This window comes from Jatropha curcas, chromosome 3, assembly GCF_041381405.1.
Source record: "Jatropha curcas cultivar XTBG-Jc1 chromosome 3, XTBG_Jcur_1.0, whole genome shotgun sequence".
Classification (NCBI taxonomy): Eukaryota; Viridiplantae; Streptophyta; class Magnoliopsida; order Malpighiales; family Euphorbiaceae; genus Jatropha; species Jatropha curcas.
The window spans coordinates 6,397,514-6,513,863 of NC_143153.1; the positions used below are offsets into that span (position 1 = coordinate 6,397,514).

The 116,350-nt window shown below is 30.7% G+C and overlaps 8 protein-coding genes, 2 long non-coding RNA genes and 1 other non-coding gene across 17 annotated transcripts; 5 read left to right on the top strand and 6 right to left on the bottom strand.

Annotated features, from left to right (window-relative positions):
• Positions 1–11,010: 11,010 nt before the first annotated feature.
• Positions 11,011–12,541, bottom strand: LOC105640900 (uncharacterized). Its single transcript, XM_012225307.4, has 2 exons — positions 12,378–12,541; positions 11,011–11,901 (listed from the first exon to the last, which is right to left on the bottom strand). The coding sequence occupies exons 1-2, from the start codon at positions 12,390–12,392 to the stop codon at positions 11,401–11,403; spliced, it is 516 nt and encodes a 171-aa protein (XP_012080697.2). The 5' UTR covers positions 12,393–12,541; the 3' UTR covers positions 11,011–11,400.
• An 11,029-nt stretch (positions 12,542–23,570) lies between these two features.
• On the top strand, positions 23,571–26,685 carry SCN1 (Immunoglobulin E-set superfamily protein). Its single transcript, XM_012225306.4, has 5 exons — positions 23,571–24,293; positions 24,406–24,472; positions 25,144–25,362; positions 25,446–25,570; positions 26,173–26,685. Exons 1-5 carry the CDS (start codon positions 24,036–24,038, stop codon positions 26,248–26,250), a joined length of 747 nt encoding a protein of 248 aa, XP_012080696.1. The 5' UTR covers positions 23,571–24,035; the 3' UTR covers positions 26,251–26,685.
• Positions 26,686–37,979: 11,294 nt separating this feature from the next.
• Positions 37,980–40,052, top strand: FLA7 (FASCICLIN-like arabinoogalactan 7). Its single transcript, XM_012225305.4, has 2 exons — positions 37,980–38,120; positions 39,056–40,052. The coding sequence occupies exon 2, from the start codon at positions 39,104–39,106 to the stop codon at positions 39,884–39,886; it is 783 nt and encodes a 260-aa protein (XP_012080695.1). The 5' UTR covers positions 37,980–38,120; positions 39,056–39,103; the 3' UTR covers positions 39,887–40,052.
• A 772-nt stretch (positions 40,053–40,824) lies between these two features.
• TRNAI-AAU (transfer RNA isoleucine (anticodon AAU)) lies at positions 40,825–40,898 on the top strand. Its single transcript has one exon. It is a non-coding gene; the product is annotated as a tRNA-Ile (tRNA).
• Positions 40,899–41,442: 544 nt separating this feature from the next.
• LOC105640897 (fimbrin-5) lies at positions 41,443–47,059 on the top strand. The gene is made up of 15 exons (XM_012225304.4): positions 41,443–41,617; positions 41,831–41,982; positions 42,545–42,715; positions 42,882–43,126; positions 43,229–43,400; positions 43,495–43,533; positions 43,697–43,765; positions 43,848–43,964; positions 44,304–44,515; positions 44,607–44,762; positions 44,841–45,040; positions 45,433–45,599; positions 45,689–45,785; positions 45,977–46,068; positions 46,638–47,059. The coding sequence occupies exons 2-15, from the start codon at positions 41,896–41,898 to the stop codon at positions 46,818–46,820; spliced, it is 2,007 nt and encodes a 668-aa protein (XP_012080694.1). The 5' UTR covers positions 41,443–41,617; positions 41,831–41,895; the 3' UTR covers positions 46,821–47,059.
• A 347-nt stretch (positions 47,060–47,406) lies between these two features.
• Positions 47,407–56,275, bottom strand: LOC105640896 (ankyrin repeat family protein). 4 transcript variants are annotated; one of them, XM_012225302.4, is made up of 5 exons: positions 55,581–56,273; positions 48,739–49,498; positions 48,410–48,446; positions 48,200–48,333; positions 47,407–47,961 (listed from the first exon to the last, which is right to left on the bottom strand). In XM_012225302.4, the coding sequence occupies exons 1-5, from the start codon at positions 56,068–56,070 to the stop codon at positions 47,610–47,612; spliced, it is 1,773 nt and encodes a 590-aa protein (XP_012080692.1). In that variant the 5' UTR covers positions 56,071–56,273; the 3' UTR covers positions 47,407–47,609. The 4 variants fall into 4 exon arrangements, with proteins under 4 accessions (XP_012080692.1, XP_089575241.1, XP_089575242.1 ...); XM_089719115.1 differs by having other exon boundaries at positions 48,739–49,541; positions 55,581–55,718; XM_089719116.1 differs by lacking the exon at positions 55,581–56,273 and adding an exon at positions 54,363–54,478.
• Positions 56,276–56,857: 582 nt separating this feature from the next.
• On the bottom strand, positions 56,858–61,106 carry LOC105640895 (uncharacterized). The gene is made up of 8 exons (XM_012225300.4): positions 60,836–61,106; positions 60,429–60,556; positions 60,260–60,316; positions 60,049–60,141; positions 59,562–59,640; positions 58,706–58,830; positions 57,390–57,533; positions 56,858–57,308 (listed from the first exon to the last, which is right to left on the bottom strand). The coding sequence occupies exons 2-8, from the start codon at positions 60,552–60,554 to the stop codon at positions 57,069–57,071; spliced, it is 864 nt and encodes a 287-aa protein (XP_012080690.1). The 5' UTR covers positions 60,555–60,556; positions 60,836–61,106; the 3' UTR covers positions 56,858–57,068.
• A 1,795-nt stretch (positions 61,107–62,901) lies between these two features.
• Positions 62,902–78,632, top strand: LOC105640894 (protein ENHANCED DOWNY MILDEW 2). Of its 4 annotated transcripts, XM_012225299.4 has the most exons (20): positions 62,902–63,652; positions 63,735–63,739; positions 64,110–64,332; positions 64,422–64,518; positions 65,150–65,200; positions 65,339–65,439; positions 66,224–66,323; positions 66,506–66,604; positions 67,168–67,418; positions 67,497–67,589; positions 67,694–68,209; positions 68,340–68,484; positions 69,120–69,224; positions 72,938–73,030; positions 74,752–74,793; positions 75,178–75,288; positions 77,862–77,933; positions 78,012–78,130; positions 78,201–78,261; positions 78,352–78,632. In XM_012225299.4, the coding sequence occupies exons 1-20, from the start codon at positions 63,471–63,473 to the stop codon at positions 78,493–78,495; spliced, it is 2,610 nt and encodes an 869-aa protein (XP_012080689.2). In that variant the 5' UTR covers positions 62,902–63,470; the 3' UTR covers positions 78,496–78,632. The 4 variants fall into 4 exon arrangements, with proteins under 4 accessions (XP_012080689.2, XP_020537653.1, XP_089575021.1 ...); XM_020681994.3 differs by lacking the exon at positions 62,902–63,652 and having other exon boundaries at positions 63,676–64,332; positions 78,206–78,261; positions 78,352–78,580; XM_089718895.1 differs by lacking the exons at positions 62,902–63,652; positions 72,938–73,030 and having other exon boundaries at positions 63,676–64,332.
• A 1,805-nt stretch (positions 78,633–80,437) lies between these two features.
• LOC105640893 (Ypt/Rab-GAP domain of gyp1p superfamily protein) lies at positions 80,438–86,107 on the bottom strand. The gene is made up of 7 exons (XM_012225298.4): positions 84,817–86,107; positions 83,301–83,417; positions 81,923–82,101; positions 81,730–81,823; positions 81,559–81,636; positions 81,337–81,438; positions 80,438–80,875 (listed from the first exon to the last, which is right to left on the bottom strand). The coding sequence occupies exons 1-7, from the start codon at positions 85,306–85,308 to the stop codon at positions 80,741–80,743; spliced, it is 1,197 nt and encodes a 398-aa protein (XP_012080688.1). The 5' UTR covers positions 85,309–86,107; the 3' UTR covers positions 80,438–80,740.
• Positions 86,108–101,502: 15,395 nt separating this feature from the next.
• LOC149497428 (uncharacterized) lies at positions 101,503–104,573 on the bottom strand. The gene is made up of 3 exons (XR_016319959.1): positions 103,551–104,573; positions 102,521–102,603; positions 101,503–101,710 (listed from the first exon to the last, which is right to left on the bottom strand). It is a non-coding gene; the product is annotated as an uncharacterized LOC149497428 (long non-coding RNA).
• A 4,108-nt stretch (positions 104,574–108,681) lies between these two features.
• Positions 108,682–111,461, bottom strand: LOC149497429 (uncharacterized). Its single transcript, XR_016319963.1, has 3 exons — positions 110,729–111,461; positions 109,700–109,782; positions 108,682–108,889 (listed from the first exon to the last, which is right to left on the bottom strand). It is a non-coding gene; the product is annotated as an uncharacterized LOC149497429 (long non-coding RNA).
• Between the last annotated feature and the right edge of the window lie 4,889 nt (positions 111,462–116,350).

A 116,350-nucleotide genomic window follows, 5' to 3' on the forward strand; every position in this document is an offset into this window, starting at 1 on the left:
CTAATCTGTAGCCCGCAATGTTCTTTCAGTCCATATGGCTTTCCAAAAAATCCAAAAAAAAAAAAAAAAAAAACTCGATGAGCATATAATTATTTTTATAATTATTTTTTCTGAAAAAAATTATTTCAATATATTATATGGTTTGCTAATATAACATGTTATCTCATAAATTTATATTTTATACATATTGCTATTGAGTTTTATTTTCTATTTTTATCAAATAATAAAACTTGTAATATATTCCTTAATAAATAATAATAAATTACGTTTATTTTTTTAGAATATTTACTTATAAAAAATAATTATAACCAATCAAATTAAAGATTTATTAAAAATATTAACTAATCATATTATATTCTCATTCAATGTTCTAAGAACTGGACCCGTCATTGAACTGGTGAAAACAAGGGTCACTGACTGGAAGGTTCAACCAAGCTCAATATAGTTCGACCAAATTTTTTATATATAACTTTTAAATATATTTTGTAAATACAATTAAAAATATAGAATTTATAATTTTCAGTATACATTACTAAATAATCAATTAGCAAATTTGTTAATAATAATAATAATAATAATAATAATAAAATCATGAGAATAAGAATAAAATAATAAAAAATTAAATAAAAATTATGTAAACATACTTTCTGAAAATATTAAATTCACAGATTAAGACCAAAATAAAGTTATAATAATAACCTATTTATAATTGATAAATTAAGTCAAACTAATGTTAGAACCCACACAATACGCGAAACAATATTAAAAAATGAAATAATTTTTATAACATCGTTTGAAAAATAGTAAAATTATATAATAATATCATAAATTGTATCTCATTAAGATATGCTGAGAAATTGCAATACTAAGATATGTCTTCTTAAGTATCCTACGAAGTCTCTCATAAAGTATGTAATAGCAAAATTTATGCATAGTATGACCTACATCAAAGAATGCATACACGTTATTAATGTAGTTTTCAATAGTGGTAATAATTTTAAGAATTTAACCAATTATATTGAAATAATAAATTAAGTAAATTTATTTTATTTTATGTTGTGATTTATTATAAATAATTATTTATTTATTTGAAATATTAATGTATTACTTATTTAGTGTAGTATGTTCTAAGTGTGTGGATGTCCTACTTTTTAATAATTATTGTATCATGTACGTTCCCATATCTTATGCACTGTGTTCATGCAACCTAACTCTTGGTATCTGAGACTACTCCATACACTAAGCTAACTCCATACACTAAGTTAATTAACCAAGGTTTTTCTTTATTACCAATAAAAAATTAAATGTTTTTGTTTAATTTGTTTTTGCATTTTTTTCAAAGGAATTTTTTTTAATTTTATATTTATTTATTTGAAATTTTAATGTGTTTACTTATTTAATACAGTGTGTCCTACGCGTGTGGATGTTCTACCCTTATAAAAATTATTGTATTCCGTATATTCCTGTATCTCGTGTCCCGTGTCCGTGCAACCTAGCTCCTGGTATGTGAGATTACTCAATACATCAAACTAATCAACCAAGATTTTTTTTATTATCAATAAAAAATAATGTGTTTTTTTAATTTGTTTTTTTTTGTCATTGAAATAAGAAATTATTTTTTTATTTTATGTTTATAATTTATTATAAATAATTGTTTATTTATTTGAAATATTAATGTATTAATTATTTAGTGTATTACTTATTTAGTGTAATGTGTCTTAAGCATATGGATGTCCTACTTTTTAAAAATTATTGTATCCGTATGTTCTCGTATCTCATGTTCCGTGTTCATGCAACCTAACTCCTAGTATATGCGAATAACCATATGCCAAACTAATCAACCAAGGATTTTTTTTGTTTATTACCAACAAAAATAAAGTTTTTTTTTTAATTTTTTTTCGTCATTGAAATAAGAAATTAAGTAGTTTTTTTGTTTTATATTTATAATTTATTATAAATAATTTTATTTATTTAAAATATTAATGTATTACTTATTTAGTGTATTATATCTTAAGCGTATGGATGTCTTACTTTTTAAAAGAATTATCGTATCGCATACGTTCCTTTATCTCATGTTCGGTTTCCATACAACCTAACTCTTGATATATGATACTACTCTATACACCAAGCTAATTAACCAAGATTTTTTTTATTACCAATAAAAAATGAGGTGTTTTTTTTTTTTTAATTTTTTGTGTCATTGAAATAAGAAATTAATTTTTTCATTTTATGTTTATAATTTATTATAAATAATTATTTATTTATTTGAAATATTATGTATTGCTTATTTAGTATAATGTACCCCAAATGTGTGGATGTCATACTTTTAAAAATTGTAGTATCCATACATTTCCATATCTCCTGTGCTGTGTTCATGCAACTTAACTCCTAGTATATGAGACTACTCCATACACCAACCTAATCAACTAAAAGTTTTTTTTTATTACCAATAAAAATGAAGTGTTTTTTTTAATTTGTTTTTATGTCATTGAAATTAAGTTTTTTTATTTTATGTATAATTTATTATAAATGATTGTTTATTTATTTAAAATATTAATGTATTATTTATTTAGTATATTGTGTTCTAAGCGTGTAGATCTCTTATCTTTTTTTTAAAAATTGATGTATCTCGTAAGTTACAATTTATATTTTTTAAATTGCTTATATATTATTTATTTAATAATAATATATTGTTTATTCACACTTTTTTAAGCATGTGGATTGCTTATTAATTATTTTGTAAGGAGAAATGAACTTATATTAATATGTTAAATGCTAGAGATAATTTGTTTTTATAAATATTATCTTGATAAGGGGATTATCTGAAAATATAAAACAACTGATCTTCTTACACAATTGTGTTAGAATTCTAACATCTGTCATTTTCTAATCCAAAATATTGTCAAATGGCAAATTGTATTAGAATTCTAATATACGTTATTGTATAATCCAAAATAATGTCAAGTAGCAAATTATGCTGCTTACATTTAGCTTTCATATAAAGCAAACTACCCTACTTTTATATATTATATAGATGATAAGTATAACTCAAATTACATAATTATTTTTAAAACTCATCAAAGTAAATATAAAATGAAATCTAAATTAAAATTATATAAGTTCAATATACAATATATTTAAGTGTGATTCAAAATTAAAGAACTAATTTAAAAAAAAAAAAAGATTTATATATTATGGAAAGGGTTTCTCGGGACAAGTGCCTCCATTGGCCTCATTTCAGTCCTTTCAAGCCTATTAATGAATATGCACAAGAATATTAAAATGTCTTCTAGCATTTATCTAATGCTCTAATCTTCTTATTTCTCATGTGCATCCTATTCACTTGCAAAGTTAGCCCTCTCTTTAGATGTGGAGGAGCAATTTGGGATAAAGGAGGAATATCCATCTATCTTGTCTCTTGACAATTAGTCTTTTAAAGAAAAACAAAAAGCCTATCAATAAATAGATACAGATGAATTTAGTTCACCACAAACTCGGGAATATTTACTCTCTATAAAAAGAAAGAATACTGAAACATCTTTCTTTTGTTTTTTTTTTTTCCGCTTAGGCCTTATACTCAGAATATGCATACCCCACCTCCATGGATCGTCGCTTAGACTCGCTCTAACTGGAGGCTGGCAATCAGCAGAGCCGATCAGGTGAGGAAAATTAAACTTAACTTTATAACCATGCATCTTAAAAACAGCTTGGTCGTAAGTGAAGGTTGCATCCTCAATTGTTTTATAAGTCCTAAGTCATATCTCAGATTTTTTTTTTTTCGGGTCTTTAATCTCTGCAGCATACTTTCCCTCCAGCCTCCTTACTCTCCTATATTGCCATCCTCTAGAATCTAAGTTCTTCTTTCATTTTTCTTTTTTTTTTTTTAAAGAAAAAAACTGATTTATATTTGAACCGTATCAAATACTTGAACCGGTTTGCCGGTTCGAACTGGTTTTCAGCGATTTTTTATCTATTTAATTTAGCAATTTCAATATGAACCGGATTACGGTCTGATTCATGGTTAAACTGGTTGAATCGGCTAGTTCAATTCGGTTTTCAAAACTATATTCGTACCATATTTAATATATACCTTATATAATATAACCAATCAAAATTAAATTATATTTATTTTTTCAATCAATAAAATTAAAATCTTTAAAGATATTATATTATTACCATATTTAATATATGCTTTATTTAGTATATCAAATAATTTCTTAGTTTATCCGGTACAATTTAGATTTAAATAGAAAATTAATATATCAATCAAAATTAAATTACTTTTATTTTCTCAAACAATAAAATTAAAATCTTTAAAAATATTTATATTCTTACCATATTTAATATATATATTATATAATATATAATATATAATATTAATTTTCTATTTTATCCAATAGAATTTAGATTTAAATAGGAAATTCATAAATCAATCAAAATTAAATTACATTTATTTTTTCAATCAATAAATTAAAATCCCTAGAAATATTTATATTCTTACTATATTTAATACGTGTCTTATATATTATAATATAACTTCTTATTTTATCCAATAGAATTTAAATTTAAATAGAAAGTTAATATGATCAATTAAAATTAAATCTCATTTACTTTTTTAATCAATCAAATTAAAATCATTAATGATATTTTTATCAACCTATAAAATTAGTAAGGGCATTTTTGGCAATCTCATTTTTTCCTATCAAATTCCACTTTTATATATATTAAGATATATAAAGTTATTAATTGTCAAAAAATAAATGGAGTCTAAAATTTGTTATTGCTTTACACTTTACATAAGAAAGAGTGTCACTATTTAATGGATGTTTTGCTACATACTACAGGAAATTCGATAATTACCGACGGAACTTATTTCATTGATAATTAGCGATGAATTATCGACGGATTCAAATTCCATTGGCATTTAAGAGCACCAAATGCTCGTGTTTTTTGTTTTTACTAACGAATTAGAAACAGATTAAAGACGGAGTTAGCTATGGATTTTAAATTTCATAGGTAAAAAAATAGCCATATATTCATGTCTATCTTTAACAATTTACTGATGGATCACCAACTAATTACCCATAGATTAGCGATAAGATATATTCTGTCACTAATTTACAAATATTTATCAACAGATTACCAATCAATTACAGACGAAATTTAAAAAAAATAAAAACTTAGGCGGTATAAATGGATAGCAAATTGCCAAATTTATCAACAGATTTTAGAAATTAGTGACGAAAATTTCGTTGGTAAATTTTAATTTCTTTTTCTCCCTCCTTCATTTTTTTTTCATTTTTTTCTTCTTTGTCTTTGTTTCTTTCTACCTCTTCTTCTTATTTTTCATGTTCACTTTTCGTTTTTTTTTTTTTTTTCCTTCTTCTTATTCTTTTTCTACTTCTTCTTTTGTTTTTTTCTTCTTCTCCTTCATGTTCTTATTTTTCCTTCTTTCTTATACCTTTTTCCTCTTCTTCTTTTTCTAGTTTTATTTTGTTCCTCTTTCTTCTCCTTCACCTTCTTTTTTTTTTCTTTCTTCATCTTCATTTTTCTTCTTCTCCCTTATTTTATTTTTCTACTTCTCTTTCATCTTCTTTTCTCTTCATGTCCTTTTTCTTCTCCTCTTCTCTACTTTTTTTCTTTTTTTTCTTCCTTTTTTTGTGTTTATAATTAATTTTTCTTTAACTAGCTTAGTTATTAATCAAATTTAACTGTTGTAAATATTTGTAATTAATTTAATTGATTTGATTATTAATTATGAAATATTAAAAAATTCAAAATAGTATAATTTAAAATTTTTTATTTTTTAAAATACCAATGGATTAGCGACCATTTACTTATGAAAATTATCGGCAGAAAACCATATATTTTACAAATCAATTACCAACCAAATTATAAATATATCCTACCACTACATTACCAACGAAATTAATAAATTTAATGATGGAATTTCCATTGATGATTAACGATGTAATAAATTTTTGATCGGTAATATTTTACTGACAATGATTTTACCGATAGAATATTTTCCATCGGTATTTTGTCGACAAACCTAATTACCAATGGATTTTTATATTTTACCTTTGAAATTTTCATCGGTAACCGAATTTCTTATAGTGGCATAACATGTTGCTTATGGTAAATATATGATAGTTAATTGATATAATTGATTCTTTCCTTCAGAGTTATCAAGTACAAATTGATTTTCTATATTTGATTGCAACGTTTATTTATTACCTTGTAAAAAATTTAATATTCTTTAATTAGTATATTGATTTTCTATATTTGATTGCAATATTTCTCAATTACTTATATGAGAAATTTAATCATTATTCAATAAAGTTACAAATTAAAGAGGGTTGAGGTTTGAATTTGGATATAAATGATCTTTGTTTTGATTGTTAAGTCTAAGACTTTATTGTTTTGTTAGGGTAAAAAAGTGCCCTTGGTTACTTTAGAGTTTAGACACGAAATGTCTCATTTTTATTAGTAAAATTTGATACAAATAAAAATTACACAATTGAAGGTGAGATTTATGAAATTAAATTATTATATATTAAAATTTTATATGGATTTTGATTTTTTTTTAATTTTATATTGTATACATGCTAGGCATGACCACAATTCTACTTATAAGAAAAGTGGAATCAAATAGTATTACCACATTTTATATATACCTTGTAAACTATATAATATAATTTCTTATTTTATCAAAAGAATCTAGATTTAAATAGGAAATTAATATAACCAATCAAAATGAAATGACCTTTCTTCTTTCTACTAATCAAATTAAAATCCTAAATGATTTTATCAATCCATAAACTTAGAAGGGGTGTTTTTGGCTAGGAGTGGACAAACCTTGATAATTACCGATTAACCGTACCGAACCAAGGTTATTCGGTAAAATGATTCGGTAAATGATAAACGGTCGATAAATTGCTCAGAGAAAATTTAATAAATGGTAAATGGTTCGGTAAAGTATTCAAAAAATTTAAATTCTCGATTTACCGATTTACTCAAAACGTGCGTCGTTTTCTTTTTTTTTATTTAAAAAAAGTTAATTCTTATACGGTAAATTGATTACTTTGGTAAACGGTAAATTGGAATTCGATAAATAGTTAAATCGATCGATAAACTGTAAATAATCAATCAGTAAATCGGTAAATGTAAATTCGGTAAACAGTTAACCAAATCGACTGAATGTCCACCCCTATTTTTGACACTCTCAACATCCCTCCACACATTCCCCTTCATATATATATATATATATATATATATATATATATTAGATTTATAAAAATTATTTATTGCAAGGAAAAAAATAGGGTCTTAGATTTGTTATTGCTTATCACTTTGCAGAATAAAGGGTGTTACTATTTTCTGGATAGTTTGCTACATAAAGAAATAACATGTTGTTTAAGGTAAATATATGGACAATTAATTGATATAGTTTATTCTTTACTCTAAGTTACCAAGTATATGTTGATTTTTTTATATTTAATTACAACGTTTATCTACTACCTTGTAAGAAATTTAATGTTCTTCAATCAATATGTTGGTTTTCTAAATTTGGTTGTAATATTTCTCAATTACTTATGTGAGAAAAATAGAATTCTTCAATGAGGTTACAAATTAAAGAGGAGTGAGGGTGAGGATTAAAACCGAATGTAAATGATCTTTATTTTGGTTGTTAGGTCATGACTTCATCGACTTGTTAGGATATAAAAAAAAAATGCCCTCGGTAATTTTAGAGACAAAAGGTCTAATTTGATTAGTAAAATTAGTCGAAACATCGCTTCGCGCCCGGCTATTTAAATATTATTTTATTAATTATTATATTGCTTTGTTATAAACTATTATGAATTACCAAATTGTCAAGGAGAAGAATCAAAATCGTACTTGAAATAATTAATAATGGCAAATGACCATGGTTAAAATGGAACTCGAAAATTTTCATTATTTCAAATATTTAACATATTTTGCTAATAGTATAAATTTCTACTTCAATTTCTACGTAGTATATTAAAATTAAATTATTAAAAAATACAATCTGAGGATAATTATTCAATTCAAATATTTAGATAAATGAAGGAATAAATTTTAATAGATATAAGATGTAGATAGATTTGTAGTTAGATATTAACGCTAAAAAAAAAGAAATTACTAATTATCTAATTATTTTATATTAATATTAAATAAATTTCAAATAACTTAATTAAAAATATATAAATAATTCAAAAGAAAGGTTGGCAAAGGAGTCTACACCTTGCAAATATGTTATGTATGAAAAAGATACTTCAACTACGCACAAACATGGTAATTTCCAAAAAAATATAGAGCAATTATAAGGTTGTTTGACAACCTCTATCATTCGATGCAATATATAATTTTTGTAATTCAAGAATAATTCAATCAGACGAGACAACTTATATGCACAAATTTTACATGTGGATAAAATTTAGAAGTAGCTTCCTCAAGTACTATTTATTTCAATTAGAAAGAGGTGTGTGCGAGTTGTTTATTTTAAGAATAGACTGGATTGATCTAACTGCGGTTTTTTTCGTTTTAACTAGGAAAAACAAGGTGCATGATCCTACCAATTATTTATGAATAAATTAAGAAATCATCTTTAAGAACCATAGCAATTCATGATTCATGGGTAAATATACTTTGATTCTCTATGAACCAATAACGTGGGACCATTAACATGGTTAAAGCTAAACGCAGCAAGGTACTCTTTACTCTGTCAAAGATGTTTTGTATAAATTTTTTTTTTGTTAGCAAAGAAAGCTTTATTATTATTAGTACAAAAGGATTCAATGGGTAGGAAAAGAACTCCACAACACCAGGTAGCATCTACACGCAAGCCAATAGGCTTTCCCCTTTACACCCACAAATCCTATCCTGGGGATGCATATTAAAAAACCAACTTTAGTGTAAAATTGAAAAATACAGTAGACCACCAAAACAAAGAAAGCTTTTGGCATTCAATTTATATTACCTAATGGTAAAAGCAACAACTATTAGGATAACCCTCATGAAGAAGTTGGACAAATTCACCCTCTGATTTAAAATGAACAACCTTTGATGGCCCAAGGTCTTTTGGATACCCAATGTAATACCCTGCATTTCATATTAGACAGACCATGAAATAAGAATGCGCTTTCAGTGCTTGAAATGCATTACATGGATAAATAAAAATGCATTACATAGATAAAGAAGGTGAGATCAGCTGCCGTCATGAAGATATTTTATGCAAACAATTTGCATAAGCAAAAAATGAAAGGTAAAATAGCAATTATTTGCAAGTGCTGCGTAGGTGGCCGATCATTTTATCAAAAAAAATTTTGCTCCTCCATTTGATTTACGAATGCAACAAATCCACCTTTATTTGTTTCACGAATGCAATAAATCCACCTTTATACCTGCAAGATGTAAATTTTGTATGTGTCATTAAATCCCTTTGAAGCATTTTTATCGAAGATTTAAAAGGCATTTCTACTTCTCCAACCCAAGAAGCCTGCCTAGTTTATCATATAAATAAGTTGGATTAGGAAAAAAAGAATTTGTGTTGTGTTCAAGTTAATATTTGTGTGATCAATGTTTATTTCAATGAAAATTAAATTTTAAAAATTTTAAAAGTTAACTTTTATAAAAACATACATCTAATCGACTTGTAAAAAGATAAAAAGAAAATTTTAAAAATTTATAAAAAAAAATAAGTGTCATAGATAATATTCTCTTTTAAATTTTAAATTTTTATTAGTTGGATTAGGTTTCAAAAACTTATAAATATCCATATTTAATACTAAATATTAAATTGAAAAATTATTTGAGTTGACCAATAAAAATATAAAAAAATAAGAAAAAACTTTAAATTTTCTAAAAAAAAAAGAAAAATAGAATGGTACATAAAGAGAATGTCTTAAATCTCCTCTTTGATAGAAGTAGACGTAGAAAATTATATATGTGAAGGCTAAATTTTAAAAAATTTAATGATTATATATTAAATTTTATATTGATTTTAATTTTCTTTTTTAAACTTCATATTGTGTACATGTTATGCATGATCATAGTTCTAAAACTGTCAGTTTCAGTTTCAAAACCACCGGCTCCAATTAAAATTAGAAAGGTAGAACCAAATAATATTACCATATTTAATATATATATGATATACAATATAATTGCTTATTTTTCCAATAAAATTTAGATTTAAATAGAAAATTAATAAGACTAAACCTTTATGTTTTCAACCAATCAAATTAAAATTTATAATGATATTTTTGTCGATCTACAAAAATTTAGTAAAAATGTTTTAGACAATCCCTGCTCATTCTCACTTTTATAAATTACAAAAATATTCTTGGTGAGATGTTGTGTAGATTTATTTATTTTTAGTGGAATAAAGGAGCAACACAAAGACTATCTTAGAACGCTAATACCACAAGCATCAACCCAAAGAATTAAATCTAAAAACACCGAGCAAGAGTCCCAAATAAATAAAGAGGAAGGGATAGAATGACCCAATCTAGCGAAATGATCAGCTCCTGTGGAACGAATCTCTACTCTACGAGATGATCATATTTATAGGAGGCTCAAGCTAACGAATGAATTCTAGACTTGCTACTCATTGAATTTGCCAATTTTAGACTCTCACTAAGGTATGTGGTTATCACTTGCTCTTATGGTTAATGCTCAAAGGAGGATATTGTTGTTAGATCATTTGGCATTGAAATTGAATTTTTTTTTCTTTTTTTTTTTTTTTAAAAAGTATAGTTTGTTTTTTGGTTTATGGTTAGGATTGTCTTAATTTATACCTCGAGATTAAATTTTTTTTTTTTTTTCATCAATAATTTGAAAGAATGCACTTCTCCATCAAATGTTATTTTTCGAGCATTACTCAAACAACATTGAATTTTGATCGATGAAAAAAATTCTTAATACTAATGAAAATTTTAACCATTAAATATTAAAAGAAAAATTCCAAATTTTCTTCATAGAAACTAAATATTAAAACAAAGTTGAAACTGGACACAATTATTATTAAAGAAAAGTACCAAGATACACTACTATTTTATTCTTCTTAATACTATTGTTACAAGCATCTTTATAACATATAAAATTCATGAACTTGCAGATTGGAACCAACAGGCACACCTCCCCACTATAGACCCAACCCAAAAACATCTCCATGTTGAGTCTACCAATGCATGTCTGCCATGTGGTGAGTTCCCATTGGTCCAATCCAAGTAGGACCCATTAATCTAACATAACTCTCTTAAATCTCTTATTTAACCCAATAAAAAAAAAAAGCTAATTAAAGAAAGATAGAAAATTCAAGAAACATTCAAGTTGGCATACAGCCAGAAACAAACAGCCTCTACACAGCACAAGTACCCATTACTCAGCTTTCGCTTCACCTTCTTCCTTAGGAGCTTCAACGGCAGCTTCCGGTGCCGGTTCTGGCGCCGGAGTTGTTGTCTCAGTACTCTCAGTGGTCTCTTTAGTAGTCTCCTCAGCAACAGTCTCCTCAGTTACTGTTTCTTTTGGGGATTCCTTTTCTTCTTTTTCTGGTTCTGTTTCCTTAGGAGTTTCTTCTTTTTCTGGTTCTGTTTCCTTAGGAGTTTCTTCTTCAGTTTTCTCCGATGGGGGCTCTTCTGTTACAGTTTTGGTCTCATCTTCTACTACTTCTTTAGTTTCCACCACTACTTCAGTTGCAACTTCTGGTTCTGGTTCTACAGCTTCTTCTTTAGTTCCTGCAACTTCTTCTTGTTCTTCCTTCTTTTCTCCTGTGTCTGGTTTTTCATCAGTAACTGACTGATCTGTTACTTGAGTGACAGTCTCTGAAGCCTTCACTTCTTCTGCTTTTTCCTCTGAAAGTGCAGTTTGTGCCGATACTACCTGAAAAAGTTTCTCACAGTTAATATGTATGAAAAAAGATTTATTTTGATTAAAAATTAATAAATCTTGAATTAAATCTGCTAAATTTAAGTAGATTCATAACCAAAAAAGACTTATTTTTCAATTGTTAATTAGAGGAGTCAAAGAAATGTGTACGATCCAAGATCGAATATCGCAAAATCGATTTGTAAAAGTTACAGCTTTGGTCGCTAGAAAATCATCCATATGACATTAGTTAAAAAAACTGAAAATTTTTACTGTGATATATAAATCTTGCTAGTTGTTGATCTACTAAATCCAATAAATTCATGTACAAAAATGGCTGACAATAAGTTCTTTTCCAAATTTGATCATATATATATATATATATAGTGAAAGAACAAATCAAGTGAAAGAAAAAGTAATTTTTGGTGATTAAATCAAGAACCACCATGGAAATTAGACTGATGAACAGGAAATCAAAGAATTGCTATTACCTCAACAGTAGCCATTTGAATCCAAGGAGAAAAGTACCTAATAAGAACCAAAAAATAAAATTGAGAAGCAAACAATAAGAAAGAACTAAGAAAGTAGCAAACCAAGAGAGAGAGAGAGAGAGAGAGAGAAATAGGCTTTGAGTGATTGGTGAAGAGAAGAGTGAGTGTGAGTGGCTTTATATAGAGATGTGTAGCCATGGAGGGGCCATAAAATTTTATGGGAAAGAAAAAGAGAGAGGAATCTTGGGATTTGACACCTCACTCACTCAATTAAACATATCAAATGGAAAAGTAATTGATATTAATGTTAAATCAAGTAATTGTAGTAAGTTTTTTCTTTTTCTCGTGGCAGCAGTGGATCTGAAATGGTATTTAAGTAAAATTTTTAAAATTTTTAAATTTATATATAAAATTCGTCTGAAAATATAATTTATTTTTATTGATTTCACGCCTCAATCGGTCGAAAGTCTTTTTTTTTTTTTTAAATAATAATAATAATAATAATAATTTGTCCAACTTGTTTGTAGACTTTTGATTGGGGAAGGAAAAAGTATGTGAATAATGGAGGACATTTTCAGCTAAGCCATCATCTTTGTTTTGGTTTTGTGTGCTTATGTGTTTTGTGCAGTCGGTCATTTGGGTGACCTTTAATTTGATTAGTATCTATTACATTCCCATTATTTTATTTTCATCTATTAGTTAATTTTCTTTAATGGTGACACCATTTATTCAAATTCACTATAATTACGATTATGATGTACATCACATAAACTATTATTATGACAAAAAATTAAATTTTTGTTTAAGGTTGAAAGACATAATTATATATAATAATTTTCAGATAAATTATTATGTTTATTACGCATGAAAAAGCATAATTATCATTCATATCAATTTAATAAGTATTAGTAGATTTAATGCCAATAACAAGTTATGAATATTCCTCTTTAAAAAAAAAGTTACGAATATTTCTCTTTCAAAAATTTAATTATTTCAAAATGAATATTCACTCTTTCTATCCCAAAATATAAATCATTAAAAGTTTTTGCACAAATTAAAAAAATATAATTAACATAAATTATAATAAAATTAAAAATAATTTAATCAAATTATCATTTATCTCAAATTATTATATTGTATCTAATATAAATAAGGTTAAAATTGAAAAAAGAATTATTAATTCTGAAAGTAATCAAAATGATTTATATTTTAATATAAATTTATCATCCTAAAATGAATAATATTTTAGGATGGATGGAGTATATGAGAAGAAAAAATTGTAATGAATTTTTTTTAAAGGAAAGATTTTAAGTAATAAAGATAATTGTACATTTGATGGGATATTTTTAACTTTAGCCATTATATTTCTTAGACAATTGTATTGGGATCACGATTTGTGCTTAATAATTCTAAAGTGAACTATTTGCTAAAAATTGAAATCAAAATGGACATTTTACCGTCAAAGAAAGTAGAAGACAAATGCAAATTAGTCCCTGAAATAGACGAAGCATCCCATGTTAGGCAGGCATGGAAAAGAACGTCATAAGAAGATATTTTATAATAAAAATTATGTACCTTATACAACAACAACTCTATATACTTTTAAATTTAAAATTATATTAGTTTGAGTCAAATTTTTCAAAAATACTCTAACTCGAGCATAAAAATTTCTGACTAAAAAGAGATTTAAATGTATTTATTTTGACATAATTTTAACTCTGATAACTAATGCGAAAGAACTATTTACACCTGTATATAGATCTATTCATATACTAATTAATCAAAAATAATTTTTTTAAGTAAAAATATTTTCAACCATTCACTAAGAGAAAAAATACATGTAATACAAATTTTTGAAAAAAATCTTTATATTGGTAAATGCATACGCATATATAACATCAAACTTATGGAAACTCTGTCCAATAAGAATCTAACTGTTACGTGAAAATAATAGTATTCGGATTAGGACAGATTTCGAATTTCAGAGATTTCAGTATTATTGAAGTTTTAGAATTCAAGACTTAGGATTTATTGATAAAAAAAAATTGTTAAACCTTCACTTGATGTCCTTGGTCTTGACAAGATACGTATTTATATTTTTTTTCCTTTTAATTTTTTAATTATTATTCATTTCTGATGTAGTTTTCTTGGATGATTTTCTATTCAAGAGGTTTCTCTTTTTTTTTTTTTTTTTTTTTTTTTTTTCATACTCAGTACTTGATGTTGGAAGTTGAAACAGATTTTAAGTCACTATAAGCTTAATTTTATTTTCTTTCCAAAAACTACTTTCATGTTTATTACAATTAAATACAAGAAGAAAAATATACGTACAAATTATTAAATATGGATCCAAATTCCAATATACTCAATTTTATGGTAATTACAATACCAACAAAAGATACATTCGGCAAATTATAACATTTTGGATTAAATTTGCTAATTTAAATAATCGTATTACAATTTATTTCGTCTCCCCTTTTATAAATTATGTAATTTATTTCATTTATTTATGTGAGTTTTGTAGGTCTCGAAGCAATAAATTATTATCTTCAATAATCTATAAATTACGTTATTTTTATTAATTAAATGAGACAAATTTTATAAATCTTTAAACAAAACATATTAAAAAGAGGTTTTTTACAATTCAAAGTGTCAATAAAAATTGAAATTTTATGTTAAAGATCATTATTTATTTTAGCAAGACAAATTTTTATATGAAAAATCAACAAAAGAAAGCAAAATTAGAGAATAAACTCACAATATTTATTATGAAGATACTTCAATTGATATCTTTAAAATATCACGAAAAAATTGAATATAAATAATTTTAATCACAATTAAATATTAACAGGTATAAATAATATATAAATCACATTAAAAATAATTTAAGAAATATTTTTTTTAATTTCAAAATGTCATTATGCTTTAAAATTTTTAATAAAAAATTTTATATAGAAAAATAATATTATGAGTATAAACAGTGATTACAAACTGTGTTTTCGAGAAAATTAGTAAAAAAGAGATTAAGCTTAATATATAAACCAATCACAGTAAAGATTTTTAAAAAATATTTTAATTTTATTTTTTTTTCATTGTATGGTAAAAATATTCTTCAATAAAAAATTTTATTTTTATTGGTCCATGAGTGGACCCATCAAACCGAAATTTTTCCCACCACCAATAGGTGTGATTTGCTTGGAAGAAGCGGATAAAATTCAGACGTGGCACTTTATAGTGGTCCACCCTGTCCTGCCGCCTCCCTCTTAAGGAGTGACCCACCTTACTCCTTAGTCCTTAGAGAGGAACGCTTTTGTGGAGCCCATAAGAATATACGGGCAGACATATGTTACCATTACTGAATGAGGACCCATTTTGCTGAGCTGGCTGTTGCCTCATAGCTTTCATCTTTCCCTTCACATTCATCAATCATCGCTTCTTCTCGTTCTAGCAATGCTCAGAGGCTAGCAAACTTTTGGAAAAACTCAAAAACCGAATTTGTTTTCAAAATATTTATTTTTTTCTCAAAATATTTATTTTTTTAATAAAACTGAACCGTTTAACTGAATCAATGTCTGTGGAACTGAAGCAATTAATTTGATTCGATTTTTAAATTTATTTCAATTTAATTCGATTTTGAAAGCTATTTTCGATTTTTATGATTCAATTTAAAACCGAATCACCCATTTGCACACCCCTAACAATACTTCGGTGAATATTATATTTCATTTTATAAAATAAATTAAATGTTTTCTTTTTATTTGTAGTTATTTTTATAAAATTAATGAAGTCGAAATGTAATATAAATGCAAATCAATTACTAATTGATAGAAAAAAAATTTTAAGACATAATTAAAAGAATCAGCGATTGATTAAATTTCTAACAGGTATCAATTATTGATTAAAAAACTCATCAAATGGGATACCAATCAGTTATCAGCTACGTAAATTAGATCAACCAAATGTCCTTTTAAACAGCCCCCGTTGGATAATAGATGAAGAGAAGTATATTTATGTAGCCAGCGAGCAATTAGGAGGCAAGGAGAAAAGAAAATTACGGGACAACTCGACATTAACACCTGAAAGGCAATCATTCAATTGTGGATCCCCACACCTCCATCTCATCTCATGTGTCTAATTAATTGAAAACTTCGTACGGTAGCGGGCAACCCTTTTGTTTTGTACCTCGAGTCTCGAGATGCGCTTACGCTAGTAGTTCATCAGCATCTCTTTCGTTGTTGGAGAAATTTTATAGCTACTAGCTAATAAAATTTTAAAAAAAATTTGAAGTTTTGATAATTTTTTTATTAAGTTATAAAATAATTTATTAGATGATTAATCAAATTCAATAATTAATTTGTAAATATTACTACTTTCTATTCGCTTAAAATGTATATTCTTACCAATTTAGTATTTTATGAAAATTTTATTCTCATTAAATATATCATAAATCGGTATCATTTTATTTCAAAAATATTGGCTTATTTTTGCCCAGGATTCCTCAATTTAGGGGATAATATCTTTAAGGTCACTCATATTAAAATTGTAAAACTTCAGCCTTGGTGTTTGTAAAACAAAAATGACTCACGCAAGTTTCTGCCCAGAAATAATCAGAAACATGACATGACATTATTTTGAGTCCCACTTTTTCATACATGGCATTTGACATGGAAAACAAGATTTCCGACTCACCCCTCTCTGTCTCTCGATTACTCTCTTCCTCTTTCTTTTTTCATTTCTTTCTTTTCCTTCTCTCTTTCACCGTCGACTGCCCCATCACCACTGATTGACAACCACATCAACCCAGCCACTAATCATGCTATCTATTGTATTTTTCGGCACTGCTCTCTCTCTCTCTCTCTCTCTCTCTCTCTCTCTCTCTCATATGCATAAACGCTCAGCTTCTTTCAACAGCGTTGCCACCTCGCTGTACTCGTTCCTCATTGCCAATTGATGGGTGCAAATGGGACTTCTCATTAACTTTTCGCCATCTCTAACCTTCTCTCGTCATTTTAGTTCCAGTTTCCTCTTGTCTTGCCAGTTTTGAACGCAACAACAAGGAAAAAAAGAAGGAGAAATGCAAGTAGTTTTTTGGCTATACCGAAACATTCCCCGCAACACTGTGATTAAGTAGGTCGATTACCATGTTCTTAGCATCTCTTTATGAATTATATTGTATAAATTAAGTGATTATTATGAGATTTATGTGAATTTAGTACTTAGGTCTTAGATCGATACAGACCGAGATTTTATGAGAAATAACTTATAATGCAAAAATTGATTGAGAAATTGAGAAATTTATGAATTTTGCGACAAATTGATATATAGGTTTTAAGTTTCTAAAAAGATTGCTGTTCTTGGGTCACTATTGATGATAGAGTCGATGGCTACCATTTACTTAGAAGAACATGGATTGAATTTGATTTAAGAATGCAAAACGTTAACAAAAAAATTTTTTTATAAAAAAATAGAACCCGAGTATGAACGACTAGTTTTGGAAGGAGGAAGAAAGACAGGAAGATAATGGTAATCATATTTTTTGTGTTGTCGGTAACTGTTGATGTCACGCGACTCTAATCATCAGAGGAATCGTCCGCTTTGAATCAAGTCAAATCCCTCGTATAAGATTGACAAGACCCGCACAGTTTTGTCCTCTCGTATAAGATTGACAAGACCCGCACGGTTTTGTCCGCAGGTAAAATGGAAAACTTCCCATAAAAATACTCATCCTGATATTTCTGTTAAGCAAACAATCTTTTTTTTCCATATTAAATGCAACGTCGAAAAGGTGGGATCTATAATATTGCCATATTACATTTTCGATTATTTTTTGACGCAAACTCATCTAATTCACTTTTAATTAAAGGGATTTTAAGATATAATTTTAAGATAAGTGACTTTACAGTGATTACCCTAAACTGAGAAACGTGAAAATAAGCCCAAAAATATGTATATATTTTCTATTATCATATCATTGAAAATCTCCAGCTTCCTGAACCGAAATCATGTTTTAAACCTGCACTGCAAAGTGGAAAAGCTTTGGCGTTTGTCCAGGTTAAGGTTTAAGTCAGGCTTGGGCGGTGAGTTGGCCCACCCAAGTCCAGCCGTTCATAAATTTGCAACTGCATTTGCCAATCGGAGTAGGACACGCGCCATGCATATCACCGACCCCGCCGGACGATGGTCTTTCCATGTCATTGATTGGATGTGATTGGTTATTTTTTATGCCTAAATAGGTGGTGGGTCCCAGATTTCCTTTCATATCATGATAGAAGCATTGAAAAAGATCTGACGGATGACAGGATTTAAGAGGTTTTTTTTTTTTTTTGACATTGGATTTAAGAGGTTATTGCACCGTAAGTATTATTTAGGAAAAATGTTGATTTTGCTCCCTCAACTTACATTAAATATATAAAATGTCTAAATTATAATTTTTTTAGCAAGTCCACCTGAAATTAGACATTTCTATACTTGTACCATTTTCATATGCTTATATATAATTTTCATTTTACCCTTAGTGGGAGAGCACATGGCCTCTTAACCTACTGCGATCGACTTACTAAAGCAAAGCCACCATCTTCTTCTTATCTCTTCATGTGATTGGTCTTGGGTTAGCTACGTATAAATGGTTAGTTTTCAAGTTTGAATAGAAAGTGTAGGTGCTTGGGCGTCAGGATATAAATCGGTGCTTGTGACTTTCTTGGAAGAACTTAGGTTGAGATTCCGCCACAGTACACAAAGAACTGTACGTAGTTTTAGTTCCATTGCTTTACCAAGCCAACAAAGCAAAGAGCCAAAGAGATAAAAGAGAGAGAACAGAATAAGAACAAAGAGAGAAAGAGCAAGAATTCTGGTTTCATTCATGATAATGAAGGGCATGTTTGTACATAAATAGGTTAATTAAATAAAATTAATTTTCAAAAAAATAGGAACATAAATAAAATATTTTATTTTATTTTCACCCTAAAATTAGGTTCACTTAAAGATATTTTATTTTCTCGATAATTTAGTATGGTCAGTATTTTCCTTTTTCCCCCTGATAGGCCACTATTGAATTTCCCTTTTTACATAGAGAGAATTTAATTTCATTTTCTTGATTGACAGTAACTTGATCCGTGAGCACATCAAGAGCTAATTTCGCAATTTTTACCTTACCTATAATCTAGCTAGCTGGATAAGTCCTATCTAAAAAATCAAGCAGAGGGTGAAACTTTTTTTTTTAAAAAAAAAATTACAAAGGATGAATTTCATTTAGCAGCCTTAAACTTTTCATTAAAAGTAATCATGATTACACTTACATGCCTAAATTCTAACCTAAAGAAGAATGAAAACGGACCTATATGCTATGATCATATTGTGGGTATCAATTGTTTCCAGCGAGGCACACTCCAAATTAAGTTATGAGTCTATAACTGTATTCCAACCCAAATACAGTTAAAATTCCCTAGCCAACTATCTACAGCATTGAGCTGTGGCGCAGTTGACAATAATGATTGGATATGTGTAAATAGCTCTTGGTTCGATTCCCATTAAATACACGTTCGTCTTTAACTATGACTAAGACCAAATCAGATAAGGCCGTGGTTTAAGAAAAAAAAAAAAAACTTAAAACTTAACCAACTTGTGGGCCGCGTATGGCTTCAAAAGTTGGAGGAAATTTATAAAGAACAGTTATTATTTTGTATAAATTAATTATTTTGTTTCTAAATTTTTTCCAAATTTGAACTTTTTGTTATTAAATGTCAGTGAAAAAGTAAAAAATTCCCTTTCTTTTGTACTAAAAATATGAAAAACTACTCCTATACCAAACACATGAATCTTCATCTTCTTCGTTTAAAATCCATTGCAAGTAGTATAACTTTTTCACCTTCTTTCTCTAACATCTCTCTTCATCTATCTTTCACCACCATTCCTCACATTCTGTCTAGACAAAAAAACAAAAAAAAAAAATGAAGAATGCTATTTGGGTCCTACCTTTAGTCCTCTGTTTTTCGTCTTTTTGTCTTTATCACTAAACTCTCATCAAAATGGTGACCGGTAAACAGTGTCAGTTTCTGAAGGTTTCCCTACACGATCCGATTGTATCTTTGGAAAAAAAATCAATTGCTCCTTATTAAAAATATATAATCCTTAATAAAGTTACTCGTTTTAAATAAAAATTATAATATTTTTAAATTCGAATATTTTTAAGTGAACAATTTGCTTGGTTTGCATTCTTTTGGGTGTGTGAGCTAAAGAAAACCTAGCTTCTATACAGCCATGGCAGATTTTACAGGAGCTTTATATGCAAGCCCACCTAAATATATACCCATAAATTCTATCAACAAAAAAATTTTTATCGGTATTCAGCTACTAATTAGAGATAAAATTTAATTTTAAAATTAAAAAAGATCGTTTAATATTACCAACAAATTACCATCGAATTACTAGTAAATTTTACTGACAAATTTGAATTTTGTCTGCCGTATCATTTGAAGCCTAATTTTCTAACAAAGCAACGATGAATTACCGAGAAAATTTAGTGACAAATATAATTTTGTCAGTAAAAATATGATATAGATACATATTTTATTTTAACAATTTGCCTTCAAATTACCTATAAATTACTGAAAATACCAATAAATTACTGGCAAATTTTGAAAAAAAAAATTAAAATTTGGAAACAATAGGTAATAGATAATGAAATTTAGTGATAGATTACCAACAAATAGCAACAAATTATTGATAAAATATTTTTATTGCTAATCTGTTGTTTTTTATCGATAAATTACTGACAAAATTTAAAAATTTTACGCGGAATAAATAAGCGAAAAATAATATTTCAGATAGTGACAAAATTTTATGGTACATGCCAAAAATTTATTTAAATACCAATTTCTTATTCTTCTTCTTCTTTTATTTTTAACCTTTATCATTAAAATGCATAATTAATTTTATGTAATGTTCAAATACCTACATCTAATGTAATTGCAGAATACTAAACATAAATTCTTTAATGTTGAAATACCCATATCTAATGTAATTGCACAATACTAAACACAAATTCTTCTATACACAAATATTTAGAGAATTATTCCATCTGTTCCACTTTAATAATAACATTTCATCTTTTCACAGGAATTAAGAAAATGATTGAAACTTATTGATTTTTTAAAAATACATAGTAGAATGTCCAAATTAACGCTTCTTAATATTAAAAACTCACCATTTAATTTCACTAGTTGTATCTCATATTAAAGCACCGCCATTAGAGTAATACTTCCATTACTTTTTTTCGTGCATTGATATAATGAAAAACTTTTAAGGTCTGTTTGGTAATATTAGCTGTTATAGTAGTTGTTAACTGTTTTAATAATTATTAGCTATTTTAATTGTTATTTAAATAGCAGTTAAAAGCAAAAATGTTCAGTAAAAATAACTATTTGATTGGCAATTAAACTTAAAAAGACAAAAAAAAAATTGAAATATTCACTTAATTATAAATAAGCTAAGCATTTTTTTTCTTTTACTATTAATTATAAATAAGTCAAGCGTAAAAAATAATATAAAGAAACATAAAAATTGTAAATTATAAGCTGTTAAAACTCGAGACAAACTTAAAACACTAAACACATAAATATAGCATAGTTTAAATATAAAATAATTGTTTTTGGACCGATGAATTGGAGTTGTCCATGATAATTGACTTGAACAATTTATCATAATATTAAAAGAAAAAACCCAGTATAAGCATCCATACCCCCACTTTGAATTCAGTCCCACAAATAATGTGATAATGGAACTGTAAAAGAAATGTCAATAAAAGATATAAAACGCTAAATGTTAAGTGAGATAACGTTTTAGAAAACACTCTCTTATCCACTCAAAGCTATTTAAATGTTAACAAACACTATAATACAGGGAAATAGTATTTTGAAAGCTAATCTAAACGCTTTTGTCGAATATACTCTAAGTTATATGTGTAGTCAACATGTTAATTTAACTAAAATTAATAGTGATAAAAAACAAAAAATAAATGTAAAAATAAAAATAAATTACACCTAATAAACAGTAGTAAAATTAAATATATATATATATATATATTAATACACCTTCAAAAATCCTGAATGTGGATTTTTGAACAAAGTAAAATGCTGATTTAAGAGCAGTAATTGCATTCACAGAGAGAAAGCTGCTCCTACAAAATATATGCTTTGATAGAAGGAAAGTGAGAAGAAGCTTTAATTTCTTGACAAGATAGGTAAACAAAAGAGAATGTGAAACAAGAAGGTGAAACAAGGGTGAGTGGCTCTGCTCAGTGAATAGTACAAACTATTATAAACATCACACACAATTACACGAATGCATTCTTTTGCCAACTACAAAAGCGATTTTCAATAATATAGATAGGTATTTGAGAAGGAACACTAATAAATTCCCGATAATAATCTTGGTGTAAAGTTCTTTTTTATGTATATTTATTACTCTTTAAATTCATTTTAATTTTCTAATTATCAAAAATCGACAATATCTCCACTGTAATTTGAATTATCTATTTATTGAAAATTTCATTATAATCATATTCTCAATAACTAAGCTCATCCATCAAGCAACCATAAATATACCTTATAAACTCAATCATCAACATTCCTATCTTATTTATACAATAAGGAAAATTTTTTACCTACACCCCGTATATGAGTGGTCTTATACCAAGCCAATCAAAAAAAAATTTTTTAATAAGTAATAATGTTTTATCTTTTTTGTTAATGTATAGTAAGAAATATACTCGATTGAATCAAAACACTATTTATAATTAATTTGGTATATAGGAGGACTAATAGACTGAACATTTTCTATACCAGAATATCTCTTTTTGGAAAAAAAAAATTTAAAGAAACCAAGGTAAAATGTATATATAGAAATGTAACATTAAAGAAACCAATTTTAGTTGAAGCACTTAAAAAATTCAAAAGTTTAAATTGGCACACACACATATACACACACAAGTGAAGGGAGGGACCACTAAATTCATGCATGGCTATCATTAATTAATTTATAAAACAAATAGGACCACTTGTGATTATGAAGCTACTATATATCAATGCTACCATACCACCATTTGCATTCAATTTCAAGCTCCTTTTCCTTTTTTTTTTTTTCTTTTTGTTTTTGGAAAGGAAGCTCCTTTTCTTTACTTTTATATATATATATATATATATATATATATAAAAAGAAGGAGTCAAAGGTCTCTCCTCCTCAATCTTAGGCTGTGTCTACTTTGATACTTATCAAATACTAACTTTTGTTTCGGATCACCACATGACTTTTTCTTAACTTGACTTCCCAAGCTACCCATTATCTCTCTCCCTCTCGAAAGATTTCAACTTCCATCAACAACCCACCAGGAAAAACAAACCCAGTTTCTCTTTTGTCTTCTCTTCTCTTTCTTTTTTTGTGGGTCTTTTTTATTTTTATATTTTTGTTGTTGAGGTTTCTTACTTTTGACAGTAGAAGATAATTTTGTTTCTCCTGTTTTATTGACATTAATTCTCTAATTATGAGTTCCTTGATTAATGTTGTTCTTCCTTTGTACATAATAACAAATTCTTTTGTTTAACCTTTTTTTTTCTCTGATTTTTCGAGTTACATTTTTTTATTTTTTAAGTTTTTGATGATTTGATGTCCTTGGCTGCGGGAGCTGTGGCAAGTTCAAGTAATACTAACATGGGGCTTGATGACAACAAAAATGAAGGAACTTCTGAGGAGAAAAAATTGGGAACAAATGTGGGAGATGGTGAAGAAATAGACAATCTGGGGAGACAAATGAGTGAGGCTTCTGTTGAAGTTACTGAAGATGATGATGAAGAGGAGGTTGGAGGCAGCAAGATTCATCTTGGTCCTCAATGTCACCTCAAAGAACATCTTGAGAAGGACAAGGTTTTTTCTTTTTCCTTTAAATTTTCAACTATTTAATATTTTAATTATACAAATATGTATATATATGTGTGATAATAACGGTAATGTGTTAGTGAACTCTTTATAAGTACAGGATGATGAGAGCCTCAGGAAATGGAAAGAACAGCTTCTTGGGACTGTGGATTTTGAAAATATTGGAGGTAGTTTATGTTATTAGATGTTGCTTTTCCTCTTTCCCCAATCAAAATTTTATGATTGTATTAGAACTTTTTGGTCTTTACAAGGTCTTCAAATTTCCACATTGTTTCTGTTTGTTTTGATTTTGCCAATTTTGATGTTAATATATTCATGCAGAAAGTTTGGAATGTCTTTCTATAGAAAATTCCTATATATTGCTTCTTCTATTTTTTTTTTTTTTTTTTTCAATAGTAGTTAAAAGATTCCTATATTTTATCATATAAGGAAGTCTTTGAACAACAATTGCCAAAGACTTTCCTTTACCCAAAACAAAGTTGCAAATTTCAGCCTTTTACTTGTAATTGTAGCTAAAATTTTACAGCAGAGGATTGTCCTTTCTGGCTTCCCTTTGCAACGTAGAATTGTTTAATTATTGGTATGTGCAAAATCATGAATTTGCTAGACTTTTTTCCACCCTTATAAGAACTATTTATTCCCTTGGAGGGAACTATTCGAAACTGTCAAAATTATCTTTTCCATTTTAACCAATGAATTTTGGCTCAATGATGCTGAGTCGTCGTCTCCAGGATTTTGAGTTATGAGTTTGAATCCTATTACTGCCTATTACCGAAAAGGGTTTGTTCCATCTTATGCATTCTTTAAATTGGGTTTTTTTTATTATGATTTACTGCAGAAACTGTTGAACCAGAAGTGAAAATTCTTAGTCTGTCAATCTTATCTCCAGACAGACCTATCATTGTCCTGGATGTCCCTGAGGATGGAAAACCTAAGGGCTCATGGTTCACACTGAAAGAGGGCAGTAATTACAATTTAATGTTCACCTTCAAAGTCAACAATAACATTGTGTCTGGCCTCAAGTACTTCAACACTGTCTGGAAAACTGGCGTCAAGGGTGAGCTATCTGTGTTCTAATTCATACTAAAGGCTTATGCGTCAAATGCTAAAATATTTTGGTTGCGATGTTTCTTATTTCAGTTGACAGCGCCAAAGAGATGCTCGGGACCTTTAGTCCTCAAGCAGAGCCTTACACACATGTTATGCCAGAAGAGACTACCCCATCGGGCATGTTTGCCAGAGGAACTTATTCTGCAAAATCAAAGGTCAGTTTCAGCAATGAAAACACTTCTATTTTTTATGAAGTAATGATATTTCAGATGTTATCTCATTATAGTAGTTTAGACAGAGTGATGCAGAAATTAAGGATACCAACTAACTGCCTTTAAACTGATAAATACTTTTCAATTTTAAGTCAAAATTTTGTTTAACATTTGCTCCTCTAAACAATTCTCTAAACCAAGCTCCATGATATTTCTTAACTCATTTTCCCAGTTTCAAACATGCTTTCCATCTTAAGCTGTGATGGAAATGATGTCAGATGTATCAAATGTCTCACTAACCTTCTTATGAATGACGATATCTATCCAAGGTAACTTGAACTTCTGTATGAGATATATGTGGTCCATCATTGAATTATTGAAAGTATGCTTGCCCTTCTGTATGAAATGTATGTGGTCCATCATTGAATTAATTGAATGTATATAGGTGTTCATCCGTACTTGGCTAAACGCGAGTATTTTGTGTACTTAATTCTTGAAGTAGCTTTAAAATTTTCTCACTTTCTAGATATTATATGAATTGTATCATAATTGGGCTTAACCTTCCTTTTTTTTTTTTTTTTTTTTTTTTTTTGTGACTTGCTCAGTTTCTTGATGATGATAACAAGTGCTACTTGGAGATCAACTACACCTTCGACATCCGAAAAGAATGGGCTGCAACTTAAAAGAACTTTTCAAGAACCACACATACACATCTCCCTTTCTTTCAGTTGATGTCTGCCTTTGTTAGTTCCAACATTTCCCTTTTGGACTCTGTCTGATTTCATTACTTCTGCAGTTATATTAACATCTGCAATGGAGATGGAGAAAATTCAATTGGTAATGCTTTTAATAAATGGAGAGCTTAGCCTGCTATCTTTTAGGTACCTTTTTTTTCTTTTTATCATTTGCAGATTCAAATTCTGATGAGCAGAAGCAAAGTCACCAGACTGTTTATGAGCAGGTTGAGCTCCATTTATTTAGTTGATAACAAATCAATGGTATTATTAGGACTATTGAGGATATTAGAAAGCAGTGTAGCGTTGATTTTGTTTGATTTATTGATTATATTGTACCTTTTCTTTATTAAAATGCTTTAGCTATATGCTAAAGTTAGCTCAGACTACTTCTACTCTTCTTTTTGTTGTTATTTTCTTTTATTTCTTTTCTTGCATGATTTTTGCTCTTCCAAGGTCATTCTTCTTGTTTTCTTGTGAATCCTTATTGTACAAGCCCGCAATCTGAACAAATCAGCGCATACACCCTAGTACATGTTCCTCGGCCCTAAGGACATCCCCAAGAGCTGGGGATTCAGTGACATTTCTGATTGGTTGTCTTGTGTTTCTAATAAGTTGTTTAATTGTTGGCATGTTGAATCATATGCATAATGGCCTGGTTTAGATCGATCCTAACCAGCTTTTGCCAATTGTTTTCTGATTTTCTGACCTGTACACAAACTAAGCACATACCTACTAATACTAACAAGAATATGCAGAGTAAGTTTATTTCCAGCTCACAATTCCTGGTTCCATAAACCGACTATGTAGTGTTGGGGATACCGATGGTTTCAGACTAGCTCCTGATCTTAAAATTTTAAGGGTGGGATCGAAATCAGGCACCCCGTATATAAGTTCCGGTCCAGTTCAGGATTAGTATTTTCAGGCCAATTCTGATTCGGAATTTTATCGGTATGATTCCAAAGAACTGGAGTCATAGCCACTTTGGTTAACCCCATCAAGACTGAATGATTTATTATTAACTTGCACTGGTATAGTATCATCTTAACCTAAAATGATAAGTATCTTTAAACTTAAATGAAAAATATAAAATAATGAGTAATTTTGTGCTATTACAAGAATGTTGTAATTACATGTTACATATAAACTCGAGTTAGACTCGTTTATTGAACGAATTTGAAAAATAGATTCGAGTTTGACTCATTAAACTTGTTGCATGAGTTTTTTGAACTAAATTTTGAATAATTCATAAATAACTTAATTCATTTATAGCGCGCAATCATATAGTATCCTAATTTATAACATAATATAAATTACGTAATGATGTATGATATTTGTATATTTTATGTAAAATCATAATTCAAATGATATTTGTATGAATAGAGAAAACAATAATTTGGACAACTCCAACCTGAGATAGCCTTTCAATTATCACTAACCAAGTTTTGAATAACAATATTAAAGATTTAATTACATTTTTTTTTAATCTGAACTTACGGGCAGATTATCCAATTACAATTAAATAAATGATGATGTATTATAATAGTATGAAAATAAAATGGCAAAATGCATAAATTACTTTTTAACGTTACAAAAAAAATTTTATGACACTCTCAACTTTTATTTTGATCTATTTGGCACTTTAATTTGCAAAAATTTTCTATTAACACTCTAAATTTTTAAATTTAATTCAATTAAACACTTATTAAATGGTTGAAAAATATGAAAATTATTGTTCTAAAAATTATTATAACCACATATTTTGTATATAAAAACCAAAAGTACCATAAAACTATTGTTCTTAGTGTGAAGAGGTATTTGATGTAACCGAAATTCATAATGATAGAAGCATATTAGTTCTCTCATAAAATTAAGAATGTCCACTGTGGCGTTTGAGTTATTTATAAGTACGTATGATTACAGTTCAAAAGAAAAACGATATTTCATTTATCCAAAAAAAAAAAAAAAGAATATTTCAAAGTGTCAATGGTGGATTGGGTACTGAACGGGAAATAAAAAGAAAAAAGAAAAAAGAAAAAATATCCATCAAAGGTGCAAATGAAAGACCACCAAATTAGAAAGACTTGGAACGAATCAGGTTGAAAGGGAAGTATTAGCTGCTCGATAGACACCTCTCATCTTCCTACATTTTCAATTCTTCTGCTTTCATAGCTTCAGTTTGATGTGTATATATATACGTATTGACTTCCCCTTTCAGCGTAGCTTTTGCTACACATTATTAACAACCACCAAATCCATTTTCAAAATATGCATAAAAACTTATATCACCTAACCTTTTCAAATACTTGATTAACTTCTTAATCAACTTGTTAACTCAGCATTAGATTTTCCTTTTCTTTTCTTCTTCTTTTTCTTTTTCTTTTTCTTTTTGTTAGTTCACACTCCCGTTTCCACGTTCATAGCAAGGGGTGTGCAAAACTATCAACCAAACCGAACCAACCCATTTTAGTTCGGTTAAGTGTTCAAGAGTGATTCGGTTAATCAGTTCATTCGGTTTGAACCGAATTCATTGTCCGGTTCGAGTCTCTTGCACAAAATTCATTGATAGGGCTTAAAATCAAATCAAAATGGCTAAAATCGAATAAAATGGACTGGACTGACTGATTATATTTCAGTTCGGTTCGATCTATTATAAAAATGTTCATGTTTTATTTTATGACCTCGGTTCGCTTTGGTCTTAATCCAACTAACCTTTTGCTCACCCCCTAGCAAAGGATATTAGTGAGGTATGTCAATTTCAGTTCGGTTGGAGTGACACTTCATTTAGCATGTTATTCGCTTTCAATTATCCAACTGTATACTGAGTTTTCTTTTATAATAGTAATTTCTTTAAAATCAGAACATTAATCCCGGGATTAGTTAAGCTACTGATTCGGTTTAGTGGAATGTAAAGAGACCCTTAACCGAAAAGCACGGATTTAGCTGCTTAATTAATCCTGCTGATAATTATGTTCATTATTAATTAATGGTAATTAATTAACAAGAGTCATGTGCAAAAAATCAATATCTTAACAACTGATTTGGTTGGTTTCGAAATTGTCTTAATACCTTCCTGCCTGGAGTTCAGACAAATCCCACCTGCCTTAGTCAATCACAATTCCTATATTATTCTAAGCCCATTTGACCTCAAATTTCCATGAGCTCACATGCCTCCTAAGCCAATTTACCTTTAACAAATTTATAATATTCATAATAATATTTTTAGTAATCAATTTAGTTGACAAGTAATTAGCTAGTGGATTTAATTTATACTTCGTTCATCAAAATTTAAATTTTAATATCAAATTATAAAAAATAATTTAATATGCATGTCAAAACTAATACATAATATTATAGTTGTGTTCGGCGATAATTTTTTAAGTAACTAAAGTTTTACGCTACTTTTTATAGTAGCTTTTAAAAGTTCAGATAGCGTCTTGTGAAAAGTTAATTCATGTAATATTTAACTCTACTCAAACAGCTAATAACTAAACGCTACTAAAATAATTAATAGCTATTAAATCAGCTAATTTTGATCGACACACTATTTATTAAAGATGATATAATAATATTTTTCAATTCACCGTTTGGACGCTATACAACGTCTTACTCTAAATCACAGAAGCAAAGTACTATAATCATTAACTTTGACGTAAAAGAAAAAGGATACACCCATGTTTGATTTGGTGAGCAAAATCATAGTTTCGTGAACCCCTTAATAATAATTGGTTTAAATGTTATAATTTCAATTACTTTTTAGCAGAAAATAGAAACTTTTAGTTTTAACCCCTGAATATTGTTTTTTTTTTATTTTAGTATTTGAATTATTTTTGTTTAAATTAAGTGTTAGAATTGAAAAAAATTATAATATCATCCCTGTAGTTTACGAAATATAACTAATCCGTCACTATCTTTTTTAAAACATATCAATTTGTCCCCTTTTTTTTTTTTTTTTGCTTCCGCTAGGTTCTTGTGTCTATTTTTTGCATATTTTCCGTTAAGTCAACAAGAAAACACATAGGTCAAAGGAAAGATACTAAAATATTATATAAAAAAAATTATAGTACAGTCCTTATAGTTTGAAAACAACTAGTCCATCTTTGTATTTTTTAAAAATAAAAGAGATATTTTTATCATTTCATAAGGTACTTAACAGAAAAAATATAAAAATAATTATTTTGTTTCACATTTACAATAAAATGAATAGTAATAGAGAAAATAAAATAAAAAAGAAAAACAATAATCTAAACAAATGAATGAAATAAAATGATGGGATAAAAATAATTATTTTCATGTTTGGATGAGAAATACCAATAAAATACACTTAATTGTAAAAATTTATTAGTTTAAATATCTAACCGATAAAAAATGAAGTCGAGATACTAAATTGAAGAAATTGATAAAATTCAAAAAAACATTAATCCTTTTTAAAAAAAAAAAAATAAATTTGTAATTTTCCTTGATGATTAGTGTTGCAGAATGTGTCGGTGGAGTGAGACAGGAAGGAAAAACGATGTCGTGTCATACAGTGGTGGGGAATAGGGAATGTTTGGATGTGTGTAGTTGGCGAAGTTTCGTCTAAAACACCAAATTCTGGTTGGCCGGAATCTGAAGGTGGGTACCCACTATTGACCCTTCACAATTCAGAAATCCCCTCCTAATCCTTTTTTTATTTTTCATTTTTCTCGTTTTCTGTCGCTTTAGTTATATTATCGTATCAAGAGATTTTGGGTTCTCTCCTTGAGATTTTCTAATTTTGATTTTTTTTATTTTTTTATCGCTAAACAACTTGGAAAACAATCAGAAGATTGCTTACAACAAAATAATAAGACTTGGGCTTCTTCTTTTTCTTTTTCTTTTTTTTTTAAAATATTTTTTCAAATAATTTATTTTCTACTAGTTAGTTGTAATATTAAAAAATTTAGTAAGCCTTAATGAAAAATATATAATATAAGAGATAATTAATATTGAGTCTCTCAGTTACCATCAAATACACTAGTTAATCATCATTTTTTCCGCAATACATTTTATATCTCTAAGTCTTTTTCCTCATCTAACCCTTTAGTTCTTCTATTCATTTTTTTAAGGTTTTTTACCATTAATTTGTACTAAATGAACCAAAACACCCCTAATTGAATTAAAACTAAGGAATTTTTATTGCCACTTATCTCTCCTCATTGTTCTCTTCCAAAACTCCCACCATTCACCTTCACCAACCCCTCATTGCAATTGATCAGTTTTGTATTCAAATCAACCGCAAATATAAGGAATTGGTTGCTAAATAGACGTGGCGACCGATTTGCAACAGACATGAATTGGTTGCAAAAGTGCTTGTTGTAAATAATTTTGCGACCGAATGACTAAGCGGTTGCAAATTGTAAATATTGGTCGCTAATTTTCGTCGTGTTTTCTGTCTGGAAGCTTGTTGCAAATTGGTCGCAGAAAGTGTCGATCGCAATTATGAAATGTGGTAGCAAATTGGTCGCAAATTTTTAAAGTGATTGGTTGGTGATCACAAATTTAAATTTAACGGTTACAATTTGGTTACAGTTCGATAGCCAATCGGTCGCAAAATATAATTACAGACAAAAAAAATAATTCAATACCATTAAAAACCATAATTTTTTCACTTGTCAAAAATCGACATATATATACATCACAATCACAAGCATCATCATCAAGATCACAACACAATAACAATGTAAGAATGAAATTGTAAATGTAATGTACTATACAAAATATGAAAAAATTACGGAAAGCTAAAAATGTCCGAAATCAAATCAAAATGGCCACTACTAGGCCTCTAACTCAAACGCATCTCCAAAGTTAATATTTTTAATCAAAATGGTCCGAAACAATAAAATTAACACATACAAGTTTAATTTTAAGGGTTACTTTAGTTATAAAAATATAAGCTACACCGGCTACATCACAAGACAACAAAAGAATAAGATCTAAAGGAGGAATCTCCAACATATAAACACCTAATCGGAAGCTAGCTGCAAACTTTGAAAGCCAATCCGTATACATATTAGCCTTGCAAATTAGCTTTTAAATATAGGTACTTCTTCAATTCGCTTAAATAAAAGAATCCAACCAATGTGAATGATTTAGATTCAGTCAATTTCGGTTTCAATATAGTTGATGGATATAAATTCATATTTAAATCTCTTCCCCACATATTCAAAAAATACTAGTCGATAACAACTAATTACATATCCATAATAGCTTATTATTAAATTAAATATGTATTTACTCTTAATAAATACATAAGCTAATTCGGGGGATATTTTTCATTGAAATTTAAAAAAAAAAACCCTAACCTTACCCTGTATTTCCATTTTTCTGTTATAATGAGTTCAACTACCATCAAAACCAGACGATCCTTCATTTCTTTTCCTTTTTCTTGTAAATAAAAATAAAAATACTAACTTGGAGAAACTTTTAGCATTAACATTTCAATTATAATTTTCAGCATATCATATACTTAAAATTAATAAGTGATAAAACAAAATCAATAGGCGAACTACCTGACCAGGAGAATGAAGGGCTTCTCTGGCGACTGGCGCTACAACAAAGAGGAGAAGGAGGCGGCTGGAAACGGCATTGCAACGAGAAAGCTGGAGAAGAGAAGCTGCTACGCTCACGCCCAAGGCGACAAAGGGGTTATAAAGTCCTATTTTTTTGTGACCGAATTTATTATAAAAAATGGTTGCAATTTTTAATCATGCGATGTCATTTTGTTATCAGACAAATTGTGACCGACTTGCGACCAAAACAATCAGTTGCAAAAGTATCAGTCGCAAATCAGTCACTAATCGCTCGCAAATCGAAACCTAAATTTGGCATTGAACTATAACACGCAATTTTACAACGGACTATTAAACGATCGCACATCCATCACAAATTCTATCGCAAATTCATCGCAATGGAGTCACAAAGTGAAAACCAAACTAGTGGGAGTTATTTGCGCTAGAATTAGCGACGGATTTGCTAGCGGTAGCAAGTCCATCGCTAAATTTTTTGCAATTTGGTCGCAAATCCATAGGTTGATATTAAATCTCTGTTACTTCAACAATGATCGCAACTAGTCGCAATATTACGATCGATGGTCACAAAAATCAATCGCAAAAGCGCATTTTTTTGTAGTGTGTCACGCCCGACTCCAACCACTAAAGGAATTGTTCGCTTGGATCAAGCCAATTTCATCTCATACTGAATTGGCAAGACTCACACGGTTTTGTCCTATAGGTGAAATGGGAAACTTCCCAAGAGTTCACCCATCCTAGGATTTCCGTTAAGTGAGCACGCTTAACCATAGAGTTCTTCCAACTCTCCACGCCATTCCACCAAAAGGCGCCTCTGATAATTAGTTTTTCCATTTTCGATGTATGATCCAATTCATTCATGTGTCTTGCATTCCACTACCTATAGCTAGCCCATCATCCTATAAACTAGCCAAGAGTTTTGCTCTACCCCGCCCTCATAGGATCGCTTTGCCAGGTTGGGATATCACAGGCCCACCAGCTTCTGTGTGGTTCGTTCTCGAACCATACATCTACTAAAAGGAGTCCGGCTTTGATACTAATTTTCACGCCCGAGTCCAACCACCAGAGGAATTGTCCGCTTTGGATCAAGTGAATTCCATCCCATATTGGATTGGCAAAACCCGCACGGTTTTATCCCACAAGTGAAATGAAAAACTTTCCAGGAGGTCACCCATCCCAGAACTTCCATTAAACGAGCATGCTTAACCCTGGAGTTATTCCAACTCTTCAAGCCATTCCATTAAAAGGTGCCTCTGATGATTAGTTTCTCCCTTTTCGATATATGATCTGATTCATTTCTGTGTCTCACATTCCACTACCCATAGCTAGCCTGTCATCCTAGAAGCTAGCCAGGAGCTTTACTCTACCCGCCCTCTTTGGATCGCTTTGCCGGATCGGGATGTCACATCTGATGAGTTAAGTCGATTTCGTCCTAGTACTTCATTGGAGATATTTTCATTTGATTTTTTTGTGAGTTTTCTTCTGTTTGTAATAGATTTTATTAGTTTTCCCAGCAATAATAATTATTAGGACTTTAATTAATAGAGACATTTTTTTTTTGTCGAAAGGGTTTTAGGTTGTTTTAGTGTTTGAAAGCGGGAAATATGAAGTGAGGCTCAAGGATGATAATGTCTACAAAATTAAGTTTTAAATATTAATCATTTCATCGTTGCAAATATAATAATAAGATTGCCTTATGTTGCAAATATTATATTAAAAATATAACATTGTATTTTACTGTTTAAAAATGATAAATAATCATTTTAATAGTTAAAAATATATTGTTTAATTTTTTAAAAATTATATATATAAACAATTTCAAAAAGAAGTTGTAGATGAAGGATCATCTTGGTCATTAAAAACATGTCTCTCACGGTTCACTACGCTTTTTTGGTTTGACTCATAACAAGAACCCCAAAAAATGAACAGAGGGATTAAAGGATTGGACGTAAACAAGACAAAAAGAAAGGATTGATCAGTATATTTAACTATAATTGAGGGACTCAGTAGTAATTCTCCTAATGTAATCAAATTATTTCAGGCTACGTTCTGGTTTAATGTAATAAACTATATAATGAAATAAAAATTACATTATATAGTTGATTGTCTTTTCCTGCAATAGTTGATCTGTTGACATTGACTTTAATGTTTTACATGCTACGCAGGTACAGGAGCCCCGTCTCACGGGCTTGCTTGTAAGCTTGAAAACCGGGTAAGGAAACTGCCTGGTTATTTACCTAAGGTTATGTTTGAATGTTTTTTTTTTTTTCACTTTGTAATATAATGAGGATTACAATTGTTTTTACCCTAACTTAAGATAGTGTCGTTCCATCCAAAAACTTATATAAATCTCATTTCATTACAATCTCTAAAATGCTAAACTCTAATCAAACTCAACCTCAAACATGGCCATTAGTGGCAGAGAAGTAGTATAACAAGAAGATTAAGCAGAATAGCGCATAACTCTATTAATATTAGGTGATAGACATTATGGTAAAATTAAATCCAATATCATATTTGAAATTCACATATAAAGTGAATGGTGACATATATAATTGCCACATTAATAGCTTTTGGCTCAAATATTTTTTTTTTTTTTGGCGTTAATAATGATATAGTGGTGGTTGAGGTGGTGGTGGTAAAAAAGTGGTAGTTATAGAAGTGGTGTGTGCTAATCACATTACATATTCACAAACAAATATAAAAATAAAATGACAATTATATTCCATAATTTTTTTCAATTACACGACTAAACATAATAATGAAAAATTAATCACATTATATTACAATACATATTATATTATATTTTTAATTACGTTACATTGCGTTACATTCAATTAAACATAACTTTAATATAATGATTATACTAAATATATCTTTGATTATTTATAATGAAGCACAACTTACCAATTGTTGCCTAAATTTTTAATTTATAAACTCTAAAAATATAATTTATTTATTAGGGTATTAGTCAATTTTACCTTTTTATGAATAAATTTATCAATATCTTTGTATTTATTTTACATCTTTTATGCAACTTTTGCATTATATGTAGCCTAGCCTATCATCACTTCCCTATGCCTTTTACCTTTCTCAATTTTCCTATTATGTTTTTGATTACCAAATCATCATATTGAGCTAGATTACCATCGTTGTTGCTAAATTAGTGTAATTCAAACCTTAGACTTAATTAACACTTCTCATTCTTTTCTTTTACCTCTTATAAGGAGAGTTTCAAATTTAACTCGAGATGAACTTTTTTTTTTTTTTTTGCAATTTATTAAATGTTGAAATTTAACTTGAATTTATTGTTCTTTTTATTGTTCTAAATGATTGTTTTTTTAACTTAAGAATATCACTTATGACTAGGGATGATAGCGGTGCAGAGTATTTTAGGATACTTGCTCCGATCGTTTAAAAAAATATGGATAGTTAAAAATGAGTTTAGGATAAGTACGAGTAGTGAAATTACTATCTGTAATGAAACGGGTAGAGACGAAGTATAAGTCTTTAGGTACTCACTACCTGTTATTTGCTATATTAAAAGGATTTGACAGTGGATACCCGTAGGTATCCTATCAATTATTAGTAAAAATTGTATTTTAAATAAATTTGGATTTGGATAGTTTAAGATTCGCGAGTATCCTACCTATATAAGGGTACTATAAACGAGTTTTGGATGGATACAGGTAGTAAAAATTTAAACGGATTTAGATACGGGTACTAAAATGAATATTTAAATGGGTCTAGAATGGATATAAATAATAAAATTTTAAACGAAAAAGGGTGCAGGTAACTTAAAATTCGTGGATACCCACTCTGTTTAAATCCCTACTTGACTAAGTTTAATACCTTAATACCTTAGCACAATTAATGGTATCACATGTTCACGAAGGTATTGATATATGCCTGTTGTATCACCCAAAAAGTTTTTAAATTTTCAAATTTGAATATTAGTGAGTTAAATAAAAAAAAATGTGAATTTCAGTAGAGCCAGTAAAACGTTTACTCTCTCCTTTCTTTTTATATAAGAAAAGTTTCAATTTTATGTGTTCTTTTTTTATATAGAAAAATTTGCCTAATTTAGTAACTCTAGGAACCATACCAATGTAAAAACTATATCTTACCCTTGTTTTAGTTCTTTGTAAAACTTTTAATGTGGGAGATTCTCAATATAGGGGCAGAGAAAAATATAAATGAACATTTAATGTGAATAAATTTTGGTGAATGAATTTTTTACATCAATTTCCAGTGTAAAAAAAAGATGCTTATATAGGTTAAATTAGCACCGATTAGAATGAAGTTTGAATAGAAAACTGCTATAAAATTTTCAAGTTGACGACATTGAAAGGAATTTTGCAGATTTCTCTGAAAATTTAAAAAATTGTGCAATGTTTAAGGTATGTTTCAATAATTAAAGGCAATTGGAAGATTAAATAAACACAAATTTTCATATTCTCACACAACTTTTCCAAATAACAGACAAAAAATAAATTTCTCTCCACATATTAGAGCATAAACTTCATTTTTGCAACTGTTTATATTCCATTCATTCCAACAAAGCATTTAAAACCTCACTGAAGATTAAAACATAATTTAAGACATGCATTGATATTGGAGGAGAAATAAATGATATATTATGGGTAAATTAGGAAAAAAATGAGAAAAAAAAGTTGATTAAACTACTTTTTTAACCTAGACGAAAAATTAACTGTACTCGTATAAAAAAACAAGGGAGTACTCTTTACAAACCATTTTCTCATGATATGAAAAATTTCATTGAGAAATTGAAGAAGAAAAATTGAGCTAATTCTGGGGTAGAGTGCAAGTTTAGGGAGTCTAATAGAATTAAAAAAATAATTAGTTGACAGTTGATTAAGAAAGCCCACCCTACACTGGGCCTCTCTTTTCTCTGGAAGGATTTCCAACAAAGCATTCTTTACTTTTTTCTTTTCTCTCTAAGAAAGAGCTCTTACAATTACAATGCAAGTTTGGGAAGTGAAAACAACATCCCATGTAATATTATTATTATATTCCCATGTAAAATTTCTAGTACCTACTCTTTTGTTTCCTTCACTCACTTCATATTTCTTACTCCATTTTCCAGCTGGTGCCACCCATCCACTAATAAGAAGCCTCTTTTCATTTTCTTCTGCTTATACATCTATCTTTATATAGCCTCTCTGCTTTCCCATTCTCCATTGTAATTAGCATTGGCAATTTGGCATCTCCTGCCATATCCCCATTTCTCTCTAAATTCCTCTTGGTCAGGTATGTGTACTTCAATTCAAATCTTTAAGTACCATCTTGTTTTTTCTTCTGAATTTTTTTTTATAGAAAATTATATTATGCTAAATGGACGTTGCTCATTCCTTTTTGTTTCCCAAGATAATCTTTTGGATGCTGATGTTTTATTATTAGAGCTGTTACTTTTGGATGGGCTGATCTAGATCTGTTCTTTTGCCTTTTTGTTGATATGCATTGTGTGGCTGTGGCTTTTCTTTTCTTGATTTTTCTTTTTTTTTTTTTTCCCTGAAGTAACAGAAGCTTGTTTTGACTAGCTTGTAGTGAGCAAAAAGAAACGTTAAAGACGGTTAATTTCTAGATGTTTTGACTAGCTTGTAGTGAGCAAAAAGAAAGGTTAAAGACGGTTAATTTCTAGAAAAAACAGTGTAATGTACATTGAGATGGGTTTCTGATCTCCATTTGGCCAAGTCAATAGATGGTATGGAGGTGTAATAAATACTAAGCAGTGTATTAAAAAAAATTTCTTTATTTGCATGCAATTTCTTGTTTCATAGCCTTTCTCGGATCCTCTTTCAAGTTTTCTTTATTGAATTCTTCAATATCTAAAATAACCCAGTAGAGGAAGAAAGAAAAAAAAAATGTTCACATTTGTCTTGCTAGATGAGCTACTCGAGATCTGGTCTTTGCTTATTATTTATGGTCGATTGCAATTAGAAAAAGTTTCTACTCAAGTTAGAAGTTTTAAACTTTAATGGGGTTTCTTTTATTTCTATTTTTTTGGCATTAATGGTTTTAAAATTTTAATTTTTTTTCTTTTTGCTGCTCACTTTTAGGTTTTTTTTTCAATTTTATTTGGTTTTTCTGTTTCTTTTTCTTTTGGTGATTAATGGAACTGTTTGTGCCTATGTTGATAATCTGAGTTCTGAGATATAACCTTTAATTCCATTTGGGCATGGCAGGAATTTGGAGAGTGGTAAAGAAATTGCTGCATAAACTTTCTGATAGCAATGGACCTCTCAAAGATTGTTATATGTAGCAGTACACTGATGTTTTTGTTCATTTTACCAACACAATCTGCTAGTCCTCCAGCTCCAGTATTAACTCCAACTCCTGCTCCTGCACCAGCACCAACCTCTCCTTATGTAAATCTCACTGATTTACTTTCTGTTGCTGGTCCATTTCATAAATTCCTTGATTACCTTATATCCACCAAAGTCATTGACACATTCCAAAACCAAGCCAATAATACAGAAGAAGGCATTACTATCTTTGTACCAAAAGATAGTGCCTTTTCATCTCCTAGGAGGTCTTTATCAAACCTTACTCAAGATCAGCTTAAACAAGTCATCCTTTATCATGCCTTGCCACACTATTATGCGCTTGCCGATTTCAAGAACCTTAGCCAAATGGGCCCTGTTAGTACATTTGCTGGTTCTGGTGAATTTGCTTTGAACTTTACAGATGTGTCTGGTACTGTGCATCTTGATTCAGGATGGTCTCAAACTAAAATTAGCAGTAGTGTAGATTCAACTGATCCTGTGGCGATTTATCAAGTCGATAAAGTGCTTCTACCAGAAGCAATTTTCGGTACGGATATTCCTCCAACACCTGCACCTGCACCAGCTCCTGAAATTAGCCCTGCTGCAGATTCTCCATCATCTGATATAACCGGCAGCGAAGGACATGCACCTGGAGTTGCTCCTCCGAACTCTGCATATAGAATCGTCGATACGGGTATTTGGATTCAATTCGTTTTGGCAGTTTCAGGAGTGCTAGTCTTGTTCTTGTAAGAGGAAAAAAAAGATTGATATGTTGAATCTTTAATTTATGTTGAGAGGGTATATCTGGCCGGATTTCGTTTATATGCTTTATTTTAAACCATTTTTTGATTTTATATTGTTACTGAATTTTATGCAAGTGAATGTGAATTACTTGTGTTCTTTATTTCTATTAAAACCTACATTTGCTTGAATCATTTCATGTATTTGTTAAAGATTATACAGAAATTGTAATAATTTCTTTAAAAATTACAAAACTTAGCTTTCAAGAATAAAAATGATTTCATTGTAAAGCTTAGAACTTTACAACACACAATGGCCCCCTAAATGTTTCTAACCATTAGAAAGTTCACCAGACAACCTAAAATCTTTGCTAGTTCATGATTTCATGGTCTCTTCTTTACCTTAACAATCTTTGTATCTAATGATTTCTTTGTCTGTTCTTTCTTTACCTTATCTCTAATGAGGCTTGTCAAATTATTAACAATCTTGTTACTTCACCTAGAATCCAAGGCAAACACACACCTCTTTTAGAATAGGATGCAATGGGCCATAAACAAAGCAAAAGCTGCAAAACTCATGATTTACTTTCTTTAAGGATGAATTAATTAATTATTACCACCTTAACATATGCCATTCTAATCTGCAAGCAAACTACCAATTGGGGCCATGATGATAAATGAGCATGTTGGTCTATACAAAAATTAAAGAGAGAGAATTTTAAAAAGCTTTGCATTGAAGTGGGTTTGATAATTTCACTTTCACGGGTTTGGTAATGGAGGTTGGATTAGTATACGAGAAAGAAAAATCTTAAATTGACTAGTTAGTTATAAGTCATTATTATTTAACAAGTATGAATATAGATACAAAACACAATTTCCATATAATATGCACAAATATAGAATGTACCAAATTATTATTATATTTTATTGTTTAAATTTTTATCAATTGGCCTATTAGCTCAGTTGGTTAGAGCGTCGTGCTAATAACGCGAAGGTCGCAGGTTCGAGACCTGCATGGGCCACATTATTTTTATTTTTCCAATTTTCAAATTTGTTTCGGCTTGAAATGGGCCACCTAGATATAGTTTGTTTTAATTTTTTTTTTTTAAAAAAAATTCAATGCTCACATTTAAACGTTCAAGGCATTGCTTTGCCTATTCTTCTTGGTTCTACAGTTAGCTAATATGGAAAAATTATAATGCCATGGGAGTTTTTACTCTCAATGGTGTAGCCTCTAGGTTTATTTTACCTTCTTATATACCAAAAGAAAACAATAAATTATTTATTTTCTCCTAATAGCACCTTTTAGGTAATAAACCCACCTAAAAATGATATTTTATTTTAAAATTTTTATGATTAATATTTGATAATATGTTTCATTTGTTATCTATACCATTATCAATAAGAAATTGGAGGGAAATCAAATAAAAAAAAATAATTATAATTATAATTAAACTTCATGTACTAAATAGTAAATTACCTTAGAATTTAAAATTGGAAGGTGTCATTTATTTGAAGCGAACCAAACGCAACGCCTATTTCCCTCTGTTTCTCTCTGTTTCATACATGGATGCATTTCCAGTGTTCGCGGGTCTTATGGGCAACACGCTTTTCTCTCCTTTTCTCATTCGATCCTATCCATCTATTTTACATGTCCACAAAACATCACTCACTCTCTCTTCTCTCTTTCTTTTCTCTCTAAAACAAACCCAAAGTTTTGACCTTTCTCTGAATTTTTCAGGTTTGTTTTTTTCTTCTATGGGTTTTTTATTTGTTTTCTTAATTTGCTTTTCATGTTATTTCACCTGCATAAGATTGTTTCTCACTTGGGTTTCTTTTCCGTTTCATTTTTATGGATCCAAATTTGAATTTCTGTTATTGATTATCTGTTCAAATATTAATTTAACATGTTTAAATTCTAACACGGTTATGCGTTTGATGCATATAAACACAGTGGGTGATCAGTTTTGCTTTAAGTGAGTGAAAGATATATATTTGTGCAAAAAGAAGGTAAAAAAGATGTCTACTTATGTGGGTGTACTCGTTTCTGATCCATGGCTTCAAAGCCAGTTCACCCAAGTGGAGCTACGCACACTCAAATCCAATGTAAGTTTTTTCTTTTCTGCCTATTTGCGAAGAGTGATTCCTCATGTTTAATGCTTTTTCTAACTTTATCACGGATTTTTAATCTTGAAAAATTCTGCAGTATCTTTTAAATTTTTGTAATTTTATCACCGATCAATTTATTCAGCTGAATTAGGCCTTTATTTGCTAATGTGGCAGGTCTCAATTTGTTTCTTGTTGGACACCATATGAAAAAAAATTACTATAATACAATTATTCATGTTCACTGAGTTTGTAAAAAACAATTTTAAGAAAAAGAACAAATTTAGGCTTCCTGCTTCAGTAAATTCAGGTTATAATTTCACATGGGAGTACTATGGATGGTAGAATTGCCAAAAAAAAAAAAAAAAAAAAAAAAAGAGAAGTTGCTGTATTGCTAAAAAATTGAAAGTCTGTTTTAGAATTGACAAAAGCCAAAAGGTTGAAATATTTTTTTGTGATTAGCCTTTTTCTTTTTTCTCATTTTGATTGTGGTTCAAGTTTGAATTATGTTTGTCCATTAATTAATTAGCAATATCCTAATGGATTTTCCATTGGTTTTTAGTATGTCTCATTAAGGACTCAGGCAGGTCGCGTTACAGTTGGGGATTTGCCTCCAGTTTTTGCAAAATTGAAGGGTTTTTCTGAGGTTTTTAATGAGGAGGAAATTAAAGCTATATTGGGGGAGTCTTACACAAATGCAGGAGAAGAATTTGATTTTGAAACTTTTCTCCGGGTGAGTCTTTCGTGTTTCATTTGATATAACTCGTTATTTGTGATTACTTTCATTTATGATCATGGTTATTGTTTAATATATATAAGGTATTATATATTGCTTTTTTATTGAGTGATAATGGATAATATTCTTATTTTTCTGGGTTGTTCAATTTGTTAATTGACAGGCATATTTAAATGTGCAAGTAAGAGTACCAGCAAAATCAGGTGGAAGAAAACTGAAGTCTTCTTCTTCATTTCTCAAAGCATCCACAACCACTTTTCAACATAACATTAATGAATCTGAGAAGTCTTCCTATGTTTCTCACATTAACAAGCACTTGGGCAAGGATCCATTCTTGGAAAAATATCTTCCTATAGATCCATCCACAAATGCTTTATTTGATCTTGTGAAAGATGGAGTTCTCCTTTGGTATATGACCCACGTTCATTTAGCAATTTATGCAGTTTTGATTGAACTTTGAAGACGTATTATGCATTTACTAATGTTTTTCTTTTTTTATGCTTTATGCAGTAAGCTTATCAATGTGGCAGTTCCTGGGACTATTGATGAGCGAGCTATTAACACAAAAAAAGCCCTCAACCCATGGGAGAGAAACGAGAATCACACCCTTTGCCTAAATTCTGCAAAGGCTATTGGCTGCACAGTTGTTAATATTGGAACACAGGACCTTGTTGAAGCTAGAGTAAGATTGAGCTATTTCCAGATACTTGTTGGAATCTTGTGTATTTTTCTTTTAGGATTGCAGTATGCTGAAGGTTTTATTTTGTTCTTGTCAGCCTCATCTGGTACTTGGATTGATTTCCCAAATTGTTAAGGTATTCAACTCTAATTGCTTTGTTTATCCATGTAATCACATATTATTGAGTAGCATATTGAAACCTTATGATGGCAATAGTCTTATAATTCATAAGACCTAGAGAGTTCGATTATCCATGTTTGCCTTATAACATGTGTATTTATGTATGGTGGCAACTTCAGATTCAAGTGTTAGCGGATGTTAATCTGAAGAAAACTCCTGAACTTTTGGAACTGGTGTCTGACAGCAAGGTAAAGTTTTGCCTTCTTTATATACCATTTTTAATCCACTTATGATATGCTATCATTTGCTTACCATATTAGATACATGCAGGATGCGGAGGAGCTTATGAATTTAGCACCTGAAAAAGTTCTACTGAAATGGATGAATTTTCATCTGAAAAAAGCTGGTTACAAGAAAACGGTTACAAATTTTTCTTCTGATGTGAAGGTAAGGAAGTTCATCAAATATTAATGGCAGAACTCTTGATATTTAATCCATGCATTGTTACTATCTTGATGGAATTATAAGTTAGCATCACTTAGTGCCAAACCATTTTGATTGAGTGGATTTGCTTGCATGTTTCAAATATTAAACATTAGAATATTGTTATGAGGAAAATAAAGTATAATTATTTTGCTGGGTTTCTAGCCTTGAATAGCAATAGGCTGTGTTTGTTGTCATTATTATATAATAATATTGTGCACAGAACTCTATTTTCTGTCATGTTTATTCTATGTTTCAGGGTATCTTTTCCTCTTTCATGGTTGTATCTGTGAGCATTTGCAGGATGGAGAGGCCTATGTTTACTTGCTTAATGCTCTTGCACCAGAACTCAGCAGCCCTAACACCTTGCAAGCTTCTAATCCCGAGGAGAGAGCAAAAATTGTTCTTGAGCAGGCAGAAAAACTTGAATGTGAAAAATATGTCACTTCTCAAGACATCGTTGAGGGTTCTGCGAATCTTAATCTTGCATTTGTAGCACAAATATTCCAACACAGGTGAGAGAAAAGGGACAATTCTAGAGTTCTTTCTGCAGCATGCATTTGTGAATTCTGTCTTATGCTGCAAGTATGTTTGTTTCTCTTGCAGGAATGGATTGACAGGTGATACTAATAAGATGGGCTTTGCTGAAATGATGGAGGATGATGATCAAACTTCACGTGAAGAGAGATGCTCCCGTTTGTGGATTAACAGTCTGGGAATTGTTACTTACGTTAATAATGTGTTTGAGGATGTCAGAAATGGGTGAGCTCTTAATGTTTCCACTAAAATAGTGAATAGCCTTGTTAACGGTCGATTAACATTCCTCACTTGCACATGCAGATGGGTTCTTTTAGAAGTGCTCGACAAAGTTGCACCTGGGTCTGTCAATTGGAAACTGACAACTAAGCCTCCTATAATGATGCCATTTAGAAAAGTTGAGAATTGCAACCAAGTAATACAGATAGGGAAGGAATTGCAATTCTCCCTCGTGAATGTTGCTGGGAATGACATTGTCCAGGGAAATAAGAAGCTTATAGTTGGTCAGTTTGATTTAATTTTAAATATCCCATAAATATGTTATAGGATATGTCATTCAAATCTATGCTTGTTTAGCACTTATTATTAGAATTTAGAAACTATGTTCTCCATTAATTTTTTTTACCACTTTTTGGTCATTCTAACTAGATTAATGCACTGTTCATTTTTGTCATAATTGATTACAAGTAACTTTTACTTCAATAGTAATCTATGCACTTATTCAATCAGTTCACTGTTGAAAATTTATTTATTTTTAATAGTCTTAGCTAGAATCCGTCTCATTTTTGTTTCTCATCCTCTTAAACAATATTTCTTTTTCCAAATTTATAGCTTTTGATTGCTCTTGGCTCAATATTGAAAAGAATTGACTCTGGCATCTTCTTTCATCTCATAGCATATCTGTGGCAGCTAATGAGGTTCACCATGCTTCAACTCCTCAAAAACTTGAGATCTCACTCCTCACAGTCCCAAGGTAAAGAAATTACAGATGCTGACATTCTAAACTGGGCAAACAACAAAGTCAAGAAAGCAGGTAGAACATCTGAAATGGAGAGCTTCAAGGTAAATTCATCAAACAATGACTGTTTACAATGAGATTCTTGCATATGATTGACCATTTGATGTTTTATTTTTTTTTATTTTTGCTTTAGGATAAGAGCCTTTCAAATGGAATTTTCTTTCTTGACCTTCTCACTGCAGTGGAACCAAGGGTAGTTAATTGGGGGGTTGTTACAAAGGGAGAAAGTGGTATGTCATTGTTATTTTCCCCTTCTGTTATTTGAAAGTTTAACTCTTCCCATACAGAAAGGGGAATGTTCTTAGCTTTTGGGCCATTTTATTTTCCAAAGGAATAACCAGAATATATGTGCATAATGAGTTTGATCAAGTCTTTATAAAGTTTTAAGACAAAACCTCACTTTTTATTACTGATGTTGCAGATGAGGATAAGAAGATGAATGCTACCTATATAATCAGTGTTGCTCGGAAACTTGGATGTTCCATTTTCTTATTACCTGAGGATATTATGGAGGTAATTGGAATAATAAAGTTCTATAATCATTGATGATATAATAGAAAATTCTATTTTTATATTTTCCTGTTAACTTTGCTTGATCTCTAATATAAGAACGGTAACTATAATTTCTAGTTAGATCAGCTATTTGGAAATGAGAATTATCACCATATATCCAAATTTGTGATGGTGTCATGAGAATATTCTCTTTTGATGGTCAATTTTACATGGATTTAATGTTAATGGACATCCTTTTTTTCTTGGGTTCCTCCATTGATCCATAAGTTAGCTTGGATACTTAGGCAGTATGAAAGGTAAAGACCACAAGAATAGATTAAAAAAGAAAAAGATGATGAACTTAGTTTGATAATATTAATCTCAAATGGTCCATGTGGAGAACTTTAGAAATTGTAATATTTCAATGGGAGAAAAGTACGTTAAGGATGCTAGAACTTGAGATTTCATATTCCTGATATAAAAAAAAAAAATGTTAAAAAATATGATAGGACTCCATGAATTAATGGCTGCATTGTATTGGACTTAATTTCCATTTTATATTTGACTGGTTTGATGCGTTGTCATGACAGGTAAACCCGAAGATGATGCTCATTTTGACTGCAAGCATAATGTACTGGAGCTTGCAGCACCATGCTGGAGAGTTGTATCCAACTGTTGCTGAAGAAGCTGCAGCACCATCATCGACAGCTATGGTTTGTGATGTTTCTGGGGTGACTATGGATGATGCTGCTTCAGACACCGAAGCGTCCTAGGCAGGCAATAAAGAAGATAGAATGACCTCAAATTCCTTGGTTTTAACTTTTAAATGTTTTTTGATATCCTTGATTCATTTTCAAGAGAACATAAATGAAACTGGAATCTGGTTACTGTTAACAGATAATTGCTTAAAAAAGCATGCTTTGCTCATATTATAGTCATGTTTGGAACAATATGTACACAGTAACATGTAATCTTGACCATCCATTTAAAATCCAGGTTGAGATTTATATCATGGTGATAGTTAAGAAAACCAGTTAATGTTATAGTCATGTTTTGAATGAACAAGAAAGAACCTCAATCAATATCAACATTTAATCACTTAAATGGTAAAAGATTATCCCTCAAAGGTGTTACTTGGTACTTCTCATTGCTTAATCTTTAACTCGATCTATCAACAAACTGAAGAAATAAAAATTTACTCTCACACTTTGGCAAGAGATAAAAAATTATCAAAAGAAGCACCAGTAGACAATTCAATGAAGTAATTCGAGTGAGGGAGACTATACATTGGTCGAAGGAGGCATTTCCATTGAAAAGATACGAAAATTCAGAGTCCAATGGAGATTTGAGCAAAAGCAATTAATTACAAACACTAAACTCACTCTGCATTTTCATATTCTGTTTATTGTTACAAATCTGTCATTCAACATAAATCATACAACATTTATTTATAAGTTTCAACTAAAAGAATGCCTTTTAAACTTTTTTTTCTTGTATATATTTTTTTTCTTTTTTTCATTCCAATCTAGCTTTGTGAGGATAAGATAAAGAAAATATAAAAATCATCCATAGTTTTGTTGAGTGTCATCAAAAGGTGTATCAGATTTTTCTTGCTCTGCTACAAGCATAAGCATCTCGAGCTGCTTGTCAAAAAGCAAGGCACTTTCATCTCTCTTGTCAAGTTCAGCAGCTTCAGCTTCAAGCCATTTCTCTCGCAAATCATCAAGAAGATTTCCTTGGTCTGTCTTTATAACAGCTCCTGGAGCACTTGGAACTGTGGTGCGAAGTGAAGAATCTCCAGATGGAGGAGGCAGCGTCAGAAGCATTGCTCGGAACTCAGGAGTTTCAGCAAATGTCTCAAAGTTACAAGCTATTGTATCCAGACAGTACTCTCGGATCTTCAAGACACCATACCTGCAAACATCGCTTCACCATCAACAATTTTATAGCATTAAGGTATTGTTGACTTCAATAAAGAGGTCTACTTTCTAGCCGTCTTAAACATATATATATCCTTTGCATCTCCTTTGAACAGAAATACAGGAGATCAAATTAGGAGCTTAAAGTCTGGCCTTGATAATGGCATGACTGGTGCTACACCTTTAAAAATTCATTTCAGATGCTTTAAGAAACAAGGAAATTGACAGTTTACATGTCCGACAATATAAGCCAATGGCACAGTTCTGCGGGGGAAACCATTTCTAGTTGTGGCAACAGTACATCTGCTACAGCACGCTTAAGAGGAAATAATAGATATCTTGAAGCAGCATCAAACATGTCCTCTGCCTGCACAAATCATACAGTGGGTATTGGACATATATTTAACTAATAACAAGTCATTTTGGTAAAGAACATAAGATACCTGATCCGGGTCTATCTCCTTCAAACTATCAGTATACCTGAACCAACCAAGGCTCAAAATAAGTCGCCTGATAAGTTTCACACTGACAATAAATTTAATTGCACATATTTAAAGGTTCCAATAGTTCAAAACAAGGTTCATTATGCAACACATGTCACAAGGAGAATGGTGATTAGGCAACACATATCTGACTGCTGCATCAAAAATTTCCAAATGTAGAGAAGCCCTAATGTCAGAAAAGATGGTGCTGAAACCAAAGGATTAAACCTGGAAATAATGAGACATTATTTGAGTAAGCTAGCTATATATGAAAAGCAGAAAAAGCTTACATATATTCCACCATCTTCTCCAATGTTTCCATGCTCAAATCATGTTCTTCAAGGCATGGAAGGGTACCAATAGGTAATCCATCCTTCCCTTCATGAAAATCCTTCATCCGAGATAATCTTGCCCTAAAGTACTCTGATCTTGATGCTAAAATCACTTGATGGCAGTGGAAATTCCTCTTATCCACTCTTATACAAACATCAGCAAGATCATCTACAGAATCACTCAGCTGCCCAGAACCAAAGGAATATGCTAATCTATCGACAGTACCATCCAGGTTTCTCTCCATGGTTGACTTTGCTAGGGAAGTCTGAAGGATACAATGCAAGGAAGCAGGAAGCCGGTCTTCCTCAGGAAGTGATGAGCCCTGTAAGATAAACTTTTTCTGAGAGTTGTCTACATCTTTCAGCGCCTTGTACTCTGCATATTTTTGGTGAATTAGTTCTTTCTCAAGAATCCTTTGTAAGGATTCACATTTGCACACTTTGCAGATTCTCACAAGATCTTCCATGTCATCCACTGCGATCTCTAGTCTGTCAGAGTAGAAGAAGTGAATAAGGCTGTGAAGGGCAGGATATGACAACTTTTCCCTTGCAAATCTCACTTCACCTCTGTCTCTCCAATCAGTTTCAAACTTTCTCTTAAAAAAAGGCGATCGAGCACTTAATATTGCTCTGTGAGCTTCAATAGGCCTACCTTGAACATAAAATACCACGTCCGAAGGGAAGTGGTTGGAATTGGGCATCCCACTGGATGAGAGACCTACTCAACAATTTCACACGTCAAATGTCACATCCATATTGTTCTGAGAAGCAAAGTAAAGCATAACCAGAATAAGCTGTCTGATAATTCAGAATCAATGAAGCATCAATGGCACAGTCCAGATCATCCAAGCAAAACATGATTTTATATAAAAGTTTCACTATTTCACAATATATATGCTTAAGAATAACCTTCAAAAACGTTTGAAAAGGCCAAAGCAGTTTCTTAGACTGTCCAAAGCTTGTTATTATCTCCATTTCCATAAAAACAACTAACTGAGAAGGATAAAAGTAGAGCAGACTTTCTTGCTGTAAAATTACACAGAAAGAATTCATCACTACTAGTGAAAAAGGCCAATCTTTGTTACAAAAGAAAAGCACTCCATAGAAGCCCTTTTATTCTAGTGTAATTCAATGTGGAAAAAAAATATTGTTGTTATATTTTCATCAATAGGGACACATATATATACATATACAGAATACGATAAACCTATTAGGAATCTAACTCCTAACAGAACTCTATTTACAACTAGTCCTTAACACTCCCCCTCAAGTTGGAGCATAGATGTTAATCATGTCCAACTTGTTACAAAGATAGTTAACCCGAGATCCATTTAGAGCTTTTGTAAAGATATCTCCAAACTGTTCACTTGTTTTAACGTGCCCTGTAGAAATAACACTCTATTGTATCTTTTCACGAATGAAATGACAATCAATCTCGATATGTTTTGTTCGTTCATGGAGTACTGGATTTGATGCAATGTGAAGAGCAGCCTGATTATCACACCATAACTTTGTAGGCAAGGACGACTTGAAGCCAATTTCCTCTAACAACTGACGAATCCAAATTATTTCACAAGCAGATTGAGTCATAGCTCGATATTTTGATTCAGCACTCGATCGTGAGACTACATTTTGTTTCTTGCTCCTCCACGATATCAAGTTTCCACCCACAAAGACACAATATCCTAGAGTTGATCTTCTATCAACCTTCAAACCTGCCCAATCCGCATCTGAAAAGCACTCAATGTCCAAATGCCCATGATTACTATAAAGGAGGCCACGACTTGGATTACCTTTCAAGTAGCACAAAATTTGTCCTAAAGCTTCCCAATGAATAACAGTAGGAGATGACATAAACTGGCTTAAGACGCTCAGAGATTAAGCAATATCTGGACGTGCTACCGTAAGATAATTCAGTTTGCCCACCAATCTTCTATACATTTCAGGATCATCAAATAGCTTACCACCAATTGAAAGTTGCAAATTAAGAGTCATTGGAGCACTGCATGGCTTGGCACCCAACTTTCCAGTTTCCTTTAGTAAGTCAAGAACATACTTCCTTTGAGAATAAGAAGATGCCTCTCTTACACCTAGATACTTCTATACCCAAAAAATACTTCAACAATCCTAAGTCTTTTGTCTGGAACTGAGTTTGGAGGAATGACTTGAGTGATGTTGCCTGCAAAATCACTCCCTGTAATAACAATGTCATCGACATAAACCACAAGTAGAATCAAACCAGTTTTAGTACTTCTAAAAAATATAGAATGATCAGAAGTACTCTTTTGCATGCCAAATTGGTGTACCACATTGCAAAATCTACCAAACCAAGCTCGAGAACTCTGTTTTAGGCCATAAAGAGATTTTCGAAGTTTACACACTTTATCCAACTCCCCCTGAGCAACAAAGCCTGGTGGTTGCTCCATGTAAACTTCCTCCTGAAGATCCCCATGAAGAAAGGCATTCTTAACATCCAGCTGATGTAAAGGCCAGTCAAAAGTAGCTGCTAAAGAAATAAACAAACGAACAGAAGACAATTTGGCTACAAAAGAAAAAGTATCAGAGTAATCAAGGCTATAAATCTGAGAATAGCCCTCAGCAACTAATCGAGCCTTGAAACGGGCAACAAATCCATCAGGATTCATTTTAACTACGAAAACCCATTTACAACCAATAGCTTTCTTACCTGCTGGGAGAGGCACAAGATCCCAAGTACCATTAGTATCTAAGGCAGCTATCTCCTCTTTCATTGCTGCACACCAACCAGGATGGGACAAAGCTTGGATAACAGTTTTAGGAGTAGAGACAAAGTCTAGGCTACTTACAAAACAACGAGATGAAGGAGAAAGATGATCATAACTAAAAAAAGAAGAAATAGGATAGGTACACTTGCATTTAAATTTTCGAAGAGCAATGGGAAGGTCAATGTCTAACTGAGGAGCGGATGGCACAGGCTCAAGTTGAGTGGAGGGAACCGGATCTTCTGTTGAAGTGATAGGTAGGGGAAGTGAGTCAAGAGTTCCTGGTCTCCTGGAATAAACCTATTCAAAATGAGGGCGGACAGATGCTGGTGCAGGAGGTGGAATAGGAGGAGCAGACGCTGTAGCAGGAGCAGATGCAAGTTCAAGAACAGGAACAGAAGCAGGAGAGCCAGGAAATTGCTGGATAGTGTAGACTAAAAGCTCATCATCATATATAGGAGAAGGAAAAAATGGAGTATTCTCAACACATGTGACGTCTACAGAAATAAGATAACGGTCAAGATTGGGAGAAAAACAACGATATCCCTTTTGATGCTGAGAATACCCAAGGAAAACACAACGAAGGAATTTTGAATCTAATTTGGAAACTTGTGGACAAACGTCACGAACAAAACAAGTACAACCAAAAATACGAGGTTCAATAGAGAATGGAAGTTTAGAAGGAAACAAGACACTATAAGGAATTGCACCATTAAGCACAGAAGAAGGCATGCGATTAATCAAAAAACATGCAGTAGAGACAGCATCCGCCCAAGAATGTTTAAGGACCTTCATTTGAAATAGAAGTGCCCTAGCAACCTCAAGAAAATGTCGATTTTTCCTTTCTGCAACCCCATTTTGAGAAGGAGTATCAACACAAGATGTTTGATGAAGAATACCATTCTGTGACATAAGATTGCAAGGAACTAGATAGATATTATTTAGCATTATCACTTTGCAATATGCGAACAGAGATATTAAATTGAGTTTTAATCTCAGCACAAAAGGAACAGAAAATAGAGAATATCTCAAAACGAGTTTTCATTAAAAATAATCAAGTAACACGAGAATAATCATCCACAAAAGTTACGAAATACCGAAAGCCAGTTTTAGAAATAACAGGACATGGACCCCAAACATCAGAATGAACTAACTCAAAAGGGGATGAAACCCGTTTATTGACTCGAGGAACTAAAGGTAAACGATGGTGTTTGGCAAATTGACAAGATTCACATTCTAAAATCGATAAAGACTGAAAATGCGAACACAAGTTCTTTAAAGTTGTCAATGAAGGATGACCCAAACAACAATGAACCTCAAGAGGAGAGAGAGCACCAACACAAGCCAGAGATGACGAAACTTGTTCATCCCGAAGATAAAGGCCACCAGACTCACGTCCTCTACCAATAATCCGCTTCGTTAAAAGATCCTGAAACACACAATAGGTAGGATAAAATTTAACACAACAATTCAGTAGACGAGTAATTTTGCTAACAGATAATAGATTGAACGAAAAATGAGGCAAACAAAAAAAAAAAGAAGACAACGGAAGAGAAAGGATGGGATTGGCGGTGCCAATACACTTGACAGAAGATGTGGACCCATCAGCTAGAGTAACATGACGATTAAATTGTTCAAGTTCTTTTAGTGAGGATAAGAGACTAGGGTTACCTGTCATATGATCTGTGCAACCAGAATCAATGACCCACTCTGATGAGGTAGACATAAGACATATAATAGGAGCACCTGAATTGGCAGCAACAGCAATTGAGGAATCAGTAGACTTAGAAGAACGGTATCTAAAGAGCTCAGGATACTCCACAGCAGAAATTATTACAGTGTTCTCAGAAGAAGTAACTGTAGAATCTTGAGTGGCTATATTTGCCCTTGGCGGCTTATTTATCAGTTTCTTACAATACCATTTAGTGTGACCAGGTTCATGGCAATAATGGCAGATAAGAATGCTTGCCTCCCGATTAATTGTTCCATTACTACGATTATTTCCTTCTCTTCCTCTGTTTCCTGACTGTCTAACTATCTGATTACGACTCACAAGGGCACTATTATCATAAGGGGAAGGGATATGAGAACCTTCAGTACGTAGTAATCTAGCGAAAGTCTCCTGAAGAGAGGTAACGTCGCTGCCTGAAAGAACTTGTGATTTGGCAGTTTCAAAAACCGGCGTAAGACCTGCAAGAAAACTCATTACAACCATTTGTTCTCGCTAAGTCTGTTGAACCTTAACATCGGGACTAGAAGGCAATAAAACATTAAGTTCCTTATAAATCTTCTTAAATTCCATGAAATAAGCTGTGAGAGGCTTATCTTGCTGGTCGGCCCGATAAAATCCTTTGCAGACCTCATACATACGAGATAAATTACCTTTTCCCGAGTACAAAAATTCAAGATAATCCATCAGTTCCTTAACAAACTCACAATGATTAATTAAGCCAATTACCTCACTGTTAATCAAATTCCGAAGCTGTAAAAATAATCGAGCATCCTCTCTAAGCCAGATTTGCCTAGCATCTCCTTCAGGTGGATCATTGGTCAAGTGGTAATCTTTACCCAAACTATGAAAATATATACGAACTGTTTTACTCCATGCCAGAAAATTGGACCCAGTAAGTTTGTGTTCTGTTATTTTATTCAGTAATGGCACCACATCAGTGATGACAGGTTTCGATTCGGAAGTCTCTGGTGGAGTAGTCGTCATGATTTGTGATTAAACGCTCAAAAACAAATGTAGCACAACAAAGGAAAACTACAATTCTTGGTAACTTGATAGCAGAATAGCAAATAGGCAGCAGCAAAATATAAATCCACAAATTCAGACTGTACCCGGCAAAGCAACAGCAAAGGGGCAGCACGAAAAACACCACAAAAGTCAAAGAGGGCCGACGCAACACACTGGGTTGCACTGTACTGGCAGAATTGACGCCGAAAACTGAGAGCCAATGACAGGAGATGGCCGGACGCGCCCGCACGCGCCAGCACGTGAAGAAGAGCGAAAAAATATGAGTGGCGCGTGAAGCCCACTCGCGAGGATTCCTGTGACTGGATTTGGAGGGAGAGCCGATTAGCGGCCTGCCCTTCTTCCTTGGGTGGCGGTGAGACAAAAACACCGGCCTATGTGGGTGACCTAGACTGACAGTCACCAAAAAACACACTCAGCCTGTAGTTTCAACGCAAAAGAGCAAAGAAAAAAAAAAACTTAACGAACCCCCAACCCCCCCGGCTCTGGTACCATGTAATTCAATCTGGAAAAAATATTGTTGCTGTATTTTCATCAATAGGGACACATATATATACATATACAGATACTATAAACCTATTAGGAATCCAACTCCTAATAGAACTCTATTTACAACTAGTCCTTAACATCTAGAAAGCAATCAATTAATCACAAAATGAGAGAACCAATCATCCAGCCTCACCTCTCCAGTAAATTTTATGACCTAGATCCTGTTTCCAAATCCTCAATTCATATTTAACCCCTGCATATGTTTTAGACTCTGTGCATCTATCCCCGTCTCAGATGTATCCTTAATGATACCGAAATATTCAAGCCATTTAAGTTTTTGACTTTGCAGCTAAGTTTTCTCATGCATATAAAATATCTCAAAAATGTTTATTTGGTCCCTAAATCTATTAATTCTATACTGAATAGAATGTCTCTAAATAACTGTATACCTAGAACCAATAAGCCTCCAAGTAAAGCAGATATGATATAAAAAAAAAAAAAATGACCCTGACCTTGATTTCAAATATGATTATCACATTTTCATATAAATCCTGCTAACTTCGCACAATGCATAAATATTTCAATTCAAACCGTTTTACAATTCAAATTCATAGGAAAAAAGTCATCAGTTACCAATATTAGTTCAGATGATTATATGAACCAAAATTTCGCAGATTTCAGAACTCGCACTCTTTCGAGTGAACACCCCTAGCCCAGTAACCATTAATAAAATAAAATAAATAAAAAAAGCAAAGCAACTTCCTTTCAGTTACCTACTATTATCCAAAAATCAAAAGTGGAAAAGGATGACAGACCTGAAGCTTCAAACCCACCAAGCTCAGCCTGCTCCAAATACGCCCTGTTAGCCGCACAACCCAGGAAAGTCTCCCTTAACGCCGCCTGTAACGGTCCCAAAGGCGGTGGTCTAGCCTCAAAAGCCTTCAAAAGTTTTCTAACCTTCAAATTCAAGGCAGCATAATGACATCTATCCCCATCAAAAGTATGCTCAGAGCAAATGGCTCCACTCTCGAGCAACATTCTCGCAGTGTCAAGGTGGCCCGCCAGACAAGCATAGTATAAGGCGACAGAGTCCCATTGGTCCCGCGCGTTGACATTCACGCCGGACTCCAGTAAGTACTTAAGGCGGTCAACATCGCCGGCACGGGAGGCCTCAAAAAGGTCGCCGTTAGGGACCTTTTTAAGGGGGAGAGAGGAGGTGAAATCTGATGGTTCTAAATCGATTTCGTCGAGTACTGCTTCAAGAGTCCATCCGGATTGGCGTTGTGCCGTTGGAGACATTTTCATTTAAATTTTTTGTGGGTTTTCTTCTGTTTGTAACAGATTTATCAGTTTTCCACGCAATAATAATTATTGGGATTTTAACAGAGACATTTTTGCTGTTGGAAGGGTTTTAGGAAGTGAGAAATCGTAGCTGAGGTTCAAGGATGATAACGTCCCAAGCCTAAGGTGTTCACGGTTGGCTTTGGAAGACTGTTATAAGTAAAAATATAAGTAGATCCTTAAATTATAATGGATTCCTTTAATTTTTTAAAATTTTTAACTTAAATTCTCAACTTTACTGGGAATCTTATGTACAACTAAATGAAAATCCGAGCGTTGCACAGTTTACACCGAAACAAAGAAATAAATATCGATTATCAAAATAAATATTGTTATTTTAATAATTATCATTATCAATAATAATTTTCTTTCTCGCTTTAATATATACTAGGATTTTATTTATCACTATAATAAAAATCTCAAAATAATTAATTAATTGAACTTTTAAATATTTAAATTCTTTTTTTTCTCTTTTCTTAGTTATTAAAATATCATATTTGCAAATGGGACTAAAAATATCAATTGGCTGTAGGCATTTGTTTCTATTAGATATTACACTTTGCGTTGCAACTTTAATTAACATGTTGAGTACCTGTGTTTTGCATATATTTTTTATTTATTCGTCTTCTTTTTTAGCCCAAACGACTCAATTAATATATGTTCATCCTTAAATGCTTTACAGAAGGCCTAGTTTTTACCTATAGAGGATCCAACTCTTACAGTATTAAATGGTAAACAAAGAAGAAGAGAATTAAATAAAATGATAATCAAGACATTTGAGTCGTCAAATCTTTTAGTAAAAACTACAAACATTTTGTGTGAACTTTCCAAGCAATTCAATTACATTCTAAATCTGACTTTATATATGAAATTCAAAGTATACAACACATTCTTAACTCTATTCATCACTAGTCTTAATGTTAAAATAATGACACAAGAGGTTTTTGTACTTGCTCTGCATGTCATGATTCATCTTCAACAGCCTCAGCAGCAGCTATTTCAGAGTCCAATTTATTCATCAGTTGCTCGCTTATATGTCGTGCCACGGATATCATGTCTGAAATAACACTTGGATCAATGCCGGCGCCTCCTCGTTTTGTCAACCCGCAAATATGCCCTTTCCTATTGATGGAAACAGAAACAGCAGAGGTCATCTGGGATTCCTCTTCTGAAGTAGCATCTACAATATAGTGCCTTCCCACCTACATGTTAGAAAAGCAAATGAAGATGAAAAAGAATTTGGTTCTTGAAAGCATGTGAGATCAACAGTTTAACAGTATTACCTTTGTTAATGTAACTATGACAGGGACCTCCGACGTGTCAAATTGAAGAAATTCTTCATCACTAATGTCAACCTCTGGTTGCTCATCGCCTGATGCACCAGCTGCGACATGGACCCTTGGGATGCATGTATTGCTCAAAGCAGCCTTTGGGAATAAAAATAAGTGCATTATATCAGTAACTAGTGTAAGCCAAAAAACTGTCTTATTCCAGCGAAATTCTTTGAAATATGATATTATCAATGTATTTGCAATAAAAATACAATCACGGATGATTGTTAGAACCTTTGAAGTCCCAACGCTTAATCCATTACTTAAATTACAAACCATTAGTTCTAATATGAAAGGTGATTATTATTCTAGTACAATAAAGGTTTTATTTCAACTTGCTGATATCAAATGTAATACAACCATCCCCGCATAATTATTGGTAAAGGTTTTTATTTTAGCAGATTAATAAGCTTTTCTGCAAATAGAAGAAGAAAATATGTTGGAGGGGGGGGGGGAGAGATGTTACTTTTTAAAAGTAATAGGACTCAAATGAAAATTCAGAAAAAAGGGACAAACAAATTTATCTTATCTTGAACTAATACAATTTGGCAGTTACTACTAAAATTTGATGGAGGTTTCATTGTAAAGCTAATGATGAGCTACTTTAAATTTATCAGGACTTAATTAAGAAAAAAATGCTGTCATCTTCCACATTTAGTATATTCTATAGAAAAGATAAAAGGATCCATTTAGATATATAAGAATTTAAAGACATATATGAATTTCAATTATATTAGTATTTTACAATTTCTCACTTAAAAGGCAAATCCAAAATCCACTTTCATTTCAAATGCACACTACCATAAGGAAAAAACTCAAAAAAGTCCTTGAAGATTTAGCACTTCCACATTTCAAGCAAAAACAAATTTTGTCATCACTTTAGTATCTAAGACTTGGTCCATTTTTACTTGATCATTGTCATAGTATCCTCTTGCCATGATATAATACCAATTTAATATGAGATTATTTTCTTAGTTTTTTATCTTTATTCTAAAATGATATTTCATCTTCAAAAGAAAAAGTGGTCGACACAACACCATGTAGCTACCTACATAATCAATCTTAATTGTCATTTTACAACACATGGAGGACACATAGAAGTATAATTTTAATAGAACTAGCAAAAAGCAAACTAATTAAACCTCAAGTATTAAAATGACATTAAAGAAAACAAACTATCAAAAAAAGTGAAAAGGTGTTCAACCACAAAGCATATTTTTGAACTTTCCCAATATGTAATCCTTTTCCTTTTAAAGGTTTGTAAGTACCTTAATTGCAGCACCTAGAGCATCTAGAAGATTTCCATCTGAACTGATGACAAGACCATCAATATAAAGATCCCAACAGACTTTTCCTTCTGCAACTACTAAAGATGATAGATCAATTCCAGCCCCTGAGACAATTTCAACCATTTCATGATTAACTTATGCAGCAAGGACCTAAATAACAATATATCATTACTGCAAATGGGAGGGGAAAAAAAAGACTACTAGGACGTTTGGTTCAGCTGATTTATGCAACAGATAGTTGATTCATACCCAACAACTAGGTTATAGATGTTTGATAAGGATTTTAATCGGTAGCTGATGTAAGTCCCAATCATTAGTTGATGAAATCAGCTACATATTGGAGCTTTTTCGTATCAGTTGGTAATTGTTTGTGTCTATATTATATTTGGATCCAATTATCCTTATAAAAATAATTACTAATAACATTAAATTTTTTTCAAAAATTAATACTTTTTATCATTAATTTTATTTATAGTAATTTAAAATTAATAAATTTCTATTAAATATTATATAAAAAGTTCAATTAGCATTTTTTATTTATATAACACACTAAGATAAAAAAATATATTTACTTTAAAAATTAATTAAAAAATATATACATTATTCAGTATAATATATAAAAAAAAAGTATACCCTTAATGGTTATTTTAAATTTTAACAGCAATAACTGCCAAAAATTTTATCAAACACCAACACTCATTGGCTAATTGCTATAAGCCCTACCAGCTATCAACAAGCACTATCAACTAGCAGTTGGTCTAAACAGTTAAACCAACGGGGCCCTACATGAGCCAACAGAGTTATGGCTATTGATTGTTCTACAAACAATACAGACCTACTCCACTTTTACTGCCCAAGAGACAACGTTGAAGAGCAACTGAAAGTTCTGCTGACAGGTCTTCACCTCCTCTCCCCTGCGTAAAGTTGTCAATATAGGAATAACTTAAGCAAAAAAAAAAAGATGCAAACTATGTACAATCAGTTCTTTTTTACAGAAATGGTAAACATCCAGTTTCAAGGGCGCCAAAGAACCTTATATAGCATCTGCACAAGTCAAATTGAAACAGAGAGAATTTCCAAGAAAGTTAACGACAGTATATATTAAGAAAATTCTTTGATCGGCATGAACATGTGCATGGTACATTTAACAATGAGGTGCCAATTCCTATCAAGTGCCACAAATGTTTTAAGTTGACTGTTGATGAGAAAGTACATCAATTGTGGCAATTTGATCATAGATGATTGTTAAGATGAGGCAACGTCAAACAGGCATCTATTAAAAGGGTAGCGATGTTAGAAAGTAAAAGATAAAACAAGCAAACCTCAAACATTGGTTCAGCAACTGGACTGCAATCAACAAATATAGCAACCTTTCCCTTGTCAGGATGCAATGCACTTGGCTTTCCAAGCTCAGCCTGCAGTTAAACAAAAAAGCAATGCATTTGAACCTTGAATAGAAAAAATATCTAAAAAATAAACATATTATTTCAAAATCTCAAGGAAAGTAGGTATTTTAGATAGTTAATAAAATACCTTCACACTAGCAATAACCTCCGTTGTGCCTATCCTAACTCGTGCTGAGCCATTTGCCTATAATGAAACCCATTAAAAAAAAATCATTTAAAAGGGAGGATAAAAGTACAAAACAACAAATAACAGGTCCACTTTACTATCAATGAATGTAGACAGAAGGATTGACTACCTGAGGGATGACTCCAGTTTCAACAAAAATGGGTCGGTAGGCATCTCTTTTCCGACCATCAGAACGAAGATTTTGATTGATGCCACCCTGTATAAAATGCTTTTCTCCAACAGAAAGTCCTATCATTTCTTAACATTAACAATTAAAACAAACAAATAAATAAATATACAATGACTGCCAACTGGTAAGGCATACAATAGGAATCAAAAGACAAGGAAAAGCAACTAACAGAGACTGACTCAAATTTCAGAACTGTCAATCTCACACGGACAATTTTACAAATAGGTGGTGAGCATTATCAAATTCCCAAAAAGAACACATCAAAGGCAGAGAAAGATGTTCTAACAGAGAACGATGCATTAAAATGAGATGGAAGGAATTAAAATCAAACATCTAGTATTTGTTACCTTAGGTTTGAGTGGCAGTTCAATAGCAACCAAAACTAACCGGTCAGGGACAGTAGAGTAGTGCTCAGGTGAACCGGAGGAAGTGACGCGTTTGTGAAATGGGAGCGCCGGTGTAGTGGTAGTAGTAGGCTGATGATGCGGTGAGGTTGTAGCTCTGTAAAGGGCCGGAAAATTGAGGTAGTTTAAGAAGGGGGCCTAATGCATTATATGACCCAAGACGTGTGTTTTTTTTTTTTTTTTTTTCGATTTCAACCAATTTTACGCCAATTATATCCTTCATCGCATACTTGTATTAGCACCCTATAACTCAAAAGAGAATGACTTGCTTAAACACGGATCAAACTAATGTAAAGTAATTTTTTTTTAATGAATATATTTTTTACCAGTGATGTAAACAAGTGGCGTTGAAAGTTGAACTAATGCAAAAAAATTTTGAGCTCGAACTAATATTGATTAACATCGGAGGTTTGGAGTTCGCGTAAACCTAAAATATTATATATAAAAAACTCGATAACTTGTGAGCCCGCTTGTGGAGTGTTGGTTGAGATGATGGTGTGGTGGTGGCTGTTATGGTTATGGTGGTGAATAATAGAGTTTAAGGTTGAATTTAGTTAAAGTTTAATTTTTAAGAGATTGTAAGTGAATGTCAATTATATAGATTTTTATGATAAAAGGCTATAACATTATTTTAAAATAATGATAAATACAATTGTAGTATTCATTACTTTACGGAGTAAAAAAAAAATCCATCAAAACATTGCAACCAACTGTGTAATGTAATATTCATTTTATTATACAGTTTATTACATTGAATCAAATATAGTAAAATTAAGTAAAGTTTTTGTGAATTTTCTTGAGAACGTGATAGTAAGCACCTTATAATATTGGATCTTGCAACCAATTTATCAAATGCTGAATATTTACGTTTGAATTTTACAATTTTAAATACTTTGAATTGGTGTATGACCTATTATGCATTTAAAATTATAAATTTTATTAATATTGTAACATTAACACGCTAATTTTTAGGTTTTTTTTAATTTTTCTATGTAAAATAGACTCCATATGTCATTAGTATAATTTTCAATAAAATAAATATCTTGGGAATCGAATAGGACAAAAATTAGTTTGGTAAAATTCTCCCAAAGGTAGGGAATTTATCTAAGGGCACTGATATTATGAGCTAAGTCGCTTAATCTAACATGTGTTTAATTGATTTAACTTTATAAATTGAAATATTTAATAAATTCTATTCAAATAAAAATATAAAATGCCACGATGTTAAAATAATAAGTAAAATAATGGGATGAAATTATAGAAAAAACTCATCTAAATCTGTCCAGACTTCATTCATGAACTAAGCAAATGAAATTGAATTTTTTAAAAAGTGTTCTATCATTTTTTCAATTATATGGTAAAAAATATATCCATTTTAATAAAAATATTAAATTTTATTAATTTATTCTATAGTTGGAGCCTTACGTCCATTAAAGTTTTTTCTGAAATTATATACCCCGCCCTTTGTCAAAACAGCTTAATATCATTCCAGCAGTGGGCGGTTTTCCTACAACGTCCCATCGGGTGCATCGTGATATCAACAATCCATTTCTTATCCCATGCTACATGCGTGTATTTCACACTTCCTGTGTGAACTTCCAATCATTCATGTCATATCTATTTAAACGACACGTGGATTTTTCGTTCCCTTGTATTAATGCATTGACCAATAAGGCATTGATATGGCACGAAAGCAACTAGTGATGCCCACAGCATATCTTATCTCTCATCCCATCGCATCTTCTCTTTCTATCATGGGAAATGTTGCCGTATGAACTTCATATCGTGCGCAGAAAAACTTTCCCTGGAAGTTAACACGACGTTACTATGCAACTTTTTCAGCTAAAAGAAACTGCCACGCCCAAAGTTCTTTTTCTCGGCTATCGCTCAACCGCTCAACGATACACTGCATTAGCTCACCTCCATTCAAGCCTGGTATGTTTTTCTTCTTTTTCGTTTTTGAATAGAATTTCTTTTTGAAGCTTTTTTTTTTTTTTTTTTTTTTTTTTGTTGGCAGTATTCTTTTTGAAGCTTTTAACTGAGGTCTAACTAACTTGGAGTTGTTTGGCTGTTGAGAAAATGCAGGAAAACAAAAGAAAAGTTGAAGTTTAGAGTATTGTTGAGCATTTTTTCTAAAGTGCAATTACTCTTTTTACAGATGGTACATAACCTAGGCCACTTTCAGGAAAAATTAAAATAAATAATAAAAAAAAATGAAAAGCAGAGTCACTGATTTAGTTTAATTTTATCCTTTCGATTCAGTTTGTATATGGAAGGAAAAACATGGTTACATGTTATTTATTACTGCTTTAGCTTTTATTTCTCGACTTATGCTTAATTTTCTTTGTTTTCTCAGCAACGAAACGGAATCTCAGTGGAAAAACCTTTTTTTCACTCCCTTTAGTTTTCTCTGTTTCTATTTCTGCTCGCTTCCCTTTCTTTTTCTTTTTCTTTTTCTTTTTTGATTGATCATTGGACATTGCTCGTCAGGGTCTTTTTGGGCTACTACTTACCAGTAATTGCTTAGCCAGCAAAGAAGAATTAAACGAAGTTGAGAGTAGGTTTTGGTGTGTACTTAATGGCACCGTCTGATGAGGAGGGTGAAATATTGCCGAAGCATGTGTCAAGTTATTATTTTGTTGATAGCAAGGATGTACCGGTCTCGTTTACGATTTTGCCGGTCCAATGGGATGTAAGCGAGGAGTTGGCCAACTTGGAATACGTAATAGTTTTGCGTGGGACTTGTTGTAATGGGATTCAGCTGTTAAGAATTAATCTCAAATAATTCAATAATAACCTAGATCGTGCAAACCACTAGATTCAACAAAATAGATTGAATAAGAAAAGGTTGCGTACCTGACATCGTTGTTCGTCGATCTTGATGTATAAAATTAGGTTTGCAGCCTTCCAGAGAATTGAAGAATCGATTTAGCGGAAGCAATACGAAAGGAACGTAAAACTGAATCGTATTCAACTCCTCTGGGGACCACGACCTTTATATACCTGTAGGGTTAGTACAATTCCTATTTCGGTCCTTTAACGAAATAGGAATTATATAATGGTCTCTACACTTAATATCTATAATTAGTTGATACCTCAATAGTCAATTATTCACAATCAAGACCACATTTGAAATTGACTTTACAATTGGACTGCTGTACATATTTAATTTTACATATTAAGCCCACAATAGAAAATTAAATCCAACATCAGCAAGTCTATCTGCCCGTCGTAGCTTGGAGGTTTGAACTTTCTTATGTGCAACCAGAAATATCTATCCTCACTAAGGGCAAGCGGTGGCTTATACTTCAACAGCCAAGGAAGGTATTTGAGCATATGATCAGGGATATCTTGATTACAGTTCACTGGCTTCATTTCATTAAGAAGAATCCGGATGCATGTGAGAGATCAGTGTGGAACCATTTGCAAAGGACCTTCAGGTTTAAATTTTATTCGTTTATGTATAATTTATCTATTAACTATGTAAATCTTTGTTTGCTTCTAATAATTAAGCTTTTGCATTTTGTAGCTCATACGAGGTACCACCCTCCGAGGATGACTTGTTGAATCAGAAGCTATTAATTAAGGAAACAGCAGGAAGGGATGAAGAGTTACAAGCATCTAAGGTGCGAACTCTTACTTATGGTAGATTCTCTTGTTTACTCTTTAGTTTGCAGTGGTTGTTCTTAGAACATTCTATTCATACTTCAGTATATAAGATAATGGATTTTTTTTTTTTTTTTTTTTTTTTTTTTTTTTTGAGTTGAATGTCTATGACTACAGAAAGAAAGAATGAAAGATTATCACATTTATCTAGCTTTTAATTCTTACTGATGAATGAATTAGTCATTTTCTTACCATTAAAGCAATATACAGAGTTATTAAAAACTGAAATTCTGGAAAGGATCCTTTAGGTATGAGAATGTAAGAAGTTCAGCCAAGTTACAAAAACCTGGAAGGTAGAAAGTACCTGTATTGACCAAAGTAGGGTAAGGTATCACTAACTTTGTACTGTTCCGCACCAAAATAGATTCTGATGTTGATTTGCCTCCGTTTAGCTCCTTTTTGAATAAATTTGAATCTTTTTGTTATGTTCTCAAATTCAGCTTGTGAAATACTCTAAGATGATCTCAATTTTTTGGGTTCTTATGTTATTCCGCATGGGGCTGTTCTCTCCTGTTTGGATTACGATTACCAATTTTCTCTACATGCGATCTTGTGCAATCTGATATGTAGAATGACTAATCTTTTGAATAGGCTTTTCGTGTCTTTGTTGGGAAGTGTGAGACTGGCATGTCCTTTTATGCGGTTAGTGCTTGCAGATAATTCTCGCTTCCATATCATCTCAGTGTCCGCACCTCCTCCTTTTCTTTTCCTTAATGTATTTCTCTTTCTTTTTTTTAAAAAAAAAAAAATGAAGAAATTTTCATTTGGTTGGTTTAACAGGATGCTCAAACAACAAAAATTGACAATGATGATCACAATGAAGAAGAGAACATCTTTGATAAAGTTTGTGCAATTTGTGATGATGGTGGTGACATTTTGTGGTATGCTTTCATTTCACAGTTTCAATTTTTTTTCTGTGCAGCTTTTGCATCATTTTCTTTTGTAATATTTTTATGCATTTCTGGCTGCTCAATGCTTCTTTTCTCTGGAATTTCTATTTATTGGTGGAATATGGATGTTGATGAACATAATGGAAATTGCTCTGAAATCTGGCAACAAAGATAGTTTTAGGTTTCAGTTTATTATATTTGTGGCATTTCTTTTATTACTTGTTTTATATGGGCCTGCTTTGAGCATATAACTGGCATGAATCATATGATTACATTTGTAATTTTAGAGTGTCATAGAAAAAAAGATTTAATAAAAAAGAAAACAAGGTACCTAGAATTTTCTTAGAAGCTATCATGTGATATACGATAAACTGTTTGATCTTTTGTTATCCAGGTAAAGAATGAAATTACATGTAATTTCTCAGAACATGACCAGATTACGGCCCCTTAGTGGGTCCTAAAATTTTGACTTTCTGCATTCAAAGAATAGACACTTAGAAAAAAGCACAGCAACTAGCAAGCATATTGGCACTAGTAAGGAGGCTTATGTTGTTGAGATTTTTTCCTGATGATTCATCCCAAATTTTTTTGTCAAGTGTGTTTTATCATATTGCTTTTGTAAATCTTATTAGTGGATCTAAGTTGAGCACATTTGTTTTACTTACACCTCGCCTTCCTACAGGGGCCGTTAGAGATAATGATGCCTTTCTTTTTACCCAATAATGTATCGTTTATCATTTTGTTTCCTTCTGTTATATGATCTGATTTCATGCAGTTGTAATGGGAGGTGCTTGAGATCATTTCATCCAACTGTTGCTGATGGGTTGGAATCTCATTGTGCATCCCTTGGGTTTAGAAATAAGGCTGAATATGAAGTAAGGACCTTATACAATGAATATAAATAAACTGGTTCTTTTTCACTAATTTTACTTCAATTTCTATTATTTTGCCTTTAAGAAAGATATTGTGAATATCCCATAAACATAAAACAGTTGCATTTTGTTTTCCTAAGCATTTCAGGCAAACATAAAACAGTTGCTTTGTCATGCATGTGCAGGCAATTCAAATGTTTTTGTGCAATAATTGTCGTTATGAGCAACATCAGTGCTTTGCTTGTGGCAGATTAGGCTTTTCTGCTAAATCTGCTAGTCAACAGGTAAATATTCTACTAGTTTTTGGACAAGTTTTTTTTATCTTATTTTGTTTATTTTTACCCTCTGAGCTTTAGCAACTTTCTGGTGATTTGCACAGGTGAAAATACTTTATTACATGAAAAAACAAATTGTGTATTATGACCCTGGGCATTGTCATGTTAAGAGGAATATGCATAGACCGTGGTGATAAGTTAAACTTGGACTTTGAGTTTGGAACGACTTGCTTTTTTAGTGTGTGACCTACAAATTATTTACTATAGCGATAAGTTTTCAGCAACTTGGGCCACTAAATGGATCACATCAATCACTGTTTTCAGAGTATCGAGGATAACATTATTTTAATAACACTTTCCTGCTGCATAAGAATTCATAAGAGTTGCATAGAAGTGAATCTGATTGTCTCATTGATGTTGAGAAATCCATCTCTGTTTTGCTAAATATTCATGCATGTCATTCTGCAGGCCTTGCATTCTATATAAATATGTTTGGTGCAATGAAAAACATAAGGCACTGTGTTTAAATACTCTTTCTTTTTTCTCTTTTTGTTCTTTTGACTGTCTTGAAGGTCTTTCCTTGTGCTTCTGCTACTTGTGGTCACTTTTATCACCCAGAATGTGTTGCAAGACTGCTTCATATTGGTAATAAAATTGAAGCAGGAAAAATACTCAGAGCTAAAATTGCTGCAGGAGAGTCTTTTGTTTGTCCTGCTCATAAATGTTTCATATGTAAGCAACGTGAAGTTGCTGAAATTAAAGAGATGCAGTTTGCAATGTGTAGACGCTGTCCTAAAGCATACCACAGGAATTGCTTACCTCGGTATATTCTTGTAGTTTTCACTTTTCAAAATCTTATCATGAAAGTTAATGTTGTTTGACATGTTGGCTTTATCTTTAGGGATATTGTTTTTGGACATGATAGCAATACAACTAATCTACAAAGGGCTTGGGAAGGTCTGTTGCCAAATGGAAGGATTCTGATATACTGCATGTAAGAATCATTTTGAAATTCTTCTATAATCAAGCTTATTTTTTCTGGTTATGCATCTTAGACTAGATGTCATATGCAACTTGGATGCAAATTGTTTTTACCAGGGAGCATGAGATTGATAGACAACTATCGACTCCTCTTAGAGACCATCTATTATTTCCTAATGATGAAAGGACACACACTTCAAATCTTGAATTGAGGCAAAGAAAGCTTGTAATATCAAAGAGAAGCAAGGTTTCTGAAGGCTTAGTTAGAGATAGAACCTCTATGAAGAAGCGAAAAAAAGTGAAACAGAATTGTGATGAAATTGGTGGTTTTTCCAAAATGTACAAAAGATTCCCATCACAAGATTTTGAATGCTTGAAGAAATCAAATATAATTGATCGAGCTAAAACAGAATTGGAGAAGAATGTTACCTCTGTCTCTGCTATGTCAATCGCTGAAGACACTAGTAGTATAATTTTCAGAAACAAATCCCCGGTAAACTCAAGACCTTATCCACCGAAAACAAAAGTGCAGAATGTCTCCAGCAGCAAAATCGAGATTACTGTTCCTGATAAGCCATTAATGAAAAAAGTAAACAATTCATCGCCTTTAGTTGATATTGAAATGGAGAAAAGGTAATTATTTATCTTCATATTCTCAAACATGAATGTCAAGATGTTTTTTTCAAGTGTGTTTGAAGAAAAAAATTGAACAATTAAATTGGAAGTTCATTTTTAATAGGGCATTTTCCCATTTGATATATAGGATTCTGGCTCTCATGGATCACGTTGACTCCTCATTTGACATTGGCAAATTTACAGAAAGGAATAACCCAAATACACATTTGTGCTGCTCCAGAACTTTACTGGATAAGTCCATTACACTAGGATTGGTGGAGGGTTCTGTGAAGGTATATCTTCGTTAAAATGTAGATGCTAATGTGAAGATGTGGATAGTAATAATATATGAGCGCATACCTTCATTGGGAAGTAATCCCACATTGAATAATTATCAAATAACTAAAGGACTTATAAGCCCACATATATATAGGTCCATGGACTTTAATATGGTATCAGAGCTTCATGCCTAAATTGGTTGAACCTTGAAGCCCATGTTTGAGTCCCCACAAGATTGAAGCTGATACAGATATGTCAGCCGGTCTATTTGCCAGCTGGTCTATGTGCTAGCAAGTGGCAACCAACTTGTTTACGTTGAGCCTAGTTAGGACCAAGCTTGTGGGTGTGTTGGAAAGTGGGAAGTGTGGGGACTGAAGCTGATAGAGATATACCAGTTAGTTAAAACCAACTCTGGTGGGTGTTTTGGGAAGTGATAAGTAATATGACATTATATAACAATAAAATGATTAATGGGCTTAAGCCACCAAAGAGCCAATTGACTAATTCGATTTTGTCATTTTTAGCTCTTTCTTTTATTTTTTAATAAAAATAAGCTTAAGTTCAAAGAGGCATCCAATATTGTGCAAGCCACATTCTGTTCTCAAATAATAGTAATTTTCTTGGACGTCTAATAGTAATTTTTTTGCAGGCTATTCAAACTGCCTTACAAAAGCTAGAAAAAGAAGGATGTAGTATTGAGGATGCAAAAACTGTTTGTCAGCCTGAAATTCTCAGACAAATTTTCAAATGGAAGGTTTAAACCTCTTCTACATTTACTTTTGTCAAATATATGCTTTCGGGTTGTACTTTGCTACACTATTAATTGTCCATATCTTTCTTGCTGTGATTGTATTTATGATTGGAAGCATTAAAGGTGAAGTTTTATTTTGTGATGCTTTGTTGAATTGATCATGAAGTTTTATTGCTCTTCCATATCATATTTATGTTCATATGATTTTCTTCAAAGGTGATCTTTTGTTGCTCGAGAAGAATTGTATTTTGCTAGAAAAGTTGTATAAAGATTTACTTAAGTAGGACTACGTTGCTTCAGGAAAATGATTATTAATGACTATTGAATGATAGTTGTCATTTTTGAAGGCACGTTTATGATATCCCTTGGCATGATGCTGTGCTATAATTTAAGATAGTTTATACTTAAATTCCTGAGTATGTTTTTCCAGTTCCGCTTTACTTCTATAAAGAGGAATTTATTGGTCGAGTCCACAGCTATAATGTCCTTCGCTATGATGCTATGTGATTATTTGGGAGAAAATAAGCATGAACGCCTAAGTGCATATTTCATCTCAAGTGATTTTTACCATTCACAACATTTTGGACTGTAGTTAAATAGAACTTATTTTCCTTTTCCCAAGCTTTTAGTTATTCCTAATGGAGGAACAAAATTTTAAGCTTCTGATGGCTATACATAATGGGATTCTCTTCTCTCTTTCTGTTTACATTTGTTCGTCCTCAGTAGGATGATTAAGTGGTGCAAAGAGAGGTCTGATTCGAGGTTTCAGTGTCGATCTTGTCTCCTATTTTCAGCTTAAAAAAAGTTTTCTTTTATTGAAGGATAGGAATCATTTAATGGCCTAATGATCTTAGTTGCCCTCAACTTTGTGCATTTTTGCAACTCTATCCAGTTTGCATATTTATCAACACCCTAGCTTGTTACTAATTTCCAAAGAGTGTTAACTAAGATAAATATGTTAAAGACTGATTTGGTGGGCTAAGTCTTGGGTTGTTTGGCATCTTTAGCAGGATATACGATTGGCCTATTATTTACTTTGGGGTCCATTGAGAAATAATCCCATATTCAAGGCTTTTTCGGATCTGTGGATTGGCATATATCTTTTCCATATTTGTCTTTTGGTGTTTGTTTGTATCTTTAAGTGCCTCCTAAGATCCTTGTGGGTATTGATTCTAAGATTGAGAAGTTGATGTTAGGAGATTGTATAAGAGCTCATCTTGTCAGTTGAGAGGTATTCGAGTCTTGAAAGTTGGTATCTAAGAACATTGTCCTATTGAGCATGGTATGCAAATTCCCTTTAGAACTTCATTCCCTTAGGCACAAGAAAATTCAAAGCAACTACAATTTATAATATAAGGGCTAGGATGTCACCAAAATAGAAACTAAAGTTTCTTGTGGAAGCTTTTGAAGTTCATGTCACTATTATCTTCTTCTTCTTTTTTTTTCCTCTCTCAATGCTCATATAATGTCAAGAATGTGTTTATATGCTTTTGGGAATTCACTTGGACAAGATAGATTTCTAATTTTCTTGTGACTCTTCGGGAAAGAATACTAGAATATAGGCTCAGGGATGTTACAAAGATGTCAAAGAATCAAGTTGGATTTATGTTTGGTAGATCTACAACGGAGGATATTTACATTCGAAGAAGGTTGATGGAAATTCATAGCGAGAAAAAGGATCTATACATGTGTTCATTGACCTAGAGAAAGCTTATGACAAAATATCAAGGTACTTTTGTGGGTATTGAAAAAAAAAAAGAGTTCATACCAAGTATATAAACACCATAAGGGATATGTATGAAAATGCAATGACCAGTACGGGAACAACTGGAGGGGTATAAGTGAGCTTACCATGATAGTGGACTACATTAATGATCTACTTTGAGCCTATACTTATTTACACTAGCAATGGATAAGTTAACGAGTAATATACAAGAGGATGTTCCTTGGTGCATATTGACAAATTATAGTCCTAACTGATGAAACTAGTGGGGATTAAATTAAAAGCTGGAACTATGAAGGAGGAGTACTTGAGGATAAGTTTTTTAGCTAAGTAGAAAGAAGACGAAATACATGCACTGTAAGCCCGGTTTAAGGAAAAAGTAGGAAAGTAAGGTTAGATTAATGCATAGTTGTACCCAAGTGCAATCAATTCAAATATCTAGCTCTAGGGGGTCTCATAGATGAAGATGTTTCTCATAAAATTTCAGTAGGATGAATGAAATGGAGGAGTGCTATAGGTGTACCATGCAATAGGAAGATATATAGCGAGGTGAAAGATAGGTAGGACAGTGGTGAGATTGGCAATGTGCTATAGGAGTGAATGTTGGGCACCACATGCTCAACATAGTCACAAGATTAGGAGTTATAACATTAAACAAAAGGTGCAAGTAGCAAAAGTGAGAGATAAAATGAGAGAAGGATGCTTGAGATGGTACGATCATGTATTATGTAGACCTCCACATGCCACAGTTTGTAAATCTGATACTTTGATAGTAGAGGGTGCTGAGAAGGGAAGAGGTAGACCTATAGCTGCTTGGAGGGAAGTGGTCGTGAAGGATCTACGGTCTTTGGACATTAGTAAGGAGCTCTGAACATAATAGATGGAGATAAAAGATTCACGTAGCAGATCTTCATTAGTTGTTACCTATTTTATGTTTTGTTTCCTTTATTAATATATCAAATGATTTTAAAATTCTCATGCAAAAAATTTTCTACAAAAAGCATTTCAACTGTTCTCCGAATAAGCTTTGCTTCGCATTGATATTGATTAGAGAAAATAAAATATATTGGAAATAAATGATTCATATAGCCAACCCCAACTAATTTGGTACTCTGATATAGAATCTTGATTCTCTAAGATTCAGTTATTTCTAATTTTTATTTTCTAATAGACATTGTATTTCTTGGATATATTCTTTTTAAGAAACCTAGGAGATGGAGGGATCATGAATCTTTCCTTGGATCCTTTAGCCTTCTCCTAGTTTAGATAGGAGAATTTGCACTTAAGATAGTTCTGTAGCTTTTCAATTCTTTTTGAGACAATCTTATTTACTTGTGCACCAAATGTCTTTTGTTTTCTTTCAGCAAATCAAAATTTGGAAGTTCCAAGGTTTTGTGGAAGTGTGTTTTTTTGTTCTCCAAAGAATATAATGCTAGTGACTTGTTGCCAGATCCTCAAACCAAACAAAGTCGTCTTTTAACTTCTTGATAAATTGCACAGCTTTAGATTGTTGTTTGGGCTTATATTTTTTTTATTTTTTATTTTTTATTTTTTTAAATTTGGTGTTAAGGTGTTCGCAGATTATGATTTGAAGACATACTGTCTGTCAGAATTTGGATTCTGTTTTTGTAAGATGTGATAGATTTTCTGGGGTGTCTATTGGTTTTAGCTGATATTGAACAGGGGCATTACTTGAATAGTTGTGCTTTTGTTGCCATTCTTTTCTGGTTTATTTGAGAGGGGGACGTCTTATCCTTCAACTTGTTTCTCTTTTTACTTCATTAATAAAATCTAATATAAAAACGTATATGTTTTAAATAATTTGGCAGTTGAAGTTATCAAAACAAGTTAGAATAACATAGAATGATCCATGAACCATTTTGGTTAGTAATTACTAGCATTAAATGGATCTACATCATTCTTTGTGACTTTGAACACGGCAATTTAATGTGTAAATTTGCTAGCATATTGATCAGTTGCTCTTATATTGTAGTCGAAGCTTAAAATTTACCTTGCACCTTTTCTCCATGGAGCACGCTATACATCTTATGGACGCCATTTTACACAAGAGACGAAGATTAATGAGGTAAATGTGTCTTTTTGTCAAAAGCTATCGAATTTAGGTTGAATGTTGAAGACTTGAAGTATTCTCCTTTATCTTGGTTGGTTTGACATTGAATTAGCAAAGCACTTTTGTTGGGATAGCAATATGAGTTGACCTTGAAATACAAATTGGATCAATTTAGAGTGCAATATGCTGCTCGTGATTAACATCCAGTCAGCATAACACTGGAAATATGCACCATGCACATTTTTAAATCAATTACAAGAAAAGATTTGACACGTTATGTTAATGTAGTTTAGAGGTTTATTATGAAGCCATAAAGATGTCAAACTATATAACAGGCTATGCAACTTTCTGTTGAACACTTGCCATAGCAAAGGGGCCCTTTTGTTTTACACTCCTTAATGTTGAAGTCACTTGTAATTTCAACCTACCAAAAAATAATAATAATAATTATAACACTACAAAACCAATTCATGGAGATTAAAACTAACTGAACAATTCATTTAATGAATGTTGTGATTTTCATCCACTAGTTTGTAAGGACATTTAAGGAATAATTTTAAAAATTTTTACATGCATTAGGAATCAATCATGATATGTGATCCCGGACAAATATTTTGGGTAAGTTGTAAATGTTAGTATAATATTATCCTAACTTGTAATCATAAGCAAACTTCAGAGACCTAGATGTGATTTATCCTTATGTCCTATACATTCAAATTCTATTGGATTTTCTTTCCCAACATAGACTGAAAAAGTAAATATTGAAGGCTTTGAGTAGCATGATTGACAATTAAATTAGGTCAATTTCGCTCTTAAGATTACATTTCGGGGTTGTACTTATTCCAAGGTTTATTATTGATGGATATTACTTGTAATCTATCTTATCACCTACAAGCTTGTGTACTTGTGGTCATATCCGATACATTTCAACATGGTTCTGTTTTGCAATGTCCCCATTCAAATGTCAAGTTACTTCTTATAGTCTATCATGGTCGGTGATTTACATTGTCTTTGTTCATGGTTATTTCTGTATAGATTCTTTTGGATTTTGTATTGATTCATTTTTCATTTGAGAAAATAATAAGTTTAGGATTTCGGGTAAATAAATCAAAACACCTTGAGATTTCCCATAATACGCTCTGGTCTTTTTATTATTTCATTATCAGTAATTTTAGTCCTTATAAACTACCATTAGTGGAAAGTCTAGTATTTAAGGGGGTAAAACATTTTATAACATAACAATTCGGGGAAAAGTGCATTGAATTTTAACATTCGAAGGACAAAGTTGTCCATTTTTAAAATGTTAGGGATTACATTGTTAATTTTGGATTAAGGAAAAATGTTTACTATGGGAGATTCTGAGGGAGGATTTAGTAATTTGGCCAGTAATTTATGAATATTCATTTCTGTTTTGTGAAACCCTTTTTTTTTTCTTTTTTGGTAAAGAAGATGCTAGGCAGTAGTAAACAATGAAGTATGTTAAGAATTGTAATTGATATATTTAAATCAATACTTCGTTGATATTTGTGTCTATTTAATGTTTATGCACAAATTGTGTTGTTGCAATATTTCTTTGTAGCATTTGTTGGTGTCTATGCTTTCTAATGTTGGTGTATTGGTAATATAGTTGTATTGTATCTATTTTGGGTCTTTGCATATACTATTAGAATCCTGCTGATCAGTTAATAAATCAAACAGTAATACTAAATCGCTAATAGTCTGAGTTCATTGTCCAGATTGTTGATCGGCTCCAGTATTATGTGCAGGATGGTGATATGGTAAGATTGTACCTTCGATGATTTAAATCTGCAGTTCTATTGTTAATTGGTGTGAATGATCATATATTAATGAAACACCCAACTGCAAAATATTTTCTTCTATGCTTTATTGACAAATAAGCTTGAAGTAGAAAATCTCAGAAGCACGATCCTCGCCTTATTCTTTTCCATTGACCATAATTTTGGCTTCTGGCATCTCTTGAATGAAAGCATCAATAAGAAAGTAATGGCATATTTTATGTGTTCTTCACCTGGCTTAAGATCTTTGTGTTGTTTTGCGATGCTAATTGTTTTCTTCTCTCTAAATGTTTGATTTGGCTATAGTTGCTATTCTTAATATTATTATTGTCTGTCTTACATCTGAATACTGATTCCGATGAACAGATAGTTGACTTCTGCTGCGGCTCTAATGATTTTAGTTGTCTGCTGAAAGAAAAGCTTGAAAAAACCGAGAAAACATGCTTATTCAAAAACTATGACATTATACAAGCTAAGGTACAATGCCATTATTCCTTTCTTGATGTTTTAGTATTTGAGAAGTTTAACTAACTGAATTTCATTTATTTAACAAGAATGTGAGTATAATCTTCAGCACTAAACTTGTCTGTTGTGTTTGATATACATGGATACATTTTTTAGGAATAGACACTTCAAAACGGTTGAACTGTCCGTCTCTGATGCACCTCCAACACACAGGTTCCTGTCAGAATTTTTCTATTCTTTTTTTTTTTTTTTAATTTAAGGGCAAAATAGATGCACAGGACATGAATGAGAGACTCTTTGAGAGCAGTACATGATTTAGTTTTTGACTTTTTAAAATCTACAAGGACTATGAGTAAAATGTGAAAAATGAAGGTTCAACAATAATTTTTTCATGAATAATTTCTATGAAATACTGAATTTTTAACTTTTAAGCATGTGATATGGCCGACTATTGTCTTGACATTGGTGTGAATTTAGTTTTGAATAGATCAAAACAGAGATAAAGGGTTCATATAGTCGATCTCAACTAGTTCGGAATTAAGGTTTAGTTGTTGTAAGCATATGATATATATATTATTGAAAATATATTAATATCATCTTTTAGTACAATAAGCATATCTTTAACTTCATTGTATAATTGAATATTAAAGAATTATATATTAAATATATGAGATTTAATATATATACATATATATAAGTATGAATGGGGACAAAAAGTGACCTGTTTAAATTTAATAATACGAAATTTTCCTCTTTTTTGATCTGTTATTTTGAAGAACTTTTTAATTTGATAAGTTATATTAGTTTCCTACCTATATTCAAATTTTATTGGCTAAGAAATAAAGTAAAAGATAATTTTAATTATTAGTTACCTATAATAATTAATAATAATTAATGAATCAAATTGAAAACGTTGTAACCCTAATATCCATGAAAAAACTATGCATCAAATTGTGAATTTGAAACCTTTATATGTGTGTGTGTGTATATATATAAATCAATTATAAAATCAAACAAAATGTTGCCTAGAAGAATTTATTTTCTATAATTTAAGATTGCCTACAAAACTAATTTAGCATGTTATTTTAAAAATTAACTCTAATACTTTGTTGTTATTATTATTATTATTATTGTTATTGTTATTATTATATTAAAAATCTTAATTAAAAAGTTTTGTCCAACCTTAATTAGGAGTTATCATCCTATTGTGGAAATTTGTCCTATCATCACCATTGAATACATGTTTTGATTTATTTTTACTATCAAGAATTTGTTTGCTTTTGCTATCACTGGTATGTTGAAGATTTCTCGCCTTATTAACGTTGATCATGGAAATACTAAATTTATTTATTTATTTTTGGGTATCCTACCACAAAAGCTTTTTTGACTTGGCTAGTAAGATTTTTTTTTTTCACTATCTAAGATTTAATTTGGATTTTGGTAAAACTTTACAACTTCAATTGATAACTTTTCATTGGAAAATGTTCATAGTATATATTATTATGTCGTGTGCGTGTGCGTGTGTGTATATATATATATATATAATAATCTTGACTACATGGGTTTGTATATATTAATAGTGAATAAAAGACAAATAAATTAGTGGAAAAATTTCTATTAGCTAGTAGTTGATTTTTTGGTATTGAGATTAGTATATTAGCAATTAATTAATTCGTTGACATTGAGGTTAAATTTAATATGTAAGAAAGGTAGTGATATTTGGTGGATACATTGCCTATATGTAAGACTAATCCAAATTTAGTTTCCTTTTTATGATATTAGTTTCATTACTTCCCTTTAACAATTGCGATTTCATATTTAATAGTGACAGAGTGAAGTCCATTTTCATGAGCAAGTGTCTAGAATAAATAATCTAAAAATTAGTGAAGTTAAGAATAAAGGGATAGAGTTTCAAAATTTATTGGTTTATTCTATTTTGTTAATAGAAAGATTTTATATAGCCTCAAGGGAAGCCCTTATTCGGACATTGAAAAATAAGTCTAGATATTTTATTTATTTATTATTGATTAATAAAGTATAAATAAATTTAACTAGAGCAGGTGTAGTCTTAACTAAATTTTCATTTCTTATATCAAAGCATACATAAATAACTTTCATATTAATTTTGTTTCTTATTTACTAGGGTCAAGTATTAAATATATATTTATTATTATTATATTATTTATCATATATGCACTTGTGCTATGGAAATTTGATGTTAATTGTCTACTATAATTTATATTATATTATAATTGAAATATTTGTTTTTGACTTATTTATTTTTCAAAGTTTGTAGGGAACAACAATAACATAATATCAATAAAGTAAAAATTCAATACGCACATTACTAAAAACTAATATATTCTTTTATTACTGTGTTTCTCTGTTGTGTCCTAATTTTTAGAAAATATTTGTGTTGGTGTCTCCATATCATCTCATGTTTGTGTTTATGCAATACATGTGTGTGTGTCTGTTCTTTGTAGGATAAATTGCATGCATTATACAGTTGAAAACAAACTGAAAAAGGAAAGTCCATAACTTGTGAATTAGTGAATTACTCAAATTTCGTTGATGTCTGTTTGCAGAATGATTTTTGTTTTGAGAAGAAAGACTGGTTGAAAGTTAGTTCAGATGAATTATCTGATGGTTCACGACTGGTGAGAGTTTATGTTTTAGTTATTAAACAGGAGCATAATTGTCTTTCATTTTCTCTCTGACCTTTCATTTTATATTAGATAATGGGGCTGAATCCCCCGTTCGGAGTGAAAGCATCTCTTTCTAATACTTTCATTAATAAGGCCCTTGAGTTCAAGCCAAAGCTCCTCATTCTCATTACTCCAAAAGAGACTGAAAGGTACGCAATTATTCTCTGCATTTAGAGGCAAACTTGGCTCCGTTTCTGATATCATACCATGGTTTGTCAGGCTAGACCGGAAGGCTCCATATAATTTAATTTGGGAAGATGAGAAATTACTTTCAGGCAAGGTATGCAGGCAAATGCAATGAGTTGTAATTGGCTTTACTAGTTGAGTAAGACAAAAGTATGAAGTTCCATTTTTATATCTTCCTTTGCAGGCATTTTATCTCCCTGGATCAGTTGATGTTAATGATAAGCAAATGGAGGACTGGAACCTAAGCCCACCTCCATTGTACCTTTGGAGCCGTGCTGACTGGACGCCCTTGCACAGGGCAATAGCACGACAATATGGCCACTTATAAGGTAACGAAGTTAGTATGCCAAACTCAAACTTGTACCATGTATGTAGTTAGTATATGAAATGGAGCCTGTTTTTTGGGGTTATAATTTGAAGTCAGATACTTAAAAAAGGTATATTAATACTAGTTTTTTGAGGACATGAATAGTGGCATTTTATCTAACCATAAAAATCAATCTGGCTGGCTCTACAGTAACTGTCTAACTGACATATTTCTTTTGTAGATATGATGTGAGAAATGGGTAACTTGCGCAGCATTGAAATTGTATTATTTTTATTTATTTATTAACAAGTAAAAGAAAGAACTAAAAGAAGTAAAAGAAAGAACTAAAAGTGACAAAACCCAACTGTTCAGCGGACTCTTTGGTGGCTTTAAAATTTAGTATACTGATTTGATTCGGTTCAGTAGCCCCCAGGCCCCAACGAGTCAGTTCTGTATTTGCAAAAATTCTCATATATATATACACAAATCCGCGCGCACACGAATTCTTCAACAGCAATTCTATAATCCAAGTAAATTTCATTTGAATTATTCAAATCTGTCTGAATTTATTTAATTCAAAATTTTACTTTATATAAATAAATTTAAACAATTTTTTAACCAATAATTTATATTTTTAAGAATTTAATTATCAAGTAATCATATTAATGTGTAAATCTCTTTTACGAAAATAATGTTTTAGAAGTTTATCAATTGTACCACATAAACATTATTTAATTTAATTAATTATTTGTATGACCACGTTCAGGTCAGGAGGTAAAATCAGAAGGTAAAATTAGTTGATCTATGCAGGTGATTTTAATCAATATAAAAAATCAAATACATTTATAGAAAAAGAATTAAAATTAAACATTATAAAATAGAGGAAATTAAGAATAAAAAAATACTTCTAAAAATAAGGAACCAAACCTATAATGGCAAGTTAACTTTATTAATACATATATTAAAAAGAAAGAATAAAGGGTATTTTAGTAATTATATTTTAGAAAATTAAAAAAAGATTAAGAATATCCATCATAGATAATTGTTCCATGGTGTTCTCCGTGGCCGCCGGGAAAGGGAAAAAAACCCTAAAGTTTAAGGTAGAACTTGCATAGAGGAAGACAGAAAAATCTAACCAGTCCTGTAGCAGAACCGATAATTCCTGACCAGTTTTTAAACTGCAAAAGCCGACCCGACCGGTGGGCACCTATGATTGAATTCAATCTCTCTGCATGTGGAAGATGGACGACTCATTTGCTTTTTTAAACAACTGTTTTAAATTCTCAAGTAGCAATATTAACTATTACTAAATATTTAAAATAAGTCAAAATGTTAGCGTAAGGAAAACTTGTGATGCTTGCAGCCGAGTTTTTTTATGGATTACTACGGATCATATTAGTAAAAATATAATTTTTTTTTATTGAAATAATGTTATTTCTAATCATATGTTGGAGGGAAAAAAAAAATAAAAATAATTTTTTTTAATAAAATTGTATTTTCATTGATTTAGTTCATAGATAGAGCTATAAATTCGATTTAGACAAGTATGATATTTTCCATTTTTTGCTTGGTTTTAATTGACATGATGTTTGGTTTTATGTTGCAATGTTTAGATTTATGTTGGTGTTGATTTTTACCTTCTTTTTGCTCTCTTTTAATTTTCATCTCTTTAGTTTTCATCGTCTTAAGAAAGGAAAGGTTCTCTAGTTTTCTCTATGTGTAAGTTTTTCTTATCAATTCCGAGCATTAGATTCTTTAGGTGTATTGGAAAAATATGCTGCCTGGCTTGGGTTTAGTTTTGCTCGATTTTGGTAATTTTTTTTCCTTTTTATTATTAATCGAATAAAACTGATGATTGGACAAAAAAAAAAAAATCCTATTTGGTTTGCAAATCCTAAAACATTTTAAAACTGAAAAATAGATATTGAGGAAAAATGAGAGGTTGCAAGACAAAAGAACACCATTTAATTAAGAAAAACAAGTCCCATTAAAAGATCCCAAAAAGCATCTGCAGGGCAGTGAAAAGCCAGAAGTGCCCTGACTTGCAATTTTTAATTTAATTCCATAATTTTGAACAACCCCAAAATTTACATTTAATCCAACCTACTACATCAACAGACACTCTTCATTGGGTTCCCTTTCCACAGATAGAAAGACATAAATTAAACACTCATACTCCAGAAGGGGCAACAGGAAAGCCTCCTGCTTGGTTGTCTTATATTTAACAACATTGATAAAATTGTTATTCTTGTTACTATTCTAAGTGCTATTTCTCATCCATTTTGAGTGTGTTTAGTCTTCTCAATCTTTGATCAAGTTCTGCCATTACTGCTGGTTCTTGCTTTTTCCTTTGTTTTGATATGTTGTTGGTTGTCATTGATCCTATCTTATCAAATGCCACCTGCAAGATTTATATTCAACAAGCTTTAAGTATAGCATTTTTCTTGATTAAGAAAAAACTACAAACTTCTCTTTCATTGTAATTAATTTCATTGCCAAATGGCGCCTTGCCACTGTGTCATCGACTAATAAGAGTGTGACTTGTCTGCTTGACATAAAAAATGGGGGAAAAAAATCCATATTCTATAATTTACAGAAAATAGACTTTTACGGCTTTTGAAATGCTTTTTATGTGCATAGGTTGTGGAACTAATCTGCTTAATAAATCAGCTTCTTCCATAGGTTCTTTTTTGATTTTTGGGTTCATTAGGCCATGACTAGGACTTGAACTTGCAATTTTACAACTGTTGAGATGATTCTAATACGATTAATTTTTAGTTTTAAGTAGTTTTGCCATTCTTTTTTCGTTTATAAAAACTATAAATTCCATTCAATATCACATTGAGAAGTAAATTTTCTTACCGTCAATAATTCGTCTGGATCAAAGAGGTGATGGCTTGTTTTATGTAATATGTTGATTACATCACCAACATGATGAGTTAGCAGCAGCTCTTCCTCCTTCATCTGCAATTAAAAATCATAATTTCTCTTATTATTATCGTTTGACTGTTAATTATTTATATTCAGAATTTAATTATGAAAACTCATGCAATGTGAAAAGATTTGTGGTAACGGCGGTAGCACCTTAAATATAGCCAAAGCTACATGGAATAGAACCTTTGCCCCCTCAAAGAAAAGCACATCCCATACCCGCAGAGTTGTCTAGAGAAATACCAACAAAAGGAATAATGATCGTTAGCCATCAAAAAAAATTCTCAAACAAACAAAGATGATATAGATCAACGGTGTTCAAACCTCTGAAGGCAAGCTCTTTGAGAATAGGCATAGAAACCACTCAGTGGCAACAAGGGACACATCAAACTCTAATTCTTCCAAATGAGCAGCTATCCTGCATTTTTCTTTTCCAATTTTAATCCTTTTCAATTTTAAACAAATAACAGCTATTTAACAAAATGCAAATCAGTTTGAGTCACTGAAAGGAAAGTACCTCGGACACTGTTTGGCAAGCAAATCCTTGAAAACCCTTTGTTCAACATGGCATCCTGATAAGTTATTTGTATAGCAGTCATTAACTAAGACATTTTCCAGGAGAACAGCAAGCATCCAAAAGGCATCTTCCTCTGTTTTCATCACAAGTAACAGCAATGCCGCAACATAATTTAACCCCTGTGCGCAAAGGATTATTTTATTACTCATAACAAAAGTAGCCTTAATTATTACAAATAAAATAGCAACAACCTATTATACCATGACCTGTGCTTATATTTAGTTGATAGCTACCCTACTGGAGGACTTTGTAGCTAGTTAGAACAGTTTTATTTTTCCTCAAATCCAATTATGAAAGGCATATACTTGTTGAAGTAATGATTTCAATGGGGAGATAAAGTTACAGACATTTTGTGCTGATAAAATCTACAAGAATTAATTATAGAGCAGCAATAAAAACATCCATGCTTTATGATGATCAGGAAACCAGAAGAAGATACAAATATAACAATGATTACATCTAGAAGCCACATGGTATGATGTAATACTAGTTTTTTAAGAAGCTGTGTCTCGTGTACTCATGAGCCATGACTACTATAGATAAAGATTTCTTTGCATAATTATAGAGAGGGACTGTTGCTTGAAAATAATGCTCAAAGAATTATTTAGAGAGGGCATTAGAGGAGCTAACAGTCTTAGTGGGCATAGATGTGGCATGGCAGGTAAAAAAATATAGTAGGATACTGAGTCCAAATGGTCAATTAGGGAATACTTAACAAGAAATGTCCATCCAAATTCATCAACCAGTATATGCAGGGCAATATAGTCCATTGAGAGAAATACGCTTTCAAGGAGAGAATGTGTGAAGGAAAGCAAGTGACAGAAGAAAGTATGAATCATAGTGCGCCAAAATCCTCCAAATGAAGTGTAGAAAGGGATATTTAGTTTGGTGAAGATTAGGTGGTGTCCATATATCATTTGGTGATTAACAAATGATAACTGGGATAAATAGAGATATGTAAGACTAAGAAAGGTTAAATATAGACAAACTCTCTTCCTTTAACTATCCTTATTCTGAGCATACCAAGTGAAAACTCCTAAATCATGATATGAAATTAGCTCTAGAATCCCACTTCTAATTTCAGAATTAATTCCAAGCATCTACATCTATGCTACATAAAGTTTGGATTAAAAATCAAACTTCAAATATGCATGAACTGTGCATCGAGATTCATCCTGCTTCCTCGCCAAAGCCATGTGACAGAATTTTTCTCCAAGAATTCATCCTATTATTTTGGTGTATACTCTAAGGTCTTAGTTTTTGACACATCCACACCCATTATAAGTTACACAATTTTTTCAACCCCAGAAATACCCACCTGACAGTAGCCAACATCAGAATCACGGAAAGAATATCCAACAAGGACACGTCGGAGGGCTGCATGACCCTCCGGTGTGTCCAACCAGGGGTGACCAGGAAAGGTTCGTGGAAGATCCTGCACGCATATACATAGAAAGAGTTAACATAACTTGTAAAGAAAAACATAATCTGGAATTAGATTATTCATATAGAAGGGAATTAGTTGGAAAGAAAACAGAATCTTTTTAATAAGCAAACAAGATAAAATACATCACAACAAACAAAACAATGATTAATTATCCACTCTACAAAATCTAACCCATTATTTCACTTCCTCAATTATAATCCTACTTACTAACCAGCATTTTGTAACATTTTTCATCCTTCTGAAATATAACTACTAACAACCATAGAAACATTAATAATCAACCATATTATAAGAACATCAACTCTGCAAATATAGATTGAAACTTGAACCCTTATATAGCTATGCAATTTAAGAAGCACACGCACTGATATAGGTTCCTCATTCTGTTTTATTGTTAGCTAGGAGGCGGCAAAAATAAAGAGGGTGTTCAAGGGACAGGAAAGCCTCTCTATGTTCTAGGCTTTCAGACTAGCATACTTCACTTTATCAGTGTAATCACACTTTTTATCACGTTTTCATTGTCACAGATTTTTTGGAAACCTCTCTTGTAAACAAATTTTCACTTTCTTTTACTCCAGTGCTACTTTAATTATTCTCCTCATTCATAACTAGAAGAAAGAAGACGAAAAGGGACACTCAAAACGGTTCTTCCTTTCTGCAATTCAATGAGCTCAGACAGAAGAGTAATTCCTTGAATAAGAGAAAAAGACAATAAAAAGGAGTGTATACAACAACCTAATAAGTCCTATATAGAAAAATGGAAATGAAAAAGGAAAATGATAATGACAGATCTTTTATTTGCAGAGGTACTCAGTTAACAATACCGGTGAATGCTCCATAAATTTTCATCCTCCTAAAAATATCAGCTTAATCATAAACAATTCTTTAATTTGATTAACCTCTAAATCTCAATGCAAAGAGAAAGCAAGGTAAAATCTCTAGTACCAATATCAAATTACATAGATGCAAAGTTCTTCATTTAATTTCATCTACTATAAATATAAATTGTTATTAATATACACAACAGCAAACACCATGTCTTTAAACAATTGTTAACCCCTAATAAAGCAACAAATAATCTAGAACCACCAAACTCAATCAGAATAAACCACCAATTTCAGAAAATAATCTTTATTGCAATTCAAACTAAGCCGATGTACCTTTAATATGATCGATCAAACTTTACAACCATCAAATCTATGGTATAGCTCTTCAACCACATACATAGAAGCAGAATAAAAAGAAACGTATACAGACTGTAATCCATATAAGGAAATGCACCAAAATCACATCTAAGACTATAAATTATCAAAACAAAACAATGAATTCAAAAAATTACCAAAACCACCAAAACAATGTAATCCAAAAGAAATACAAATACACTCACATGATCAATCTGTCTTGTAGCTGGTGTAACCTTCCCTTCAACAGCCTTGGTCAAATCATTGTAATAACTCTCAGGAACCGTAGATTTCTTTTTTGCAGCTCCAGATAGAGAAAACCAAACTTTAGGCCTGAGCACAGGAGGTATACCCTTCCTTATAAGCCTCTTCAACGTGATTGCATTAGCTAAAGTGGACAATTTAAGGGAAGATTTTAAGGCAATTCCTTCAGCTATGGAAGTAATTTGTGGCTGCAAATACCAATTAGCACCTTTGCTAGCCTCTAATGCCCACCAAACTCTCCCTTGTTGTCTCACCTTCTCTCTAACCTCATTCAATATATTAACATCATCCACATTGCCTTCTACAGTGAACCCATAAAGGTCTTGGAATTTGACAGTAATATTTGCCCTCCTTGAATGGATGCTTGGCCTCAAGATTGGAAAGTGAGATTGGAATTCTAAAGAAACTTCTCTTTTGGTATGTGTTTTGTACATATCTAGGTTTTCTGTTTGTGGTCTCTTGTGATAGATCAAGAGAGGAAGGTAAAGAGAGCAATGGAAACAAAAATAGAAAGCCTTTTGTCAAATAAGAAAAGCCCAAAGTCTTGGAAACATGTGAAATGGTCAATTTTTTGAAGCTTAAAGAGCTCTAAATTGAATTAGCCTCAAATTGGATTTTCAATTATTTAACAAAAGAAGACTTACAAACAAAATTATCACAGAAAAGAGAATTATACATTTGAAAATGGCAACAAAGCTTAAAAATCTAACCTAACAAAGAGAAGAAAAATTTAACTATAAAAATGGAGCTTTTACCTTTTCAAGTGGGCTCATTAAAATAAATGGATTATTGAAACAAAGAAAAGAAACCCAGAAAAGGAAAAGCTTATTAAACAGAATTAGAGACAAAAAGCAAAATGAAGAGCAAAACCCAGAAAAGAGATCTTCCTAGAAATGCATAGAGAGAGAGAGAGGTGGACAATAGGGAGTTGATGATTGAATTTGGCTTCTTTGTGGTTCAAGCAGAAGAGAAAAGAAGATTTTTGGAAAAATGGGTGATAAGGGAAAAAGACCCGATTTTTAAGGGAATTTTTAGAGAGCTTTAAAGCTTGAAAAATATGGAGGACTCGACGGGAATATAGGTGGCCTGAGGTGGACTTCTCTGGTGGAGGACAAAGATCAACTTAAAAGGGACGAGACTGAAAAGATTTTTAGTTTAGAGGACCTAATTTATAATTTTGTTTCTAATACTTTCCATAAATATACAAATTTTTTTTAGAACGTTATAAGTGGATGATAAAGAGAGACGTTGGTAATGTTTTTAAGAGATTGAGAGAGAGAGAGTGTGCGCGCGCGTGTGTGTAAATGTGTGTGGGTAGGTTAAAATTGCTCTCAACTCATAGAAAATGACAAAAATACCCTTACGGTATTATATGTTGTTTCTTGAAATTAATTCTTTAAAAACAAATTGTCATATGTTGGTTTTTTGGTAGATAGCATTCTTTTCATTATTTCAGAAATTTTTTTTCCTTATTAAATGCTTTATGGAGAATATAGGAAAAAAAAAAAAAAGAAAGATTCATTTTTCATAATGTTTAATCCAATAGGGTAAGCAATTTAATCACTTAAGCATAAGAGCAACATTAAAGAAAATAATTGTGAAAAGTGAAGTATAATGTTAAGGAAAACAACCAAAAATAGCTATTTGAAAATGGAAGATTAGCAAACTTGTCAAAATATAATTCACCTATCAAATATTCTATTAGATTGGTTGCCTGTCCCCTAATTTGAAATGGACATATTTCCATTTTTTTTCTTTATTATTTGGGGCTCTTTTTGTGTCCAAAAATAAATTAACTTTAGAAAATAGTTTCTTAACAACTTATTTTCTATTATTTTGTTTCAATATTGAAAATTATTATTGAGGTGAAGATGGTTTTGGCTATAAGGATTATACATAACTGAGTGGTGATAATGGTGGATAGTACGATGTTGGTTCAAGAACTTCATGGGGATCACTTTCATGGTTCGTCTTTTAGTTCTGTTATTTTTTATTGCAAAACTCTTTTTAGAGGCATTTGCTCTATTGAGTTTGTTAGGAAGTCAACGAACCGGATAAGCCATACACTAGCCTGAACTGTTGCTTCTTTGTCTGATTCAATAATGTGAAATTTTCCTTCCCCATTTTTCATTTTGGATGCACTTTAATTTGATTTCAGCTAAATAAAGCTTTATCCGTATTTAAAAAAAAAAAAAAAAAAGAACTAAGTGGTGATAATCAAAAAAAAAAAAAAAAAAAAGCAAGGAAAGAAAAATAATTACAATTCGCGGAAAAACAAAAGGCGAATGACCTTTTGATATAGAGTTAGTTCTGCATAATTAACTGTTTTGATATCTATTAGCTGTTTTAATAGCGTTCAGTTGTTATTTTAGTAGCATTCAGTTGTTTGTTGTTTGAGTAGTTTTTCATGAAATGTTAAAAACTAACATAACATAAGCTAACTTTTTATAAAACGCTATCTTAAACTGTTAAAGTTAATTCAAACGTTATGTTACCGAACACTATAAAAAATAGCATTTAGTCAAAATACTAAAACTACTTAAAAAGTTATTGTCAAACATAGTGATGGAATAAGATGCTTTTAGATTTTTAGAGAAGCAGACAACAATAAAAAGACAAAAAAAAAGGAAAAAATAGAAGACTTTTGATATTACTATACCCCTGCTCTTGGGGTGCAAAGGAGCTAAACTTTGCTTGAATTTGTCGGACTTGAAACTCGGCTTGATAGAATTTAGTTCGATTCGAAATTTGATAAGCCTAAAAATTTTAAGCTAAATGCTCAAATAAGTTTAATATATATAGCTTTTGAACTGAACGTCATTAGCTTCAAGCTCAACTCTTTTGCTAATGAGTCGGCTCGAATAGTTCAAAAGTTGGCTTGGCTAATTTAGCCCCTTAGTGTAGCTTACAATATTTTTTTTTTATTTTAATTATCCGGTGTTCAATGTTCATCGGTATAATTAATCCAGATTAATGGGGCAAAGCACTCCCTCCCGAGTGTTTAAACGAACTCCATATTCAGAGCTTGAACTTAAGACCTCTGTTTAAAGAAAAAATGATTTCCGTCATCCCATCACACCCTTCGGCAGTAATTTACAATATTATTTGATTCAAATGACTTTTTAATGAATAAAAAAAATATATAGATTGACATATTTGAAAAGCATTATTAAATTACTAACTAGTATAAGTACAACTTGAGATTTAGCTTGAATTTGTAAAAAATTCGGAGAACTTTCTTATTTGTGTTTTCAAACTATATAAATTAGTTGTTTTTTGAATTATGCCACAATTAAATTTTTTTTGAAATTAATTAAAAATACGCCTTTCCGTATATAATTATAAGAGGGTAGCTCTCTTTTGAACTTACCAAATTAGTGAAAAATATTTGTGATCGAAAATGACTCGAACTCGAAATAAAATAAGAGGGTAGCTCTCTTATGAACTTACCAAATTAGTGTAAATATTTATGGTAAAAAAGGACTTAAACTCGAAATAAAATAAGAGGGTAGCCTTCTTCTGAATTTACCAAATTAGTGAAAAGTATTTGTGGTCGAAAAAGCTCGAATTCGAAACCTCTCAGTGTTCACATATATGAAAAAAATCAATCAGATCACATCTGATCGGAAGCATATCATCTTATTTGTCTAAATTTTATTGCATGGGTATTATATGAACATGGTACTTAATGTTAAATGTAGTATAGTTATTATTAACTCCTTATTAAATAATTAATGTTAAAAAAATTAGAAAAGGTTAAAAAAAAAAAAAAGGTAGTAATTCTTAATCTTACATTCATTGTGAAGGGCAAATTAGTCAATGTAAAGGATTAGGATTTAGGACGCGGTTTTGTGTTGAAATCAGGAAAAGTAATTTAAATAGTTTGATTATGGCCCCACTTCATTCCAATCATTACCATTACCATAGTTATCTATGCAAACAGATGCGGGGGCCACACCCCTCGATTAGCGCGCGAAAACGGACGGCGTCACGTGTCAACATTTACACGCGTGCCTCTCTTCTCTGGTTGCATTCTCATCAGTATCAGACATCAGAGTAGCAATCGGATCAGGCCCTATGGTTTGGTTCAGATTGTTCTAGGTTCAAATCATTTTTAGATCAGAACAAATTTCCAGGAATAGGAATGTTGCTTTTTCATTATTTTGTACTAGTGATGGCCCTTGCCCTCCAAACCTTTTTTTTTTTTTTTTTTAAATCCACAGAATAATAAAATTTTTAATTTTACATAATAAAATCTTTAATTTTGCCTCCTTAGTTCTTGAAAATTTTTTTTACCTCTTTTAGCTTCAATTTCTCACTCCCTCACTTAAATCATAATTTTTTTTAATATTAAATACATATAAGATAGAAAACTCGGATATAATAGCTTCGTTTCTGAATTTCGAGTCGGGTCAAAAATTGTCATTCAGACAACATAGTCTAGATGTCATTCCGCTGCAGCCCGAAGCATCCTCGCTTGCAAAGCTGACAAGTGGACATCTTCAGCTGGTAATAGCTTATGGGCCGGCATTTCACAATAAAAGTGGGCCGGTCATGTTATGGGTCCCACTTTTGAGGACCATCCAAAGCAATGCGCGTAATCAACTTTGTTAAGATTATTACTTTTTTAATTATCTTATTCTCTAAAATCCTCTCTATCTCTCAAAGAAAAACAAGAGAATTATTAACAAGACATTGCACTGAATATCAGTTTTTGAAATTTAATTTTAAAAATATCAGTTTGACTTGAAAATTTAAATTATTGTCGTTTATGATATATTTTTATTATTTGTGCATTTTCATCGGTTATCAACATTTGAATGTTTAAATATGTTAGTATTTTCTTTTATATTAATTTCTTATTTTCACTGTTGTTTTCTTTTCTTTTTTTTTAGTATGTTAATATTTCTTTTTATCTCCGTTTTTTTTTTCAGCCTTCATTATTTTTTTATTGTTTCTTTCTCCTTTTGCTGTTAATCTTTTCATTTAATAAATTGAAATAAATTTATTAAATTGCCCCATTATTAAAATGATTAAGTAAAATAGATTATATTTCTAAATAAACTTTATTTATAAGATCAAATGTCTGTCCTAATACGATTTTAATATAAACACATATACGTGCTTTTACAGTTTAATCAAACACAATATATATTATTATCTTGAAAAGAGTTGGTACTGACTAACTCAAAAGAGGCATGGAAGCTTCGATGCACATTTTCAATCCCTTATTGGCTGTTTTAGATCTTGACTATGCTACACTGTGTATCCGATCACATGAAAGTTCATTGACCATTTGTTTGAGACTAAAATTCCATATATTTTTTGTGAAAAATAATTATCTAATAGCAATTATTTGATTGATCTTTTCACATCTTATAACAAATATTATTAAAACAAAAGATCTTAATTATAATTTAGAATATCATTTCAATTTGATAAATGTTATTCAAATATAATTATTATTTAAACTTCTCAAATATAAAAAAATTCCCTCTAAAATATTTTTGAATTAGAATTGAAATTTGCCAAATAGTATATGCCAATATTTATAATACAAGTCAAAAAGCTAAAGTGAGGTAACGTAATTTGATTGATTTTTATTATATTTTTTTAGAATATGCGAGGTGAGAAGTATAGAACTTGAATTTTATCTGCCATATATCTTTTATTAGTGATTTAAAAAGAAAACATAATAATATCAAAGTAAATTCTGAACAAACCCAATTAAATTTTTAAATGTTGGGACCATCTAATTAATTAAATAATTATGAAAACAGAAATTATAAATTAGCATTAAGTGCCTTATTCCAGTACTGGCGGTGAGTTGCTTAGTACAGTGGAAAGGGAGAGGAGTGAGAGAGCACCGTCGAAGTTGTTGAAAATTCGCATGGTGATAATTAATGTAGCTCAAAAATATTTAGAAACAAATTTACATAATTTGATTATTTTGATTCACAGCTATAACTTAAAAAATAATATACTTATATTATAATTTTTAATTTTTTGTTCAATTCAGTTTTATAGTATTTAAATTATATATATATATATATATATAATATTTTATTTCACTCCAAATAATTAGAGTTGATTTGATTTTGTTCATTTTATCTAAAAATAAAAATAAAAATAAACTAACTTACCTTTCTGTTCAAGAAATTACAATTTCAAATCCTTAGTCTACTTTAGTGAATGGGTGGTGGGGGCCCATTGGAATTGAAATTGTCATGCAATTGAACATATATACTTTCCTAAGAGTATAGTATTATTAATTTCACATGGTTCGACCAAACTCCTTTTCTTTTGTAGAAAGACACACCCATAACCATTCCATTTGCCACCAAAATATCTAAAGCAAAGGCACCACTGTCATTTACAAAATTACTTAAATGTCCAATCTTCAATCAATTAATACTTATTATACCTAAACCTTCTTATTATATGTGCATTTGCAAATTATACATTTTTTTTAGAATTTAATTTATTTATATTCAAATTCATAAGAATTAAACTGTAATAAATATAAAAATTTAAATTTAGAAATGAAGTAACGTTTTTGATCATTTTTAAAATATTTTTCAGTTACAATTATACAACAATCATTTTTAATAATTATTTTTGACTTTGCTTAGCAGCTACGTGAGGTAACCGTAATTACATGTTCTACGTGGATTGATGGCCATTTATTTATTTATTTATTTAATAAACTATTGTTGTTTAACAACTTCTACAAATAAATAAATAAAAAATAAAAAATATTAATATTTTATAGGCTACGTGAGCCCACGACCATATAGGCTATAGCTGAGAAATTTTGAAAGTTAAGTAAATAAAAATTATTTTATAAATTATCATTTAAAAAAGAAATTAAGAATACATACTTCTTATCCATCAAAACTTCTTGCCTATTTATTTCACATATATTTCGAACCAAAATGGCTCAATATGAAACTTTAAAAATTTTAGATTAAAATTTGATTTTTAAAATTAAACCATAAATAACTCTTGATATATTATTTTTTCGCATTAAATATACTTTAAAAAATTTAATTTAAATATAAAATTAAAAATATTAAAAAATATTTAAAATTTAAGTTATCATTTCAATACTACAAATATTTAATTATTTTATGTTAAACCTTATAATTGAATATCCAACTATAAATTATAAAAACTTCACTAAAATTTATTTTTATCTTAATGCCATATTCTCTGTTTTTTTTTTCTTCATAATTCTCAGTTTATTTAATCGTAATTTATACAATTGTTTAAATGTACAAATACCTAAATAGTAAGACAATTAGTATAGATATACATAACTGGTTTCATTTATTTTCCTATTTAAATAAATCAAAGGCTGTTTGAAGTGTTGTATTTGGATTGCTCATTATCAAATGTTGGTTTCCATTTTCCCATTTATTAGATACCATCTCACCATACCATGACTTCGTATAACAATTCAACAAAATAAGACATCAACTATTAATATCACTCTGAGTTGTGAGATGGGATGACAATGATTTTTTCACCTCTTAACTAGAGGTATCGGGTTTGAAACCTAAGTATTGAATGATTTTAAACACTCGAGAGTGAGCACTTTTCCCTTTTTATGAGCATACTCAGTGTGAATCCAGATTAATCGGATCATACGACCATAAGTTATAAATAATTTGCAGTAGAGTTATTTATTTAATTTAATTTTTAGTGGGATCAATTAAACTAAAAACTTTTAAATTTTTTTCACTTAATATATATTTTTAAAATTTTTAATCAATTAAACCCTATTTATAAGTTTTTAAAAAAGTCGATATACAAAGGTTAGTTCAACAGTTAGGATAGCCTTGCTCTGGCTCTATACCTGCTTTGGCTCCGTCCCTAATTAGGATAGCTTTTAATTCAACTGATTCATGCAGTTTATAGCTGATTCATATACAACAGTTAGTTTGTAGCTGTTTGGTAAACTTTTTAATCAGTTGATAGAAAGTTCAAGCTACACTTTGGAGTTTTTTTATATTAGCTACCAATTGATTTGAATATTATTTATTTGGTATTAACAGAAAAAAAATAGCTATTTTTTATGATCATTTTATTATAATTACATAAAAGCAATATCTTTTATTAAATATTACGTAAAAATTTTAATTAGTATTTTTCATTTATATAATAATTTAGAATAAAAAATAATGTATTCACTTTAAAAATGAAAAATACATCATATATAAAATATCTTTAATGCTCATTTTATATTTAAAACAGCAACGCGCTACCAAAATTTTATCAAATATTAATATCATCGGCTAAATCAGCTATCATCAATTGCTATCAGCTATCTACTCGTGTGAAAAGCTAACCTAAAAATTAAAAGTGATTAATGGAATTATTACACTTTTAACATATATTTTATTTTATTGATTATCGTTTCAACTCATGCTATGATAGTATCACTGTTTCACTTTATAACTATTTTAGAGAGGAAATAACTATTCCATATTTTTCCTCTCTAAAATAGTTGAACAAATATTATAGGGCAGGAGGTCATTTTGGTCACTATTTCTTAAATGTGTCCATTTATAATCATAATTAATTTTGAGGCTAAATTAAAATAACATTTTATTAAGTCCACGGATACAATTATTGATCATGTAATATAAAAATTTTTTGAAAATTTTTAAATACCAAAAAAATTTAAAATCTCAAAATTTTTAAAAACTAAATAAAAACCCATAAAATTAAGAAAAACAGTTAAATAATACAATGGAAATAATGAAATAATTTTGTATGTTTCAATTCTTTATAATCAATTAAAATTAATTTAAATTCTATTAACTGAAAGATTATTCTTCCTTTCCTAATGTTAAAATAAGAAAAACATGATAAATTTAATGCTTTGGCTGAATAAGTTTTGACATTTTAGAAGCAAAGTATGAATTTGTTTTAAATGAGGCACTAAAATATGTATAATTAAAAAGAATATAACAGTATTATGATATTTTTATAATTTAATAATTAAGAACTAAAGTGTTGAGTAAAAAAAAAAAAAAAAAAACCTTTTCTCATATAATTGTGATTTATAATTGGATTAACCTAATGAACGAATGACTATTATCTTGCACAAGTTGTTGGACTACACAAAGCCCAATGTAATTGTTGGGTCTGCTATAGAATCCACTTAAGAGAAAGCCCGTTAATCTTTTGGTTATATAATGGGTGAATTACTATTTGATCCTTATAATTTAGTAAAATTTATAAGTTAGAATCTTTATTTTTTATCAGTCAACTAAACATCAATTTATTACTCCTATTTTATGTATATCTACATTCTCAATTGTATATACATAATTTAATATTAATAGAGGGGTATTTTAGAAAAACCCTAAACAAAAAATTTAACTATATTAATTAGTTTTTCTTAATTTACGTGAAAGTCAAATTATTGAGACAATAAGAATATAATTTTGCTGATTCTTTATTTGTGGACTAAAAAGTCAAATAAAAATTTTCTTTTCAATTTTACCTTTGACAGCAAGAAATCAAATTTTATTGATAAATTTTATCTAATAAGTTAATCTAAATACATGAATAGTTTGTTATTTTAGTGAGTTTTTATTGATAAATCAGCCAATCAGAATCGGTGATAATTAGAATTAAAGAAAAGGAAAGGGGTTCATTTGATAGTGATGCGTAATAAAGAAATTTTGAAATTTTTACTAAGGGTAAAATTAAAATTTCTTTACAGTTTAATGAAAATAGAGGGATTATTTAATTCAATTTTAAAATAAAGATTTTATATTCTAAATTTTTTAAATTATAAAAATAGTAATTGATCATTTTGTTAAACACAAGCAATCATTTAATAATCAAATAATAAAAGTAAAAACAGCCAATTAAGACCAAGAAAAAAGAATCTATCAACTCCGAATAAGGAAAAAAAGAATCTAGTTATCCTTTTCCTAATTCTTTTATTAGTATTACTATTATTATTATTATTAAAAAATAAGCCATTTATGCTCTATGGCTCGAGAGGGATTATACCTCCCGGTTATAAAAAAAAAAAAAAAAAAAAAGAATAAATGTTGTGTTGGTAAGTCGACATTCGTATCATAGGATAACACAATGGAAATTATGGAATTTTAGTGAAAAGGAAGGGAAAATTCAAAATTTTTTTATAAATAGTACAATTAGAAAAATACCCACTTCTTATTTAGTTTACAAATTGTATTATTAAAATAAGAATAAAAAAATATTTTTATCTATTCCATGCCATCTTACTATTTTTCCAAAGTCGATAGAAAGAGTTATGAGGGTAATAAACGAGTCAAGTTTGAGCTCAAGATCGAGTTTAGCTCAATAAGAATATATTCGATTTCGAGATTGAAATGTATAAAATCAAAATGACATCATTTTAAAATAAATTGAATTAATTTTGATTTATTGAGTTAGCAAGATGATTCATAAGCTCGACTCCATAAAACTAGCTTAGAAGTTAATGAATCAATTTGATAATTTTGCTCAAAAATTCGGTATGATAAATTTGTTGAACGGGTTCGAGTTAAGTTGTATTAAGCTGAGCATCGCGCAATTTATGAACAGCTCCACTAATTTACAATTTTGGTTGTGGTCAGGGTTTCAAATAGACTATAAAAACATAAACATAAAAATGTCTTAATAACGTTTCTAAAATTTCTTTTCTTCACTCTACATTCATCGAAACAAAATATAATATATAAAATTTTTGTACGATTCGTTCCATTTAGCAATGGCAGACTTGACAATTATATTACCGTTGGATTAATTAGGTCTAAATGCAGCTTGTCGTGGGAGTTGGGACCATAAAATACTGAACTAAGAAAGCCATGCAAATTGAAATTGAAGTCCTGTCATTCTAGCTCTGCATGTGACATCAACACACCTGTTTTATGGCATAATGTGTAAATTGATCCGAAAATTTCTTACTTTAATTTTGTAGTATCCTCGATTTTTTACTTTGACCTATCAAATATTTCAGGTCATAAAACAACATCTATTAAGCACTTTAATTTTCAAAATTATTTTATTAAACACTTTAACTTTCAAGATTATATCAATTAACTAATTATTAAAAATTTAAATTTTACAAAAATTATTGTTCTAAAAGTCATACTAACTATGTCAAATCGATATTTTACAGATAAAAATTAAAAATCCTAAAAATTATTGATATTAGTGTCGAAAGATGTATAATACTATGTAGTTTATAAATTCAAGTGTATAATAGCTCATCCGCAAAGTTGAAGGGCCAAAAAATTAAAATTGTAAAAGTTCAGAGATGAATTTATGTATTCAGCCCTTATTTTATCCATTGGATCAAAAACGAAGGTACAAGTATCAAGGCCCGTATTGATCCACATTTTAAGCATGCCACTTTATCATTATCCTATCCGCGAAATGTATAAATATATTTCTGTACTTTTCGAAAAAAATATTATGGTAACTTAAACTTTGTGAGTAATAAATTATGCATATGAAGTTATGAATATTGCTCATATTGTATCCCTTTCGTACTAGTAATAACATTTTTTTTTTTATGAGTTTTTGATATTTATACACAAGATATTCACTTAATGTATTGTTAGTATAATCCTTGAAATAATAAGTTTCATATTTTTCAATTGTGTAACAAGTGTTTAATTTATATACTTTTAGAAGTTTGAGTATTCACTAAATTAATTTTTTACAAGTTGAAGTATTTAATCCATACACTTTTATAAATTGAAGCGTTTAATAGGTCAAAGTAAAAAATTAAGGGGAATTAAACATCACATATTGATTAATCCTTTGTTTGGAAATATGAGTGGATATAAAATAGATGGTAAAAATTTCTCAGAATTATCAAAACCCTTTATTTTATTTGTGTAAGATGTGAAGTTTTAACCTAATTTTCATTCCATTTTGGGAGGAAAATGAATAGTGTCATTTTACTTCCACTCGTATTTTAATTTCTCTCTCTTCCCAAACACATCATAAACTCAAACTGAATCATGTAATATTATGTCGAAAATTTTAATACAAGAAATTGAGGGTTTCAATCATATTTGTCTCAATTGAAAAAAAAAAAAAAAAAAAAAAAAACAATAATGTCCTTATATGGGTATTTCAAAAATTTTATACACTTACTCTATAAATAGGGGGTTATATAAGTCACATGTGAAAAGGGTTGTGATGTAAATGTGAACAAAGAGTCTTCTAAATCAACAAAGTATAAAACTCCAAAGCATTCTTGTCGTTGAAGATTCAAAGTCCCATTACATTTCCCCACAATCATTCAACAAGAGGAAGAAGAACACGAAGAAGGAGATTAGGTCATTAGACAAGGAGGCACGCACCTAAATAATTTTTTTAATAAATAATTTTTTTTCCCTCGAGAATAATAAGACAACAGAACGTAATAATAATAATAATAATAATATAATAGTAGATAAGGCAGACAACTAGCTAGCCTAAACATGCAGGTGGGAACAATCAGCTATGGATTAGTGATCTTTCAGTACTTCCACACATCTATCCATACTCTTTTTTTAATTATTTTTATATTGATTTATTACATGTTTTTAATTATAAAATAATTTAATGCTGACCAACCTTGATCCGAATGGTTTTTTTACTTATATGAAAAGTGAAATTTTCGAATTCGAATCCTCTCAATTATAAAATTTTTTATTAATTTAGTGAATTTAGAAAAGAGTTACTCGTAAGTCTGCAGTGCTATTTCGGTCAATTGGACCTTTCAACGAATTAAATAAAAAATCCATAAAACTTTTTTTGGAAATAATATATTTTTTTGGATAGTTTTTGATAAATAGCATGAAGACGAAGAGCGTTATATATGTGTAAAATATAAGAAGAAGTCAACAAGGAAGGAAGCCTCGGGCGTAATGCGAGCCGTAAAATTTTGAAATAGGCTTTGCTTCCGACACACTCTTAAATTATCAAAACTTTATATTCTTTTTTTATATTTATATTCCTCCAACTACTTTCTAACCTTCAAACTTGGTTTGGTTGACAAATGTACTTATGTCTTGCAATTTTATTATTATATATTTTTCCTTTTTATCTGTTTTCTCTAAATTATACAATATGGTGGCCAAATTCACTAATATTTTTTTTTATCAGAAGAAAATAAAATTTGCTGATAATATATTATTTAGTTTGTTTTTTCTAAAAAAAATTTATCAAGAAAATATTTTTTGGAAAAATATTTTTTCTATTTTTTAGTAACAATGTTAAAAATTAAAATATTAAAATGATAAATTGCATTAGTCACTAAGTTACTGATGACCAGTGGTTTAATAATTAGTGACCGATCATAATTAGCAATATTGATAATGATGACAACATGTATTTACGATAAATTTATTAATATTTAGAAAATATTTTTCTCTTTTATCAATGAAAAATCATTATCATTTAAAATAATCTAAACTTCCCTTTGATCATGAAATATCTTTCATCAGTTCGTTAATTTTTTTAGTGAAGTAAACATGAGAAAAATATTTCATGAGAAAAATATTTCTCATATTAGTTATTTTCTAAAAGCAAATGGAGCCTAAAATTAAAAAAAAAAAAAAGTAAAATACTTCTTCTATCGAATTTTGTTTGCTTGTTATTTCTTTTTTGGATGTTCTCAAATGTTTGTAAGGTTTCTAAATTTAGATATATAAACAATTATTTTTGCTATAATAACTTTTATAATTATTCATTAAATGAAAAAGTTTATTAATATCTTAATGAGTTAAGGGTAGAAATATCAAAATAATTTTTATTGACTAAATTCTTTATATGCGTGTTTTTTCAAACCATGCATGCAAAACAAAATGGGATGGAGGGAGTAATATTTATTTCTATTAAATCAAAGATGTCATTGTTTAACTACGATCTATAAAATTTGACTCTACGATAAAATATAATTTTGATCTAATGAATGAATGAATAAATCAAAAGTTAAAAACATAATATCATTTTGTTTATAATTCTATAAATAAATACAAATTAACTTGAAATGTTATTTTATAATGCAACTTCAAATGAAACAAGCTATTTATATAATATAATATTCGTTTTACCACTACATTTCTGATACATAAACATATGAGAAATATATAAATATAGAAATATATAAATTGGAACCTAACTTTAATAATATTCTCAATTCTAATTTGACATATTATTGAAAAACTCAACTCGTATACAAATTAGTTTGAGATAAGATCTATGGTCAACAAATATGATTTGTACATTAGTTTTTGGAAAGTGAATTTGAGCCGAATTTGAATTAGAACGGGTTCGTCGAAATTGAACATCTAGACGAAAGCCTGAATTGAAACTTACGTAATTTTTTGACAAAAATTATTAAGCGGTTTTCATTTTCTTTAAGCTATGTAATAAATACAATATATGCAATTTTACAAGTCAAATTATTGAAATTGGAAATGCAATATTTGGTTAAAACCGAATTGAATCATATTATATGCTATTTGGTTCGATTTAATTGAATTGTCCAACAAAATTCATTTGGCTGGTTTGTGCTTTTCGAGAATCTGGTGAGTTGGTTTTAGTTAAATTTGTATGATGAGAACTGGAATAATGGATTTTAAACAAAGTATGTAACTTTTGATTCAAGTCAAAAAACCAAAGCATACCAACACTATTTGTGGTCGGTTCAATTCGATTTTTCATCTACATTGGTTCGTTTAGAAAGCTAATAAAAATTATAATTTTAGTTCAATTCGATTTTTTATTAATAAAATTAAAAATATTCAATTTAATTCTATTCAGTTATTCATACTTATTCAATTCAATCAGATTCATTTTTCATCCATTGAAATTCGATTTTTTTTCAATTAAGAGAATTCAATTTGATTTGATTTAGCTGAACTGAATAGTTACCCTATTATGAAATGTGTCAAACCAAAAATTAAGGACAATACTTAAAACTTTTTTCTTATAAAATTCAGTTTCTAATTTATGAAGTTGGCCTATGAGGTTATAACTAATTATATGAGAAGCAGCTTCTTTTCTTTTTCTTTCATTCTTTCCTTTATTTATTTATTTTTTTTTGGAAAATAAGGAATAGAAGCTCTCTTGAAAGAGACTTGGTTAACTATATTCTAGGGGCTTCATTCTTGTGACGAATTCCTCAATAAGCATCAATGTTTTCTTTTAGATGAAAAAGATGACTATTAAACCGAAATCAAAGGGTCTAAGGATAGAAGGTGGAATCCCCTCAATCCCAATCCTTTCAAAATCAAACTTAAAAGCTAATTGACCTAAAGCATGAGCTACCGAATTTAACTCTCGGCTGACATGATTATAAGAGAAATTGTGAAACCTCTTGTTGACTTAGGTGTTTCCAGGCTAGATTCACGTGTTTTGAAGAGTCTGTTGACTCGGATTAGATTATTTGGATAAGTTAAGTTGGATGATGATAAGTGAGTCAGATTCAAGAACAGTAATAGAGAGCTCCAAGTCGACTGCAATAGAGAGAATAAAGATGGCATCTTCGACCTCAAATCGTATAATGTAAAAGTTTTTTACTCTCTCAGCAAAGTGCTCTTTTGAGGAATCGAATTGGTTATCATAATTCAATTTTTCAGTGGTAAATAATTTTTGAAAATTAAAATTAAAAGAAAAGTACACACTTAAGAAAGTAATTAGGGAAAAGTATTATAAAAAGTTAAACTATTGTATTTAGATGAAAACAAAAAATTTTTCAAAAAAGCAGCATAATTGTGAGACGGGGAGAGTATTTTTTCAAAAATTATTATAAATGTTATTATAAAATTTAAAATGTTATATTTTTTATAAAAATCTAATTTTTCCTCCATTTCAAAAATTATTATAAATGTTATATTTTTTTTCTAATATATAAATATGGTTTAAATTATTTATAAATTGAGTCGTTTGGTTTAACTTTGAAATAGTACCTATTTCTAATCCAAGTATATATATCCTAATTATTACAATTAAGGTTCTTGATAAAAGCCAAAAAAGAAAAGTAAAGGAAGAGAAAAGCAAACAAAAGAAAGAGGAGTAACTGAAGAATCTTCAAGATTTTTGTAGAAAGGGCAGATATAGAAAAATAACATTTATGATAAAATTGCCAAATTGAGTCATCAAGCAGTTAGGGCGTAACAAGAAAATAAAAATTTTGATGTCAGACGTTGACCTCTCTATACAGGAAAATCAAAGTGAATTGTTCATAGAATCAAATCAATCAATCCGGTTTGATTCAATCAGTTTTTGGGTTTTGGCTTTATTTTAAGTTAAATCAATTTGATTTTTAAAAAACCAACTAATTGTGGTATCTGAATCATTTTCCAAAATGGAATAGTAATGTAGTTATTAAATTATGATTCCTTTGCCTACTTCACGGGTTCGATCTTATATTATGAAACAATTTCAATAAAGACAATTGAAAGAAGTCATAATTTGCTATTATTGTCTAAATAATTTAAATTAATTACAAGAACAAAGTTGTTAAATTATTGTCACGACCCATTTCCGTGGGTCGGACCGGCACTAGGACCTGGGTAGGCTTAAGGCCCCCGAAGCCCGTAGTAAGCCTAACTTATTTAAATCTCACAGTCTATTCATAATTATGGATTCAGGCCCATTAACTTATTATACATATGCATTCAAAATACAATTCATATATTTAATATGGACTTTATTATTTATTTACAACCCAACTGGAATACAATTGCGAAACTCTACCTTTATATTTACATCGTTATTTCTATCCTTAACAGTCTTCTACAATAAGTGTCTCAACTCTACAAGGCTTTTCTTTCTTTCTATTACCTGAAAAAAAAATAGTAGGCAGGGGTGAGCGCCAAACTCAATGAGTAGGGTTAGATAACCCTCTCACCCCACACAATCACACAGATGCTAAATATTTTTATCTAGTTACCGTTTAATTATATGATCATGCAGTTTGTCACACAAATGGCAGTACAACAGCAATCACAAGTATCATCACCTTCATATAATCACATCACGTGGAAATTAGTCAGTGGCACCACCTGAAACCCCAACGAGCCGTCCTCACACATGGCTCGCCCTCTCATACATGTGCACCGGGGAGCCGATCCCCCATACGGCCAACTGGTCTAATCCTCACTGACCAGTCCTCTCATTGTTTTTCCATTCTCTCTTTTCTTTTCCATACCCACAGGAGGCAACCCGGTGGTCTCCATCCAATCTAGATCATCAAGTGCTCACAACAGGAGGCCACCCTGCGGGCTACAATCAAATCTAGATTATCAGGTGCGCAACAACAAGAAGCCATCCTGTGGTTTTCCATGCAATCCATATCATCAGGTGCACACGGGGGAGCCGATCTCCCATTTTCCCGGCCGACGGTCAAATTTCATATCATATCATATTCAGGATCCATATCACAGACCGTCCTCACAAACCCATGGTGGTCCACGTCATCCCAATTCCACACAAACAAGGCACAGTGTATTCACAGCACAAGTAATCAAACAATTTTTAATATCAACAAATGGTGCATCATAATATGGCAATTCAATAAAATAATGCATGATAACATTTAGCCGTGAATGCATGAATGCAGGCGGATGATACTAGTTATTTAACACTACTCACTGTTTTTGTTGTCCTTAAAAGGACTGCCTTTCCTATTGTGCGCTCCCAGCCTTTGTCTTCACAGTCCGAGACTTTATACGTTTCTATATAATAAGAAAATTCTACATAAGAATTCTAATTTGGGAAAAGCAGTTTACATTCATTTATTTGTTTTCGTTACTCGTCGGTTCACTAACTTATCAAACTAAACTGTATATCTATAGTGCATCTTTATTTGATTTAGTTCTTCTAATTTATTCATTGAGTAGAACGTCTAATTATTTGGTAATTAATATTTTATGATAATACTAATCAAAACATTAATATGATTAATGATAATAATATTAATAATGATAATGCGATTGATCATATAATATTCATAACATTAATAACTTTAGTCGGTATTTAATTCCCTGAACTACATATAAATTCGTTCCTCTTGTTTATTTATTTATTTGATTATTTATCGCTCTCATAATCTTATTCTATATTTTTAATTTCTATGAATAATTTAATCGCTATAAGTAATTTAATTTCTAAAATACAATTTATTTTCTAACGACTTTTCGGCAGCATCCCCCCTAAAAATTGGATTATCCACCTGGTAAAATATCAACATTATATCAATTAATTCCAAACCACACAGCCCATCCATCGGGCAATCAACTCAATCAACAAATCCCATCCTCCACATTTTCCGTACCAACATACATTTATAAATTTTCTTTAATTCCATACATCTGACTTATCTGACTTTTCAATTAATTTAGGTTAATACCGTATTAAATTTTAACTAAATATTGTTAATAAATTAATAAATCAACACGAATTGCTTTTAATTTAACTCCTCAAAAGTTAGTTCATACTGTATTTACTTTCTATATTTCATTAATCAATAATTCAATACTACTTAAATTAATTTTCACCACATAAAATTAATTAACTACGCAAAATGACTAAAATTAAGTTAACTAAATTAATGAACTAAATTAATTAACTACAATAATTAAATTTAATTCAAGTAACGAAAATCATTAAAATTAATTTTTACCTCAAAATATAAATTTGTCGAATTTTCGCTAGATCGGAGATTTTTACACATGCCAGATCGAAGAGCAGTAGCTGCCAGTGGCCGGATCCGACTGACAGTGCCGGAGAGAGGCGGAGACGGCGCGAAGAAGCTGGACAGGCTCGTTCCTGGTGGTCGGAGGCACACTGGAGCGGCGGCAGGGCGGTGGCGCGACAGATCTGTTGAGGCGCGATGCAGTCCTCTCTAGGCTGCTGTCTCCGCTTGGTTCGAGCGGAGGGAGGGGCGGAACGGCAAGCTTGCCGAGGTCGAGCTGTCGCGGGGAGCAGCGGTGGCGCGCGAGGAGGTCCGATCAGCTGGGGGTGTCGCGCGACGCTGCTGCTGTTTTGCCTCGTCAAGAACACAGACGCAGTGAAGGGAAAAGAAGGAAAGAAAAAAAGGAAGAAGAAGAAGAAGAAGAAGAAAAAGAAGAAGAAGAAGAAGGGAGGAGCAGTGGCTGGGGAGGTTGTCGGTGAACTGGAGGCGCAGGACTCAATGAGTGAGGGAGATAAGCGTTGAATATAGAGAGGAGGAAGTTTCTAGATGTTTTGGGTCGAACCGGTTCGATTCGATTCGATTCGGCCCAAATCTTTGGTTTTCAACTGGTTTTCGGCTTTTTCAATCGATTTTCGGTTCGGTTTCTCACAGTATTCGCACTAAAATATTAATATTAATTTCCAAGCTGTCGGTTCATTAAATTTAATTGGATAATGTTTGAAAATAAAAATTCAGGGTATTACAATCTCCCCCCCTTAAGACAATTCGTCCTCGAATTGAATCTAATGGGAAAGAATAAGAATGGACGCATGGAAAATTGTAAAGTTATAAGGAATTGCTTCCAATACCAAGGAGACAGCTCAAAAACGAAAATACAGGTCAAGGGAATAAAGTGAGTGGGGTATTCTGATTGTACGTCTACCGCTATAGGAAGCTTTATTACTTAATCTCCAAACTATCATACAGACAGTTGCTAGAAAATCTTTCTTTAAATAAAAATCTTGCAATTAAACGAGTTTTATAATAAAAGGCTTAATACATATATTTTTCCAAAATTAAATTTTATTACACATTTCTTTATGAAAACCAAATATAATTTGCAAAAAGCAAAACAATTTGAAATTTAATTTATTTATAATCAAAATAGAGTTATTTAACGTACATATGTTATGACTAAATCTTTTCTTACTCAAAACTGAAAAAAATGTTACCTTAATCCAAAATTTTAAGAAAAATTTTCTTATAACTCTCGTTGTCTATATTATCATATGGTTACTCGAGCTCACTCTATCGGTTCCTTTTATACACGTCCTCTATCCTTATCGTACGCTAGCGGAATTATTTAAATAGTTCATTTACTAAGAACATCCCTGCACTATTGGTTATCTTTCTCTATAGGGATCTCCACACCTTCTATTTAATTGCCGTACTTACTTCTAACACTTATTCCTTTAATTATCTTAACATGTATCATTAAAAGTTGACTTTCATAATAACATTTCATTTCACTTATGTTGCTTATTAATTTATCCTAAGGATATTGAAGCATACTTATTAAATATTCCATCCACTTAATTTCTTTATACTATTAATCATTATTTTTCATGGCTTATCCGATCACCATTATTTCAACCTAATATTTATTACTTGCCTCAACTATTTACCTTTTACCCGATACCTATCAATATATAAAAGTCCTCAATGAAATTTCTTAAGTCCCGACTTCATGTCACCTTACAATCCAAATATTACATCTATATATATATATATATATATATATATATATATATATATTAATCAAATTCTGCTGTCAGCTAAAGAATTTATTCGTTTCTATATGGAACTTCAGTTTATGCCTTAATTATGAAATACTAGCAAGGCCCTAATTAGCCTTTATAATACTTAAGCTAATCGTTTAATTTTTCCATCCAAGTTTCAAAATATAGTATCAATTTATTTATCTCATCCTCAACTAATATCAATTAATAACTGTACATTTCACTACTTTAATAACTATTCTCAGACTTTCCTCTTGAAATTTAATTGTTTACTAAATTTATGGGCTGTTTACATCTACTACTGTTATCATTTTCAGATAGCCCCCTAATCAATTTAAGCATTGTCTCACAGAAGGATCAACTTCGAATATTCTTTTTCTTTGCTGCCAGCCATCCTGTCAGGATTTAAATTTATAAATTGTAATATTTATCAACTTTGTCACATACTTACATTGTATTGTATTAACATATCTTTTACTCCAAAACATCCTCTAATGGGGAATAGTTTTCTTATGATTTCGTAAATTACTTGACAATTTAAGTTTCCACATCAAGTCTTTTTACTTCTGTAGTCACAATTTACTACAGTTAAAAAGGCATAGTACTCAAAATTTCTATTTTTAATATATCTATTTCTAAGTTTCACTGCTTTATATCTCTTATTCCCAAGTTAATTCTACAGTTCATTTCTGTTACTGATGTCAAATCTCTTTTTCTTAAGAAAGTTTCTATTTCAATGGTTTCATTTATAATAATAGTTTGCAACACTAGTTATCTCATATCAGACATTTCATCAATTGTCTACTAAAGATTTTTTTTTTTTTTTTTTTTTTTTTGAGCAATTTAAAAGTCTTTATTTACTAATAGTTCTAATATACATTATTTCGCTGATATAAATCCTTAGATTAATTGTCTATTCAAAAATTCAACTAATGAGTTATCAACTGCAGCTTAGGTTGACCATCCTATAGGTAACTGGCTATTTAAAAACTTTTTAAAATAATTTTCCTTTTCCACTTTTAAAAACATCGGCATGTCACTCACACAAAATCTTGAAATTCTTTTAATAGAAAATTGCATTTACTTTTATTTTAAACCAATCTCAATCGTGTAAAAATATTTTCATGCAGTTTGAAAATCAATACTCATTGTATTTTCTAAAACCTTTTGGTATTTAACAAAAATGAATTGTCTATCTCCACGAGGACAATCCTGAAATCATCTAGTTCCAGTCTATTGTTACATATTTCCTCCTAAATGATCCTCTTAAACCAAGAATATACTAATCTCCATCATTACTATTCCTTTCGCTATTACTGGCCTCTCAAGTAGATTGGTCCACACCTTAAATTTTCCCAAAAGTTATTTTCAGTAGTGATTTATATTTTTATTATTATTTTATCTTTATTTATTTAGTTATTTATTTTATCATCATTTTTTTTTATATGTATATTTCTTACATCTGAATTTTACTTCTTTTCCAATTTGTTTGTAATTATTTATTCTAGTATTCCACAGTAGATAAATTAATTGACCATATTATCATCATCGGCTTTTCTATGATTTAACATCCCCTAGTCTTATCCTAATTCTTTAGCCTTTTGATTCATTTTCATCTTTCTTTTATCCTTCATATCTCCTTAGTGTACCCAACCTCATTTAAGTCTTATCCGTAAAAAAAAAGTTTTAAGGATGGGTACATGAATCTAAGGCGTAAAACCATTATTTTACACAAAATTTAATTCCATCCTAAGGTCACTGCTTCTCAAATTTCTTTATTCTAATTTTTCAATCTCTATTTCAATATTATGAGTTATCTTTGACCTTTATTCTCTTCCAAATTTATTAACTTTTATTTTATTTAGCACCTCGATCTAATTTCGCACTTAATTCTTTTAAGCAGATTTTATATAAGTGTTCTTTAAATTTAATAAGTAGTATTAGTCCTTTCTACATAACTCTCTACCTAGATACATCCAATTTCCTTAATTTATTAAGCTTTCTTATAGCATCCACGTTCCTTTCCCCATTCATTCCCCATTTGTGATTTAAAGTTATTCACCATCTTCTACATTCATTTTATTATAATAGATTCATAATTATTTCATGGCTTGTAATTACTTCTATTAACTATTAGTCAATCTTTTCCTTATTAATCAAATTTTCACTTCACAACTTTTGCCCAATTATTCACTAACCACTTTAATTCTATATTAAAACACCCAAAATTTTACCCTTCATACTAATTGTTCAGAGGAAGTTTTACCTGCTTCTTTATCATGTTTACATTATTTTATATTGCTATAATTAATTTGACCTATTCAGTTAACATTATGTTCTTCACATTCAAGCACATAATTCATTTAATATTTTCTTTTATATTCTTAAGTTTCGCCTTGAATAATTGAGGATTTCTTGTCTATTATGATTATTTGTCTTAGATCCTCCTTTTCTAACCCTTGATTTAATTTAAATTACCATTTTTCACTTTTTAATCCCTAACAGTAACATTTCTAGAATGTAATCTATATCTGAATTGACATTTTCTTTCAGATTCCTATTCTATACGATTTATTAACTTATCAGTATTAATTTCTATAGGCCTAATTTAGTCCTCGGGATAGACAATATGATAAAAATTTAATCAAACATGCAATCATTGTAAATAATTTAAATTTTAAAATCAGATAAATTTTTGACATGCCGACAAAATAATAAAACCAAACAATTAATTGCAATTTCAAAACAATTTCCAATAAGCAAATAATAAAACATGTTTCTCAAATCATAGTTCAAATAAATTTACTTTCTTATTGTCTTTAAAACTCCGACTCCTTTTCTAAATAATTTCAAATAATTTTCGAAGCAGTGTCTCCTGTCGAATCATGGTGTACTGGGTGATCAGGCCATTACACCAATATCCAACTGATCTTCTGCTTCAAAATAAATGGAGGGGATTTAGCAAAACTCAAAGTATTTATTTTATAAACGTCAGTTACCCGGACTCTTTTTATAATTCACTATTATTTCTGTAATTTTAATTCTCGTCCTAAGTTTCATATAGATTTCCTTCCATCCTCATGCACGATGCGTCCATCGGCACTAAAATGGAATTCAATCCCGACTACAGCTCCTTTGTTGGTTACGGCCGATCCCAACATAGGAGTTCTCTATTTAATTTCCTATGTTCCGCAATTGATTCCTAAGGCCCAACTTATGCTCTGATACCAACTTTGTCACGACCCATTTCCGTGGGTCGGACCGGCACTAGGACCTGGGTAGGCTTAAGGCCCCCGAAGCCCGTAGTAAGCCTAACTTATTTAAATCTCACAGTCTATTCATAATTATGGATTCAGGCCCATTAACTTATTATACATATGCATTCAAAATACAATTCATATATTTAATATGGACTTTATTATTTATTTACAACCCAACTGGAATACAATTGCGAAACTCTACCTTTATATTTACATCGTTATTTCTATCCTTAACAGTCTTCTACAATAAGTGTCTCAACTCTACAAGGCTTTTCTTTCTTTCTATTACCTGAAAAAAAAATAGTAGGCAGGGGTGAGCGCCAAACTCAATGAGTAGGGTTAGATAACCCTCTCACCCCACACAATCACACAGATGCTAAATATTTTTATCTAGTTACCGTTTAATTATATGATCATGCAGTTTGTCACACAAATGGCAGTACAACAGCAATCACAAGTATCATCACCTTCATATAATCACATCACGTGGAAATTAGTCAGTGGCACCACCTGAAACCCCAACGAGCCGTCCTCACACATGGCTCGCCCTCTCATACATGTGCACCGGGGAGCCGATCCCCCATACGGCCAACTGGTCTAATCCTCACTGACCAGTCCTCTCATTGTTTTTCCATTCTCTCTTTTCTTTTCCATACCCACAGGAGGCAACCCGGTGGTCTCCATCCAATCTAGATCATCAAGTGCTCACAACAGGAGGCCACCCTGCGGGCTACAATCAAATCTAGATTATCAGGTGCGCAACAACAAGAAGCCATCCTGTGGTTTTCCATGCAATCCATATCATCAGGTGCACACGGGGGAGCCGATCTCCCATTTTCCCGGCCGACGGTCAAATTTCATATCATATCATATTCAGGATCCATATCACAGACCGTCCTCACAAACCCATGGTGGTCCACGTCATCCCAATTCCACACAAACAAGGCACAGTGTATTCACAGCACAAGTAATCAAACAATTTTTAATATCAACAAATGGTGCATCATAATATGGCAATTCAATAAAATAATGCATGATAACATTTAGCCGTGAATGCATGAATGCAGGCGGATGATACTAGTTATTTAACACTACTCACTGTTTTTGTTGTCCTTAAAAGGACTGCCTTTCCTATTGTGCGCTCCCAGCCTTTGTCTTCACAGTCCGAGACTTTATACGTTTCTATATAATAAGAAAATTCTACATAAGAATTCTAATTTGGGAAAAGCAGTTTACATTCATTTATTTGTTTTCGTTACTCGTCGGTTCACTAACTTATCAAACTAAACTGTATATCTATAGTGCATCTTTATTTGATTTAGTTCTTCTAATTTATTCATTGAGTAGAACGTCTAATTATTTGGTAATTAATATTTTATGATAATACTAATCAAAACATTAATATGATTAATGATAATAATATTAATAATGATAATGCGATTGATCATATAATATTCATAACATTAATAACTTTAGTCGGTATTTAATTCCCTGAACTACATATAAATTCGTTCCTCTTGTTTATTTATTTATTTGATTATTTATCGCTCTCATAATCTTATTCTATATTTTTAATTTCTATGAATAATTTAATCGCTATAAGTAATTTAATTTCTAAAATACAATTTATTTTCTAACGACTTTTCGGCAGCATCCCCCTAAAAATTGGATTATCCACCTGGTAAAATATCAACATTATATCAATTAATTCCAAACCACACAGCCCATCCATCGGGCAATCAACTCAATCAACAAATCCCATCCTCCACATTTTCCGTACCAACATACATTTATAAATTTTCTTTAATTCCATACATCTGACTTATCTGACTTTTCAATTAATTTAGGTTAATACCGTATTAAATTTTAACTAAATATTGTTAATAAATTAATAAATCAACACGAATTGCTTTTAATTTAACTCCTCAAAAGTTAGTTCATACTGTATTTACTTTCTATATTTCATTAATCAATAATTCAATACTACTTAAATTAATTTTCACCACATAAAATTAATTAACTACGCAAAATGACTAAAATTAAGTTAACTAAATTAATGAACTAAATTAATTAACTACAATAATTAAATTTAATTCAAGTAACGAAAATCATTAAAATTAATTTTTACCTCAAAATATAAATTTGTCGAATTTTCGCTAGATCGGAGATTTTTACACATGCCAGATCGAAGAGCAGTAGCTGCCAGTGGCCGGATCCGACTGACAGTGCCGGAGAGAGGCGGAGACGGCGCGAAGAAGCTGGACAGGCTCGTTCCTGGTGGTCGGAGGCACACTGGAGCGGCGGCAGGGCGGTGGCGCGACAGATCTGTTGAGGCGCGATGCAGTCCTCTCTAGGCTGCTGTCTCCGCTTGGTTCGAGCGGAGGGAGGGGCGGAACGGCAAGCTTGCCGAGGTCGAGCTGTCGCGGGGAGCAGCGGTGGCGCGCGAGGAGGTCCGATCAGCTGGGGGTGTCGCGCGACGCTGCTGCTGTTTTGCCTCGTCAAGAACACAGACGCAGTGAAGGGAAAAGAAGGAAAGAAAAAAAGGAAGAAGAAGAAGAAGAAGAAGAAAAAGAAGAAGAAGAAGAAGGGAGGAGCAGTGGCTGGGGAGGTTGTCGGTGAACTGGAGGCGCAGGACTCAATGAGTGAGGGAGATAAGCGTTGAATATAGAGAGGAGGAAGTTTCTAGATGTTTTGGGTCGAACCGGTTCGATTCGATTCGATTCGGCCCAAATCTTTGGTTTTCAACTGGTTTTCGGCTTTTTCAATCGATTTTCGGTTCGGTTTCTCACAGTATTCGCACTAAAATATTAATATTAATTTCCAAGCTGTCGGTTCATTAAATTTAATTGGATAATGTTTGAAAATAAAAATTCAGGGTATTACAATTATATATAGTGGTGGGTGACAATATAATATATATATACCAAATGTGTTTAAATTGGAAGATTGATTTAACACTATACCAACCAATTATATATGTAGGCCAATTTGTTGGTTAAAAAAATTTAAGTCAGACTACAATAGTAAAAAAAACCTAATTATTACGACTAATTTCTTGTTTCTCATACCAATCTATCCTTCTTTCTTTCTTTCTTTTTTTTTTTTTAACAAATATTTTTAGAAGTAATGAATTTATAGAGTTTTTAATATAAGAAATAAATTTGACATTTTGTTTACAATTAGAGATAAATGCATTTAGTGAGTAATTAATCACATCTATGATATTGCAGATTAGAAAATTGAGACACTACAAGAAATAGTAAAATTAGCATAAAAAGCAAAGTCAAATTTGCTAATGACAATAATATTTATATATTAGTTGAGGAAAGACTATTGCTTTAGTAATTTTTCTCTTTGAAATTTCCATTTAATGTTTTTTTTTTTTTAAGTACAATTAGTCAATTACAATCTACCAACCATAGCATGCACTTGTCCAAAAAAAAAAAAAAAAAAAAAAAGTGATGAATATGAAGATCAATAATTATAGTAAGAAAAAAAAACCCTAATAATTTTTTTTGCTATTTTTTAATCAATTACAGACATTATAGTAAAAAAAATAAAGCAAAATATTATAAATTAAAATGCAAGAAGAGAGAGCCAAATGTAAATATTATTTCATTGCTATTAATCTGCCTTGGAATTCTAACAACAGTTTACATTTCTTGTAAAACTATGTCTCTCTTTTCTCATCCCAACTATTAGTTAATCAAAATCCAAAAAACAAAAAGGAAAAAAGAAAAAAAAAAACATAAACATAAACAAGATCAAGATCAAGAAGAAGAAGAAGAAGAAGAAGAAGAACTGCCTGGCTTTCCCATGTACGCCGCCAAAGTTTAGCTTCTCCGGTGAATTCTTCGCCGGAAATTAAAGAAAACTCTCAGAAGCAAGCAAAAATCCGATAACTCGAGAAAAATGCTTCCACTAGAATCAAAAGATCTCTAGAAACTCCATATATACATAATATATATATTGCTTTTCCTTCTTCTTTTCTCTTCTTATTGGGTTTGGTTACCATTTTCTATTTCAAGACTTGAAGATGAGAAAGTAATTAAAGACACAGAGAAAGAGAAGAGTTTTATACTACACAGTAGTAGTCAATGGGACTTAACAGAAAAACAAGAATTAATATACTCTGAGAGAGACAGAGAGAGAGAGAGAGAGAGAGAGAAGGGAGTTCCCAAGAAGATGACGAGCGTTTCCCGTTAATGGTGTTTTCAAAGGTCGGGTTTTTATTTTTAATTTTTTTAATTAATTAATTATTTTTGTTAAGAGTGGGCCAAGAACAGGCCCTTTTTGTTTCACACATTGGATTGCATCTTCTTGTCTTCCCATACAACAGTCAATGACCTTACAGATTTGTTAAATATTGACCTAATATTTTTATTTTTGTTTCTGTTTTTACATTTTTTGTTTTTTACTTCTTATGATAAATTTCTTAAATAAAAAAGGAAATTGGCTTTTATTTAGGGAACATACAACACAAGTCCAGCAAGTCTTTCAGGCCCTTCAATATAAATTTTTTTTTTTGAGCCACAAACTTATAAGATTAATTAAATTTGAATTTGTACTCATATTTAACTTTGTCCCATCCTTCTTAGGTTTTCAATTTTTTGTTTTATTTTTTTATACCAATGTTTTGCATAAAGTAGTTAAATATATGAGGAAAGTACCTAATTTTAAAAAATTAGTAAAAAATTAATTTTGTTATGAAATATAAGAAATAGAGTAAAAAAAATGAACAGAGAGTAATTCTTATTTATTAGAAAAGTGTATCAATACAGAGATAAGGTACCTATATTTATAGGTATAAGATACATCCCTAAGGTTATAACTATAGGTTCTAAATGACATATATAACCTTAAATTGTAAAATACATAACTTATGAAGAAGATAACTAAATGGATATCCATGTAATTATATCTTCCTCAGATATATATTACAAAGAATATGTCTCATTAAAACCTTACTAAGAAAAAAGCATGTGGGAAAAAAATCTTAATGAAGTAAAAAGATCTCATTATTCTTTTCTAAAATACACGATAATATAGTAATTCATTAAAAATCTTTACCAGGAAAACCCAATGGAAAAAACCATTGGTTCAAGAGAAAAAGTGCGTATTTACATTTCCTCACGAAAACATCACTTAGAAATCATGAGTTTCAATTTGCATGCTTTAAACATGTTTTAATCCTTTAAGAACTATCATTTTCAAGTAATCCATATAAAACTCTGTATAATTTAAATCCTTCAGAAATTTACACACACACATACCAAAGAGCCATATAAATAGGCAATCTATTTATAATCAATGTGGGTGCTTTGCAAAAACTTTATGCAAAAAGTTGGGCTTTATATCTGAATTCCATTTTCTTTTCATTATACTTTTGCATAAATACCTAATTGTATTTCACTACTTGACATCTTTAATATTTGTATTCCAAATTCAAAAACTTTAGTTTTCAAATAAATTATATCTCAATTGTGCCGCTCCATTTTGGCCGATCATTTTATGTCTATATTTTGCAATAAACTTATATTCAAGATTTTCATTTTTTTTTCACAATATTAAGTGTCATAACATATGTAAAAATACAATTGATATTTGTTTTATATCGATTTTCAATTTTTTTTTCTTAACATGACATATCGATATCTCATTATTTTCGTCAAATTCATTAATTTCAAGTATCAGAGTTTCTTTCAGAAATTTATCAGTCATGTGTAAGGTCTCTTATAGAGTTTTTCTTTCTAGAATTTGTACATATACCATATTTGCTCATTTTCATATTCATGATTCTCAAGGTCATTAATCCTAAGATTTTGATGATTAAACAAACTAAATAAATTTAATATTTTGTATCTGCTAAAGTGATTTTTTGCGGAATTTTAATGATGAAACTATTGAAGATTTCAAGCTCCTACAACTTAAAGATTTTTATTAAAGACCATGAAGACAAATAAAGATTTTTAGTGGTTAGTATTTTATTGAGTCTAGAAAAATTATAGGATAGAGAGAGATAATATTATTATAAGCATAAACTATTTTTATCTCTTTCAAAATCATTTTTGAAATATTTTAAATTAAATATCTAAGAGAAAAACCCTTAATCATTGCTCTTTACGTTAATCCAAGTGAAAAAGGATTTTGGGAAAAATACTTTGGTAGCTATTAAATGTATTTTCTGCAAAAGCAATTTTGTTTCTGACAGAGTTGACATTTTCTGTTGTAAAGCAACAAAATTTTCTAAAATAGCTTCTCCATCTCTAATCTGTGCGCCTGTGTGTGAAAAAAGTGCCTTGATAGTCTTTTAAATATATCCCGTGCATTGTCTCTTTAAACTAACATGTTAGAAATATTCATTGCTTTGTGGAATAATGCCCAACGTTTATCAAATAACGGGAACATTATTTTTCTTATATAAAAATATTCCTCTCTCTCTCTAAAAATTGGTTGGCAAGAGTAAGAGACATTTGTTTATGTTTTAAGAAATGCAAAGTTGTTAATGATTTTCTAATTTTAAAAGTATAAAAGCTTTATCTTTGTGGTTTATTAAAATTCTAGATTTTTGTATTGTGATTTCTGCAAATTCTAATTTATGCTTATACATTAAGAAAAAATCAGAATCTGAGTTATAATCAGTTTTCTAATCTTTTATAAACTTTGCGAGGAAATTCTAATCGTGATAACTGTCTTTTGCAAAGTCTTTCTAATGTTACTACTTTATAATTTTGACTTGAGTTTTATAAATTAAATTTTTTGAAAACCCAATTCATCCCCCTTTTGGGTTGTGCCATATAAAATGAAACCTCAATTCTTATCATTGTAATTGATCGATTTACCACGCTTCAGGCGTGCAAATAGATATATTAACATAAACAGTTTATCATTTAAGGACTTCAATCTTAATAGTAGTCTAGCAATTGACTTAAAATATTTTATAATATAATTATCTTTTCAACTTTTAGTTCATATAACCTTATGAGAAGATTAAAATTTGATAATAATCATTATTTTCAGTAATTAGTATTTTATAGCTACTTATTCTCCTCCTAATATCGGGATTTATAACAATCAATAAATTTGGCAATAGAAACTTGTTAGCATAATGCAAATAATTACTACTATATAATAGTAATATCCTTATATATAAATAAGATGCTTTGTTTTCTCATAAAAATTGCTTTGAGAACACAACCATTAAAATTCATTAGAGTTGAAGAAACCTTGGGTTCTTTAATAAATATCCATATGAGAATTTAGTTCCTTTTTTTTTTTTTTTCGCATCAATATTGATCCTAGGTGGCACAACCGATCATTATCAAACAATAAAAACATTTGAATATGTAAACTTATAGTTTACCACTATATTCATTACTATTATTATATATGATATTTATTTTTGCAAATATCCTTAAAATAAATTTCTAAAGAGATAATAATTGATAACATATGATATCACACAAGATATTTAGGATATCATATCCCTAACTAATGGGATATTGAAGGATTTTTCTCTATTACCCTGATTTCCCCAATCAACTCTTCCCCACTATAAATAGTAGATTTGAGAACTCCAAGCACACCGGAACATTTTGATCATTCTTAGCAACTTAATAACCCAAATATTCCTCTCTTCTCCAATTAATAACTTAAGAACATAGAATTATACAGATCTCATTTTCTAAAGTTAATAATAATATATAATACATGAAAGTTATTTTTCTAAATAATAATATTTCTTCAAGAA

Coding starts and splice junctions, on each gene's coding strand:
- SCN1 (XM_012225306.4), top strand. CDS start 24,036: ATGTCCTTGGCTGCGGGAGCTGTGGCAAGTTCAAGTAATACTAACATG. Junction 24,294..24,405: donor AACATCTTGAGAAGGACAAG/GTTTTTTCTTTT, acceptor TTATAAGTACAG/GATGATGAGAGCCTCAGGAA. Junction 25,571..26,172: donor CTTATTCTGCAAAATCAAAG/GTCAGTTTCAGC, acceptor TGACTTGCTCAG/TTTCTTGATGATGATAACAA.
- FLA7 (XM_012225305.4), top strand. CDS start 39,104: ATGGACCTCTCAAAGATTGTTATATGTAGCAGTACACTGATGTTTTTG.
- LOC105640897 (XM_012225304.4), top strand. CDS start 41,896: ATGTCTACTTATGTGGGTGTACTCGTTTCTGATCCATGGCTTCAAAGC. Junction 43,766..43,847: donor AACTGGTGTCTGACAGCAAG/GTAAAGTTTTGC, acceptor AGATACATGCAG/GATGCGGAGGAGCTTATGAA. Junction 43,965..44,303: donor ATTTTTCTTCTGATGTGAAG/GTAAGGAAGTTC, acceptor GAGCATTTGCAG/GATGGAGAGGCCTATGTTTA.
- LOC105640896 (XM_012225302.4), bottom strand. CDS start 56,070: ATGAAAATGTCTCCAACGGCACAACGCCAATCCGGATGGACTCTTGAA. Junction 49,499..55,580: donor TGGTGGGTTTGAAGCTTCAG/GTCTGTCATCCT, acceptor ATTGTTGAGTAG/GTCTCTCATCCAGTGGGATG. Junction 47,962..48,199: donor TGGCTTATATTGTCGGACAT/GTAAACTGTCAA, acceptor CGATGTTTGCAG/GTATGGTGTCTTGAAGATCC.
- LOC105640895 (XM_012225300.4), bottom strand. CDS start 60,554: ATGATAGGACTTTCTGTTGGAGAAAAGCATTTTATACAGGGTGGCATC. Junction 60,142..60,259: donor AGGTTATTGCTAGTGTGAAG/GTATTTTATTAA, acceptor GTTTAACTGCAG/GCTGAGCTTGGAAAGCCAAG. Junction 57,534..58,705: donor CTCTAGGTGCTGCAATTAAG/GTACTTACAAAC, acceptor TTATTCCCAAAG/GCTGCTTTGAGCAATACATG.
- LOC105640894 (XM_012225299.4), top strand. CDS start 63,471: ATGGCACCGTCTGATGAGGAGGGTGAAATATTGCCGAAGCATGTGTCA. Junction 65,201..65,338: donor CTGGCATGTCCTTTTATGCG/GTTAGTGCTTGC, acceptor TTGGTTTAACAG/GATGCTCAAACAACAAAAAT. Junction 73,031..74,751: donor AAGAGACGAAGATTAATGAG/GTAAATGTGTCT, acceptor TTCATTGTCCAG/ATTGTTGATCGGCTCCAGTA.
- LOC105640893 (XM_012225298.4), bottom strand. CDS start 85,308: ATGTACAAAACACATACCAAAAGAGAAGTTTCTTTAGAATTCCAATCT. Junction 82,102..83,300: donor CTGATGTTGGCTACTGTCAG/GTGGGTATTTCT, acceptor CTTTGCGCACAG/GGGTTAAATTATGTTGCGGC. Junction 81,439..81,558: donor TAGCTTTGGCTATATTTAAG/GTGCTACCGCCG, acceptor TTTTAATTGCAG/ATGAAGGAGGAAGAGCTGCT.